The following is a 107,481-nucleotide window of genomic DNA, read 5'->3' as shown; positions in this document are numbered from 1 at the left end:
TAGGTCTTGTTCCCCATGCCCTCCTGGGCCCAGGCCACTGTCCTGGGCTGTTGGCCATGAAAGGGTTTCTCTGGGCTGGACTTTCAGCTGAAACTGGGACATCCTGGGCATACTGGGACAGTTGGTTACCATGCAAGGCTCATGGGGGCAGCCACCCCGGGGAAATAACTTTTCTGTGAATAGTGGAGGCCGAGGACAGCAGCTCTGCACGTTTCTCTTTGGAGGTGGGTGACGAGGCCCACCTGCTGCCGGCGGCTCTTGGCTACTCCCTAAATGGAAGAGTTAGTCCTTAGAGGATGTGTTTTACTGCTCACCTCTGGAATTTCTAATTGTTACTATCAATAGTTGTTTCAGTGTTTAGGAATTTAATTATACAGGAGTTTATTCATGTGGGAGAGGGGGAGGGGAGGAGGGACTGTCACAGCCTTCATGGTGACTCCTGGGCAGCGGGTACAGTGGCTCTGGAGTCAGCCGACATGGTGGGTGGTGGGAGTCCTGGCTCCGTTTTCTCCCGGCTTGGGGAGGTGGAAGCCATTCCTTTGAGCCTCACTTTCCTAACGGGGCAGCAGGGCGGGCGGCTCCTGCTGAGAGCCTGGTGGCCCGTGGTGTCCCATGAGGTCCAGCAGAACTGCCCTGGTTGCTGGGTGCGGCCAGGCCCAGGGGTTCCTCCCACCCAGGGCCCGCCTGCCTTCTCAGACTGTGCTTTGCGCCTTCACTTTTCCACTCTTAGTTGGATAGACATTATAAATTGGTATTGAGTAAAAATTGACTTTTTCCTGCATCTGTGGGGCTAGTCTTTCCCTCTCTGTTTAGTTTGTTACTATGGCAAATTCTAGCAATAATTTCCTGATATCACACCATCCTTGAATTCCTGGGACACACTTACTTGGTTAGAACATATTACTTCTGTTTACAACATACAGTTGAATTTTATTTGATTATACTTCATTTGTAATTGTTGCATTTATGTTCATAACTTTATTTCTTCTTGTATCCTTTTTGTCAGGTTCAGGTAACTGTTAAACTTACTTAACACAACTTATTGAGCTGCTTTTCTTCATTTTATAGTCTCTGAAATAGTTTGTATAAATATTTTGTATATTTACCTTAAAAGTATGGCTAAAACTATAAAGCCATCTCAGTCTGGCACCTGTTTGGGGGTAAATTTTCTTTCCCTGCAACTCAATTTCTTTGTTACTCATCAACCCAAGTATTTAATTTTTTTTAAGAAATTGTTAATTTTAACAATTTGGTTCTTGAAAAAAATTTCCTGTTTTGTCTGTTCTCAAATGTATTGGCAGAAAGCAGTTCATGGTGGTTTCCTTGTTTTAAAACCTCTATTTGTTGTGGAGTTTCTCAGCTTTTCCATAAATTGCTGTATTTTATTAGAATCTTCAAGGAATAAGATCTTTTGTTGTTGATTTGTTTTGACTTTATTATTTTCTTCTATTATCCTAATTTTTTTCTTCATACTTTCTTTGGATTTTACTTCTTTAGACGGCTGACGTTTCTGTCATCTAAAAAATGAACTCTCTGCTTTTACAGCTGAGGGCCAGCAGCAAGAGCCGCTGACATTTATTCAGACTCCATTGATACAGTGAAGAACTGTGATTGTAAAATTTCATTTACATCAGCAGGTGAAAAAAAAAAAAAGGAACAGTGACTGAAAACACGAGGTTTTAAAGTGCCTTTATGAGGAAGAGATCACAAAAATGGGGGTGAATCCAGGCTGAGACATCGGGAACGGTGTCTGAACCACCAATATATTAAGTTATGCGACACATCGTTTCTCAAATAACTTACACGTGGGAGGAAAGCTGCTGCGCGTGCTGGCTACTTACTGCGACTCAGAGAGGGCTGGCCCTGCACGCAGACGGGGCGGGGGCGGGGGCTGTAAAGTGACACATCGCCAGCAGCATGGAGGCTATAAATACCCCCCTTACAGCGGGGACATATGTACAGACTTCGAAGTATATACACACATATAAAACCCTGACCCCGCCAGCACAGAAAGAAGGGCCTCCAAAGAACAGAATTCGTTTCTGAAACACAAAAACAGTGACAGTTTCTTTCCAGTTTGCCTCGATTTGAATAAAATAAACTGCTCCTGTGCTGGGCGGTTCTCTACAGTACAGGAGGGCAGTTCTGAGACGCGGGGCGGCGGGGAGCCAGGGGAGCGGGGGCTCCGGAGCTCAGACGCTCCCTGGGCTGGGTGACACCTGCAAAAGCTGCATCTTTACATTTTCTTTAAAAACATTAAAAACAGCCTAATTCAGTGAAGTGCGTTAAAAAGTCGAGTCACCCATTTTTTTCTGTAGAAAAGGTGGTTAGTATTTTAAATTACAGTTTAAATTCTCTTTTGAGAGCGAATGGCAGGTGACGGTGAAGGAACCCCTGGTGTCTGCTTGTGTTTGCAGGACCGCTTCCTGATCCCGTGGAAGGAGGCCCTGCATCCACCTGTGACAGGGTGGGCCTCGCGGAGAGCCGCCAGTGTCCAAGAGTGCGCACGTCGCTCAGCGCAGTGTAAACCCCAGTAACAAAAAATAGTTTTGTATCAAATACAGTATCAAATTGTCACTTCATGTAAACACAGTGATTCTTGGTAAAGATTAGAGGCCAAAGTAAATTAATGGCCCTAGAATTAATCCCTGCTTAAAAAAACTTGAGAAAGACAAACTAGCCCCCGCCCCCAAGCTGTCGGGTCAGTGAGTCGGTCACTCCTTTTGGAAGCAGTTCCGCAGAACGCGCGTTCCTGCACACAGCACCAGACCAGAACGTCAGGGGCCCTAGCGGGGCGGCTGCCGCGTCCGCCGCCCGCTTCCGCCGGCTCCGGGCAAGCCCGGGGGCCGCGCGCTTCCTGCGCCCCGGGGAGGGGTCCTGCGCGGAGGCGGGAGGGCGCGCTCTTCCCGAACCCTCGGTCTGGGCGCCAGGGCGGCACGCCGGTTCCGGGGGCGGCTCTGGGCACCGTCCCTCACCAAACCACGCCCAAGCAAAGGGAAACTCAGAGGTCCGCGGGCTGCTGTGGCCGCGGGCGCTCCCCCTGCAGCTCCGCCAGGGGGGCCCCGCAGCTCTCGCTGCAGCTAGACGAGGCGCTCAGCAGGCCGGACCCCGCGCTGGACTCTGCGGAGAAGCAGGCGAGAGCGGCTGCGGCGCGGCGCGGCGCGGCGCGGCGGGGGCCCCGGGCCCCCGCCCCCGGCTCGGTCCAGGGCGCGCCGCCCTCCCTGTCGCCCCGCCCCGCGCGCGAAGCCCCTCCTTCCTCGCCCCGCCCCGCCCCGCCCCGCCGCACACCCGCTGGGGCCGAGCCGGCCGGGCGCCCGCCGCGGGGCTTACCTGGGCTGCTCAGGCTCGGGGCGGAGCCGGGCCGGTCGAGGAGCGAGGACAGGCCGCGGGCCGGCACCCAGCCCTCGGCGCCGGAGGTCAGGTTCCGCACATACCTGCAAGGGCGCAGGTCAGGCTGTGTCCACGAGCTGCGGGGCTGGGGGGCGGGGCCGCGCGCGTTGCGGGGTGGTCTTACCAAAGGCCCTCGTCGCCCTCCTGCACCAGCTCCACTTCGTCCCCGCTTCTCACGGCCAGCGCGTCGGGGCCCCCCTTCTCGTCCAGCTCCGTGACGGTGTACTTCCCGGGAACCTGGGGAGGGGACGGCACAGCGCCTGGCACACAGTCCCTGCCAGCCCGCCACCCAGCGTCCAGACAGACGGACGACGATGAGCACTCTGCCATTTGAGGGGCTTCGGTGCGACTATCACCTTACATTGGGAAGGTCTCCTAGTCCAGGAAGTGCCAGGTCTCACGTGGTGACCACACTAAGAACCTGACAAGCCTGCCTGTGTCCCCACAACATGCGGCTCCTGCACCCTAGAAGCTCCAAACAGCCCCAGGGCCTTTGCACACTCTTTCCTCTTCCTGGATCACTCCTCCCTCCTTGGCCTCTATCCTCACCCAGCATGTTCTGCCCTTTTCAAGTTTTTTGCCTTATGTGAGGGAAGAGTCTTGTTCACTTTGTCTTCTGTTCTGTCTTAAAAGCCAGTCAGTGCCTCACACAGCAGGTGCCCCACGTGTTGTGGATGGAGCTGGGGTGCAGTGTGGACACATGCCTGGGTGATCCTGGAGCCAGAGAGCCAGGCCAGCGTCCACTGGCCTCACAGAGTGGCCGCACCTTCTCTCGATGCCCTGCACTGGCCCCGAATGGCACCCGAACTACACCGAGAGCAGAACACAAACCCACCAGGGCCTGCCTGGCCTTCCTGCCCGCCAGCCTAGGTTTCCCCTGCTGAGTACCACCCCCCACCCCAGTGCCCTGGCCAGCTCTTCTCGCTGCCAGTCCTCCTCGGCAAAGGCCGCCATGGCCACCTGAGACTGTTGCTCCCCTTCCCTGTGTCTGCCCTTCCACCTCTGGGTGCTTTGTTTGCTGTGATAAACCAGGTGTGAACCAGGGCTGCACCCAGTGGGCAGCAAGTAACTGTTGGTACAGCCCTGACTCTGGTGACTTAACAGGTAAATAGCTTCTCTCTGCTGCTCGTGCTAAAATAGGACTTGGTTGAGAGTGCAAATCCACGCCTCAGACAGAGCAGTCCCCCTAAAAGTGAGATCAAGGTGCACACACGGCTTTAAGAAAGCTCATCTGAAGGGCCGATCAGAGGTGTGCTCTGCTCCTGCCGTGAGGTGGTCTGACGGTGCTAATGGGACAGCCACCAGGGCCCGGCACCTGAAGTCCCTCCCGGCAGCCCTGGGCGCCACGGCCCCATGGTGCAGCTCTGGACACCCCCACCCCCTGCCCTGGGCCCAGCAGTGCCGCTGACGGCCAGCAGGAGGCAAGGTTACCAGCTTCCGGAGGCCCACTCCGCCTTCTTCCTCTGCGTCCGAGGAGTTAATGGGCTCCTCCGCGCTGGACCAGCCGTCGTTGTCCTCAGGGGCCTCTGACGGGTGAGACGTTCTGCTCCAGCCTAGCGAGGAACAGGCTCCGTGAGGACCCCCTGAAGGTTGAGCCTCGAGGTCGAGGGTGGCATATGGAAGTCCCTGCCACCCACAACGTGCCGCCGGGGGAAGTGGCGTGGAGGGACTTGCAGGACACCTGCAGACTTCAGCTTCAGCCGTGCAAACTGCCTAGGGGCCAGGCCAGAGCACCTGCCTCCATCACCAGAGATGAAGCCCAGCCCTCTCTGGACGGTGCATGCGTGTCCTGTGGGCTCTGCTACTTGCTGGGGGAGAACTCCCACCAGGCCCCTGCCTGCTGGTCCCAGGGAGCCTGAGGGCCTCTGACACCCATCTGTGTTGGGCAAACCAAGAGAGCAAGGCGTTTTCAATCAACACCTGCAATGCTCAACAGCCACTGGCTGGGCAGGAGGACAGTTCCTCACATGACATGACACAGGACTTGCTGAGGGCTCCTGGCCGGCCCAATCCTGGCCCTCAACGGGCTAGGTAGGGGCAGCCCTGATGCCAGTCACACATCTGAGCTTCCTAGGGCCGCAGGGCGAGGCTGGGAGGCCAGCCCAGGGCGCCTGGCCCTGGAGGCAGCCTGCACACGTGCCAGCCACCTCTGCTGGGCCAGCGGACCAGGGAAGGGCTTCGTCTAGGCTTCAAGAGACACACGACATCCCTGCACTAGTGTGTCTACCGCCCTGGTTTCCAAGAGGCGGCTGCAGGCACACCATGGGGAGGTGGGAGACGGCGAGCGCCCAGTTCTGGGCGAACACAGCAGAGGCCAGTAAGGAAGTAAGAGGCCAGAGACACACGCCTGGGGTGCTGGGTCCCAGCCACCACTTGGGGTCAAGTGGCACTTCGACCAGAGGTGAGCGAGTAGACCCGGGAGTCGGCAGACTCTCACACCCAGTTCTGAGTGACACTTGGAGTGGCTGAGGCACGCTTTTCCCTGAGGGTGTGAGGGAACCACAGCAGACAAGCGCAGTTGGGGCGCAAAGGGGCAGATGTCCAGCAGGCCAGCTCCCGAGGCCGACCATTCTGAAAAGCCTGTGTGGGAGGGGCATCAGGAAGACGTCTCTGTCTTCACAGAAAAGGGAGCTGGGACCAGGTTCCCTCTAAGCCCACAGAGCCCTGAGCCCCTGTCCGCATCACCGCAGAGGCCGGCAGCCCCACAGGCTCCCCCCAAAGCCCCCACGAGCCCCTGCTCCAGGCCCAGCGCCCAGGGAGGGGTGGTGTCTGTGTAGGAAGCAGGGACCGCAGGCTTCCAGCCACAAACCACCCACCTCTCCTGCTTCGGGCGCATGGGCAGCGGCCAGCATGGGAAGTGCAGATGGACACTGGTGGGGGTCACCAGGGGTCCCGACGCTGGGCAGCTGGCCACACACGCCTGCCCCTCCAGCCCACACTGATGAATGGGGCTTCTGGCCACAAAGAACGTAGGGCTGAAGGAGGACAGTGAGGACAGAAAGGTGAAGGCCGTCCCCTGGGCAGAGAGGCAGAGCTGCGTGGTCGCTGTGTCTGTGAACCTGAACCCACGGACAGACAGCTCCACCCTCTGGCACCTACGGAGAACAGGCCTTCTAGCTGCACAGCAGCGTCTGGGCCTGCAGTCACGCCCGTCGGCCGGGGCTTCTGAATGAACCACCCGCGATGGACTGAGTATCCCTGCATCGGCAGAGCGACACCAGAGTAAAGGGAAACGCTGCGACCCATCGCCCGGGCACTGAGCATGGAACAAGAGAACGAGATGTTTGGAAGCACGACAAGCGCTCTGGATCATGCCGGGTGCGGGGGTGTTGCGAGAGGACGTGAGGCCAAGGTGACCCTGAATTTGGTCTGTTTCCTGTAAAGCAGTCATGAACATCAGTGCTGAAGAGGCTGTCCAGGAAGTAAGCACTTGGCATCGGCCAGGAAGGCCTGCAGCTCCCTGTCACCGCTGTGGCCAGGAGTGACGGAGCAGGAGGGGAGGCCTGGCACCGAGCCCGGGCTCAGGGCTGACACTGCTTCACTGCGAGGCCACCTCAGGTGAGGAGAGGAGCAGGCAGAGGTGACACCACTGGGCTCAAAGGCGTCAGAAGCGGTGTCTGAGCCGCATGGCCCTGGGCAGCTTCCTACACAAGGAGTCAGCAGAGCAGGTGCCCAGATGACGAAAGCCAGCCCCTCCCAGGAGATCACCAAGGGGCAGGGACCCTTCCCCGCAGCTTGGGGGCCTCCGCAGGGCGGAGGGCAGGGCTGGGGGAGGCGGTCGCAGCCCTGGCCTCTGAGCTCTCCCCACTGGGGTGGCGAGAGGGTGCAGCCTGGGTCCCTGGAGTACAGACTGAGGCCAGGGTGGCTGCGGTGACCTCTGGGTGGCCTCTGGGTGTGCGTGTGGGGATTTGGTTCAGCCTGTACCCCTTGGGAACCTTCATGTTGTTTGGGAAACTCAGGAAGGTTCAGAGTGAAATTCTCTCTGATTTTCAGACCCTCAGTCTGGGCCGGGGGTGGGGGGTCTTTGCTCTCAGAACATGAGTGGCAAGAGAGGTGAAGGCTTGAGGTCCAGCAGGAGAGCCTGACCCCATCTGCCTGTACCGCCGGGGTCTCCCAGGAAACGAGAGATGGGATGGGACCTGTCGGCTGCCGCATTCTGTGTTTCCACAGAAGCTTCGGGACAAACGGTGAAGCAGGATGGCCAGGGACGGGGAGCCCTGAAGCCTACGTGGCCAAACACCAGCCAGGTGTCAGAGCCTTGTTCTGCAGGCTCTGGGCAGAGCTGGTCAGAGGAGTGATGTCATCATGGCATCGGTCACCAGAGTGTCAGTGCAAGGAGCATTTGCCCCTGGCTCGGAGAGACCTACTTCGTTGTCTTAGATGACACGTGACAGCAAGACAGTGTCCCTAACCGGACGGGGAGGTGGACGTCGGGCTGGGCCACTCTACCTCGTAAACCAAAAGGCGTTGGGTCGCTCTTTACTTGGTGTCGCTTAGCTTTTTTGTCGGGACTGGTAGGAGAAGCTGCAGGAGGAGGCAGAGGCAGAAACAGAACAGGAGAGTGAGGAGCACGCAGACCACCCGCGAGGCGCGAAAACACCGAGTTCACGCTGGGATGGACACACGGTGAACAGGCTCATTGTCACTGATGCAAGAAGCAGCTTCTGGGGAGCAAACGAAGCCGCCAGGGGCCCAGGGGGAAAGGAGGGACTAGGAGAGCGTGAGGAGCTGCAGGGCTCACGCTGGCCGCGGGTGCGTCTTTCAGGTGTGCTTGCTGGGCTCTGCGTGGAGCACGCACGTGACTCTCCACACCTGGCCAGGGGCGTGGCACCTGCACTTCTCTTTTTTTTTTTTTTTTTTAGTTTGAGGCTAACTTAAAAGTATTTTATAAATTGGAAAAAAAAAAAAACTCCAATTTTTTGGACCAGCGAGAAGAACCCTAGGCGGGACGGGCATCTGGTACTCGCGGGAGCCCTCTCACGAGCCGCCTGGAACATCAGGTCTCGCCTCGTGCGCGGCCGCGCCGTGTCTCCCCTGCACATTCGCCGCCCAGGAGCACGGTGAGGCAGTCGGGCGGTGGGCCTGAAACGCCAGGGGCGGGGCTGGCACTTAGCGCTCTGGCAGGACGGTAACAGCCATGGGCTGGCAGGAAAAAGCCGGAGAGGGAGGGCGTGGGGAGGAGTTGGACTGAAAAAGCAAGTGACAACTCCAGTCTCCTCCAGTTTCTGGGCAGGCCTTCGGTGGAAGAGCTCGCCTCCACTTTGCCAAAGAAACAGCCCAGAAAAGAGAGCTCTGGCTGCACGTGTAACAGACACAGCGGCGAATGGAAAAGGGTGAGTCAATGGGAAATGCTTCCGTGGCGATGGCGGAGGCAGACAGCCCCGAGATGTCCACACGAACGACCGCGGCACGAATGGATGACAGACAGGCTGGGGCGGGGCAGGCGCAGCGCCGGCCCTGCCTTTACCTTTCTGCCCTTTCAGGGCAGCGAAGCCCTGCAGGGGGAAGCGCTTTCTCGCCAGCGCAGCGCTTTCTGACGCAGAGCTGGTGACCGCGCCGTCTAGAGGAAGAGAGGGACAGTGCGGGGCGGCTCTGCGGGCGGCTGGGACCTGCGCTCCGCCAGCCTCGCCGAGTGGCAGGAGGCCGCGCGTCCCGGCACGGGCGGCCCGGCCCCAACACCCACCTCTGCCCTTCTCCAGGGGCCTCGGCAACGACGTGGAGCTCACATATCCCTCCAGGCTGAGCGGGTCTGTTTTCCTTTCTTCCAACTTTTTGATGTTTCTTGTGTTCCCTTTCGAGGGGCTGAGGACATCGGACACATCAAGGAAGAAAGAGAACGTCGCCCAGTTAGTTGTCAAAGCTCCGAGGACGAGGGGTGGAGACCCCCGAGCTCCTCCCCAGGCCCGAGGGCCGCACGTCTCCCGCTGCACAGCCGCCACGGCCACGGCCACGGCCACGTGCGCCCAGATTGAGCCGCGGAGCCAAGTGAGAGCAAAACCCGCCTTCCGAGCTGCTATGTGGGAGGCGGCTTTGTGGGCCCCTCTCCTCCCTCCCTGTCCTTCTTCCTTTAAACCTGTTGCTCTGAGGTTTATTTATTCAGACCGTATCCTGTTCCATGAATGACTAGAGGCGGCACACGTGAGGAAAAGGTAAAAAGCAAGTGAATGAATGAAATAACAAAGGAAAAATAAGAGCAGGAAAGGCGCAACGATGCCGATGTGAGACGCGCCCCCGCGTCTGCGAGCTGGATGCCTTGGGAGCAGCTCTGGCTCCTTGCACCCCAGGGCCCCTGTCTGCTGGGGGCGTGACCAGCACTGAGATGCTGGCGCTCGACCGCTTTCGGGACAGCTGCACGCACACGCGGTCACAGCGGGAACTGCACCACAGACGGAAGCCACCAGAGATGTGGGGGCTGCTCTCCACCTGGGACAGGGACCAGGCACACAGGCCTTGAAGCTGACCTGCTGGGACTGGCCACCAGGATGTCGGTCCAGGGATGCACGCGGGGGCCTCTGGGCAAACTCAGAGTGATCCTGATGACCAGGGGACTCTGGTGACGGGGCCATGTGGACTCAGTGGCCCGAGCTAATTCCCACGGTGACCCCCCCCCCCCAGTGGTGGCCAGGTCCTCACCTGGTGCTGGCAGGTGCTGGCAGTGGCAGGCTATGGGACTGCTCCAGGGCTCTGTGCTGGCTGGCCTCTGCGGGGACAGAAGCCCAGCGCGGCTCAGGAACTCGAAGCAAATGGAGCTCCTTCCGCTCCAGTTGCTGCGGTGTCTCAGAGGGTAAGAATTTTGAGGCTGCTTTGAACGCATGGAAAGGGCCCCTAGGGCAACAGGACCGAAGGCACTGAGAGGAAACCGCACCTCGACACGCCTGCAGCTGGCTGGTCAGCACCTTGCGGATCTCGCTCACCCACGCGGCCTTGATTTCGGGAGTCGGTGCCTGTGCCCCAGAGGCAATGCCGGGAGGTGAGTGCTCCTGTCCCCCGAGAACACACTTAGCGGGCTCACCCTGGAGACGGCCCCACGCGCCGGGCCTACCTGTACGATGTAAACCTCCTCCCGGGCGTTGTACCAGATCTCAAACTTCCGCGCGTCCCCTTTCACATTCTCCGTGATGCCAACGGCCGTCATCTGGGAGGGCAGCGCGGGGGAGGGCGTGGGCGCGTGGCGAGGGCACTGCCCGCTCCAGAAGGCACCGTGCCGTGGCTTGGGGTGGGGGCTGAGGACGCCGGGGGTCCCGGGCCCCGCCCCCAAGGGTACGGCAGGGCGCCGGGCGGCGGCGCGGACTCACGTTCAGGGACTGCTTATAGCTGTAGGACGGGGCCTTCTCGTAGCCCTCCCCGTTCTCCTCCCGCCTCTTGCAGAACAGCACGGCTTTCTCGTGCAGGAACAGGTGGCGCTGCATGGGCTTGAACCTGGCCAGGTCCTTCACCTTGGCGTGGCCCTTCTTGTGGTCGGTCCAGACGCTGAAGGAGCCCTGCATTAGCAGCTTCCCCAGGTCGCTCAGGTTCCCCTGGTCGTGGCAAAGGAGGGCGTGAGCCCTCGTGCTGCCGCGCGGAGCCGTGTGGGAAGGCCACGACCCCACACGCGGGAGAAGGCCGACCTATGGCCCCAGGAGGTCGGGGGTCCTGGGGGCCCTGGGGGAGGAGCGGGGCCTTGGGTGTTCAGGGCAGTGAACGGCTGTGTCACTGCAGTGATGGACACGCCTCATCCGTCTGTCCAGGCCCACAGAACACACAACGCAGAGTGACCCTGCGTGCGCTGTGGACCCTTCGTGCCATGTTGTTGACGGTGACCGAGGCCCGGCTCGTGCGGGGCAGGGGGCTGTGGGGCCAGCTGTGCGTGTGGGAGCAGCGGTAAACGGGAAAGCCCTGTACTTTCGCCTCAATTCTGCTGTGAACCTGAAACGGCTCCAGAAACAAAGCCCACTAACAAAAACACCAAACAAACTGAGGACGCACGCTGGGTGGACTCAGAAAGGCCCTGTGCGTGCGCCCGACGTGGGCACGCAGAGGACGAGGGAGAAACCCGACTTCCACGCTCACAAGCGGCGCCAGAGAGAACGGATTCAGGGACAGGCCAGGAGTGAAGGGTCTTCAGGGCTGTCCGTGCAGGGACGCACCCACCGGGGGGGAAGCTTCCTGCAGCCAGCCCGGCAGTCAGAGTCAGGTGGCGGCGGGATTCCAGGTGGTGCGGGTGCACAGCCCGCACCGGTGATGGGGCGGCCTCCGCCTGCCCTGCTCAGACCCCGTGCCCAGGCTCATGGGCACCGCTGGCCCTCACCTCGTAGCCAGTGATGGCAATCAAGTGCATGGAGTCGTTCACGGCCTTGAGGATGCCCAGGATGGAGCTCAGCGCCTCCTGCAGGTCCTCGGCTCCCTCGCAGTTCTTGCTGTATTTCAGCATTTCCTGCGGGAGGTTCACAGCCCATCTGGACACTGAGCCCCACCGCTCCATGAGTGGACCGTGCTCTGTCTCACAAGTGCAGCCCTGAGTGGCCCCGAGCCCGGATCCTTGGGACACGTGTGTGGTTCCCTGCGCAGCTGTCACTGCCAGGGATGGGACCACACACATGCTCCCCACATGGGGGGCCTGCCTGGCCCACTGGCCTCGCCTTGGAGCAGCTCAGGAAGCCGCCCTCCCCATCCCTGCGGCCCCACACCCTTCCCAGCAGCCTGTGTAGAGGCTGCAAATCGCAGATGTCCCCTGAGCGGGTCACTGGCTGACCTCCACTGTCCCCTTGCAGCACCTGGTCTGGACGAGCACCCATCTCCTAGTTCTGATCCGTTACTCCTTCCCTCCAGACACGACACCCCAATGAATAAGCTTCTTCTCTCCATTCTCACTTGGGCCTTGGGGAGCTACCCATGCTGGGCCCCCAAGGCAGCGGGACGCAGGCGGCCCTGCATGTGCTCCTGGGGCAGGGCCGGCCTGCCTGTGTCCCGCTGTGTTCCTGGCCCCTAACGGCGACCCCCCACAAAGGCGCGTGAAGAGCCAGGGCCTCGCAGAGATCGCGGAGCTCAGGGTCTGGCTGGGGCAGCCGCCACTGGGTGGTGCTGGGCGGGCGGCCAGCTGGATGGGGGCTGCGGGGGGCCCCTGGCCAGGCTGGAGGGGGAGGGGCTCCGGGGGCTCCGGCGTCTCACCTTGAGCAGCAGCTGGTACTTGGTGATCCTCTGGACGGGCTTCAGCAGGTAGGAGTCCAGGCTTAGCTTATGGTCCAGCTTCCTCTGACATTCCTGCAACCACCAAACTCGGGTTTAGACAGTTCCCGCCGTTCCTTGTTAGGGAGTCAACCGGCAAAGGAAAGCCTGCGCTCAGGGGCAGGAAACACACCTGGAAGAACGGGCAGTCGGCGCACTGCCTCCACAGGCTCTCGGAGCGCGGCTTGTTCTGGCAGTACTTCTCGTAGACCTGGAACTCCTCCATCTGCACCGGGATGCGGGCTGCATCACGGGGCGCCCCCGTGTCTGTGCAGGTCTCCGCCCTTCCCAGTCAGCCCCTCCGATGCCCCCGCCCAGAGTCCCTGCCTCTGGGCCCAGCCTGGCCTCTCCCTGAGTCAGGGTCAGCCCCCATCCCAGACGCATCCCGCCCGGAAGTTCACATCTCAGGGCTGCCCTCGTCCTGGTCCCTCTTTCACAAAGACCAGCTCCACATGGCTGGGCTGTGCCTCAGGGATAAACGCGGGACCAACACTGACTTTGTAAAGAAAGACTCTCCCGGGCTCAGCTCACACTTCATGCATCATAATGCTGGTGGGCCTAACAACCCCCCCATAAACACTGGCCGCTGTCCACACCGGAGGCCCTGCTCAGCAGGTCCAGGCTGTGACCTGAAAACCTGCACCGCTCCCAGCCTCCCAGGAGGTGCTGATGCTGTGGGAACGGGCCACTTACAACCACTGAGCTACAGCGTGACGTCCCGGCAATTCTCAAACAGCATTAGGGCTTGGGGGGGGGGCGCGGGGGAGGGGGGGTCATTCCTGACGGCCAGTCTGAGCAGTGCCGGCTCACGGGGACACGGGACCGTGCCCACACCTACTACTTGAGAGCGCCAGTGGCTGTCCAGTGTCGGCCAGACACGGGCGGGACCAGCAGGAAGCCCACACCAGCCTGCAGGGAAGTCAGCTTCGCCTGACGCCTGCCGTCAGCACCTGGACGCTTTATAGTTCCGGCATCTCTCAAAGCTGCTATTTTATAGCTTTCCTCTTTTTTGAACCAGTGATTGGGTTTTTGATAAAACTGCTTTTCTGGCCCTCCCAAAAGCATCAGGTCACCTCAGCCAAACTGGAAACATCTGTACGCATAATTTCGGTGGGTTAGAGAACGACTGTGATAGAATTTAAAGTCATTATCGCTCTAAGTAGTAATTTTAAGCAGCAAGGCGCAGCCAAGCCTGCAGCTGAGAGGAACATACCCTTTCCAGAAAGCACCTCCCTACCAGCTCGGGGCAGTCTTTGTAGTTCTCCAGCTCCCTCAGGAATATTCTAGACAAAGAAAGCTTGCGTTAGGTCTTCTGCACAGCACCCAGAGTCAGGCGGCATCTGCAGCAAGTTATTAGGTGCTATTTTCCAGGCACGTGCCCTGACCCTGCACAGGCCAGGCCCCGTGTGGCTGCGCCACGTCTCTGGTGTTGGCGGTCACGCAGAAGCCATGGGAGGCCACAGCAGACAGCCGGAGGGTCTCGAGGCCCCGGGAGCCCAGCCCTCGCATCCCGTGTGCCCAGTGGGTTTTCTGCAGAGGTATCAGGGCCTTGGCTCTGCCCTCAGACCCTCCTCCACGCAGCGCTGCCCTGGGCCTGTGGACCGCATTTTCCTGCTTCTGACCTTCGTCTGTTGGGAGAGGAGCTCCCTGGGATCAGTTCATGACGTTAGCACTGCCCCCTATGGCTGTGCTGGGGCCCAGCACTGAGGACGGGCCGAGACTCCAGACCAGGGCCCAGGATGCTGGGCACCTGCCACCCGCCCATCCCAGTTCCTAGGGGTGGACTCCAGGCTGGGGTCCAGCTGCAGACCTGCCACCTCCTTTACAAGCAGGTGCGTGAGGGAGGCTGATGACCGGAAGCAAAAGCCTGCGGTTGGACAGACGCCCCAGAGCCTCCTGGAGTCCAGAGGAGGGCAGGCCGGGTCCCACAGCCACCGTGCCCCCTTGCCCCGTGGCGCTGGGAGGGGTCTGCCACCAGCTCCCCGGTCTGCTTATCCCCGAGAGGGAGGAGGGCCAGTCCCGACCCCACCCCCCTCCCGCAAAGTAGGGCCGACCCGTTTGTGCACCGGCTTCCTGCAGGCAGAGCCGCGGGTGACCAGAAGGAGGCCCCACCTGTTATGAAAGTGGTAAATTTCTTCCATGTTTCCAAAGAGAACGTCCTTCTTGTTATGAAGGCCGGTCGAGATGAGGTGCGTCATTAGAGGGTTCTCCATCTCGGCGGCGTAGCCCTGCGGGAGAGGACGCGGTCAGCGGGGATCCTGGGCCGCAGCTGACAGACCACCGGCTGTTGGACCACAGCCCCGGCAGCTGGCCTGGGAGTGTGGGTTCCACGTGGCCGCCGGGCGGGGCAGTGATGCTGCCTCCGGTTTTGGGAGGCTGATCCCCTCAAATTCATCCACTGATCATCTGAGGTGACTCTCCGGAGAAGTACCACAAAACACGAGTGAGCTACAAGCAGCACCGGTTTTACCTTGGGGGGGCTCCCTCACACTCCCCTCTGAACTTTTAATTCAGGCACAATTTCTACGAAGGGGACAAGCATTGGGTGCGCACCTTGATGGATTATTTCTGTCTGCATGCCTGCGTCCACCACCCGGGTCACCGGACAGAACATTCCAGCACCTGGAAGCCCCTCTGCCCCTCCCAGGTGACAGCCCCCTGCCCCAGGGCCAGCTCTGCTTGTCCAGGGCCCCCACCCAGGGAGCCGCATGCACTCCTGTCCGGCCCCCAGTCTGTATCTGCGCCCTGAGGGTCAGGCGTCGCTTTGTGTAGCTGCAAACACTGCACACACCGTCCCAGGGTGACGTGAGGCCACACAGAGTGGGCCGGGCCCCCAGCGCACTCACCTCCAGGACGCACAGCAGTTCCTCCACGTAGACCCGCTCCGTGTCCAGCAGCTCGTTCATCACATGCCTGTGGACAGGGCGCCCGCTTTCACAGCTGCAGGGGCAGCTTCCTGGCCTGCCGCCCACTCCCAGGAGCCCCGACTCCCAGGCCTCCCTGTGCCCCAGGCCCCGGCTCCGAGTCCCCCCACCCTCGTCCCAGCCCTCCTGCCTCCTCCCCCGAGAAGACCTGCCCGGGCACCCGGAGAGCCACCACGTGTGGCACCACCTCCTGCACGTGGTGGGTCTGCAGTGACAGCTCGGGGACTGCTCTGCTGTCACGTCTGGGCTCCCAGAGGGCACAGGTTTTACGGCTGAGGATCACCTTCCAACCTCCCCTGACCAAGCTTCCCGTTTTCACACACAGAAAACAGAGCCAAGGGTGTGCCTGTGCTGGGGTCTCAGACACCTGGGACAACGTCAGCAGTGCCCGTGCTCCACACAGGGCAGCGGGAGGCGGGGGCTCAGGAGAGTGGGAGGGAGCGTGGGCTCGGGGAGAGGTACCCGCGGAGGGCCGGGCACTGTGGGCTTTGGGTCCCCACAGAGGGCCAGGCAGTGTGGGGTGCTCCGAGTAGGATCCCCGTGGGCACAGGAGGGCATAGGGGACGCAGGCTGCCGTTGTGGCGCAGCGCACAGTCCAGGTCAGCTGGAAGGGAGTGACCCGGGAGTGACCGCTGGTCCTGGGAAGGACGTGGGGAGCGCCTTCCTGTCAGGTCCTGAGTTTACACCTCGCAGTTCTTCTATGCGGGGACAGACGCTCTCCCGGCATTTGCAGGGGTTAGGGAATGGGTGGGACGCCTGAGTGGGTGTGGAGCAGAGCCTCGGTGGGTGGGGCAGGGGAAGAGCCAGGGGGCCGGGATCAAGAGAGAGAGGTGACTTCTGGCAGGTGGAGCTGGGGGGGAAGGCCCACGGGCAGAGGGAGGGGCCCGCACCGAGGAGACAGGCTGGAGGGGGCGTGTCTGTGGCCAGGCCTGTGCTGTGGCCCGGGGGTGGTGGTGGGGAGCTGTCACCCCAGTCTCCCGCTGGACTTGGGGAGAGACAACAATCCCCCAGCGCCACCTGAAAGCCAGGGGCGAACGCAGCCTTTCAGAGGAAAACCTCTCTTGGGGTCGCGGGTGTGGACACGGCATTCCGCCGGCTCCGCTTCTGCTTCGCGGCCCTGGGGTGAGGCTGGCGGATTCCGCCTGCTTTGGCTCCCTGACTTTCAGACCCTTTCCAAAAGCTGAGGTCTGGTTGGGCCACACTGGTGTCCTGACCAGGCTGCCCAGAGGGGACGCTGCCCACCCACCTCCGCAGGATGGCCAGGCTCTCCTCCTCGTCTCCGGTGGAGCTGCCCCGGCCCGGCCGGCCCTCGCTCATCTCGCTCTGGGGAGACAAGAGCACGCAGCTTTCCAACAGCAGAAGGCACCTCCCAGCGCCCCCTCCCAGGGCCCCAAGCTCCTGTCCAGTCTGGGGCCGACCCGAGGCCCCGCAGGCAGGACGTGGAGGGAAGGGGCAGCTGGGGGGCGGTGGGGGACTGTGCGGTGGGGTCAGCGGCCCTCACCTTGGCCCTGCGGTAGGGCCCCCTCCGGGTCGCGCTGCCATCAGAGCTGTGGTTCTCAGAGCCTCTCCGGACGCCTGGTTTGGAGACAAGTGGAGGAGGGGGTGTGACTGCATCTTCCCGCTGGGAGGCGGGGTGCACCCTGGAGGATCAGCACATTTTTTAACTTTTGGGAGAAAAGCAGTGCGCAGCCAGCAGGATGACAAGAGAGGAAACTGGGGAGAGGGGGCCGGGGCCTCAGGAGGCGCCTGGGCCGGTGGGAGTCTGCTTCCCAGCAGGGCTGCAGCTCCTGGCCTGTGGGGGAGGCTCAGTGCCCAGACACCCCTAGATGGGCCTCAGAATAATGTCCCCTTGGGCCCCGCACGCTAGGCTCAAGGGCTCTCCCCAGCCCTGCCAACACTGGCCACAGCTGAAGAAAAGGGCAGGTGCTTCCTGGCCACTGGGCAGAGTGTGTCTGGGGACAGGAGGTGACAGGAAGGGCCTCTGGGAAAGGCTGTGGGTTCAGCTCGGCCTTCGAGGAGGGCTGTGCCTGGGGACCGACCGTGGGCCCGGAGGGTGGGGACCAGCCTAGGAGAGGCCCTCAACAGTGGTGGTGGTCCTGGCCCAGCCACTCTCTGCGGCACCAGCGAGGAGCAGCTTGGATCAGGGGAAATGAACAGGCAGGCCGGCTGCCGATAAAACTTTATCTCCAAAGTGGGCTGGACATAGGAGGGCGTTCCCTGGGGCTGAGGGGGTGACAGCAGGTACCTGGGGAGGGGCAGGGCGATTTCGTGAGCGCTTCGGGCCGCGGGGCCACCGGCTGCACGGGCCGTGTCTGCTTGGCCGCCAGCTTCTTCAGGCTCGCCTGTCTCCGGTGGAACATCTCCTCCATGCTCTCCTGCTTCTGGAAAACCTTCTGCACGTGCTCCTGGGGACAGTGTGACGGACTGGCTAGTGGGCGCGGCGTCCAAAAGAGGCCGTGCGCAGACTAGGCTGCAGCTGTGAATGCTGAGATGCGGGGCTGTGCCTCGCCCCTGCCCTGCCCTCTGTGGGTGGGGCCCCCTCCAGGCATGAGGGTCCCTGGGCTGAGCAGAGTCCACTGAGGGGCCGTGGGAGGGGCAGTGCACTGGGGGGCGGCCAGTGTCACCAAGCACAGGCCCTCGAGGGGGTGAACACTCGGAGGCCGGAGGGAGGGCGGGAGAATGCTGGGCCAGACGCCCTCCAAGCCACACCCCTCTCAAATGCCAGTGTCCCCTCGGAATAATTAACCCCACTCTGGGACACCATCGGAGAAACTCGTGGTCAGGCAGGTGAGCGCAGGCGACAGGTTGGGCTCCCCACCCTCAGCTCCGGGGTGAGGACGGGGTCCCTACCCTCAGCTCCGGGGTGAGGATGGGCTCGTAGTCCTGGTAGAGTCTACTGAGTTCCCGGATCTTGTTTTCTGCTCCAGTCTCCAGAAACTTCTCGATCTCCTGGAGAGCCGCCTCGGCGCCGTCCTGGGACTGGCACTTGTCTACCGGCTGCGAGGCCAGCAGGTAGATGCCCTCATCACACCACCTCATGGACTGGAGGGAAAGAAGGGCGCCTGAGGGCTGCCCTGGCGCCTCGGGCACAGCCCGCGGACGCTGCGTGTGACCCTCTGCACAGCCATGTGGCCAAAGTCCCGCCACTACGTCCCGAGGGCTCCCCTGGGGGACGCATGGCCCGAAACCAAGCAAACCGCCCAGGACTGGGCCCATCCACACTGCAGACAAAGAGCAGTAAACTGGCTGGACGGTCAGTCTCCGGGCCTTTTATAGACGCGGTCATCTGTGGCCGGTGAGTTTCAGAAATGACCACTCGTGTCACGACAGGACCATCTGGGCCTCAGGAAAGACACACAGGAGGCTGTGGGCCGTCTTCCAACCAGTGCCTGAGGTCCAGCCATGGCGGGAGGGGCCCAACGGGACCAGGGGTGTGGGGCGGGGCTGGGGGGGCCTACCGCCTCCAGGAGGCCGTGCAGCTCCAGCGACTGGCTGAGCAGCGCCCTCCTCCGCCCGACGTCTGCCGCAAACTGGTCGCACAGGTGCCTGAGCTCGTGGCACTTGGGGCGGATGGAGTCCACGGCGTAATGCTTGTGGCTGATGAGCTGCTCGCCCTCCAGGGACAGGGCACGGGCTCGCCCCACGGCCACCTGCGGCAGTGCCAGACACGCAGCTCACCTTGCGCTCACTGCTGCCTGCTGGGGGTGGGCGTGGTGGGGAGTGGGGGGGACGGGGGTCTGTGGGGGGGCCAGGCGGCTGTCCCTCCACCTGCCCATGTGGCTCAGGGCCCGGGGCTTCTGGAGACAGTGGGCGCAGTGCTGCCAGGCCGCCCGCCACGCTGGGCCCTTACGCTGGACTTCTCCTCGAAGCTGGCCAGGTCCTTCAGGAGGTGCTCCACGTGTGCCAGGCTGTTGCCCACGTCAGTGAAGGTGGCTATCTTCTGGGCCAATGCGTCCAAGGCGGCCTTGACCTGAGACAGCAGGGGCGAGAGACCAGAAGCTCAGAAGAGCCACAGCTGAAGGAGAGGAGGGAGACGCTGTGGACACGGGGTGCAGGGCGGAGGGGACCCGGACCTCCTCTCAGGAGGGCAACAGGAGGGAAACGTCCTCCTTTCAACAGAGCATCCACGAGAGCCTGCTGCCGACCTCACAGGTGTGGTGCTGCTGAGGGACGCCTCCCCAGTCTCACCACCGCATTCAAGTGGTGGAGGCGCTGTCCGGTGCAATACGCCAGGAAGATTAAAAACATAAACAAAAAGAAACACAGATTGAAAAGGAAGGAATCACGCCGTTCCTGTCTGTACATGGCCAGATCGTGTCCATGGAGAACCCCCCAAAGCTTTACAAAATGACTCCAAGACTGAGTGAGTTCAGCAAAGTTTCAGGAGACAAGGCGAGCGCACGAGCCTCGGTTGTACAGCAACAGACACGCGGACGCTGCAACTAAGGATTCGACACCACCCACAATTCTTTAAAAAATGAAACACACGTATAGAAATCAAACAAAACGTACTGAACTGGTGAGAACCACACACACTGGCAAAAGAAACCCTGAGACATGGGGAGCCGCGCGGCGCTCACGGCGCGGAGACACAGCACGGTCACGGCGCCGACTCTCTCCCGAGTGACACACCGGCTCCCCATGACCCCTGACAACACCCTGCAGGGTCTCCCGAAGGCGCAGACAAGATTATTTTAAATTTATATGGACAGACAAAGGAACCAGAATGGCTAAAACCACGGTGAAGAATGAATGGGAGGGAAGGGGAGGCAACACCTGCAGGAATGGAGACTGTGGGGCATAGACGGACAGGATTCCGACCCAGACCCAGACCCGGACCCGGACAGGGTGCCCAACTGATTTTCGACCAAAGGGGAAAGGAGCCCCAATGGAGGAAAGGCTGTCTTTCAACAAGTGATGCTGGAGGAACTCAACGCCTAGAAATTAAAACAAAATGGACCAAATTCTCATACTTCATACAAAAATTAACTTGAAATGGATCATGAGCATGAGTATAAGATTATACACGTCTAAGAAAAAAAAATCTTAGGGGAACATATTTGGGATCTGGAATTTAGGACTGACACCACGAGGATGATCCGAAAAGGAAAAACTGATCACTTGGACTTTATCAAAATTAAACACCCTGCTCTGTGAAAAACCCTGTGAGGAGGGTAAAGAAGGCGACAGACCAGAAGGAAACGTTCTCAAACCACAAATCTGACAAAGGACAGTATATAAAGCACAGGAAGAACTCTCAAAATGCCGAAACGAAACCAAAACCACCGGGTCAGAACCGGGGCAGGAACAGAGACGTTCTGGGAAAGGACGCGTGATGAGGACTAGGCCGCGGGGGCGTCAACACTGACACCGTCAGGAAGACGCAGGCTCGAACCACGGGGAGGCGGCGACACGCAGCCCTCGGAAACATGCGCACAGTGAGGGGTGGACCACACCAAGCGCCGGGAGGCCGCCGGGCGGCTGCATCACTGCGCTGGCGGGGATGTGGAGCGGTACAGCCAACTGGAAACAGCCTGCCGTCTCTTAAAGAGCTAAGCCCAGGAGTGGGGCTCCTGCCTGGGCACTGAGCTCAGAGAAAGGAGAACACTTTCACACAAAACCTGGAGACGCATGTTTACGACAGCTTCATCTGTAACAGCAAAAAGGTGGAAACAGCCCAGACGTCCTGCAGCAGGTGAGCGGGCAACCACAAGGTCGTTCTACGCCGTGGACCAGTAACTACCCAGCAATAACCAGAACAAACTACGGTCCACGTAACTACCCGGCTGCATCTCCTGGGAGGCCCGCCGAGCGACGAGCCATCCCACCAGGTTACGTGCTGTGTGATTCCATTGAGAGAACATTCTCGAAGCAACATTGTGGGAATGGAGAGCGGACTAGTGGTCGGCAGGGCTCAGGACGCGGACGGGGTCGGGGTCGGGGGAGGCGGGTGTCTATAAAGGGGACCAGGCGGGGACGGGGGTCCCGCGCTGGCTCTGTTGGTGTCAGTCCCGCACAGTGAGACTGAGCTAGTTTGGGAAGATGCTGCCATTGGGGGAACTGGGAGAAGGGACAGTGGTCTCTGGATCACTCCTCGTAACTGCACGTGAGCCTACGATTGTCTCTAAGTTAAGAGCCTGGCTGTCGGGAGCGCCTTCCTCGGTCCCACAGAAACGGAGACCAACGACCCTCCGTGGGTCCGCGGCGAGCTGCTCACATCGGCCGGGTTCCCGCTCTGCTCGGGGCCCGTGGGACTGGTCACCTTGTTGTCCCAGCTGGAGCACGTGCCCCGGCCTTTCGATCCTCAGGAAACGTTTTCCCAAAGAAGTCAGGCCTCTCCGCTGAGGACAGGCTGGAGGGTGGTCCCCCAGGGCTGCTCGCTGTCCCACCCACAGGGTGGCTCCGCGGCCTGGAGACTGTCGCCACTGGTGGGGGGGGGGGGTGGCGGGTGGAGGGGTGGGGGGTTCTCCGCTCCCGGGTGTTCCTGGCTCCCCTGTCTTGACCAGACGTTTCGGGAGGGGAAAGGTGCTGCGGTCCCTTGCACCAGGGCGCGACCACGGGGAGGTCTCAGCGCACGTCTTCGTGTGAACAAATGAGTGACCGGCCACAAACTGGCTGTTTAACGAGGTGTCTGCTCTGTCCTGTCGCGCTGCCCGCGAGGTGGGCGTACCTCTCACTGTCTATGCCCAGGCCCCGCGCCAGGCCCCCTTGTGGGAGAAGAAAACACGCAAACGACCACGGGAGCGGCACGGCGCCTCCTGACCAGTTCACAGACCAGGCCGGGGGCGCGCCCGACGACACGGGAACACAGCCTTCGTCTGTAGCGGGGCGCTCGCCAATCACACATTTCCACCCGCCCCGCGGCTCCGCAGGGCTCACTGAGCGCAGCCACCTGGGCACCCAGCCCCGAGGTCTTCCCGGGACCCCTCAGGGGCCCACCTGCAGGCTCCCCCAGCTCTGGGCCGCTCACCTCCCGGAAATCCTGCTCAAAATGCCGGAGTTGCAGACACTGCTCGAGTTTCTGCTGATGTTTCGCCCAAAACTCATCAAAGGCGGCCTCGGTTTCATTCAGCTGGGCCAGGAGCCTGCGAGAGAGGACAGGTGGCTGGGCCACGGGAGGGAGCGGCCGCGGGGGTCATGGAGAACCACCCCTGCCCGCACCCGCCGTGCACTCTGCACCGAGCCTTCCCTCCAGGTGGGAGGGGGTGTGTCCGAGGGCTGGAGTGATGGTGGTCTGTCCCCCCCGGGGCCCCTGCCCTCGCCACACAGGGGAACACTCAGTCTCTCAGAGCCGCCTGCTCAGCGAGTTTGTCAATACGTTAAAAGGCTGAGGTGGTAAGGATTTGAGCTCATTATCGACAACTTCAGTTCATGGGGGGACGGAAGCAGAGTGGCCCCTACTCATGCCGCGGACACAGCCCACGGTCACTCTGTCCACAGCGCCACACGCTCCCAGGCCCCAGGCACCCACCTCTGCACGGTGGTCTGACTGTCCAGCTGGTCCTGGTTCAGGCTCTGCTCCGGGCTCTTGGCCAGAGGCTCCCTGAGGCTCTCCAGGACGCTCTGCCCCTCGTCCAGTGCCAGCCTCATGTCCTCCTGCAGGAAGAGCACGGCACCTGGGACCCAGGCCCCGGGGCCCCAGGACTCTGTCCAGGTCAGAGACAGCGCAGGCTCTGCGGGGCACACCCCTTGAGGGCTGCGGTAAGTGGGCACACAACCGGCCTCAGCACATCTTCCCAGACGCTCTGCTGATGCTGCCTGAGCGCTGGGGAGGAGGCTGGCGTGGGGAGGTGCCCCTCCCGCTGCAGTGGGGCAGAGCTAGGGTTACTGGTCTCCCGGGCAGCAGGACAGGAGACAGTGACTGGAAACCAGACCTCCACGTGCCTGCTCCGGCGGCCTGTCCCGTTGCCAGGGTCAAAAGGGAGCTTGAAGCTCTCCTGGTGGGGCAGGGGCAGCCCCCAGGGTCGCAGCCTCCACAGACTCAAAGCCCAAAGCACGCAGGCCGGGCCAGACTCGGGAGCACACCCCAGGGACACGTTCATCGGGAAGGGAGATGTGGGCAGTGACGCTCAGCTGTCCCCGCCTACTGGTCCCCGGGGACACGGTGTGGGCTGGGCAGGGAGGGACATCCCGTCTCCTCTGCCCGGATCCGCAGCAGAAACACCGAGAGGAGGGCCCTGCAGCAGGAGAGCAGGGAGCGGGCTCATCTGGACGCACAGGACCCATGCGGGGAGGGCTGTGCTCACAGCGCCCGCTGCGCTGCTTTGAAGGCGGGTCAGCTCTCACTGCGGACGGCACCCAACTCGGGAGACCCAGAACTCACACTGGGAGCCCCTCAGCTCTGTGCCCCCCACCATCCCGTGCACGGGCGAGGACCTGGGGGCCATGCACACCTTCGCTCGGTCCCTCTTCTCCGTGTGAGCAAAGAGCACGGAGCTCGTGGACTGGACGTCGTTGGGCAGCTCCGTCTCAGCCAGCTCAGTCCCAAACACCTGCAGCGTCTGTGCCGTCTGCTTAACTGTGAGGGCGAAGCTCTCGATGGCCTCGGGGGGAGGAGGACACCGTCACAAAGCCGCGCGAGCATGGCGCCCTCCGCAGCCCCACCGCCCTCAGGAGCATGGGCCCAAGCGGCCGGTCCGCAGCAGCGGGCCCGGCCCCCGCGTCGCAGCCTCACGGCTCCTTCACAGACACAGGTTCCCACCGCGAGGGCTCTCTGGCCTCCTGAGAGGCGTGAGTGCCGTGAACCCTGCTGGGCTTCTCTTTTTGTCTGTCCCTGAGCCCAGAGAAAGCGACTCCCGACTCATGACTCATGTGATTCCTTCAGATGACTTAGGTCCACTGAGACCATCTGCTCGTTCTTGGGGAGAAAACACGGGCCCGTGGGAACAGGCAGCGTCCTAAGGCAAAAGCAACTGTCGGGTTGACCAGGGTTACTGAGAACCGGGGGACTCACTGTGCGGTGACACAGCCATCTGGAGTGGCAGTAATCCAGCGTCCCGCCCAAGTCCTCCGTCAGCTGGGATTTGTCGATGTAACCGTGTAATTCAGGTACTGAGCTCAGCATTATGACCTGGGGGAGAGCAAAGCCGCCCGTAAGCAGACTGCCGCACAGACGCGGACGAGGGGCAGACGGCGCTGCCCAGCTCCATAGTGTCAGACGGGTCAAGAGCCCCCGTGCCTTCCTGTCCGTGGACGGGCGTGGGAGGACTGGTCTCACCAGACGACAGCATCTGGGGCAAGCAAACCCTGGGCCGCCGACACCAAGCATCTGATGGGCCAGGGGCCCGCGGGCAGTGGACCGTGCAGACACCAAAGCCACCGGGCTGTCCGTGTTCCCGCTGACACCTGGGAGGCTGCTTGGAGGCGGAGGCAGTACAGGACCCACCGTGGCACAGCAGGCCTTGTGGAGAACAGGTGCCCAGGAACAAGGGTTGTTTCCTATCTTGCTCTTGCCCTGGTGAGGTCATTCTATCCACAAGCCTCGGATAAAGCACAGCCTTTGCTTTGCAAGCTGTCAGGCGCCGCCACGGAGGTCCTGGAGGCACAGCCCTGGGCTACTCGACACCACCTTGTGTTTTATTAAACACTGTGCTGGCTGGGGGCCCAGGGGACATCTGAGGGGAGTCAACCCTGACTGTCACCACGTGGGGGCGGCTGGAGGGGAGGTGGTGCTGCAAGGTCCCCCCAGCACAGGCCAGTCCCCCGCGGAGGACACCAGCCCAAGCCGTGCAGGGGCCCCTGCTGTGCGGCCGGCGCTGAGGCTGGATGCCAGTTCTCAGCAGAGACGGCCGTTCTCTCCGTGCCGTCCAGGGAGGTTGTTCACCCGGCTCGCCCTGCCCCATGGCCGGCAGGACCAGAGGCGGGCTGGTCCCCAACCCGGGGCTCTGGGGCGCTTCCTGCATGGGTCCCGCTGCTCCATGTCTCCCGAACCACGACAGAAAAGGCCCAGACCCGCCGTTTCTCCTGACATCTTCCACTCAGCACCGAGGTCGGCACACGGCGCCAGCCTCTCTGAGACGATGCCCTCTGTGACTCTGAGGGGTCATCTAGAACCGGCCAGTGCACCGAGGGGCCAGCGCTGAATTCTGTGCTGCTGTGTTTGAGGACTCGCCGCTTCGGCCCTGGTGCCGAGTGCAGGCTGACCGCACACTGAGGACAGAGACCCCAGCCCAGTTTTCTTGTTTCCTCTGACGAAGGTCCATTGGTTAGCCAGGGTCTCTTGCCAAATGTGGGCCAATGTCCCTATCTGACAGGGGCCCGGAAACAGTGCTGCCAGGAGGTGGCTCCACGCAGGGAGGGCGGGGGGAGGGCGTCCCACCAGGGAGCACAGACCCCCCACAGCGTCCGCGGTCTCAGGGTCGGACCACCAGCCTCCAGCCGGCGTCCTCCACCCCTAGGACATCACCCAGGAGAGGGACTGTCAGAAACCAAGGTTGTTCGATGCTACACAAACGGTAGGGGCACCCATCCCCCGCCAAACCCCGGAGCCCAAGGGTTAGGGCTGCTGAGCAGGGCCTGCACACCTGGCCCCCAGCCGGGCAGAGCGCCTCCATCTGGGCCCCAAGAACAAGGGACAACCTCGCGGATGGCGACCCACCCCCAGGATGCTCATATTCCCAGGAGGAGTCCGGTGGTCTTGCTGGAGAGGTTTCAAGGCGCTGGGTGTGGGCCCCTGTGTCCCTGTCCTCTGTTCAATGACCGCATTGCCAGGGAGCCCCCTCCTCACACTGCTGAGACCTGGCGTGATGCAGGTTGTCCTCCCCGGGACACAGGCTTCGTGGGGACACAGTTCTTAAGGGACTCTATGCAGGCTCTGCCTTTTACAGGAAGACTGGCAGATGCCGGGGTGCCCCGTGCTGGCTGGAGTAGGGAGGTGAGGCAGGGGCCCCTCTGCGGCCTGGGGGTCGCTCACGCCCACGTGCCTGGCGCCCCCATCCCCGGGGAAAGCCAGGCCACTCCTCACAAGAGGTGGGCAGAGGGCACTTACCGGTACCTTCATCTTAAAGTCATCTCTGTTGAACCTGAAGGCGAGGTCAGAGAGCGTCCTCTGGAAAAATCCCGTTGGGCGCAGGACAAGGACGAGCTGCAGGTTTGCCGGGAAGGATGCCTGCGGGAAAGCAGGGGCTGCGGCTCCGTCCATGGGCAGCGTGGCCGCGGGCCTGGGTCCCCACCCCCACAGCCGACCGCACGCCCCACGGGGAGCACTCAGCCCACTGGTCTGACGTTCCTACATGCCAACGTCACACTAAGGTCAAAGTGGAGAGAGACCCTGGACTCTGTCAGAGCATCGCCATGCCCTAAAGGGGAAAAGTCACACTCTGGTACAACTGTGTTACGCTGCTTTTCAACTTAAAAGTCAAAAGCTTGTTATGGTGGAATGGCGTCTCCCCAAATTCTTACGCTGAAGCAAACCCCAGGGCCTTGGAATGTCTTCAGGGTCTTCACAGGGGTGACCAAGCTAAGACGAGGTGACTGCATCCTTATGGATACAAGGGGATGTGTGGACACAGAAGCACAGGGGTGCCGTGTGAGGACGGAGGCCGACCCAGGTAACACCGCAGCACGCCAGGGGTCTCCAGGAGCCCCTGACGCTGGGACAGCACGAGACAGACCCTCCCTCACGACCTCGGAGCGCCCGCCTGCCGCACCTGGATCTCAGACTCTGACCCCGGCTGTGAGAGAGCAGCCTACTGGCCTTCGGTGTTTGCTAGGGCAGCCCAGGAAGCTAAGACACTCGTCAGATGGAAACAAGGCCACGTGTGCACACACGTGCTACCCCGAACACAGGGAACACAGCTCGCCCGCCCCGCAGCCCCAGAGATGCGGTTATGTGGGCGGATCTGCATGTTCACAGAGCTCTGCTACTGCAACCTGTGCCTGCCGCTCCCCCTGCGGCATCTCCCGCAACCAGGACCAGTGAAGCTCTGTGCTGCGGTCTCCCCGTCTGTAAACGGGAACAGAATACCTTTCTCACCACACATGCCTGAGGGCTCAGGAGCCAGCCAGGGAGAGGCTGTGACAGGTGCATGGCGACCCTGGGTCTGGGGCTGGACGTGGCCTCAGCTTGAGAGCAAGTCCCTCACGTGGGTGGAAACACAGAGACAGAGGCTGCAGGAGCTGGGCTGGGTCTGGACTCGGCCTGTCGGCCAGCACTGGCCGGCCCCCCGCGGGGCTGGGGGCACACACAGGAGCCCGCACCCAGGGCCTGGGCTCTCCCCTCCTGCCCGGCCGGCCCCGGGCCGGGTCTGCCCTCCCTCTGGAGTTCATCCAGAACCCCCTCCTCTCCCGCCGAGTCCGTTCTCCACGGAAGTGCCGGAACCCCCTGGGGACGTCAGCCGGGTTGTGGCAGCCTCTCGCTCGGAGCTCCCAGAGGCGCTGCAAGCACACCCGGAGTCCTGACCCAGCCGGTGGAGGCCCCTGACCCCAGCGCCACCCTGACGCGGCTCGCACACCTGGCCACCGGCCTGGCACGTCCATGGGTCAGGGAGGCCTTCCAAGTCTGGTCACGGCAGGTCCTCCTTCTGAGGACTCTCGCCTTCCACCCTGGAGCCAGGCATGGTGTGGCCACGGCCGCACAGCCCCGGGCCTCACCCTCCTACCGTCTCTGGGTGGCCGCTGTCTCCAAATGGGATGCGCGTCTTCAGGCTGGACCTCGTGGCCTGTTCCCACCACTCCCCCTGTGGCGTCTCCCTCCTGCCCTCCTGCTGGGGCCGCCCGTTCTGAGCTCGAGCCACTCTCACCAGGCCCTGCACGGGTCCTTGCCCCTACCCCGACCTCAGTCCCCTCTGTGGGGTCTTCATCCCACGAGTGAACCACGAGTGCTGTGGACAGAGAAGAGGAGGGGGAAGGCAGGTGCCCGAGAGGGTGGGCGCCAGGTCCCTGTGAGCAAGAAGGCCGTGCAGCCCACCACCACCAGGCGTGAGACTGGCCGCCGCTATTTCAGGAAAACCTCCTTCAGGGTGTCCTGCAGGCGACACTGAGCCGCACTTTCCTCTCAGTGCAGTGTTGTCGCCCTGATTCACACCTCACGGCGGTAAGGACTGGTCTGAACTGAGAAGGTGACACTTGTCCTCTCCGGCGACTTCACTGAGATCGACTCAAAGCAGGCGGCAGGAAAACCCGTGGTGGGGGGCTCGCCCACCCGATCCTGGGGGACCTCGCCCCGGAGATGCTCCCTCCCGCCCCCTCTGATTGGGTCTTTCTGTTACAGAGTAATTGTAAGATCCCAGCTGAGAGATGGCTTCCGTGACCCCCAGGACGCCGCAGGTCAAATTCGCTCCTGGCTGGAGCCAGCCATCAACACTAAAACCTGGGAGAAGCTCCAAAATAAAACTTGATTTTACAAACAGAGGTAGCTGGATGGAAGATGTGGGACGAAGGCTATACAACTTAATGATCAAGCAATCAGACGATGATTGTAACTGTTTTCTACGCAGCGTGAAAGCAACACTGCTTATTTTCTGGGCTGACCTTGGCTGGCTGAGGAACAGACGGTGATGACCACTGAAATGTAATCTGGAGACAGAAAAAGAGGCACAAGCTGGTTTCTGAATGAATATTCGAGACTTACAAAATGGAAAGACACCACACGCTTCTACAGAACAGCCAAGGGAGCGGGTGCTCTGGGGAACCCTGGTACTCTGGGGAACACAGTTTGAAAACCATCCCCAAGGGCACTAACTTTCTTAAGTTCTGCTCAAAGCCACCTTTAACCAGCCTGGCTATATGTTTTATTTCAAACGGAGCAGCCAAAGCCTGACCCACAGTGTTTGACAGTAACCGGAAAACAAACACAGGTTTGTGTAATGAATACAAAGTTGAAACCCCGTGTCTCAGTGCCGACAGATGACAACCCTGGAGTCTGAACCAGAGGGGTCTCCCACCTGGGGCCCCCGCACAGGTGTGGGTGGGTGCGCAGAGCAGGGGTGTCCGAGACCACCCTGGGCGAACAGGTGGAGACTTTCATAAACACCGTTGCAGAAAAGACACTGAAGGAACGCAGTAGCAAGGGCGTGCTCTCTGGCTGAAGGGCCATTAAACAGAGTGCTCTCCACGCTGGGAGGCCCGTGCCGCCTGCCCTCCTTCTGGGGCACCCCGTGTGGACCTGCACCACCCACCAGCCTGGAGACGGAGCCCCAGGCATCCACCCTGGTGTAGGCGGCCTCGACCCTTGAAGCCGGGTCTCCACCTGCAGCACAGGTAGGTGTATGCAAAGCCGCCGCGCTAACAGCCAGGCCGGGAGCTGCCCTAAACCTGGCCTCCCAGGGCGCTGAGGCTCAGCCCTCCCGCAGTGGGAGCTGGTCTCCAAGTAGCCAGGCTGTGCACTTCCCTCGGCAAGGGCGGTGCTCTGACCTGCCCCGCCTCGGGAGCCCGTGCTCCACGCCCTGCACCCCAGGCCCTCGGAGGAGCCATGCCCACTGGCCTCCCACCTCCCCCTGAACTTTCCCCTTGTGCACTGAGGGGCGGGTCAGCACCCCTCCTGCTGGACAGCTCCTTCATCCCCTCCGCCTCTGACTCATTGTGTGGCACCTTGCCGGGAAGCCTTCCTGGTGCTTGCACTGCGTCCATCTTCACTTCCCTGTGCTTAGACCTCCAGCGAGCAGCACGCAGTCAAACCAGCACTGCTCCGCCACAGAAGAACACTGTTCTGCCACATGTAGGGTATTTGCTAGATGACCTAAAATCCTGGGTGCCACAGATACTTCATTTTGCACCTTTTCTGCACACAGAGGGCTTTGGCTTTACAGGCAAACCCCATGGTCCTGCCCCACACAGCCGATGAATGGCTTTAACTGTGACCTCCTTCAGCAGCGTGCTCCAGGGGACAGATTCAGCTGAGCCAGGCTGGCTCCAAACACAGATGAGCACTCTGTTACAGTGTCCCCGAATGCACGCACACATGCGTGCATGCACATGTGTGGTTTACAAGAAGGAGGTTAAATTTTAAATGGAGTTCTGGAAGAGCACGCGCGGTATTTTACAAAAGACACATCCATCCAGGGACAGTCCAAACCCTGAACCAACCGTGGGACAAACAGCAAGGTCTGAACTCTAGCTTGGGTCCTGTCCGCTGGCCGTGGCCATGAACTGTGACAGGAAAGCACGCACTTCACCCTGACGCCCTGTCAGAGCTGACGCAGCCTCTGCCCGAGGGGGATGCAGCAAAGGCTGACTTCAGGGGCACTGCACGCAGTCCCTCCAATGTCTTAGTTTTCTGTTCCAAGCCGAGCTGAAGGCGTCCAAAAAAGAAAAAGGACACCCCGAAGTAAAGAAAGCTCAGCTCACGAGATGGCACACGTGGTGGCTTAAAATAGCCCTGAATTACAGCACAACGTGTAAGGGCCGAGGCTCACACAGGCGGCCAAACACACTGGATAAACTGAGCCTCTCGGCCACCGGCCTGCTTCTGTGGCACCTGCAGCCCTGGTGGAATCGTCCAGGCCAGAGGGCCAGCGTGCGCAGGTGTCCCCTCCAGAGCCCCGGCCCAGCTGGCACCACGCGGTCGTTTCCCCAGAGAGCCTTGGGGGGAAGCACAGGCCAGGTCTAGGCCCACAGCTCCTCTGCCCACGGACGAGGTGGCAGCTCTGTCCCCCAGCTCCCCTGCCCACGGATGAGGTGGCAGCTCTGTCCCCTCCACCGCAGAGCCGGGGTGGAGATCAGACCCCACATGCTGGCTCAGAGGGGCACACGCACACGCAGGAGGCAGCAGGGTCAGGCTCCCAGCATCCCCACCGCCCTGTCTCAGGCGCCCTTGAGAGTTCGTCCGGCATCTGGTCACACTCTCATCAAATGCCAGCCGTCTGCACCCCACTTGTCTTAGTAGCTCCTGCTTATCCCCTTGCACCCCCTCCAGTGCACACAGTAGGGCCTCAACAAACGTGCTGAATATGTGAGTAGAATTTCTGGCAGTAATATGATCAGTACATTCTTGTAACAAAAAGCCCTGGAGTTCAAGGAGAATTTTTGCCAATTCTGCCGGAAAATTGCTAACTGCTGGGATTTCCAAAGCAGTAGTGGGGAACCCTAAGACTTACAGAAAAAACGATAGGAAAAAAATCTGTATTTTTATTGTGTAAGAATCAGTGAAAAGTCTAACTTTTCAGTTATGATTTTCACAAAACAGAGTTTTAAAGATGAGCCAGCTCGCTTCAGAAATTCATCTGGCGATAAACCCGAAGAATAAAACCATGCTGACGCATTGCCACGGGCGGTCGCGGCCCGGCCCAGGTCTGCCCTGGGCCGCCCTGCCGTCCTGCAAGTGGCCTCGAGGACTACTCCGGTTTTAGGCAGTTTATCTGTTCCTTCAAAAGCACTCCTGCCTTCAGAGGCGGTCTTGTTACCTGACCAAGAATGACTGATTAGCTTGAGGGACACTGATGGTGCCCGTCTCACATGGGGCCTGGGCTGGGTGCCGGCCACGAGAAGACGGACAGGGCTGCCGCTGGCTGCAGGGGACCCCCGTGCACAAACAACGACGGGACACTTCCAGGAGGGGGGCTGAGCAGGGACTGGGGCGCAGCGCTGTGGGGCAGCGTGTGTGCGGACCAGCACAGAAGCACCTGCCGGTGAGGACGAGAGGCCTGGGCCCCACGAGGAACGTCTGCGACCGTCAGGGCAAAGGGGCTCTCACCCCCGTGCACACCGGGACATGCCTGAGTCGGTGACGGATAAACGGGAAAGAACTGGGCAGATCACTGGATTTGAAAAATGTGGTTATTTTAACAGTGTTACCTTTTAAAGCAACAACAGACTTGACTGGAAATTTTTCGGCATCCAGTCCAGGACTAACGTACTGATTCAAGAAATATTTGTTGTCAGTGCATCATGCAACTGACCCAGTGGTTCTTACAATGTAATTCTTAATTCAGCCTTTCATGGGACAACATGTGCAAATTTGTTTTAAAATTTAAAAAAAAAAGAAACACACTCGCTATTAACTGCTGATGGCATGTCAAAGCACTCTGTATGCTTCTAAGGATTTAAAAACAAAGAAACGCTGACAATGTAACACATATCCTCTATAATATACTTCTTTTGAAACATTCTGAAGTGTTTTGATTTGTCTCAGATTGACGGTGACGTAGGGAGTGTGTGCCCGGTGGGCACAGGGAACCGGAGCCGCCCCGGGCTGTGAGGGAGACGCTTCGCCAGAAGGACAAAGGTGGGGCCAGCAGCCCCCGGTGGGTTTGCACCTGTAAGATCGGAGCAGACACTGAGTTGTTAGATGGAATAATGAGGCCGCCAGGAGGGAGTCCGCTCACCCGCCCCACCTGCAGCCCTGGACAAGGGGCAGGAGCCTCTCGGAGCCCAGGGGGCAAGAACGAACAGAGGCTAGGGGAGTTCAGTCCATGGGGATGGGAGCGACGGAGTCACCAGCAAGGACCCTGGGCACTGTCGCCCGGACAGGTGGACTTTCTGGTCCTCTGGCTGTGAGGAGGCTGCGTGGGCGAAACGCAGGCTGGTGACGAGCGCTCCACGGGCAGCTTGGGAGCGGGGGGTGGACACTGCCGATGAAAATAAGCCCAGGGCTTTCTGCTGACGTCACCCCCGCTCAGTTATCACCGCTGGACACAGCCCCGCCCAGCCCTGGCCCGCAGCCTGCAAACCACCTCCACCATGCGAGGGTGGCTTCCGTGGTAACGAGGGCCACCGAGGAGGTGGCCAGAGAACCAAAGACTAAACAGCCCATCTGAGAAGAACGTCGCTTGGAAAACGTCAGTGTAATTCCAAACCTCTAGCCCGAAAAGTCCCTGTAATGCTCTCAAGGCCCCGCAGAGGAATGAGTGCCCGGTGAGTCCTGAGTGTCTCGTGACCTCCATGCCAGAAACACGGCAGCTGGTGAGACTGTCTTCAAATCATAACAGGGCCCCCGAGGGCTGCCCCGCGAGAGAACACACAGGCATGTGTGCACACACACGGACGTGCACGGACACACACACACACACACACACACACAGTGCACCCACCCACAGGGCACGCTGTATACACACACGTGCACATACCCACATGTGCACGTGTGTGCACACATACACACGTGCCCCAGCAACTCGAGGAGCTCAGGGAGGTGTGGGCTCCCAGGCACCCCCTGCTCCTGCACCGGGCTGGTGTCCCGAGCTGACCGCCCACCATGGCTCTGTGTCCCACCAGACAGCAGGGGCCAGAGCCCACAGTGCCACCAGGCAGATGGGTGTCTAGAAGGGAGAGGCTGTGCTACCCACCCAGGAGGAGAGAAGGTGGGGCGGTCGCAGGCCCGGGCTCCGACTCTTACCGCGATTCTCAGGACCGACGCCTTCACTGAGGTCCATTTGTCCTGCCTCCGGTCTATGACCAGGATGAACCCAATGCCGGCATCCTGCAGGCTGAAACGAGGGGGAGCTGCGGTTAGTGGGTGCAGCTGACAGACAGACTTTCCCGGCAACCTCAGAACAAACCGGCTCCTCCTGTCACCCTCCTGCCACTCCGCACTGCAAGGGAAGACACGTGCCGAGTGGGCATCTGAGCAGACCGCAGCCCTTCCAGGGCCCCACCAGGTACTTTCCAGAGCTCGCTCCGACCGAGACAGACAGATCCCATCTGTGTGTCCCCCAGCCTGACACCAGCCAGCTCACGCCGCAGAGAGCCGGGCAGGGCCCATCTTTCCGGAGCCCAGTTTGTCCCGGTCAGAGCAGGGTCATTTTCCTTTCCATGTGGGCCAGCGGGCTGACCCCTTCACAGTAAGTTCTATGACCCACACATCACGCTAGTCCCAGCATCTGAGGTCCCGAGTTCGTCCATGTTACAAATCGCTGCTGACGGCACTGCCACAACATGGGGAGAAAACCCTCGAGGTGCCCGGAGGTGCACAGGCAGCTGCTGGGGAGGAGAGATGAGATGTGGCTTCTGGCACAGCAGCATCTGAGCGCGGGGAGTGACAGCCTAACGCGGGCGCCTGAGTCACAGCGTGGAAACCAGGAGCCGCTTCCGCGGGGTGACGCCGCCTCCAGCCGACTGCGGGTGCCAGCGCGCGCCCGCCCATCCACGTGGACGTGAAGGGGGGCGCAGGCCTGGGGCGCTGACTTGAACTATTCCTTCCTACGCCTGGGAGCCACCTCGGGGTTTAAATAAGGACCAGAAATACCAGATCACGTACAAGTGATGACCCCGAGGACGTGCTCAGCCGGAGGTCAATGCTGCGTGACAAGGCCTGAGCCAGGATGTCCCAAATCCTGACTCTCCGAGAAATGACGGCGACACACCAAGTCGCCCCTGGGTGTGTGCTGAGCCCTTCTGCACATTGGGCAGTGCAGGACCCCCCCCCTGCTCAGAGTCACCTGGTCCGGGACCCCCGACTCTGTTGTCCCTGCTGCTCCACAGGAGGCCTCAGGATGGCACACCTGTTCTGACCCCAAAATAGTTTCCTCTGTTGCCCAAATGTACCCAGTTTTTGCCACGGAGCTGGGCAGCCCCTGCTGCCCTCAGCGCGTGTCCTGTGCGCAGAACTCGGGCACAAGCAGGGCTGGCAGCTGGGCCGCACACGGTGGGATGGCCCGGGGCCCCCAGCCCCGTCACCTGAGTCACCTCCATGGCCTCTGCCACCACCCTGCCCCCCGTAACTGGTGTCCTTGGGTCTTTGTCTCGCTCTGCACTTTTGAACACCATGCGGTAAAAGTTCCGAACACCAAAGGCTCGTGTTTCGACCACAGTGGGAGGACCAGCGCAAGCTCGTGAGGGGGCAAAGTCACCGACAGCAGAGTCTTTTACAATCAAAATCACGAGTGAAATATAAGGAATCCACTGGACCCGCAAAAACACGTCCCAGAAGGCAGGCTGCTCAGCGAGGATGGACGCCAGGGCAGGCAGCTCACGGGCCCATTATGGGAACACGCGGCCCAGCTCTGTGGTCGTGTTGCTGCCCGGCAGGTGCCCAGCACCCGCACAGCGCCAGGGAAGGCGGGCAGCCCAGCCCGGTCCCCTTCTCTCCTGCTGGGGGGGGTCCCACGGGCAGGCGTCACACTAAAGCTTGGGGCCAGTCTTCTTACAGCCTTTGCCACGACCCAAGAGGTAGGCACTGCTCTCTCATCAGCCCGGAGTGGAGGGGCTGGGGCACAGAGAGCTTAAGTCATTTGCCCAGAGTCACACAGCTGCTGAGCACTGACAAGTGAGCCCCATGGTCTGGCTCTGAGTCCAGACCCCCCAGGCCCACCCTGCAGGATAAAGTAGCCCCTCCCTCCCCCCGACCCCCGGGCTGCCTCCTGTGTCAGGCCAGGCAGGCCTTCCCTCTCAGGGGACCCGGCCCCAGGAACACACAGCAGAGGCCCACATGCCTGGACCCGGCTGGGGCCCTCTCATTCCCACCACACTCGGGGAACACTGACTCAGAGGCACAGAGACGTCACAGAACGCATCTTACGTGGGGATGTAGGGGCCCTTCATGCCCCCTGCGCCCAGAGCAAGGCCCCCAGGAGCCAGGGCCTTGCAGTCCCGGGGTCCGGCCACTCACCCTCCACCACGCCCGCCCCACATCTGTGACCTCACGTGCCCGGGGAGAGGGCGGGCAGCCCACACTCAGATGCACCAGAGGTTGGCCCCCAGGGCCCCTCAAGCGCCAGGCCTTGGGCCGATGGTGCTGACGGTGGTGGCCGCAGAGGAAGCTGGAGGTAGTGATCTGGAAGCCGCAGCCACACAGGGAGGTGCTCCCAGGACCCCCAGACACACGTGGCCCTGCGGACACAGATGCCGGCCTCCAGCCTCCTGGCAGCTGGCTCAGCAGGGCCGCCCTGGACAGCTGCCCAGCAGCTGGGAGGGTGATGAGCTCACTTTTGGCCCCAACTCACAAATGGCGTGGAGCTCGCACAACTTCCGGTTCTTGTGTCCTTGGGTCCGCCGTGCCCCTCTAACACCGGGGCCTGCGAACTTCTCCAGGGTGGCCCTCGGTGGCCTGGGGTCCGACCCCCACTATTCCCCGCCCCCCATCCAGGCAGAAGCAGTGTGAGGGGTCAGGAGACAAGGGCTGGGCGGTTCCGCGCTGCGAGGCCAGCCCTCCCGGGCGTCACACTGTCCAGCTCTTGGCCCAGATGCAACTGTTCTCAGACCGGACACAACTTGGAGCAGAGACGGGCGGAGACACAGAGATGCTGGGATGACAGAGGGGAGGGCGGTGGGAGAGCCAGAGTGGAGAGGGCGGTGGGGCCAACCCACCCGAGTGCGTACCCAACAGCGGCACACCCGGGACTCCCGAGGTTTGTTAAACGCAGACCCGGGCGCAGGGGGTGCATTTCCAGCGGCTCCCAGATCTAAGGCAGGTCCCACAGACAAGCCCTGGGGACTTTCCATGATCAGACCCCACGTCAGCACGTCCAAGCTTCTGCCCCAGAGGAAGATCCTGGAAGGAGGTCCGGACCCCTGGGGTAGATACTGGACCTCCGCCTGGGTGGGGTCAGGAGGGAAGTGGGGGCCAGAAGGAGGGGCAGTGGCGAGCCCCCCGTGGCGTGACCCTGTGGTTTCCGTCAGCCCAGGGAGCTCTGACGCCTCCTGCGGCCACGGCGGGGCGCTTCTCAGGAAGAGGGCACGGTGCGCCCCAGTTAGAGAGGAGCCCTGTGCTCCTCCCTGCCTTTGTTTAAAATGGGGAATCACGACCCCAGTGCCTGCAAGAGCTTAGAGCAGAGAGAGACCCCGCGAAAGGCCTGGCCTGGGGTCAGGGAAGCACCCAACCGCCGAGTGGCCCCTGCCCCGCCCGCCCGGGGAAGCCCTCGGTCACACCAGACCTGTTGGCCCCTGCTGGCCTGCTGCTGCCCAGAACCCCCGGGGGCCACCGTCCCGAGGTCCGTGGCCCACGGCCTGCGTCCCAGAAACCAGCCCGCTGGTTGAGCGCCCACCGGGCAGAAAGCTCAGCGGCTAGGAAAACATCCACCTTTGTTTGGGGGGGGGGTAATTCGGTTTATTTGTTTATCTGCTTTTTTAGAGGAGGGGCTGAAGCATGAACCCAGGGCCTTGCGTGTGCTGAGCACGCGCTCCACCGCTGAGCGGTCCCTCCCCCACCGTCCAACTCTTTTTACAAAACTCTTCCGCACGGGGCGACAGTACGTGTCTGTTCTCACGGCCCCGTCGGCCCCGTCAGGGTGGCGAGGGCCAGGCGCGCACGGAGGACCGCGGGCACCGGCCAGCGAGCCCCGGGGACACAGCGGGCCGCCGCTCCTTCCTCGCCGCCCGGGGGGCAGCCCACTTCCCACAGAAGCACAGCACTGTCTCCGGAGCCCGAGAACACGTGCTTCTCACTCTTCATGTTGCTGTTTCTTCCCGGGTCAGCGCCAACGTGGACATACCCAGGACTCGTCCGAGCGGACACAGGCCGGGTGGGAGGTCTGTCCGCAGACAGTGCCGAGGTCAACGTGCGGCCCACACCTGGGCCGCAGACACCCATGTGGCGGGAAGGAAAGTGCACCTGGTTTTCAAAGACTGATTTCCACCCAGCTCAGGAGCACAGCTTCCTCCAACAACATGACGGACGAACACAGCGTGGCCCACGCACGCGATGGAGTCTACCCCATGTCAACACGCTACTACACGGATGGACCTTGAGGACGTCACGCTCGAGGAACAAGCCAGACACGAAACGACGACTTCCGTGCGACCCCACTCGCGTGAGGTCCCGGAGTCGTCAGATTCAGAGACGGAAAGTAGGCGGTGGGCGCAGGGGCCGGACGGGGAGCAGGGAGGGAGTGTGTAACGCGGACAGTTTCAGCTCCACAAGATGACAGACTCTGGAGGTCTGCCGCACAGCAGCGTGCGCTCGGGCAACACCACTGAACTGCACACTTAGAAACGGTCAGGACGGCAGGTTGCTGCGTGTTACGTGTGTTTCTCCGCAACTAGAAAAATTACACTGAAAACCCCCACCGCCCACACGGCTCCCTCAAATGCACGCACAAAAAGACACACACACACACACACACACACACGTGCACACTGCTGGCCACTCCTCTGTAATCGCGGAGTGACCTGCCCCTCCCCAAGGGCACAGAGACACAGCACCACCCGGGGAGTGAGACGCACGCGGAGCACCTTCTGGAACCCTCGGCGTCTGCTGCCGATCCTCCCGTTCACGCGCAGCAGCGTTCTCTCTGTTTCGCCGCCGCCAGGTCCCAGGGGTGTCCAGACCCGGCCACGTCCCACCCGCCCCCGCACTCCCCTCCTGTCGCATGAGCTCTGCAGGGAGGCAGACTGGCCACAAGCCCCTGGGGTTGTCCCCACCGGCCTGCAGACGATCGTGACCCATCAGGGACTGCAAGAGCTGTGGGCACCCGAGCAGTGAACCCGGCCCCCCAGCCAAGACGGGCTCCGAGGCGCCCCCCCGCCCCGTGCGGCCACTGCGTGGGCGCTGCTGGCCGACACCCTGGCTGATGAACTGGTCCGTCCAGCTTCCCCCACGGGGCGTCTTCCAAAAGACCCATGACCACTTCACACTCACAACCGTCTGCTGCGTCAGGACGAGGCCTGCCCGTCAGCCGTCAGCCTGACGTTTCACGAGGGCCGGTGACCGTCATCCAGACGTAATGGCTTAACCCAGGGACCCCATCGTCCACACACAATGACTGAAGCAAAGCCAGGGGGTGTTTCTAAAGGACCAACGAGGCTTCGGCAGTGGCTGTAAGGTCAGTGTCCCGGAAGCGGCCTCCACGAGAGGTCCGTGCACTTAACTTGTGTCTCCGTTTAAAGCGCGTGTGGCCCTAGATCTCACCCTCCACTTCGAGGCTGTGCCGGCGCATTCGCCGTGCGGGGTGACCAGCTGGTGTGGGGAGCTCTCCCTTTTCGAGAAGCACCCGCCCACCTCCCCATCCTGCCATCGAGGACGAAGGCCGGAGGGGCCTGCGCTGCTGACCGCGTCCACCAGGTGGCAGCCCCTCCCTCCCGGATACAGCGAGCACAGGGCGCCCCAGGTTCCCGCAGGAGGGGGCCTGCCCCCCGCACATGGGAGCCCTCCGGGGGCGGCACCCAGGCCCCTGCTGTACCCACGACACCCATACCTTCTCATGTACCCTGAGTGGTCTGGAAATGACTGCGGGGTAAGCGGTGGGTGAGTGCACTTCTGTCTACTTAGGACCCCCCCCACATCTCCCCCCCCCCCGGAGGAACCAGCCCACAGCTGCTGACAGCCGCTGGGGGCCCAGGGCTCACAGTCCTCCAGGCACATCGGGCCAGCTGCCCCTCCCCTCGATGGTCCTCCTCGCAGCTCCTGCGAAGCACGGGGTTGGGCTCCCACGTGGGAGATTCACTCCGGATGAAAGGGCCCTGCCGCACCCTCCACCGGGAAGGAGACGCGCGAGCAGAGTCACACCGACCAGCGCAACACACACGGCGCCTGGAGACAGAGCCCGCGGGGCTGGGCTGCACGTGGTCAAACCGCCCCGAGGCCCCATCCACAGCACCACCGTCCCACCAAGCGTAAGTGAAGCACCGTCATTCCTCCGCTTCAAAGGGAAACGTGCTTCTTGCCCTTGGGGCTTGTGCATGGACCGTGCCTGCAACCTTGGACGCGAGGGTCCGGACAGGCCCCGACCTACTGAGGCAAGAACCCCTTAAAAACAAAAGAAGCAGAGGTGCTCGTCCTACCTGAAGGGCAGGTGAGCACGCTGGAGTGAGGGCGCAGAGGCAGCCCCGCCTGCCAGGCAGGTGGCGCCCTGGGCTTCCTCTGCTCTCTGCAGGGGAAGCCCACCTGCCAGCACATGTTCACGGAGGAGCCACGTGCTGCTCTCGGGGCCCCCGTGCAGGGGAGACAGAGACCGGCACCGGGCTGTCAGGTTACGGGTGACACTCCAGGTGAGCCTCGTGAAGCCGGCTTCTTTCCTAGGTGTGCAGGACAGAGGGCCTCCCAAAGGAGGTGGCCTGCAGCCTGGGAAGGAGCCGTCTCCAGTGCCCTGGGCGGAGGAAGCAAGTGCAAAGGCCCTGAGGCCAGGAGGCCTGAGGACCAGCAGGTGCAGCAAAGGTGGTGACCCAGGAGAGGGTAAGGTCTAAGATTGGCCTGTAGTGCCCGGGAGAAGGCCGGCCTCTGAGCTGGGTGTTGGCCCTGCTGGGTAGAAAATGACTCTTTGACCTTTCCAAAACCAAGAGTGACCTGAAACCCCGTGTTTCCATGCACAGGCAGGCAAGGGTTCACCGTGCTGAACTATTCCAGGTGGGCAGTGGGAGACCACTCACCACCCCCCGGCCACGGCTTGTTGTTTAGCTGACACCGAGTGGTCACCACAGCAAGGCCACCTTCTTTCTGGGCACTGAGTCCGGGCCGGCCAGCACCTCGGCCGGGGCTGGGGAACCACGACTCCAGCTACAGAGCTGGTTCGAGGTGAGTTTTAATCTGCAGGACTTTGGATCGTAGGGACAGAGAAAGGAGGTGGGCACTGAGGAGGCCACGGGACAGTCCAGACCTCTCTGCAAGCGCAGAGCCCTCTGGCCTGCACATTCTCTGCCTCCGAGTTCTCTGATTCTACCCACTTATGGGTCAGGAAAGAGGAGCAGGTGGTCGAGGGGCTCCACGCAGTGTCCTGCTGTGGGGATGGGCAGGGCCCGCCCCGCTCACAGCCCACAGGGGTAGGACCGAGACCACGGCCTCAGACCGTGGGCAGCGCCCACACAGGTCCTAGCTGGGAGCTCCTCTGCCCAGCTTGGGACAGGCCTGCGCCGGGGGGAAGTTGGGGGGCAGGACAGCCACGGTGGGAGGAGGGCTGCAGAGGGACGAGGGACACCCGGGAGACGTCACAGAGGGGAGCCTGGGGAGCTGGCCAGAGGCCCGCCCTGCAGAGGACCAGTGAGGCTGCCCAGGCACCCACAGTCAGCAGCCAACAGACACCCCATCTTCTTGTGAAATCACCAGACTCCCCAAACCAGTGCTGAGAGCAGCTCCTTCCTCTTGCTGGTCTGACCCAGGTGTCCCCACCCCAGGGGCCGCGTGGCTTTTCTGCGTCCCATTGCTGGGCTTGCCAAGAGCTGGACCCACCATCCCCACCCCAAGGACATCCGGTGGTGCCACTCCACGGGGGAGCCCCCTCTTCATGTCCCTCTCCAGACCCCTGATCCTACTTCAGCGATGTCCCCCGGGGCCTGGGGCTTCGTCCTTGACCAGCGGTGACACCTGCCTTCCTGGCTGTGGCTTCAAGGGCCAGGGAGAAAATAAACAGAGACGCTTTGCAGTACAACAGGGCCCCCATGAAGCCCCTCGAGGGGGCTGGGCCAGCCCAAGGGGCCCTGAAGGAAGGCCATGTGCCCCCAGAACACTGAGCACCCCTCTCACCTCAGCTCTGCCGCCCGGAGCCCGGCCCAGCGAGTCAGGTACCGAGACACACGGAGACGGAGGTGCACATCCTCCGCCCCCGGGCTGCACGTCCCCCAGCTTTCTCTGCCAGGTGACCTCTGCCCAAGTCTGTCCAGACGGCTCCCCTAGCTTAACCTCTTCACCCGCAGTTTTCTGTAAGAACCTATGCCCCCTGCAGGCCCCGGCCCTGACCAGCGGAGACCGACCGCTGCTGACCGGCAGTTCCCGTAGGACAGGCGTCGTCGGGTGGTCAGACCTGCCGTTAGGTCAGCCTCCCAGATTAGCCTAATTCACGGAGCTCTGTTACCAGCCCCTGAAGCCTGGAGGGAGGGAGCTGACGGCTCCTGGGCAGAGCCTCCCGCTGCGGCCGGTCCGTCCCCACGCCGGGCACCACGTGGCTGTCCGCGGCGCCCTAATGAGGCAGCTGCAGCCGCACCACTTCCGAGGGGGCGACCAGGGACGACACTGGGGCTGCCTGGTGCCCACCCCTCGCCCCCTGGCTCCAGGATGCCACGCTGCCCAGGGCGGCCAGTGGGCTCAGAGAAGCACTCCCCACCTTTCTGGAGGGCAGGGTCCGGTTCTGCTTGTGACAAAGCACGCACCTGGGGACGCTGGTAAGGTAGGTCATGACATTCTGGAACTCCTTGTCCGGGACCTCACCGAAGGCCGGGTAGTCGGGGAAGGTGATGACGGGGCTGCCGTCCTGCCCCCGCCCGCCTGGGGAGAGAGAAAGGCGCCACTGAGCTTGGCGGCCGGGAGGGGAAGCTCCCAGGTCTCAGCAGAACAGACAGTCACTTTCCAGGAGCACCAGGTAACTCCCTCTCCGTGCTGTTATTAGGGGAGAACTGTGTGCTGTTGAGGGTCGGACCTGGAAAGACGTGAGATGAGTGAAACAAACGCCTGTTGTTCTGCCACCGCAGGGCAGGGCAGCACGCTCCTCCCAGACCCTCTTCGTGCACTTCCCGTAGCGGAGACCGCGCTGCACAGAGAGCTGGCGCCCTGCGTCCTTCCTGCGGTTGTGGGCGTGGTCTCCGTGCCCCTCCACGACGCGCCCGGCACTTAGACATCGCACAAGACTCCAGCTGCCCCTGACCCTGAACCTCTGCCCCACGAGACCCTGGGTGGACAGCTTCCTCCTCACAGGAGCCGCCCCTTCGTTGCTGCTGGGAGGAGGTACAGGCAGGACGGGGGCACTTCCAAGGGAGGGTGCACCCAGCACACGTCACACACAAAACAGGCAGCGGCCTGGGGTCTGGGAAGGGAGAGCGGCCCCACCCGAGTGAGGCCGTCGTGGAGGGGTGAGCGCAGACCAGGGCTGCGAGCTTGGTCTGAACTGTCTCCCAACCTGGGGGAGCAGCACAGACGCCAGGCGGTGGGGCCAGGTGGGAGGTGCCCGCCAGATGGTGTCCTGGGTGGCTAGAGACGGCCACCATTCTCCTCTGGGGACAGGGTCCGTTTCTCGTCCCTCTGAACCCAGGTCTGAGCTGGTGGCCTGCTCCAGCCCACAGGAGGCGGCAGACGTGGTGCGCGCGGCTCCCGAGGCCGCAAGTCGCGCCAGCATCCACCCCGTCAGGGCTCTTGCTTGGGAAGCGGTTGTCACAGGAGCCACAGCCACACGGGGGAGCCGTCTGCCCCAGATCCGGGCCGAGGAGCCCTCCACCCCACCGTCCCACAGGGCCACCTGGCCTCGGTGACGGTCGTTTGGGCCTGGGAGGGCAGCGGGCCCTGTGAAAACTGGCCAGAGTGTCCTCATGCTGGGAGCGGACAGGCTGGAGAGCGATGTGGGCGCCACTCCCGCTGGGCTCTGCTGACGGGTGTCCGTGACACCCAGGACGGCCCAGCTTGTTGTGGACATTTAAGCTCAAGGTGCGTTGTCAGAGGCTCCCAAACTAGGCGACGTGAGCCAGCACCCCACGTCAGCTTGCGGTCTGGGGTCAGAAGGGGCGGCTGGCCCGGCGGTGCCCCGAAATCCGGCTCCCTGGGTGGTGGGACTGAGTTCGCTCTCGGCCCCCAGGGCGTCCACGTCCCTCCAGGCGGCCCCCATCCTCCAGCTGGTGGCAGGGAACCCCGGGCACGTCAAGACCCTCATCCTTGGAACCCTCGGTGCCTCCGAGGGCCCAGCGCTGCGTCAGGCCCCCGGCTCACAGCCGCTAGCTGGGGCCTCAGTTACTTGCGCAAGACCCCTCCCCGAGTGCCTGGGCGGCATCTGAACAACAGAGGAGGCGTGTCTGGGGCTCCTCCCACGTGGTGACACCACAAGTCACCACGGTAACACCAAGGGCAGGCGTGGCAACTTGGAGGAAGGTGGAGGTCACGACCCCGTCCCACTGGGAGACTCATTTCTCAGAAGGACACCCGCTCTGTCCTTCCTCCGTCAGGCCGGCACCCCTCGCGGCAGCCGCCCCACCCAAAGGGCCAGGATGCTGTCTCCACTTCCTGCTCCCAGTCTTCGGTCCTCGAGAGGCACTTCAATCCTAGAGCGACACCACGGGTCTGCTCCTGGGGGACAGCGGGGAGAGCCCCAGGGTGCAGGGGCGGCTCTTGGGGCTCAGGAGGGACCTTGACCTGCTGGCTAGGGACCTTTATCCTCCGGACCCCTAAGGGGCATGCAGGGAGCCCTGGCAGGCAGGCTCGCCCGATGGAGGAGCGACCACGCCAGGGCACTGCACTTGGGCAGCTGGCACTGTCCAGTGGCTGGGGTCGTGCACCTCGGCCGGCGAGACAGGACGGCAAGACCTGGACCCAAGGGGAGGGCAACAGGTGGATCATGGCCAGGACACGAAGTGACCCCAGCACAGGCTCCCGGGCAGTGCCAGCACCTCGCCCATGTCAGCCGCACCTGGGGGACAGAGGACGGAGCCACAGAAGCCAGACCCCAGGCCCCGGACACTGCACGGAGGCTGACTGTGTCGCAGCTGTGCCTACTCGCCTGCCCCAGGGAGCCCTGGCGTCCAGGAGGCCTCAGCAGCTCTAGGGCTGCATCCCCCTTGGGACCCAACTGACCTCTGGCCTGTGCCCGCCAGCCGCCCTGAGCTGCCCTCATCACAGGCGTCAGTCCAGAGGAGAGTGGGCTGCACCACAGATGGCCCCCAGTCCCCACCATGCAGCCAGGGGTGAGCCACCAGCCCGGCCGAGCAGACCCTCCTCCCCGCCACGCGGCCCGGGCTTTGCACTCACCAGACAGGTAAGCGAAGCACTTCTGCAGCTGGTCCTGGATGTCTGCAGCACAGAGCGGGCTGATGTCCTGGTGCATGATTTCATCTGTGGGGAGAGCAGAGCAGATGGATACACGCTGTCACTCAGGAAACCGCCTCACCTGCCACGAGTCTGGGCCAGCCCCCCGCGGCCGCGCACCGTAGCAGACACCTAAGGGGACCCGCAGTCACGTGTCAGGAAAAAGGAATGTCAGTTTCCAGCACGCAGAAACCTTTGTTTCTCAGGGAACAAAAAGCTGTGTCCTGAGCGACTCATCGACGTTTAAAACGTGTGTGTCGGGGGTCGGGGGGAGGGGCGGGGGAGGGCCAGGGAGGGGCAGCGGCGACGGGCAGCAGAGGGGAGGCGCCGGGAAGTGGGGCGGGGCTTGGGGCAGTGCCAGCACCTCGCCCAAGTCAGCCGCACTGGAGGGGTGACCCCTAACACAAGTGGTCAGAGAGCTGCACTGAGTGAGAACAGACCCCTTTGGTCTGCAAGTGTCCACCCATGTCCCAGAAGTGGGCGGGCCACCCTGGGGCCTTCCCCTGTTGTCTGGCAGTGGGCAACCTGGCCACTGCAGTGGGTCCAACACTCATGCCTCCCCACTGCCCGGCACTGACCCCGAGGAGGGCGCTGAGCCCAGTCCTGACGCAGCACTGACCAGGCGCAGGTTCTGGATCGGGGCCTGGCAGTGACCGGGCAGTACTTCCAGCCACAGCCTGGACGCGCTGACCAGAGCAGGAGGGCTCAGCGTGACTCCCAGGGGAACCTTGACGCCGAGGGGACGTGTGTCCCTGCCGAGCACGAGGTGCCAGGGCGCTGGCGGGTGGGCCACGGAGCTGGGCCTGCTCCACGTGCCGCAGGGACCCTGCGTCTCTAAGTGGATGCCCGGCTGGCCGCACGTGGTGTACGGCCCGGACCAGGGACGTTTGCAACCTTGAACATGAACACAGTTCCCTAAAGAGATTCGTGATGGTGGTGATGCCTTGCCAACAGCTGGAAAGTCAGCTCTCCTTCCCCACCCCTCTTCAGACCCTGGCCTCCAACAGCCGGGAGACAGAGGTCCCAGAGACCTCTGACCCTGGGGCTCGGTGGAGGCAGTTGGAAACCCGGCCCTCCTGGTCTTGCAGACAAGCAAAGAGGTGACACAGGGAACACACAGGCAGGCCCCCAGGCCCTGGTGGTCTTTTCTGGAACTGCTGACCACACGGCCGGCTGCCCTTGTACTCGCCTGGTGCTGAAAAGGAAGTGACTGGGTTGGTGCCCCCGGGCCTGCCGCCCAGACAGAGCGGCAGCGGGTGCTGGGTCCGGGACAACGGCAGCACATGCGCCTCCAACTCAGACGCCAGGACTCTGCCACCTCCTGGGCGCGGCAAATGTCTCAGCCATGCCTTTCTCCTTTTGGGGGTGAGAAAAACAGGGTTGGAAACAATCGCTCCAAGGGAACTTGAACTATTTCAAATTCCGGACGCGGTGGTTTTTGGTGTCCACGCTTCATTCGTGTGGATGTGTGTCGGGGCAGCGGACATGGCTGGTGCTTGGAGATTTGATGGCGCCTTTTCCTTTTCTCAGCACAGGGAATGACCACACTGTCGACCGTGGAACCTGGGCCCCCTCCTCAAATCTAGCCTCTGCCAGCCTGGGATGCATGTGTCCTGGATGTGGACCCCTGGGCAGCAGGGTTGCCCTCAAGTCTGGAGAGAAGACGCCCAGGGCAGTGGACAACGGCATGCACACTGTGGGCCGGCAAGCCCCTGACGAGTGTGGACCCAGCGTCAGTGACGAGCGTGGACGCAGGGCCTCCCGCCGTCCAGGCCCACCCGCTCGCGGGGAGAGGAGACCACGCGTCTCAGGGCCGCTGATGGCCATATCTGCAGAGATTCTCAGACCTGATTCTGGCGGCTCCGAGTGGCAGGGACTTCCAGTGGCTCGTCCTGGCACGAGCACAGTCCCACGTCCCCAGGCTCACCACGGACATCACAGCTGTCTGCTCTCCCGGATGGCAGACGGCTTTCCCACATCCTGGGGACAGAGCTGATACAGCTGACTGCCCCTGCGCTTTCTGTGACAGGGTGACAGTCTCACCAGCTGTGCCAACTGTCCATGGGATTTTGTTCCACAGAGGGACGTCCATGGAGTCTCCTTACCCACCCTCCTCTCGGGGCGGCAGCTGTCCTCACACTCTTCGAGCTCCCCAAAGGGCCGAGGCCCTGGCCACCTCGGGGTCTTTGCACAGGCTGACCCTCAGTGACGCTCTTCCCGTCTCAGTTTGCGGGTCTGCTCTCAATTCCCAGCTGAGATGCTGCATCCTCAGGGAGGCCCTCCTCCGCCTCCCAGCCTGGCAGGGGCCTCAGCGCATCCTGCATCCCCACGGGGCCCACGTCCCCCCACAGCCGTCCCAGCCCTGGGCAGGAGCTCAAACAACTCGTGTTCGATGAGTGATGCAAAGGGTGACCCTCGAGAGCATCCATTAGAATCCAGCAAACTTCGTCCTGATGTGCACACAGGCTGGTTTTGGAATCTCTGTGTCGCTGGTTCTGCGGGTACCGACTGCTGACCACGGCCGTGCATCCACCAGCAGCTGAGCCCTGGAACCCAACACCCGTGGGTTTTCTGGGGCAGAACCCAACTAATATTGTGCCTTAGATCAAATTTTAAAATAGGGCTGCTCTGCGCATGGAACGCATTCCTACAAGTGGACTGTCCAAAATTCATCACTTTTCCCACTGGCCGCCCCTCCCAGAGCTGAGAACAGTGAGGACAGCCCCTGAGCACCGCGAGTGCTGCTGTTTGTCATGCGGCCCCTGCGGGCGCAGCCGCTGCGTCAGACTTGTGGGCTTTGCTCCTGGTCCAGGGCAGGGCAGGTTTGCACTTTGTGCTGTGCTGTTTTCCAAGGTCCTCGTCCACTCCATTTAATCCTGCATTTGAGCCACTGGTGTCCGCTGGCTGAGGAGGAAGTGGGGGACCTGACCTGTACTGTGTGCGCGTCTGGCTGCTCCTCCGACAGGGGTCCGGACGGGAAGTGGGGTTGCCCCACCCGCCTGCTCGGCGTGAGGGTCAGGCAGGCCCGGCCCCTGCACAGAAGCGCTCTGTGTGAGCACAGTGCCCCGCGGACAACTGCCCGCTCCCAACATTCCTGCGGCCCAGACGTAAACGGAGACTCCGGGCAATTATCCTATTAGAGGGTCGCTGCGAGCTGGGGAGGTTAGGAAGGTCTCCGGTCGGAGGGGCGCAGGGGGAGAGGACAGCCCTTCCGTTCTGTGCCCTGCAGGGTCACAGGCTGACCTGCCCCCCTGGCGCCGGCGCTGGGAGCCCATCTGAAAGGCTGCTCTGTCTGGAGCACCGCAGGGACAGACCCTCGCTCTCCAGTGAGGTCAGTGGGATGACGTCTCAGCCGTTCTGGGACCCGGCTCGGTTCCACATGAGGACAAAAGGGAAGAAACCCTGAGTCCTGCCTTGTCTGGGCAGCAACCTGAGATCTGGGGGGGGGGGCGCCACTTTTAGCTTCACACCTCTTCATCCTCACACAGTCGGGCCTGGCGGCAAATCTCCTCTCGCAAACTGACTCGTGGGTGTGCTTTATTTGGGACGAGGATTTCGTAATGCAGGGCGGGCAGTGTCCGGCCCATCCTGCCCACGTGCAGGGCCTCTGAGCCTCAGCCTGGCCGGCCGGCACCGCCTCAGACAAAGAACACACGCAGAGAGCGCAGGACCCTGGAAATCCATGTACCGGTGGTAAAGGCCGGGCTCAGGGAGCCCCGAGCACTAGCAGGACCCTGGAATTCGGGTTCGGAGGCTGGTCCCTGCCTTGCTGGTGATCTTGGAGCTTGCCGGAGGGAGACAGGAGCCCGAGAAGGGTCCTACGAAGGGGGGCAGCTGGTGAGAGGCCTGGGCCCCAAAGCCCACCAGGTCCATCACGAGACGATTCCCTTCCTGTTTCCGTCTGGCTGGAAGTCCACACCCAGCACTTGGGTTTATTTTCACTCAATAAAAAACAGTGACGCCCTTTTGGACTCCAGGGTGGAGAGCCCATGGGGTACTTCACCAACTCACTTGGGTGGGATTCCTATTCCACCGGGGCCCCTCCCAGGAATCCCCAAGCCAGGGCAGAGCGTGTGAGGATGAACAGCCGCAAAAAGGTGACTCCAACCCAGGGCGGGGCGGAGGGGTCCAAACAGGCTCCGTTCTGAGCCTCGGTCAGCTGGGACGCGCAGCTCCCCGAGCGCCGGGCGGCGCAGGGGAGACGCCCCGGGGCTGTGCATGACCTGCGGGGGGCTCCGCGCACATCTGCACTGACTGGGGCTGGCTTCTCGCTCACAGCCCGTCCTAGGCGTTTTCAGTGAGTCTGGGCTCCGGGTTGAGCACAGACATTTCACGTCACATACGACGTGTCGCTCACGCAGTTCACTAATGTTCTCCCTGGTTTCCTAATTTCAGAAAGCAAATCCCCACAAATTTTAAAACGAAAGTCTTGGTATAAAAGACCCTCGACAGAACTCGTCCTTGGGGAAGCACCGGCAGCCTGAGCTCGGGGAGCCGGACGCCGGAGCTGAGCCATGGGAGCCTCCCGCGTGGGCACCGGGACAGAGCTGAGCAGAACTACAGGGAGCCCAGGGGCGGCAGCGGGCGCTCCCTGTGAAGACGAGGCCGGGAGCCCCCAGGCCTGCACCTCCCAGGCTGCAGCCCACCGCCTGTGTGTCTGCAGCTCAGGCTGCGGGGGGTCTCCCGATGCAGAACGGACACAGAACCCTCGCCTGGACACGCTGGGGTCTCCACCCCATCTGGCCCTGCCAGCCATGCCCCCTCAGGTAATCTCAGACGGGCGCAGAGCTCCCAGGGCCGCCTGCCTGGGGGACGCTGATGCGGATGAACCCTCCAGCGAGGCGGATGGCAGAGGACCAGGGCTCCCTCGGGGACACTAGGAGGACGGTTTCCATTGGCCCGTTCACCAACACCCATTTTACCGAGGTCAGAGGAGAGGTCAGCAGCCAGCCTTGGGGCCCCCCGTCCACACCCACACCAGGCTGGGCACCGCACGGGGCCCTGGACACGAAGCTTCTAGCACACTTCACTCCCCGGCTTGTACACATGCACATCGCACACCTGATGGTTTCTGAGCTGGAAACAACTTCTTAAAAACAGCTTTAGGAATCCTGTTAAGTGCATCCCTCTGCCAGGTCCAGGGTGAAGCAGGGCGCGGAGACACCTGCCTTAGAGGACACCTGCCTCGTTGCTGACGGCAGGAGCCCCAGTGAGCCTCAGAATCCTCCTTAGCACAGGCTCCAGGCAACTCGGCAAGCAGGCGGAGATGGCAGGCCGGCCTGGGTGGTGCACGTAGCAGTGGTCGCAGCCCACCGGGCCCACGCCAGCGGGGGCCCCCGCTCCCCCACGGGGCGCTCTGGGGTCTGACTCCAGAACCGCACTTCTCTGCACCTCTTGGCAGAGCCCCCTCCTTGGCCAAGGAGAAAAGGGCCCCACTGTCAGACAAACTCGGGAAGCACCACGGAAAACCTCGTCTTGGAGGCTCAGAGACCACCTCCCAGACACCACCGGTCACGGTGTGGGGCGGGGGAAGGGGGGGCACAGCATCTCCGGGCTCCGGCAGAAGCCACGCCGCAGGTGACGTACTTCCCCGAGCACAAGGCCACTCCGGCTGGTCCTCGTCAAAGCAAAGGAAGAGCCTTAAGCGAAATCCCAACACAAGTGCCCGCGGAGCCAACGGCACAGCAGCAAGCCCCCGAGGTCTCAGTCGAGGAAGCAAGTCCGTCCTGAGCGTCTCACCGCAACCCGCTAGCACAGCGGGCCGCGCAGGGAGGTGAAACACCGCCTCCAACCTGCAGGCTGTCTGGGCGACTGAGTCACTTTTCAACAGGTTCACACGGAAAATCTTCAACCCGTGGTAGAAACAGCAGTTGCAGCACGACTACTGCGAAGTACGCTTTACGTATTAGCGCGTTAAGTTGTCACAACAAGCCAAGAGGTGGGGACGCGATATTCCGTTCTCTGGAAGAGCGAACTACGGCACAGAGAGGCCAAGTAACCTGCCTGAGGCCACACAGCAGCAACAGGGTGACTGTAGGTCCAGCCGCACAAAGAAGGGAGGGGCAGGGCGTCACGAGCCCCACCCAGGTGGCTCTGCGAGACGCTGGGGTCATTCTAACTTGGGGGAGGCCTGGACTGTGGAGAAGAGCTCCGATCAACTGCAGAGCAGAAGCTGGGCCCCTCCTGACTCAGAGGGGCCGCCGCAAACCCAGGGCCCTCCTTGCATGCGGTCTGGGGAGTCCCCTACCTGTGTCCGCGATCTAGGGAGGGGCACTCGGCAACCCCCAGAGGCTGGGCACGCGGGAAACAGGGCTGGGAACCCTGCAGGAGCCGGAGCACGAACCCGCCTGGCGCCAGGCACCCACTGCTCCTCCCACGGGCCGAACGTCCACCGTCCACCGAGGGCCTGAGGCTTGGTCCTGGTCTCGGATGCTCTGCCTTTGTCCTGGGCGCCCGCCCTGTGTGTGAGGGGATCTGGCTGATGAGTGGATGGTGCCACTTAACACACGGCCACCAGCTTAAGTCCCCAGGAGAAAGCAGACCCCTGAGCAGGGCAGCAGCCCACAGCAGGCCTTCCAAGCTGGGCTGTTTTGCCCTCGCCCAGCACCCCGCCCTTGGGGCCCCTCCTCCTCTGAGACCAGCCCTGGTGCCCAATTAGGCAGGAGCTGTGATGCTGCAGTTTGTGTTTCCTGCAGGCCGGGCGGGGCTCCTCGCCGCCTCTCCTGCTGGAGACGCACCCCCACAGCGTCAGGACAGGGTCCGGGGAGGGCGCCACTGGGGATTCCGCCTCAGGGTGAAGGGGCGGCCTCCGCGGGAGGATGCGCTGAGTCGGAGGAGGACGGGTGGGCGGAGCAGGAAGAACTCCACGCCCTTCTGGGGTCCGACACACACCCTTCAAGGTACACCGTGTCCGCCCCACTCCAGACGTGCCCCCTTCGGGGCTTCAGGGGCGCCGGTGAGCCGGCCCCGGAGCAGTGTGTGCAGCAGCGCACCCCCTCGCCCGGCTGTGGCCGAGCCCCCAGCAGCACGTCTACGGCCACAGACCCCACGCCCGGCCCCCGCGTTCCGCGATGTCACCTTCCCAGATGTCAACATCTCCGCTGACGCAAGGAGCAGGTGTGGCTTCCACGTCTCACACACACCAACACGTACACACCACACACTGACGCCACACCCAGTGCGTGCGGACATGGCTCACTCACCAGACATACACACGCACAAACCTATGCTGTTTGGAAATGAAGGAGATCTTCGAGAGCTTTGTTCTAAAACCACCACTTGCCAACATTAAAAACAACAGAGATCCGGGACGTCTACCTCCCTCCTTCCCTCCTTGCTCCGAGGGCAGAGCCGGGAAGGGCGGTGCCCAAGTGAGGCTGCTGGACCTTCCCTCAGAAAGCAGTGCACAGGACGCGCCACGCGGAGAGGCCAGCGCGGCGCCAGCACACCCTGAGCTTCTCCGGAACCCCAGAAGCTCTCCAAACCCTCCCCTCGCCCGGGGACGTGCATGTCTAATTCCGTTTCCCAAGTACCAGGAACGCTGTAAATCTAAGACCCGACAAGTCGCTGCATCCACTTCCCCAGTCACACCCCAGCAAACAGAACGATGACGCTCAGGGCAGAGGAGGCCGGGGCACCAGGGCTCACCTCAGCCCGCGCCTTACCAGGTGGCCCAGCTGACGGGGTCGCTGCCCAGCAGACGGGAGGCACAGCGCAGAGCAGGGCTCAGGCCCTTCGCAGACGCTGTCCCCCGGAGCCTGACCACAGAGCCCCACCACGACCAGGCACACACGGGAGACGGGGCGGCGTGAAGCGAGACAGAGAAGGACACACAGAGACAGAGAGACAGACAGAGGAAAGGAGTGAGGGGCGACGGAGAGGGAGCTGGGGTCGGGGCTTGGCGGTGGCGGGGCCTGTACACCCGCTGACCTCGCTGACGTCCCCAGTGGCGGGACAGGAGACTCCGACCCGAGTCTGGGAGCGTGGCCCAGCCCTGCCGTCTCACCCAGCGGGCTCCGGCCGCCTCGGGCACAGTGATGGGGCCGGGGTCTCGCCACGTCACTCTCGCCCACTCGGTCTGCTCTGGGCCCAGCTCCGGGCGGGCCGGTGCCAACCTTCCCTCCCCGCCTCGTGCAGCCTGAGCAGATGTGAGGACGGAGGAGCACGACTCCCCTGTAAACAGCAGGTGCCACTGGGAGTCAGCACCCAGTCACACGGCCAGGTGAAGGGCCCAGCTCTGGAGGTGTCTGCTCCACAGAACCACTGAAGGAGAGGTTTCCATCAACGTACCAGCAGCTCCGGGAAATCGGACAAGCGCTGCTTCGGCGGGGAGACAGCAAACTGTCTGCAGAGAATGGGGGACGGCCTCCAGCCCTTAGTTACAACCACCCCCTGGACGTTTATTCAGGAGCCTCTTCATCTTAAAAAATAAAGCGCACGTTAGAAGAACACCCAGAATTTCTAAGGGCAAGTGCTAAGAACTAGTGCTAGCCTGTGGTTCAGAAACCACCGGAGTCTGAGGTGATGGCGAAGGGCCACCCGAGGGCCCCCACCATAAAGCCTCGCAGTCCCAGGAGGGAAGGGCGCCAGCAGACGTCCCAGGACGCGCTGCTCGGGTGAAACTTCTCAGGTTCCCAACTCTGGCTGAGTCCTGGGGGGCGGTCCTTCAGGGACCTTTCCAGCCCCGTGTCCGTGGGGCTGCCGGCCTCCCACCACGTCCAAGTGCTCGTCTTCTGGGTTTCAGAGTCCCCGGACCTCAGCAGGGAGACTCACCCACTCCGCCACCTCACACACCTGGTGTCTTTGTTCTAAATCTGAGACCTTCAGACGCCGACAGCCGAGGTGCGGCCCATTCACTGAAACGTGCAAAATACTTATTTAACAAATTACGCATCCAACTTCGGCAGAAGTATCCACTGGAAAATGCGCTCTCGACAAATCACTTCAAAACAAGCACCTTTCATCCTTAAAAACTCGACCAGGAAACCCAGGCCGCCCCCTCCTGGGCCCCCGGGTTCTTTGTCCTTGGTCGCCAGGGGCACGGCCACCCAGGTCGGCGCTCCCCGAGTTCAGGCTGGGTCCCACCCCGACAGAGCCCCTGCCGGGCTCAGGGCTCCCACCAAGGCACCCCAGGCCGTCTCCAGGAGCTGAAACAAAGGGCCTGGCCAAGCTTCACGCCTCCAGTGTGCACTGGCGACGATGCCCCTTTTGCTCCAGGCGGGGGCCGTGGGGATGAGGATGAGGACAAGGATGGGCCTGGCGGGGAGGGAGGGGCCGGCCCACCAGGATGCCCGGCACGCCCCCACCCCGGCAGCGGCCCCCTCCCACCACCCCAGCCACGCAGCCCACACTGGACCCCGGACAGTGCCGGGCCCCCGAGGGTCCCTGCCCCTTGCGCACCTGTGCAGGTCTTCAGGCGCAGCCACAGCCTGGAGAGGTCCCGCGACAGCAGGGACAGGAGGCTTAAGGTCATGCTGTCGCCCGCCGGCCGCGTCAGGGGGCGGCGACCTGCCTCCCGGAACGCCCGTGCTGGGCGCACAAAGGGAGGTCACTGGGCTCCAGGTTTGGGCCGCCCGCCTGGTGCATGCAGACCCGGGTTCCCTCCAGGGTCTCAGGTTTGCGGGCCCGGAGCCCGGAGTCTGCGGCTGGCTCGTCCGTTCCACCTGCGGCCGGTTAACAGTGGCGCCCAGCGGTGGCGGGGCTCCCGCGGCAGCCGCTCCCTCCCCGTCGCCCGTCCCGGCCCTCCCTGCAGGGGCCCCGTGCTTAGCGCCGGCTCCGCTAAGCCGGGCTGCGGGGGGCGAGGGAGCAGGCGCAGCCCCGGGGCACCGGACCCCGGGTCTGGACACCTCCGGTTGGCCGTGCTGGGAGCAGCCACTGGGCAGCTGTATAACGCGGCTGAAGACCCGCGTGCACAGCCTGAGCGTCGCTGACTGTGTGCGTGGGGGTCGTGTGTGCCCAGGTCCTCAGCAGCCAGACTTCAGGACGCCCCCACCCCACCGCCCGGGGTGGGGTTACTGAGAACAAGGACAATGTGATAAGGGGGCGCTGCCAGAGGCAGGGACCCCGGGGAGCTCATTAAAGCACAGGGTTAGCTCTGCAGGGGGGCGGTGCTCCCAGGGGACACCAGGCTCCCTCCCTCCAGCAGGAAGGACCAGAGGGGCTGAGGCGCCCCAGCTGGGAGTCCACCGACCTGGAGAGGACAGCTCTCGGGCTGGGCCAGGCCTGGTGTGGCTCTGGTGATCAGAGCAGACCCGGCACTGCAGGCCCTGGCTTCCCCATCACGGGATCATGAGGTCGCAGACGCGCTCCCCCGCCGCCCGGGCCAGCCACGAGCCCCAGTGGAGGCAGCAGCCCTGAGCGTGATCCTCAGGCTGTGCTCACAGGCCACGGACCTGCCCGTGGTGCGCGCTGTGGGGAGCTGCCCTTGGAGAAGCAGGCCCCTCGGCTGTGAGGGATTCCCCACCACGCCGGGCGCCTCCCCCGTGTGTCGGATGCCCCGCGGCACTCGGCCCCGGCCGGCCGGCCGACCTCTGGGCCCCGAGCTCTTCCGCAGGTCTCACACTCATCTCCTGCTGAGCCACGAGCTCTGGGCTCACGGGCCATGGGCGACCTTCTCTGGCCAACGTGAGCAAACGCAGCCATGGCCACAGCACCTCCACCCTCACTTTCCTCTCCAGGCTGCGCTGAGAACAGGGAGCTACCGTTTCCCACTAAAGACCCGTGATCCGTTCATCCAGGAAACACGCACCAGTGGCTGGCGAGGCACGAGGTCAAGCAGCGAGCGGTCAGGCCCGGGGCCCCAGCAGAGGCCCCCAGGACAGGGGCTACCTCCCCAGCACAGACCACGGTCAGGGGAGGGTCAGGGCAAATCCCACAGGATTAATGGGCTCCTGGTCTCTGCACCCCAAATACCCACAGAGCTGAGAGGCACCGACACCACCAGATCCGCACACAACTCCAGCCCCTTTCCTGGGCCCCGCCCCACATGGGCCCCGGGGTGGGGGTGACACGGCACACGAGGGGACCGTGGAGCTGAGCCCGGAGTCACGCCAGACCTACGGCTCTCGGGGCAGGCAGGCAGGCTTGTGCGAGGGACTTGTGGCCGTCAGCTCCAATCTGACGGTAAGCTGGTCGCTCGTCCCAGAGGGGGCGAGTCCAGCCTCTTCACGTTTGCCGTCTGACGGGCCGTGGAGGCCCCGCGGACCCCGAGCACGGAGGTGGCTGGTCAGGGTGTCAGCGTTCTCCAACATGTTGGGTCTGGTGACTCTGCGGACATTCAAACCCTTCTGACCCACAAAAGGGGCCATTTCACAGGTCTCCATCCCACAGCCAACAGGGAGGACGAACCCGCGGCAGGAACGACGGCGGAGAATCGGAGGAAGCCAGGCCTGACGTCGGACGAGGACCTGGAGGCTGCCGACACTGGTCCCGGGTCCCAGGTCCCCAGCGGACGCAGGCCTCGCGGGGTTGGCCACTGAGAGCGTAGACATGGTTTCTGGGCCCTGAAGGTCTGTTTGCCCTGATGTCCTCTCGGGACCCCACATGGCTTCCTCAGCTGGAAAAAAGTGCAGGCTCCCTGCTTCACTGGGAACAGGGCCTGTTTATTTACTGGGGGAAACGCAGCATTGTGAGTCAAAACCTGCAATGCTCAGCACACGGCGTCACGCCCTGAGCACACAGGGTGCAGGACTGCATTAAGCCGGCCCGGCTGCACCCGGCGTCCGGTCTCCCCGCCCAGCTGGTCCCGTGAACAGTCACAGGCTCTCGGCGTTAGTCCCCTCACAGAGAGCAACGGGAGCTACCACAGCGTCCAGCAGTCTCCTGTGGGCAAAACCGTGCCCCCGAGCCCTTGAGAAGCACACCTATAACTTTGCAACAGGCCCCACATGTGGACTGCGCACAGAGCAGCACCGGGCGCTACGCGCTCCGGCCACGATCCGCCGGGCCACACGGCGGGAGGGGCCATCCCTGACTCACAGGTGCGCCCTTGTTTGCAGAGGCCTCCCTCACCACCTGGCCCCGTTTCATCGTCATGGCAACCCGAGGCCACAGGTGTCCCTGCTCAGCAAAGCCTCGGGCAGCAGGGAAGCCGGACACGGCGGCTACTCAGTCCTCCCCTGTCCCCCTTCCGTGTCCCCTCCCTGCTCTCACTGTCCCGTCCTCACTGACCCCCTCCCCCCGTGTCCCCTTCTCGTGTCCTTACCGTCCTTCTGAGGCCCTGTGATCCTTACAGCCCTGGTCCCTCCCACCCTCGGCTGCCGCCCTCAGATGGAGGTGCTCCCCGGGCCCTGCCCTGTCTCGTGTGTCCTGTAGCCCCCCCGTCCACTCTGCTGCTAGGCTGAATGTGTCATCCCTGCCCCCAAGGTCACCGTGAGGTTGCAGGATAAGCAGCAGCCTTCTCAGGGGAGAAGCTGGCCCTGAGGACCTGACACCACGTGGCAGTCCTCCCAGCCAGCCTTCCCCTCCCTGGCTTCCATGCGAGGTCCAGCCACGGACGCAGCAGTGAGCTCCTAGGCCAGGTGGGATGGGGCCCCCATGCTCGGGCCTCCTGCCACCACGGTGCGGGGACCGAAGGGAGGCAGCACTGGGCAGAGGGCTGGTGGGCAGCTCGTCCCCAGGCGAGTCTGGGGTGCTCACACAAGCACCGTGTTCCATGCACCCAGTTAGCGGGTCTGCAGACGGGACCCTCCAGCCTTAAACCACTGCTCGCGGAAGACCCCGTGGCCCGGAAGAAGGCGCCACAGCCCCGGCGAGCGAACCAAAGACGCCACGGCCGACGGCTGGGACAGGAGCCCGCACGGCCGTCCCGCAGAGCCGGGGAGACGGTGTCCTGGACGTGAGCGCATCTGGCCGGCGCACCTGAGCGCCTCAGGACGGGTAGTTTCAGGCGTGCGGTGGGCGAGAGTCCTGTGCACGAGAGCAAGTTTCTTGGCAAAACAGCCAGCTGAGAGTTGCGGTGAGCTCTGAGCCCCCGGCGCGGACACTCAGCAGCCTCCGCTTAGGTCGTGAGCTCACAGCTTAGCCTGAAGAACGAGACTTCCTTGGCTCCGGGAGCGGGGACGTTTCCAGCAGGACTTCCACACCACGTGCAGGACCGCAGCGGGTCCCGCGGTGAACCCCTCAGGGCACAGCCTCCCACCTGAGCCGTGACGCTGCAGAACCCACGTCACTGAAGCAGGAGCGCTGAACACGGAGCCAGGCCTGATTCATGCGTCAGACTCGGGAAGACGGAGGCCTGCGGGACGGCAAGAGCCCCACCTGGACGCACTTTCGCCACGAGAGCAGAACCGCTGCTCACGCTGCTCGCACAGCTAGAGAGAAAGCGCCGATGCTCACGCTCCCGTCACTTCAGTGTCCGGATCTGTGCGCGCCTCCCGCCTGCAGGGCAGCCCCGGGGGTGCCTCACAAGGGGCAGGGGTGGGGTGCACCCAGGTGTGACCTCACAGAGAACCCTGGTGAGCAGGGGCCCGCCGCCCGGCCCCACGGCGGTCCTGACCTTCCCGAGGGGCCACCATGGAGGATTTGGGGACAGAAGCCACCACATCGCCGACAGTCTTTGTGGCTCTGAGTTCTGTCTCTGTAGACTCAGTCCTGGTCCCGCTGACCCGCACACCTCAGTTCCCACGTCCCGGCTCAGGGTCGGGGGGGGGGTCTGGCCCCAGGCCCAGGACCTCGTAGCCCCTTCCTCTAGGCTCCTTCACCTGCCCCCGAGGTTTTCCAACAGGTTCCCACCCCGTGCTGGTCCTCAGCACCGTCCGCACACTCTGGACCCTCGGAAGAGCTACCTCCTCCCCATCCCCAACCCAAGACGGCTTACACGCCTCCTGGCTCCCCGCGCTCCCAGTGAGCCTGAGCTGAAGGGGGTGTGGGCTCGTGGTCTTGTCGCAGACTCACGGAAGGCCGCTACAAGGCTATGCTCCAGGTCACGTGGCCACCCCCTTCTCCAGAATCTCCGCACCAAGGAAGCCTTGCTGGCCCGGAGCACAGGCACCTCGGACACATGCTTCCTGCGAATCGGCGATCACAAAGGCTGCCGGAACCGCGCAGGGGACTCGCAGCTCCGTCCAACCTCTGCCCGTGGGGGTCAAGTGCCCGGGCACCAGGAGGTCTGATTGCCTTCCGTGGGAAGGGCTCGCTTCTGCCTGGCTCACTTACAGTCCTGGGTAGCCCAAGACGAGGCCAGGTGTGACATCAGGGGCCCGACGTATCCCTGCAGCACCAGACACCATCCGCCCCCGCAGCACCAGCTGCAGCAGTGCCAGGAGCCCGGATCAGGGCGCCAGGCCCAGGGCGGCCCCGCTGGACCACGGCCCCCTCCCGAGGGCAGGCTGCGTCTCCCCGGTCTCTCTGGTGTCCCCTCTGTCTGACTTCACCCCAATTCTGGTGCCAGGCCTCCCTCCAGGAGGGCGCACACACATTTCCTCGTCCGGCCTCCCGATGTGCCCACCCCCCGCCCCCCGCCCGGCCTCCCCTCTGTGCCCAGCTCCAAGCTGCTCCTCCCTCTGAACACCGCTTGGCACTTTACTGCCTGGGTCCTGGCTTCCAGCCATTTTATGCACGTCCATCCTCCCAGTCACAGCAGGGACTAGCCCTGACGCCTCGGGGCCGCCTCCAGCGGGGTCGGAGGGCCCAGGGGAACCGCTCTCCGCCCATCTGTTCCCTGTGTAGCCCTCACTTGTATTTCTGCTGGTGTTCACCGCACGTGGCAAACGTGCATGGAAGTGACACCGGGGGTGCCCGGGCCGTCTTACGTGGTGGGAGCAGGACTGAGAGGCGGCCACAGCACCAAGATGAGGGCTCTGGAAGGCACGACCCCCGACCACTTGGAGGGAAGGCAGCAGAGCTGTGAGCAGGGCTGGGCGGCCCCACCCACCTCCGGGAGCTAAACAGGAAGGCTCTCCTCGCCTGATGGGGAAAACAGACACTCGAGCCCCAGATACCATCACTCGCCTTCCGGGCGGGACCCAGTGTTTATCAGCACCGACCGCCCCTCCGCCGCCACGGGCGGAGGGGGGGGAACAACGCGCCATTTGTTCTGCACAGACTGTGACCTGGACAGAAGTGACACCCCCTCCCCCCCTCCTTCTAGATCAACAACCTCCTGCCACAAACCTAATAAATCCGGGTGGCGTGAGGGGCAGACGAGCGGCAGAGAGCAAACACAGATGGGCTGTGGGCGAAACAGAACCCACGGTGGTGGAGAGCTGGCCGGCGGGTCCGGGATGCCCAGGAGCTCAGCCCGCACTGGCAGGTGTGAGAGGGCCGCCTGGCTTACCGGGCTCTTCCTGCCCCAGAGGAGAGGTGGCAGCAGCCCCCACCTCACCTGAGAGGCTCAAGGGGCTTTTATTGTGGGTTTAGGGAGGTGCAGAGGGGACACGGCTCTTCTGGGACGGGCCAGCATCAGGAGTCCTGGACTCAAAACCTGATCCCCGAGCTGGGTCTCAGTCTCCCTGAGGGAGAGGTGGGGACAAGCGACTTGCCCTCCAGGGCTCGCCACCCCCTCCATCCAGGCAGGACAGCAGCCACCCGGCGCGGACGAAGGTGGCCCCGCCTGAAGAGTGGGGTGGGGACCAGCCCGAGTCCTGAGCAGAGCCGGGTGTGTCTGAAGGGCTGATGAGTATCGAGGGGGTGGCAGGAGGGGAGGGGCGGCTGTTTCCAGGCAGGAGGCTCCCTGACATGAGCCAAGAGCTGGGAACATCCGCACACCTGCAGATGGGTGGGTGCTGCCTGCGGGGCCTGGGGGAACCAGGGGCAGGCGCCAGATCTGGGCGCTCGCGGGCCCATCTGACCGCATCCCAGAAGATGGTCCTGGGATCTGGGGCAATGGAGGAGACAGACGTGCTGACTAGGAGACCCCTGGGGACCTCGTGCACCCGATGCTGTTCCAGGCACGCTGTTTCCAAGACAAGTTTCCTCTGACGGGAGACCCGGGAAGTCCTAACAGATGCTGTCGGTAGGGGCGGGGCTCACAGCTCCACGGCCATGGCCAAGCGGTGGGGCGGGAGGGCCCCAGGGTTACCCACTGGCCGGGTACCAAGGCACTTCAAAAAGCTCTTTCTACTTTTAAAGCTCTCGGAAGCAAACGTGTTTTACTTTAAAACATCACTTAGGTTTGCGCTGCAGGACATAACTAAAGACACGTGGAGCGCCTGGCCAAGCTGGGGCTCAGAAGAGACACCTGCTTACTCTGGGGCAGGTGGAGGAGGGCGGGGCCCTGGGAGGACAGGCCGAGCCAGTGCGGTGACCGGAACCAGGGCGCCTCGGGGAACGGAGAGAGCATCCTGGCACTGCCCGGTGCCCGAGGAGGTGCCTGGATGGAGGGACTGTGGGCCATGACCACCTGCTGCCGCAAACCCACCAGCCCCACACGCCCCACACCAGCACACAGCGGGCTCTCTGCTCTGCCTGCCCGTCTCAGTGACCCAGGGCCAGGAGGGCAGAACAGAGGGGTCCCCGCCTGTGGGTGAACCAGGCAGGACCGAGCTGAGGCGCCTGTTGCTGGGCTGTGGGCTTGAAACCCACTTCCCCACCCCCAACAGCTGCCTCTCTCCTGGGGCCACAGGCAGAGGGACGGCCTGGACACAGTCCTGCCGTGACCGAGGGAACGAACCTCAGCCCAGAGTGTGATGCGGGCTCTGAACCACGGCCGGACGCTGGCGATTGCTGGGCCGCGGCCGCAGTGGCTCAGTCGCAGGCTTTCCTCAGGAGCCTCCTTCGTTCCAAGCCGGGAGCGGAGGGCCTGAGTGGACCTCAGCTCCTCAGGCCAGCCAGCGCCTCCACGAGCTCATCTGCAAAGTGGGGTGATAGGGGCCCCTCAGGTTGTTATGAGTATGACACGCCTGGGCTGGGGGCACAGGTGCCGACTGCCGGGGGCGGCAGGAGGTGGCGCGCAGATGGCGATGGTGGAGAGAAGGGGGGCCTAGGGTGAGGGGTGGGGGTGGGAGGTGGGGGTGGGAACATCCCTAGGAACCGGCCTGGGGCAGACACGGGTCCCAGCGGCCCCGTGGTGCTGGTACCAGCACCCCCACTTCATGGATGAGAAGACCGAGGCCCTTGGCTGCACTCACAGCCAGGAAGGGGCCACCCTGCACCTGACCCCGCTGGCTCAAGCCCACCTCTGCGGACACCTGGGCCCACGCAGCTGATCACGGTCCTCCTGGAGGTGCCTGAGGGCGAGGAGGCACCAGACCTTGAGCCCGGGCAGAGGCGTCCTCAAGGAGGGGCCCGCGCCCCAGAGGGGAAGATGCCTGGCTTCACGGTGTGACCTTTGGGGGTAAAGGGGGTGGGTCTCCCCGCAGGACGGGGCCACTGGCCCCCATCCCTCAGCAGCGGGACGTGAGCGGGCTCTCCAGAGTGACGGCAACATCATAAAATACTTGCCAATGTTTCCGCCCTCAGACGGTTCTGCCAGTGCAGCTTACAGACCCCGCGGGGAGCCCCGTGGGTCCCCGGGGCCAGAGCTGCCCGCCCCGCAGACCCTCCAGCTCAGGAAGTACACTTGGTTCCTCTCCCCTCTCAGGACATGGGGGCGCTCCTCAGCCCCAGGGCCCACCCGACGCTGGGCCTGGGGCTGCAGCCTCTCCCGCCAGGCTCCTGGGGTCGGGATTTCAAAGCACCGCCTCCAGACCCTCTGGAATCGGAGGTCTGTTCTGGGCAGGAGCCTGGTTCTGCCCTCAACCCCCCGTCCCAATTTATGCCTCCACTTTCTCTCTCTCGTGCGTGCACCCCTTTGGCCAAACACTAGCTCGTTTCCCTCAGACTTGACTGGACCCTTGAAAGACCATCCCCAGTCTGGACCCCAGGCTCCTCTGTCCTGCTGTTCCAGCCGCCGGCTCGTCCTTCTTGGGAAGCTCCCGTGCCCGCCAACCGCGTGGACTGCAGCGACACCATGGGCCCCTCCGGGACCTGCCGCCCACGGGCATCCCGCCCGCCTGGCCCCGGGAGGACCGCCCCAGCCCGGCTAGGAAGTGGGCACCTTCCAGGGCTGAGGGAATGCAAGGACCAGTCCCATCTGGAATACCCAGGGCGGCTTCTTCAAGTTGGTCAGCCGTCCCAGAAGGGGCCTGCTTCCCTTCCCGAAACTTTCCAAGGCTCAAGGCTCGCTTTCAGTTAAGTTTTGGGACAAAACTGCCAGAAATGCAGATGAAGACGCAGAAAGCATTTTCTCTTATCTTGCTCTGAGCTCAGTGTAGTTTAAAGTCACACGCAGGTGGACTCTCCAGCGTCTCAGACGCTTTGTTGACTCACCACAACCAGAGAATCCGATGCAGTAGCAACTGAAGAACTTAAGGAAAGGGGCAGAGTGCCACGTGCCCCGCTGCCCCCAAAGGACGCACCAGAACATTCTGTCTGTTCCACCGCGACACCGGCAACCACATCACAATTAGCTGGTGCAGCCGACCAGACCAACAGTCGCCTTCCCGGGGCTGTGCTGACCTCGAGTCCACGCTCAAAGAACAAAGACCCACAGAGGCCAAGACACAACAGCTGAGTGTGGCCGAGCCCGCAGCCACCCCATCGGGTGGGAGCTCTGTCCCTGAAGGCAGTGCTGCTGCCCGCGGGGCAGGTCAGCTGTGCCCACACGCGGCCTCAGAACCACATCGACCAGGGAGCGCCTGGGTTCTACTGACGGAAAGGTGACACTCTAGGTCGTGATCACAGTGACCCCTGAGTGCTCCCCACAGAGGACAGGACTCCCGCCAGAGCAGCAGCGTCCCTCACCGCCTCCCGGACAAGAGACTCGCCGGCAGTGTGATGCCCGGGTACTGCAACGGCCCAGGAGGACTCAGGGGGCTCCCTGGACAACGGACCAGGAAGCCGCTCTGCCCCTGAGCTGCGCTTAGACGTACGAGGCAGCCGATGTTCAAGTGCGTCACTGGCCCCTGTCGCTCTGTCCCGGATTGTCGGCACCACGCAGCTACCTGCTTGTTCTGTCCTGAGTCTCACTGGACCTCTGTCCACCAGGTGCCCTTGAAGGAGGTCCGCCTGCGGCTCTGGGGGCATGGTGCTGGCTGTGCAGCTCAGACCAGCAGAGCTGACACTTTCAGCCAAAGGGAGGTGACAGTCCCATCCCTGAGCCTTTCCAGATGCCAAGGGGATGCGGACTGCACACGACCCACGAGGACACCAGGAATCTGCCCATCTGTCTCCGCCTGCACAACCACTGGCTGCAGGGTGGGGTCCCGGCCCCATCCCAACACACCTGCTGGGAGCGACCCCAAGGGGCCGGAGGACTCACCCTCAGCAACAGACAACAGCCAGGAGCACCACTCGCAGTAGATGTAGTAGCTTTTCATCTCCGCCACGGAGATCCGGGCGGCCCCTCGGTCTCCCATGGCTTCGGGCACGTGCTCCGCCACGTCCGGCCACTGCCCTCCCCGGTCGCCCATCAGCCTCTTTTACTGGACTCTGCTCCCTAAAATCTGCCCGGTCCAGCTGGCTCCTCGCTTTCGCTTCCCCCGTGAACTGGGAGGAATCACTAAGAGGTGGTTCCTCTCCTCACCCCGCCCCGAGTGCATACACACGGGCTCGGCCGGCACAGCTCCCAGGCCGTGGGGGGAGCAAGGCCGCCCGGCCCGTCCTGGCCTCGGTCGAGGCACGAGGGACACTCTGCGGGCGAGGCTTCCCGTGCTTCCAAGCAGCCACGGGAGGCCAAACGCAGCTCGTGCTCCCCTCCACCCGGGGAGTCACGAGAAGGCTGACCTGACGGCAGTGCCACGTCTCTGTCCCGTCCCACCTGATAAAGCCTGCGGCTCCAGACACAAGTGACGGTTTGCAGGAACAAACAAGAGGTGGCGGCCGTGTTTGTTTAAAGGAAGGTGAGCGAGTGCGGACACTGGGACTGAATTCCAACGCCCCTGTCATCCCCTCCCAGACTTCCACTCCGGGTCTGTGTCTCTGACTGGGTCTGGGGTGTGAAGCCTCGCCCCCTGCCCCGGGAGACCCCCTTTCAGATCCCGGAGGACGCCTGCACCACCACACGCCGCACGCCACACGCCGCCGTCGCCAGGGCCCGGCCCGGCCCACCACAGGGACTGGGCTGCTCGGGGATGGGGGCCGTGCCCTTCCCCAATGCCCAGAGATCAGGCAGGGGCAGAGTCCGAACACCCCAACCAGCAGGTGCCCAGCAAGACGCCTTGTTCCCCACTGGAGTCCAAGCCGCTTCGAGCCTGGGGCCTGGGGGCGGGGAGATGAGGGGGGCGGGCAGCCCGGCGCGCCTCGGGGCTGAGACCCCACCGTGACCCGGATGCCTGAGCCCCAGGCTCGAAGCGGCTTGGGTCTGGGGAGATCAGGGATTTGGGGCAGGGAGCCAGAGCTGCCACCTCCACCAAGTTGCCCAACATTTAAAATAACACAAACACCAGCAAACACTAGTTTCCTCGGGCAGCCACGCCCCACCACGCCCCCGCAGGCCTGAGCAGGGCCCACAGCAGGCCCTTCAACACGAGTCTCCCCCGAAAAAGCACTTTAAATAAAACCGCACACACGCTCTGCCCTTGCAGCCCCCACCAGCTCTCCGCTGGGTGCTCCGAAAAGCCAAGCAGAACCACCCGGGGAGGGCAAGTGCTCCCTGCCGCTTCCTGGAACTCCTGAAACGGGGAGCACCAGGCTGGCGGGCGTGACGCCCACGGTGGGCGAGACCCACGGGGCCCCACGGCCGAGGGCCAACTGTATGTCCCAAGTGCTGGGCACACTTCCGGCTCCTTTGAGGAAACCCGAGGCCTCTCAGGCACCCTCGCCACCCGCTTCTGGCCTAGGCAGCCCCAGGCCTCTGCCTCCCAAGGCCACAGGAACGGCCGCCCTGTGCCCTGGTGGTCCAAGCAGGTAAGGACGGTCTAGCTCGGCCAGCACGGTGGCACAGCACTGGGACAGTCTGGGCCCGTCAGGTACCCGCTTCAGGCTGGGCTTGCCTGGCACAGGCGGTGTGGAAGCTCTGCCCGCTTTGAAAGGGCCTCCCTGAGGCTCAGCGCTGTGAGCTCAGTACTTCCAGGTGCTTCCATTTTCCAAACGAGAAAGCGTTTCAAAGATGTCATCACCCACTGAGAGCTCCAACGCTTCCAGCGCAGCTGAACGACTGCTCTCCTCCAGAATTCCTTCCAGAAGGACCTTTTTTCTGCGTGTGACCTTGTGTCCAAACATTTCCCCTTTTTGCATTAGCCGCCAGGATGCTCGCCTGCATGTGAGCACGCGTGCTTTTCTAAAAGTCAGTTCTGATTCTGTGTAAAACTACCCACAACAACCTGAATTATGTTCCTAAAGGGGACTTTCAATTCTGAGTGAAACAGCCCATTTCCTGGCTGGTGGAGACTCAGTCCTCAGTGCCCCAGAGCAGAGTGGACGCCCCTCCCCAAGCGCTCAGTGCAGGAGATGCTCTGTTTCTGAAAGTGCGGCAGCTCCTGGCAGGAGCAGAGCAGGGGTGACAACCTAGAGGCCGTCCCTGACTTTCTCTTAGTCAACTCACAACTCCACTTCTGGCTGTCGGAGGAAACCACAGCCTCGCTCGCGCTGGGGTCTGACCGCACCGTCCCCTCACGCTCACCCCCAGGGACACGGCCGTGGGGCACGGGGAGGTCTGTCCACGGGGATGCAGAGGCCAGCCTGACACAGACATGTGCACAGAAGGGTCCGTGAGGAGGGAATCAGGGCAAACTCACAGGCAGGAAGGAAAGTTGAGGCCAGACTGCTTCTCCAGGACCAGAACAAAGTGAAGTAGTGGGGACCTGAGAGCCTGATCACTGCTCCTGCAGGTCAAGGAAACTTATCCCGAAATGCAAGGCAGGACAGTTAGAGGGGAGATGGACAGTGCAGGGAAGGCGGTGGACAGTGCAGGGAGAGCGGTGGACGGTGCAGGGAGGGGGTGGACAGTGCAGGGAGGGGATGGACGGTGCAGGGAGGGGGTGGACGGTGCAGGGAGGGGGTGGACGGTGCAGGGAGGGGATGGACGGTGCAGGGAGGGGGTGTGGACAGTTAGAGAGGGGAGGGACAGTGCAGGGGGCTACACGGAACCACATGATCCAGGGCCACCTGTGTCACAAAGCACTTAACTGCCCACGTGGGATCCTGAACCAACGGGCAGAGCACAGGACAAGGCGTCTAATGTGCTAACAAGGGAACAAGAAGCTGCTCAGGTCACACGCTGCCCCCCCATCTCTGCAGGTCACAGTGGCTCCCACTGCACAGGGAGAGGACCCTTGGGTCCCCACTTCAGCGAGGGGACCCCCCTGGAGCCCTAGATCTGCCCGCCCGGCCGTGGGGCTGGGGAGTGGGGGCAGGCTTGGGCCCCACCCTCGCCCCCCCACCCCACGAAGCCTCTGGGAGTCAGGACAGTCGAGTCCTTCCAGGGTCGGGGGTCCTGACAGCCACCTTGACAGAGCCAGAGTGCAGATCCGCAAGGCCAGGGAGGGTCGGTCGGACAACTCGGCGCCCCCGCCGTATGGAGTGCCTGGCGGCTGGGGAGAGGCACAAGTCAAGTGGTCACACCCTGGCGTGCGCCGGGCGGGGCAGGGGGCACACGGCCCCTTGAGACCACCCCCTCACTGAGTTAGGACAGAAGTCAGCGGACAGACGGAGAAGACCCCCTGAGTCCGGAGGCAGAGGTGGTGGGCCCAGAGCCACAGCGCCGGGGCTGGCGGTGCGGGCTGAGTCTCCCCCGGGGCCGGCCCTGCCCGGGCGCCGAGGCTGCTGGAGGTTTCCCGGGCCCACACGGGGCTTCCCGCAGCCCCACCCGGGTGTAACCGCCAGCACCAGGCGGTGCTCAGCGCTCCCCGAAAGGGAGAGGACCGTGGGGCCCGGACCACGGAGAGGGTGGGCTGGCTCCGACCTGCCGTTCTGGTGTCCTGCGCGCCGCAGACACACGGGCGTCTGTCCAGGGAACAGACTCCACCTGACACCCTAGTCACACCCCCCCAGCGGCCCCACAGTCAGCAGTGACCCCCCCTCCTGTTTCCAGGCCCTGAGGGAGGGAGGGGCTCCTGCGATGAAGGAGAAGGAGTGATGGGGCCCTCCCCTCTAGCTGGGAAGTGGATCTGTAAAAACATTCTCGGGGACCTGGGAGAATTTCTACTGTGCCGCTTGGCTGAGCCAATGCTTAGAGCCCAGTAAAATGGTCCCTTCCAGTAAAAACGGCGCCATCCAGAGAGAAACGTGTCAGGGTGGTCTGCTCCTTGGCAGGTGACTGCCCGCCGCGTCTGCCTGGCTGACACCCCCAATGCAGCGGGGGACAGACGCTGGGACGTTGGGGCACTGAGGAAGGATGCGGACAGCTCAGCTCCATCCCAGAGGGCACCCTTAGAGGCAGAAAGGGCTCCGCACAGGAGTGTGGTCCCCCAGAAACCTGCGGGGACGGCCACCTGCACTGTGTCTGCCCTACAGCCATCCCTGCCGGAGTCCAAGGCCTCAGAACCAGAGGCCAAGAAAACCGAACCAGACTGGACCACCCAGCACCTCATTTCTAACCTTTCGCAAAAGCCAGGTGAATGGCACACATTTTTGGTGAAAGAAATATACACAGACACCCGGCACCTGTCCCCATGCCCCACGGACAGCCCACCCGTCCCGCCTCACCAGACTGTGAGCAACTCGAAGCCCGGCGCCTCCACCACCGCAGCTGGGGCCACAGGCAGGACCAAGACCGGCGGGCCCCCCGGGCTCCACGTGACGCTGCCCGCTCGGCCATCGCGGGGTCTTCCCACCAAGGACACGGCGCAGAGGCTCCGGGTCTTCAGGACAGGCTCACACGAGAGCTGAATGCGACCCGAGGGCAGGAGGACGTGGTCTCCGGCGCCCGGCAGGGCTCCGCGGGGACAGCTGGAAGCCAGGCAGACTCCAGAGACGTGCGGCAAGGCACCGGGTGCTGGCAGCACACGACCTCTGGTGACCTTGGGTTTACCGCGTCCCAGGAAAGACCGCAGAGCCTCCCTGTGACGCCCGCGGGCACCGAGGGTGCACTGGGCAGCTGCGGACGGGGCCCCCGCCACCTGCACACGGGCCCTCGCCTGCCCGCAGCCTCGCAGGACGCAGGAGAAAGCCCTGTGGTGTCAGGGGGGCCCCCGCCGAGCGGGCGAGGCTCCGGCACCACGACCTGTCCTGGGCGCTTCCTTCCTTAGAAAGGGGCTTCCGTGAGGGGCTCCCAGCGGCGGCCAGAAACACCTTGGGGCTCAGGAAGCCTCCAGTCCAAACAAACACCCACGAGGCCGGCGGGAGGAAGCGGCCCCAGGCGTTCCTGAAATAAACTGGCAAGTTCCTGCTGCCCGGCGTCCAGCTCGGGGGAGAGGAGGCGTCACAGGCTGCGCGCGGCGGGCGGCACCGTCCCCCGGGAGCCGCTCAGCCTGCAGCCCGGTGCCCCCCGCCTCCCAGCAGGGGGGTGTCCAGGACCCCGGGGCCACCCCCGCCCAGGGCTGCGCCTGCTGCAGGCCGGCCGGCCGGGCACCCTCGGCGCGTCGGAGCCTCGCACGCCGCGGGCCGGGCAGGTCAGCTCCGTGCTGTTTACACTGTGTGGCTTGGAGGCTCCTGGGCCTCTGGGAGCTGACTAAGTGCTGCCAGTCGGTGGCAGGATGAGAGCAGCAGGGGCCGCACTTGGGCTGAGCCAGCACCTCCATCCCCCTGCCCGAAGCCAGTGTGGTGGGGCCTCTGCTTAAGTTCCCTGGCTCAGTGCCCCTCCTCCCACGAGTGCTCACAGAGCGCGGAGCGCTAGACGGCATGTCCTCCCTGCTGGGGACCACAGGTCAGGGGACAGCCTGGGTCCCAGAAGGGGCGGCGCCCTGCTGCCTGTTCCCATCTTTCTGAGACACGGCAGTGACTGAAGATGTGCACCTGCGAGACTCGGGCCAGGTCCCCAGCACCTGGCGGTGACCTGGCAGGTCCTGAGAGCGAGGACGCAGGAGGGAGGCGGGCTCCCTGGACTGCATCCCGGAGGCACAGCCGTGGGGAGCCCAGGGGGCTGCACCAGCCCTGCCCCCACAGGCACAGGGAAACGGAGACAAAGGGAGACAGGGCCACGCCCAAGCCGAAGGGCGTCCGTGCTCACAGTTTTCTGTCCCTTCACCCCTGCTTCCAGGAGAGGCTGGCCCAGCTCACAATCTGAGGAAACAGATGGCGCCTTTGATGTGGTGTCCAGGACACAGGCCCCTTCCCGCGACCGGGGCACGCCACTCGGAGACGTGATCACTGCGAGTCCACAGAAGCAGCGCCGCTGGGGGACTGGAAGCCGCAGCGGCCGTCCCTGGGCTGCTGCACCCCAGGTCTCCCCCGCCCCGTCCCGGGGCCGGGAGCACGGCGCTGGGCAGCAGGCCTCGCACGCCTGCCGACGGCTTACGACGCGGTGTACTCTCCCCACCAAGTGGCGGGGTCAACCCGATTTCGCCTAAATACCTAAGTGCGTTTTTTAAATGTTACTAATTGAAACCTTTTCCGGAGAGGAGGGTGTAGCCCAGTGGGAGGGAGTGTGCTCAGCATGCATGAGGTCCTGGGTTCAATCCCCAGCACCTCCAGTAAGTAAATAAAGTTTAAAAATAAAGTAAAACCTTTTCCAAAAGTCACTGCTGTGCCAGGAGCCTCATTCACCACCTGGTAGTTTCTTCCTCTTGCACAACCACAGCCGCGGTTCCGAGCACCCCGGGACTCTGTGGGGTCTTCCCAGCCCCCGGTGGGCACTTCCTCCCCGTGAACAGCCCCCGTGAAAACACAGACACCCGCGGTCCAAGGGCTTCCTCACAGGACGCTGGCCGCCCTCCGCGTGTGAGCGTGGCCGGGAGGTGAAGGAGCCACAGGCCTCACGGGAACTGGACTAACCCTTCTGTCCAGGGGTGAGTTTGAGACAATGCGGCCTCAAGTTACGAAGCAATTCCTGCCAATAAGCATTACGGTTTGGGGCAGTAAAGGCTCTAAGACTAATCATGCCGGGGGGGCAGGGAGCCACTCAGGGAAGGTCTGAAGCCAAGGGAGACGCTGGGCGGCTGAAACTGGTCCTTCCAGGGCCGACGCGGGCGGGAGCAGCGGCCGCAGCACCGAAGATGCAGACCATGCTCGGAACCCAGTGCGAAAAGGGTCCCTCTCCCTTCTCACGTGGCTCTCACGCCTGATGGGTGGATTCGCACGAGGCTGGCGCACGCAGCTGAGCAACCTGCCCGAGGGGCCCCCGCCACCCCGGCCCCGCGGAGCACGCCTCCTCCCCACAGACAGGCACTGCCCGACTTCATCCTTCCCTGGGTTCTTCCCCGACCCGGTGCCCCTGTGTCGTGTGATTCATTCTCCTGCTGCGTGGTCTCCGGGTCTGGTCAGCACTGAGGTCCACACAGCTGACCAGCCCTCCTCCCTCCCCGAGCTCAGCGCCGGGTCCCAGCCCCGTCACCTGGCACTGCTCTTGGCCACAACCTCGCGGTCCTACTTGGTGACGGGTCCTGGGGCAGCCACACAGCCAGGCCCCCCAGATTGTTCCACGTTTATTAGTAGGGGCATTGAGTAGCAACGTCGTTTTCAGTAACATGTCTTCCCTACAACTAAGAAAGTTCTGGGAGCCGGGCCATCGAGATAGCTGTAAGGCACGCTCTGGTTCTAAAGCCCCGAGGCTTCTGTAATCCAGGAAGAGAGCCGTCCGTGGAGAAACAGGCCTTCAGAGAGTCTAGAACTGGCCACTCTTAGAAACGAGCTTTTAAATGACACACTTGACTCCCTTCAATCAAGGACACATCACACCTGCGTGACCAACCACGACGACGGCTGGAGTTACGCCCGAGTCAGATGGCTAGAAAGCTGCCATAGCACACGACGGACGACAAGGTGACTGAGGTCCCTCCTGCCCTGTCTGCGTTAACTTCTCAGAGACACAGGTTGGAACGTGGCTGGACCAACTCTACGTAAAGGATTTCCCTGAGCTGGGCCAGCACGCAGCAGCGACACGCTCCGGTTCTGACACCGATCACGTGACACGATGGTGGTGTCGGAGACTGCTCCCAGGACGCCTCCAGTCCAGGCGGAACCTCGCCGTCACACGCCGCCACGGTGGACATGCTGATCTGGCTGCCCAGCCCTGGTTCTGCCCTCTAAGCACCCGGGGAGTGAACTGAAGAGCCCGTGGGAACGAAATGCGCGGCCCTGCCAAAACCAAGGGTGGGTTTCGGAAGGAAAGCAGTGGAAACTTCCGTCCCGTCAGAACCGGCGGGGGCACAGAAACGGATGGGTCACGGAAACCTGCCATCTTTGTGCCGTTTAAACATCAAATGACGTGACCCCCTTCTTAAGGATTCAGAAACCAAAGCCCTAAAGAGTTCTGTCTGTAAAGACAGAGCACCCGTCCAAACGTGAAGGCGTCCTGGGCATCAGTGCACCGGCTCTAAAATCTTGCCCGAAGTGTCATCAGTGAAACTTAATCCTCGTTCCGTCCTTCGGTGAATTAAGTACCACAGCCACGTGCTGTGGAGGTGAGACTGGTCGTGCTTCGGGGACTGGACGCAATTCTTTCACGCAGTTACTAGTGGAATCGAGCAAAAGCCACGAACGTTTGCTGAAACCCCGACCTAGACACGCCAAGGGCACCTAATCTCCCCAACACTGAGGAAGAACCATCAGCCCTTTTGTATTTCCCACTCTAAGTTTTCTTGAACGTCTCCTCCCAAAAGTCCGATATCCTCTCAGTGTTTGACTCTTTGGGATTCGAGCTGGGGAAGGCTCCCTCACGGGCTCTGAGGCCTAGGCGCACGGGTGTCTGTTCTCTGCACACCTGCGTCGCCTCAGAGAATCCTGTCTGGGTGACTGGCCCCTGGTCCCTTCCTCTTGGACCCCGCCCACTCCCCCACCCCCCGGAGGCTTCCTTTTCTTTCTCACTCGCCTGGAGAATCCCCAGACTTCACCATCCAGACATCAGTCGAATGACACGCTGGTAACATACAACAGAGGCAGAGATGTGCTGAGCTGTGAGCACGTGCGTGTGTGACAGGTGAGGACAGCACTGCTCGCGTCAGCCCCTCTCCTGGCCCATTTTACAGATGGGGAGACCAAGGCAGCACTTGCTGACGGACCGTGGTGCCGGGCTTGGACCCAGGGTCACCTCTCCCATCACCGATTCCAACCCGCACACCGGCTCTTCAAGCGGCATTGTTACCACCCCCAAGGCGGGAAGCCTCATGCTACACTTCATCCAAATAGCACCCTGAGGACGTTGCTACATTTTAACTTAAAGGCTTAACTCTAACATAGGCAACTCGATTTTTATGTGCATCGGACAACTACAGTTAGCTTGCAAACATATTGCAAAATGTAACAAATATTTCTTTCTCCTAAGTCAGAGGTATACAGTGAATGTGAGCAGATAAATCCTTAACTGATCAGAAATGCAGAAGTGTGAAAACACTGCTCATGACGGCACCAACCCAACATCCATGATTAACAGAGTGTGCGTCACAGAGATGGTGATGCTAGGGAAGCAGTGGGCTTAGACAGATGCAGAGCGCCCCCTGGATGGGGAGTAACTGGCGGAGATGAGCAGATACGGGAGAGGCAGCCTCGCCTGCTAGAATTGAGCTGCAGAAACTCCATTTGGTTAAACTGAGGATCAACGGACCCCAAGGGACTTTAAAATTATTTTCCCGTAGTGACGATGGTTACAGCTCCCACCCGACGGGGAGCGGAGGCTTGGGAAATGTTTGGTGGCCATGTTTCTCAACTGTTACTAGTTACAGCGCAGCAAGGGGGCCCCGGGCCATTTCCTCTCCTACTTCCTGGTCCCTGACAGCCTGCTTCCGGGGGGGCTCTGCTACGACCCTGGTGCACAAGGCACACGGCAAGGTTCTCACGCCGGCAGCGTCTGCTAAGATCGCGAGCCCCCGCACGACCACTCCAGAGACGGGAGTTCTCCTCGGTGATGGTGGCAGCGGCGGCTCCGCGGCCTGCGCAAGCACACGGCCTCCCGAGCGGTGTGAAAGGTGAGAAGGTGGGATAGAACGGGCAGGAGGCACGGCGTCCGCACTAGCGAGCACGCGGCCCGCGGCTGAACTCCGACTGGAGGAGTGAGGCGGGCCGCACTTGGCGTCTGATGTAAAGCAATGGTCTGCTCTGCTCCCCCAGCAGGCGGAGAGCTGAAACTTGTCAGCTAGCCCCCTCGGGAGGCTTGAAAACCCCAAAGTACAACACAGCTCACATTTCTACTGTCTCGTATGTGACCCACGCGCCCCGCGCGCTCGTCCAGCCGTCCAGCCATCCACGATGGGAGCTGGTATTTTGCTCAAGGCTGGTTAGCAGAGAAGGTGGCGCTAGATGTAAAGACCCTTCCTCTAACCTGCTACTAGTGGGTCTCCAGGTTTGCGTCCAAGCATCACCTGTGAACTTACAAGTGCAAATTCTCAGGCCCTGCCCCCGGCTTCCTGACTCAGGAGCTGCGCGGGGGAGGGGGTACCTGCGATGGCTCCCTGCGGGTGACCTAGGGGCTCAGTGGGGCCATTTCCTCCTGTTGGGCAAATGCTCACATCAACTAATGAGACCAGAGAGCATTTCTCCCAGGCGTTTCACACTTGTTCACCACCTCCTGCACATCTAGAGAGGGAACCGAAGTCATGAAAATGCTGGAAAAGGAGCCCTTCCTCGTGGAAGGAGAGCTCTGGCCACTGGAAAGGGCTCCTGGCCTTGCGATTAAAGATTCAGTTCAAGAGTACAGAGGAGGTAAATTCTCAAGGCCAACAGATGTGGACCCACAGGCCACACGGGCAGCGGGGCAGCGAGCCGCAGCCTCCCTCACAGCAGGACTAATCCAGATAACGAACGTCCTGGAGCCGTCAGAGCAACTGCAAACCTGAAGTTAAAACAAGGCAGCCGTGGGTCTGGACGGATAAAATCGACCTGTTCAAGGTGGATCCACCAAGGGTGCCGGTCTGTGAGAGGTCAGGGAGTCCAAGCGCTCAGCTTGGACCCCCCTGCCCTGAATCACAGCGGCAGCACATGCAGACTGACGTCCGATCGCCTCTGGAGGCCAGACGAGCCCAGGTGACTCCAGGACCTCCAGGCAGAAGCCGTTGTGCTGCAGGTGGGGCTTCCTCCCAGGAGAAAGAAGTCGACTCGCGTGGGTGAGTACGTTTACAGCGTCCCCGTCCCCAACAGAGCCCGCGTGACCTGCCCACGCTGGGTGGTGGCACTGTCTACACCGCATGACGCCCAGCCTGGCTCCACACCTCACAGCCTCCATCTGGTGGTGCCACCCACGTTGTGTGTGAAAGCCAGGGCAAGGAGGTGCTCACAGGAGGAACCTGGGGTCCTCTCCCCTAACTAAGCCAGACCGGACGCTCATCAGACCAGGGCTGTGTTGCCCTGGATTGTAGAGTCCTGATGAAATCTGAGACCGCTGGCGGCACAGGCGTGTAAAGGACACATACGTGGGGGTCGCTGCTCAGGGGGCGGCGGTCCCCGCGGGGCCTGGCTTCAGTGGGTGGTGAGCAGCCTCCTGCCCTCGGGAGACAGCCTTTGTACAATTCAAAGTGCACACGCGTCTCTCCAGCTCACGAAGAAGCCTCCATCCCTGAAGCGCAGGGAATGACATCACTCTTTGGCACAGTTCCCGCTGGCTCTGCAGTCCTGACTCCAGCCCAGTGCAGAGGGCGTGGAGGGCGGCCCTCCCCTCCCCTCCCCTCCCCTCCCCGCTGGGAACCTGCGGGCCCTGTCCTTCACCTCAGCCCCAAGCCAAATCCTGCACCAAACAGAACGCGACTTGCGTTTCAGAGAAAAGGGAGCCAGCTAAGAACAGGGGACCAGATGGCATAAGACGACTTTATTTGCTCCCGACCCACATACAACAAATCCAGTCGCGTTCATCACAGAAATCGCCGGTAAAACCTGAACGTCTCCCAAAGCCTCGGTTCGATCATCACACACAGCGTGTTCACATGGAGTCCCCGCTTTGCTCTGCAGGTCTGCTGGGGTCCCCGCTTGTGAAGGGGGGGGAACCGAACCTAAACGAAGCAACTGGCAAAACCAGTCTCTCAGGAAAGTAATATTTAGATGACGAGGCAACAGTCTGAACGTAACACGTGGCAACACCGGGCAAAAACCGGGCAGCTCACTTCCAGTGACTGACGATTATTTCCTCTCCATCTCGAGGAGAAACAGCGCAGGCCGGGGCGGCCCTGCACACGCAGCCTGAAGCTCAGAAGCGGACGACACGGCCACGCAGGGCTCTCCTAAATCCAAGCGAGCCCGCGGGAACCGCTCCTCAAAGCTTACTGCAAGTCACCGTGTCATCAGCGCAGACCAGGAACGCCCAGTCATGCCCCCCGCAGCTCCTCAGCCGTGCCACTTCCAAACATGTCTCAGGGGCAGATTATAGTCGGCGGAGGAAAGAACTACCTGATTAATCCGATTCCCCTCCTCGAAAGGAACTTCCGATGGGTCCCGCACCCCCCACCCCGCCCGCTCTAGAAGCCCGAGCTCAGATGACTTCCCGGCCACAAACACGCAGCACACGCAGCCCAAACGCAGGCTGAACGGGCAGGAGTCAGGCAACGGCTCGGCCCCGCCGACGAGCCTGGGGGCTCCCAGAAAGCCCGACACCCATCTGATGGCGCTCCCCACCCCAGGCGGGCGAAAGCGCGCGGACGGCCGCGGGGCCTGTCAGCGCCGGACAGGTGCCGTCATTGCGTCCTCCCGCTGCCCTCGCTAGGGGAGAGAAATGAAGGCTGTTACACAGAACGAGGCGCGCTTCCCCAGACTCGGCGCACGATGTCAAGCCCAAGAACGCAGGCCCGGGGGCCAGCAGCTCCTCCTACCAGTGCGCTTGGAAACCGCGTGTAATCGCTGCACCATTTCCTCCAGGGCCATCTCTTCATTTCTCAGCCAGAACCTCATCCTCCGCCAGCGCAGGACCGCCCTGCAGCCCGCTCGCCGCTGCACCAGAGGTGCCTTGCGGGTGGGGTAGCGGCGGGGAGGGGGCTGGCGGCGCTGCCTTCCCGGGATTGGTCCCCGAGCCCCGCCGAGGGGGCGCGCCCTGCGCGTGGGGGTGGGGGTGGGCTGCTCAGCGGAAGCGGAAGCGGCGCGCCCCGCGTGTCCCCGCGGCCACCTGGGAGCCCCGCGAGTGCACCTACTGAGGTCACCTGGGAGCCCCGCGTGCGCACCCAGCGGTGACCAGGGCGCTCGGTCACGGCGCCCCCGGGACCACCTGGGAGCCCGCCGTGCGCACCCCACCGGCCCTCGGCCCTCAGCGCTCCCGCGGGCGCAGCCCAGCCCACCCCTCCAGCCCCGGGTCCCCGACCCCTCCCCGGACTGGAGGGAGGAGCTCGGGGCCCAGCGCCGTCTGCAGCCCGCCGGCCTTACCTCCGGTCGCCTCCGGGCAGGTGCAGAGGCCGCAGCAGCCGAGCGCGCCCTCCCCCCGCCGCCGCATACCGCCCGGGTCGCTCCAGGTGAGCGGGTCGGCGGGTGGGAGGGTCCGGGAGTCCGCAGGTGGCCAGGGGACGGGCCGCTCCCGCAGGAGCGCCGCCTGCCCGAGGACGCAAGGCGCAGTGAGGAAAGCGCGCACCGCAGGCCGGGGCCCGGCGACCTCGCCATGGTTGGCACGAAGCCACTCAGTGCATTCTACACCTCAGTGCCCTGCGGATGCCAGTCATGCGTGTGCGCGGCCACCGCGCCGCGTCCCGGGGAGGCGGGGGAACACCGTGCTCCCTGGGTCCTGACGGCCTCTCCTTACTCAGGAGCTGGCCACCCTTCCGTGGTTGGCATTACAGGAGTGTTCCTGGAGGAAGTGCCTGCTTCCACAGTGGTTTGGGAAATTCCAGCAGGCAGCGCATGTCAGCATAGTCTGTGTGATCACATCCCTCAGGGCTGCCTGCAGGCCCGGGGCGGGAGGTGGGGGTGGGGGATGAAGGCGGCACAGCATTTGTCCTCTAAGCTCAAAGGTCTGGCAAGAAAGATCTGGAAACAAATCATTGCAGCATGAAATAAAGGTGTAATACTCACGCAGGGGAAGTGTAGGGTAAATCTAAGAAATGCTGGCTTTTTTTTTTTTTACATCAAAACTCACTGAATATCAGCAGTTTTGTGTGGTTCAAAGTAGCGCCCAATGAAGGGGGCGTCCGGAAAGGTGTGACTGCAGGGCTGAGGTTGAGCCTTTCCTGTGGACACGCCCCGGGCTGCTCCAGCCCAAGCAAACCCAGCTGCGTCTACAGCCAGGTAAGCCCAGGGCTGGCCCCCATCATCACAGCCTCCCACCTCCAATGTCGGAAGGCCAGTCACCTGGCAGGGCGTCCAAAGGTGCCCGGCCTGCCCTCCCCACAGTGCAGGAGGTGCGTCCACCTTCCCGCTGGTCCCAGGGCAACAGCAGCCACACCTATCCTTGGCCAAAACTGGCCCCAGGCCACATTCCCTCTAGACTCCACAGACACACCTGGGCGGGCATCCTCTCCTCCAGGCATGGCCACCTCTCCCTTCGCCTGGCCCTCTGCTCTTCAGGCTCAGAAGTATCCCCGAGCAGTGCCAAACCTGAGGGGCACTGCACCCCCCGAGGGCTCGTTAACCCCAGACGGCCAACACACCCCCACCGGAGTTCCCATCCAGTAAGTCAGGCGGCCGAGGAACGCACATTTCTGACAGGATCCCAGGTGCTGCTGGTCCACACTTGGAGCTCCGCCACCAGAGTCTATCCCGTCTTTAAATCAGAAGCAAACCCAGGGGAAGGCGGGCCTTCCGGCCATGCTGCTCTTACTGAGCCCGTTGCCTTCGTCAGTCAGACGTTCTTTCCTCAGCCCCATGCCTGCCGCTCCGCCCAGTCTGCTGGTGCGTCTCTGGGACCGAGCCGCTAACTCCTGCGCTGGGTTGGGTCTGCTGGCCTCGGTGCCCAGGTCTCTGCTCACACTGCCAGCGGGTCATTTTGAGGGTGTTTGGGTGACCCTCCCGGGTGTGGGTGGGCCTCCCCCCTTCTAAGAGAAAAAGACTGAAATCGCCCTGGGGAGACAGAATTCTGCCAGCCGGACCAGACCCAGGTGCAGCCCCAGCTCCCGGGGCCCAGCCTGCAGCCCGCAGCCCCACACCCACGTGAGCCAGTCCCGACCTCCCTCCTGCTCTCTTGCAATCTGTATGGAACCTTTACTCTTTCCTTACATCACAGCACGTGGTGCTATCTTGCTATAAAAGTCATTTAATATTTGCTTAAGTTATAAAAATCCTACCAACCACCCAACGCTATCGCACTTACTGTGTCCCAGGGACCCTCCTAAGCGGGTTACAGTGTGAACTTACTTAATCTTCACAGGGATCTGGGAGGCCGGCACTATTTCTACCCTGTACTACAGAATAAGGCACAGAGAGGTTCAGCAACTCGCCCAAGGTCACACAGCTGGTAAAGTGGTAGAGGCCGGGTTCAAACTCAGACGCGTGTTAACACAGACCTAAAAACAAGTGTTTGCTTCAGGGAAACGTCGTCATGTGTCAACTGGAATGTCATCCCCAAAGTCCCTCACAGCTAACTAAGGGCCAGCTGGGTAGGGTGCCAGACCCCACACTGCACAGAGGATCTGAGCCCCGGAGCCCCGAGGGCTCAGGCCTGGCCTGTCCCAGGAAGTCGAGAGGCAGCAGGGAGCCCAGGTGGGAAGGCAGAAGGTAACGTGATCCCTGGATACCAAACCCATCCTCAGCAACCGTTCTGGAAAGTTAGCCACGAAAGGAGGTGTGAAACAGGAGCGCTGGAGATGGGTGCAGCTCGGGTTCTGAGAATCCAGGTGCCCTGGGACCCTGCCCTCTAGAGACAGGTGGGTGGCTCTGGGGAGGCGGAGACGTGCCTCCTGGGAGGTAACAGGAGCTGCCCCGCCAGGCCTGGGTGCCCGCTTCCTGTGACATCTTATCCCGCGTCGGAGGTGGGGAGCAAGGAGGCGGGGGAGGCTCAGAAAGGACGCTCTGAAGACACCCACAGCCTTGGACAGGCAGCGTCACCCGCGAGTGGGGTGCAGAGCCGGCGTTCATCTGATGAGGGGATCCAGGCCTGTCCCCTCTCCTGGGCACTGGCTCCAGGTGAGCGCTGAGCAGGGGGACTCCTGCCCTCCCCGGGCTCCACTCCACCTGGGCCAACAGCCAACAAGTATGCACCACTGTGTACAGATGGGGCACGAGGCTCGGTGGTGGTGCGTCCCTCGGGAACTGAAGTGAAGCTGGTGGCAACGTCCAGCAGTCAGCTCTGCACTGCCTGGCACAGTCCACCCACCAATGTGTGCATGGCCCAGAGGCAGCGCACGGATGAGCCTCTGAGTCATGGCCACGCGGAGGACCACGTGGCAGTGGGCACGGGCCACGGGGTGAGTTGCAGAGCACACGTGAACTGCGACCCCGTCTACACTAGATCCAGAAACAGGCTGAATTAAGCCTGGGGTGTAAGTGCCACAGCGCAGCCCCCAAGCCCCACCCGAGCGAGGGCGCCCCCCCCCCCCCCGCTGGAGCGCAGGGAGGGGATACTCGGCCTGGGTGCAGCTCCCAGGTTCCCGCTGGGAGGCCGTGGGCAAAAGGCCAGGAAACAGGGATCCTGGCGGCCCCTGGGGCTGGGGCTCAGGGGCCAAACCAGGGCTGCACAGCCTCCCCCGGGGACGGCAGCCGGTGGCACCCACAGGGCTCCTGCCCATCCCGTTTCTGCTTCTGAACTCCTTTTATGCCCTGCAGAGTGAACCCTGTGAAACAGAGACCACGGCCCTATCCCAGGCTCCCACATCCCCCAGGCAGTCAGCTGGTGTCCACCTTCGTCTGATGGAACCCGGAGCAGACGGACACCAGTGGCTAAAGCCCCACAGACGTGTCAGATGGCCAGTCCCCCACCACATCCTGCAGCAAGCACAGCAGGGGCGTTCCTTCCAGGCCATGAAAAACGCAGAGTAAGTCCTGATGCAAAACAGCGCCCCCCGCCGCACCCAGCAACGTGGGGTGTCCTGTCCCCCTGCAGGGAGCAAAGCCGACTCAGCCGCGGAGGGGCACCCCAGGCACCTGCCCACGGGACACCCAAGGGCCCTTGGACATTCTGGGCATCAACCATTTGTCATAAAGACAGAATCTGCCTCCGAAATGGGCCTGTAACTGTCGCTGCCCGGGTAACTGCACCGGGCCCACGCCGGCGGTGGGTTTGGCGTCTGCGTGGGAAGGAAACGGCTAACCATAGGGGTGACTGATGGGGCGGATAAAGCGGTGTCTCGGGAGCCCAGCTGAGCTGCGTGCACTCCCGCCCCGCCGGCCGCTGCGCGGGCTGATGCCTCCGCCTCCTTCCCCTGTGCTGAGTATTTAAACACACCAGATTTCACTTCAGAAATGTCATTCACTGAAGCCTGAACTTAGAGGCAGTACTTCCCAATGCCCAACACCACGGTCACTGAGCTGGAGCTAGCCGCCCCCGACACCTAGTTAAACATGGAGACCTGGACACAGAGCTCTGCAGCAGGCACTCATCTTAAGTCCGTGAAGGTCGCAGCTGCCTAAAGGAAGCCTTCTCCCTCTCCTTCCCACTTCAAGTAAGAGTCTACATCTTGGCAGAACCGCCCAGTGCAGCACGTATGTGTGGACTTGGCAATGAGTGACATTTTTTAGACAACTGTAAATTCACATGCTGTTATTTTATTTTTTTTAGAGATTCTGGGGGGGGTGGGTAATTAGGTCTATTCACATATTTACCGACAGAGGAGGTACTGGGGTTAAACCCCGTACCCAAGCACGCACTCTACCTGAGCTGCGCCCTCCCCCCAGGTCCACGTGCAGTTACAAGGAGCAATCCAGAGAGATCCTTCCCCCCAAATAGTCACAGTGTGCGAAGCTACAGCGTGATGTCACAGCTCGGAGACTGACACCAGCACGGCCAGCACACCTGGGCCCTGGATGACAGCCGCCGCCGCCCACCCCGCCCCATCCTGAGCCCTGCTGACCACTCGTCTGCTCTCCATTCCCACAGTCTTGCTGTTTCAGGAATGTCCTCTCAGTGGAACCACACAACAGACAACTTGTGGGACCGGCTCTTTTCACTCCGGGAGACGCACCCAGGTGGTTCTGTGGACCTGCAGTTCCTTCTGGTTCTTGCTGTGTGGCCCGTGTTCCACAGTGTAGACAGACCACTTTCTTCTAACCATTCACTCGCTGAAGGACATTAGGGTTCCTTCCAGGTTTGGCTGCTCTGAGTGAAACCAGCGGACACTCGTGTACGTGAGTCTGAGTGAATGCTCTCCTTTCCTGGGGATGGTGCCCAGCAGTGCCATTCCTGGGTCGATGACAGCTGCCCGTTTGGTTTGAAGAGAAACTGGCACAGTTTCCAGATGGCTGGGCCATTTTACACCCTCACCAGCAACGTGGGCACCAGCTTCCCAGGGGCCTCGCGGGCACTGGGCGCTGTCGTGGCAACGCAGCTTCGCCCTCCTGGCAGGTGTGCGCGGCGCCCGGCGGAGGGTCTGCTCTGCGTCTCCCCAGGGACCGCGGGTGCGGCTCGCCTTCAGGTGCCTATTTGCCGTCTGTGCGTCCTCTTCCCCCGTTGCCCACCTTCTGGCTGGCTGTTGTTTTATGCCGGCGCGCTCCGGGACGCAGGAAGTCCTTTACCTGAGGTCTGCAGGTGCTTCCTCCTCGCCCTGCGGCTTGTCCTCGCCCTCTCGGCAGGTCCTCTGGCGAGCAGAGCATACAGCTTTCATTCTGACAGAGCCTCATCTACCCCTTTTCCTTCTGTGGGTCATGTTTTTGGCATCAAGTCTAAAATGCTTTGTCTGTCTGTAGGTCCTGAATACTGTCTACTGTGTTTTTTCTGAAGTTTTGTAGTTTTACACTTTACGTTTAAATCTGTGATCCACTTTGGGTTAGTTTTTGTCTGAGATGTGACACTTAGGTCATGGGTTGCTTCTTGGTTGTCGTTTTGTCTCCGATGTCCCACTGCCCCAGCGTCATTTGCTGAAAGGCTGTCTTTCCTCCACCGAACTGACCTGCCAGCTTCGTCAGACTTCAGTGGGCACGTTGGGTGGGGCCGCCGCGTCCGAGTTCTCTGCTCTGCTCCGGCGTCTGCCCCTCTGCCAGCACCGCACCGTCCTCATCAGAGTGCAGAAACGTGCCCTGGTATCACTTAGACTAGCCCTCCTGCTCCATCCTGCTTTTCTGAGATGTTTTAAGCACTCTGGCTCTTTTGAGTTCATACATATTTACGATAATCTTGTCTGTGCCTTGGGATTTTGACAGGAATCCTGTTAATCAGCTTGGGAACGCTGACATCTTTACTATATTGAGATGTTTGCTCCGCAAACACAGTAGGTCTCGCCGACCATTTACGTCTTCTCTGAGTTCCCTCGTCAGCGTTTTCTGGTTTTCCAGCCCTGTGCCTGTCTTGTTAGAGTTGCACCTAAGTATTTACTTTTTTATGAGTAATCGTAATGGGTATCATTTTTAATTTTGGTGCCCACGTGTTCATTGCTGTAGAGAGAAATACAATCGATCTTCCAGTGTGTCTCACGTATCCTGTGGCCGTGCTAAACTCACTTACCAGGTCTAGCAGTGGTCCTGTGGGGACCCCGTTCCTGTGGGGTCCCTGGGGTTTCACAGTTAAGATGCTCATGTCGTCTGTCAACAGACTGCTTAATTCTTCTGCCAGTCTCCACGCCTTCTATTTCCTTTTCCTGACTCACTGCGCTGGCTGGGACGTCCAGCAACGCCGAGCAAGGGCAGCGAGAACACGGCTCCCAACTGCACGGGGAAGCGTGGTGTTGGCTGTGGGAGTTTGTGGCAAACACTCATGGACAACTTAAGGACTTGCTTCTGCATTGATTGAAAGGATTGTGTGATTTTTCTTTAGTCCGTTAACATGGTGCATCACATCAATTTTCAAGTATTAAACCAGCCTTGTATTCCTGGATGAGCCCTGATGTGGCCACAGTGGACAGTTCTTTTTATATATTGCCTCATGCTGTTGGCTGATATTTTGTTGTGGATTCTTGTGTGTTGTGTCTGTGTTCACGGGAGATGCTGGCCCACAGCTTTCTTCCTTCTGTCTGGTTTTGGCATCACCGTGCAAGCAGCCCCCAGAGACGAAGCGATGGTGTTGCCTGGAGAGAACGTAGAGCTGGTGTTCAAGTGCTTTTGGTAGAATTCTTGAGCGAAACCATCTTGATCTGAGGATTTCTTTTTCTGAGAATTTTAAAATTATCAATTCAGAGTCCTTAACAGCTTCAGACTATTCCCACGATCTGTTTTCTGGTGAGTGAGTTGTGGTGGTCTGTGCTTTTCAAGCAATGCTTCTTTGCCTTCAGTTTTCAGAAATCTGACTGTGTACCTTGAGTGGTTTGAGGGGGGTTTATTCCGACTGGAGTTCTGTTAACTTCTTAACTATCTGGGTGTGCCTGTCGGGCAGCGCGGGGCAGTTCTCAGCCTTTACTTGAGTGCGTTTCTTCCGCCTCTGTCTTCTCACCTTCTGTGACTCCAGTGGCCAGAAGTTCTGGTTCTTGATATGACAACTAGTTTTGATGCAAACGTGGGCGGTTTTGTATTATAAGACCCTGGATTTTTTTTTTAATCGGCTGCTTTGGCTGACTTCCTCTGGGCGTTCCAGTAGGGTGGGGACCGTTCCTTCACTGCCGGGGGTCGGGGGTGCAGGAGAGTCCAGGCTCCTCAGCAGTAGCACCGGGGACCCTGTCGACATCTGGGGCAGAAGGTCCTTGTCGCTGCTGAGGGGCCAGGGTCCTGGCTCCCCACGAGGCCGCCACTGACGCCTCCTGCTGGGAGGCTTTGGGGCTCCTTGCTCTGCTCCCCGAGGGTCTGCGCTGTCACTGTGGTGGGGGTGGCGGAAGTCCGGTGGGCCTCCTTGGAGTCTCGGGAAGGGTGTGGAAGTCTGGGCTCCCCACGGGGTCCCGCCGACCTCAGAGTGTCAGCGCCAGGGACGGACTCACCACCACCCAGGGGGGTGAAAGTCGGCTCCGCAGCGCCTCGCGGGGCACGGGGGAGCCTCTGCGGCTTCCCGAGGGTGGACGTCTAGGCTCCGTCGTCTCCAGGGCCTGGAGGTGGGTGGGCCAGTGCTTCCCTGTGGAGTCTGTCTGGGACGGAGCAGGTACTGTCCAGAAGTTTCTGTCCTTCCTTTCCTGGTCCTTTGGCGGAGAGAGCAGGCTTTGGTTGGGGATTTTTGGAGTTTATGCTCATTGGGGCTTCCAGTAGCTGATTTTCCAGCTCCCGAGTGGGGGACAGGAGGCAAAAGGAAACCCAGGGGACCGCCTTCCTGGGCCCGGAGGCCCCTGGCTGGCCTCGCTCCTCAGACATAAAGTCCGGGGCTCTGTGCTTCACTGAGGGGGGCTGTCGGGGAAAGTGCGTCCGCTCCGTCTCCCCAGGAGCGGTCTTTGCAAGTTAATTTTTAAAGTTACATCAGAGCACAAACATCTGCTCAGAGCTCTTCCAGAACCAGTTCCAAACACACACCTCACTCTGTCTCTGGGTGAATTCATTCAAAAAAATTCCTAAGACAACAAAGGGGGCTACCTCTCGGGTTCCCACATAAAAAGGGGCCCTAACTTCGTGGAGTGGGGGGTGGGAGGCGCCCACCTGAGGGGAGCTCTGACTTGGGGGTTGCTGACTTTGGGGGTCTCCAGCCCACGCCCCAGCAAAATCCCAGGAGGTTGGGCAGACGTGAGCTCTTGTCCTCGAGCGGCGGGAGTAAACCTGTGACCTGCCATCTGTGCCAGTTTCCGCCTGTTTTTACAACCATTAATTTAGTAGAACACGTGCATCCACGTAGGTTTAAAGTCAAGCGGTTTGCTGGCTCACAAGGCACCTAGCTAGCAGTTACGCTTCTGTGGGTCACAGCTACTTCTGTGTTCCTTATTTTGAGGTGAAAGTTACTGTAGTCTTTATCTGCGGGGCAGAGCTCCCCCGTCCCTGCTTCTCCTACGAGCACCTCCCGTGCTGGTGTGGTACAGGCGATGTGACTGAGGATCAAATGCTGCTGTGTTATTAGTAACTAAACCTGCAGTTCACATCAGAGATCACTGTGTGTTGGGCAGTTTCTGAGCTCTGACGAGTGCACAGTGTCACGTGGCCACCATTACAGCGACACGCAGGGCAGTTCAACTGCCCTGAAAGCCCCCTACTGAAAAGCACTTTTTAAAAATGGTTTTTATTTTTTAAATTTTTTTGAGGGGGAGATAATTACGTTTACTTATTTTCCGAGGAGGTAGTGGGGATTGAACCCAGTTCACGGCTTGGCTGCCTGAGAGGTTCGCAGCCCTGAGCAGGTGTCTGAAGTGCCAACCGGCTGTCCAGCCCTGGTGCAGCAGAGGCTGGGGTGTGGACGGGACCGGCGGACTCAGGCGTCCAAAGACAGCGAGCCCTCTGATCTTGGTTGCGACCTTCCTGGGCGGGAGCCGCAGGAGAAACTAAAACATCGTCTCCCAGGCGAGTTCGGCCCAATACGATCACCTCACTGGTGCTTCTCAGGAACCGTGTTTCTGAATAAATCCTTATCTTAAGATTTTCTCCCTACTCCCCTCTTCCCTCCAAGATGGTGGCCGGGGTTGGGGGGAGAAGGGGGCCCCTGTGTGCTGCCTTGCGGCTCCTGAGGGGAGACCCGGGGGCCTCCACGGCCCCGCCCCCAGGCCCTGGTCTGGACGGCTGGCTCCACTCAGGGCGGGTGACCACTAACCCCTCACCCCCACGGCATCCCCCCAACCACAATGGAAACGACCGACAAGGGCCCGGCTGCGGAGGGCGGGGAGAGGCGGGCCTGGTACCCGGCTGGTAGGGACGGGAGGCGCGAGTCCGGGCTCCCCAGACAGTTACATGTGACCAGCAGCTCCACGCCCAGGTCCGCGCCCAAGAGGGAGGAAAGCATGGCCACAAAGACACCTGGACGTCAGTGTTCACAGCAGCCAAGACGCAGAGAGGCCCCGCACGTCCATCTGCTGTGGAGGAGGGAACGAGGTCCATCCACACGGGGACACAAGCCAGCGTGGAGCGGAAGGAAGCACGGACATGCTGCCACCCGGACGCGCCCTGAAAACACGCTGGGGAAAGCGGCTGGACACGAGAGGCCGAGTGGTGCAGGATCCGTGCACACGACACGCCCAGGACAGGCCACGCCGCGGGGGCCGAGGGCGGGGGAGGGGCAGGGCGTGTGCCCCTGCGTCGGGGTCTCTCTGGTGGGATGGGAATGGTCTAGCGTTAGGTGGCGGTGAGGCCTGCCCCACACTAAAACCACTGAGCTGTGCGTCTTAAAGGGGTGACGCTGAACGGCAAGGCCGGCCTTGCTTACTGTCCTTCCCAGATTCTGCGTTTCTACAAACTGAAGGCTCGTGCCAACTCTGGATTGTCACAGGATGGCTGGCATTTTTTAACAATGAAGTATTTTTAACGTACGTCTTTTTATAAAAGACATAATGCTACTGCACACTTAACGGAGTGGTGCGAACGTAACTGCTGAATGCACTGGGAAACCAACAGCTTCGTGTGCCTCGCTTCACTGAGATCCCTGCCCGACTGCTGTTGGTCTGGAACCAAACCCACAGCATCTCCGAGGTCTGCACGTACGAGGCAGGCATGAATTATGCCTAATAAAGCTGCTGTGAAGAATAAAGTGAGCGGCGAACCAGAGAGCCTGCACTCCAACGCCAGCCCCCCCGGGACGGCAAGCTCGTCACAAGCCACTCTCGCCCATTTCCCCTCAACCATCCAGCAGCCGGTGGAGAAACCCGGCTGGGCTCCCACCTGGCGGGAAGGGCGGCCTGCGTGCAACCCACCCGTGTGGGTCCAGGCCGCACACAAGCCTGTGCCCCAGGGCCCCGGGGCCTCTCGGCCTCCACGGGGACCGCTGGACCTCCCGGCTCATCCAAACTGCCCGTCCACGGGGAGGGAGTAACTCAGGCGTTAGGGTGCATGCTTAGCATGCACGAGGTGCCGGGTCAATCCCCAGAGCCCTCCCCGAAATAAACCCAGTTACCTCTCCCCAGTCAAGCAACACAATAACGAACTGTCCGCCGGAAGCGCCCCCATCCCTCTGGGGAGGGCACGCTTGAGCCCCGAGTCGGAAAGGAGAAAGCCGCCCAGCCTCGGTGGTTCAGCAGCACCACCTGCTGGCCTGAGGGGGTCGAGCGGGCAGAGGGGGCCCAGCCGGCGGGGAGGACCTGGAGTTCCAGGTCGTCCCCGCGGGGGATGCGCTGCGTCAGGAGCCGTCCTTGCCCTGCACCCTCCAGGCATTCTTGCTGGTGTAAATCGGGTTTCAAATCAAAACAAAGCCGGCTGTTTAACGTAACCTGGAACCCTCTGAGAGCTGACCAACGAGGTTCCCCACACGCAGGTGACCACGGGCAACGCCTGCCCAGCAGACACCCCTCGCCCGGTGCCAGCGAGACGCTGCATCCGTTGTGCCCAGATGTTGGCACTTCCCACCTGCCAGGCGCCGGGGAGGCCGCGCCGCGAAGGACACCCCCGACCCCAGACACACAGGGAAATGAGCCACGACCGCGTCTGCAGTGGTGGCAAAATTAACCAATTACAAGTCGCTTATGGTGAAAAAAAAAAAAAAAAAGAGTAGCTTCAAGGTCTGCGTGAAAAGGGGTTAAGATGATTTTAAAGACTTAAAATACTTATTGTGAAAAAAATGAGAAGTGAAATCTTTGCTGAAGGGAGCGGAGGGACCTCAGAGTTACCCGCAGGCCGACCTGCAAGGAAGCGGGGTGCTCTGGCCCCGTGGTCCCAGCCCTGCTCGCAGCTCGTCCAGGCAGCCCAGGGCGGGCTCAGGGCCGGGTCTCTGGCTGCAGACGTGGGCCCCGACCCAGCTTGCCGCCGGCCCTGCAGACCAGCTGCGCTGGAGTTTCACCTCCCATCTGAGCCCGGGGTAGCGGGCAGCGTCAGGAGGCAGCCTGGCTGTCACGACTGGGGCTGCTGGTGTAGAGCGGGCAGAGACAGCCGTGCTGCCCACACCCTACAAGGCACAGGACGGCCCAAGACAGGGCACGGCCCGGCCCCAGATCTCCAGGCTGCCGCGGCTGCGACCCCGGGCCGCTGTCTCTTCCTGCTCCTCCCACCGGCCCCCAGGTGCAGGCCCTCAGATGACAAGGATGTGACTTGGCCTTACTCTCCTCAGAGTGTAAAACAGGTTCCTCACCTGTCGATCACAGGTGCACCTGGAAACTGAAACTCAAAGGTGACATTTTTCTTTCTTCCACGTGTGGACTTTTTCTTCTGTAAAAGCTGTGTTGTTTCCGGGTTCCTCAGTCCTCCTGTCCTCGGTGCACCAGGGGCCTGGGGTGGCCTCCCTGACCCCCGTCGGGGCTCCCACCTTTGGCTCCCACGGAGACTGCATGTCATTAGGTAAGACGAGGTCTTCCTGGAGCGAGGTGTCCACTATGACTGGTGTCCTTATAGAAGTGGGGAATTCAGACACGGAAGCACAGGGAGACGCCACGACCGTGGAGAGCCAGGTGATGCTTCTGCAAGTCACAGTCTCCAGGAACAGCAGACGCCGGGGGAGCCTGGGACACACCCTCCCGCACGGCCTGGGAGGGACCGGCCTGCCGGCGCCCTGCCCCCCGACGTGAGAGAGTGGGGTCCTGTTGCTGAAGCCGCTCAGTCGTGGGACTTCGCCCCGTGGCCCCAGGACGCTAACAGGTTTCCCACTGGGCACCTGCCCTTTAACGCCGTTGGTGAGCTTTTGGTGGAAGCCTGTGATTGACGCGGTTCTTGGGAAGAAGATGTTTCGGGGAGAAGAGAAGGACTCGACAAGAAGGTGTGTGATGTGCTCACTGGGGGCGCGGTGCGTCTGTGTCTTGTCATTTACCTCAGACCAAGAGAAGATTTTCCCTGGTCTGAAAACGATCAAATATTTTGCTCGAAAACATCTGTGAATCAGCTACTGCGGAAGCGCGTTTCTCAGGCGTCTTTTTGGAAATCACGGACTGTAAACACTTACCCTTGTGCAGCACACTTGTCACGCGTGGCCGTTACTGCTTCTCTGAAGTTAATTCTTTAGAAATCCAGTTTAAAAATCATCTAAAAGGGTCAAATAAAGAAAAACAGAAGGGGCGGGAGGAGAAGGAGGACCTGTGTGTTCTTATTGACCGCGGGGCCACAAGGACAGGCCCAGGTGGGCGCAGAAGCCGACGGGCTCCGGCCATCCCGGGCGGGTGGCGAGGGGAGGATAAACTCCGGCTGCCGCAGGTTCCTCGGGGTTGGAGGAGTGAGTGGGGAACGAGCTTCAGAGCAACCCCGCTGTTTTCTGCAGTGACTTTGCTAAAGACCTAAGAGGAGGGGGCACAGCGGGCTCCACTCACAGCGCCAGGAGAAGTGGCGAAGCTTACGACAGCGACTTCAGACAGTGGGAGACGTGGGGTTCCATGAAGAGGCATAAAAGTACGTGGTGGGTCTGCTTAGTTACGAGGAGGAGGAAAGAAAGTTGTTACAGATGCATAGTTCAGCCAAGCCCTGATATTTGGGGGGGGGGGTTATACAGAGAAATCTCACCGGCTGTCGGGTCCATCAAGGCATGGAGAAACGCAGCATTGTGTCTCAAACCCATTTCATGGTCTACTTAATTTAATAAATACAGACTGCATTCCAAAGTCACAGATGGTGCCAATAAAATGACTGGACGCTGCTTCCAAGAGCGAGAGTGGCCAAGTCGCCTGGCTACATGTTGACATCAGATTGCACAGCAGCTAAAACGAGACCAGAGACACCGACCACGCGGGGACCAGAGATACAACAGCAGTTCCCATCAAAACCCGCCGCTGTGTCTACTTTCCAAAGCGAAACCGCGGCTCCCGTCCGCGGTGTGAAGATGGCACTTTAAGACAGCGACAGCAAGCTCTGACCCAGCGGCCGTCTCTCAGAACACATGACTGGGGAAGTGCCTCAGCACGGAAAGCCCTCTCACAGGACTTCACACCTTCAGGTGAATCTGAATCAACCAACCAGTCTCCGCGCACGCTGAGCGAGAAAGAGCAGAAGCACAGAGACACTGAGCCCGCAGCGGCCAGCGTCGGCACAGGCCCCGGGGCCCTTCAGGTGCGCTGGCCCAAGGGTGGGGGTGCCCGGGGGAGGGGTGCACCTGAGGCGGGGTCCAAGGGTGGGGTGCGGGGCGGAGCAGGAAGGGTGCAGAGTTTCCTGGGAGAGCGTGAGGGGACAGGTGGCAGCCCCTCCACAGTACAGATGGAGAGGGCCTGCCCCAGAGGGAGCTCCCCGCAGGCTGGGGTGTGGGGCCAGGAAAAAAGGCACAGGGGGCCCGTGGGAACAGGTGGAGCTCGGGGGGGGGTCAGGTGGGGCACAGGTAAGGTCAGGTGGGGTCAGGTGGGGTCAGGTCAGGCACAGGCAGAGGCACTGAGTGGGGAAAGGTCCGGGCAGGGACAGGCAGGAAGGCAGGTGCGGGTAGGACTGGCAGGAGGCGCTCCAGCAACCAATTCAATTCTCTCTGTGGGGTGGGGTCAGGTCCCCCACAGGAGAGAGTGAGGATGGGACAGGCCTTGGGCAGGGAGAGAGCAGGCCCCGCACAGTTTCAACACAGACAGAGACTGCCCGGGGGCTGGGGGCTCACTGAAGCTCACGGCCACGGAATTAAAACCCATCCGCCTGGCGGCAGACTTCGTACACGACAGCTTTGTTGAGATCTAGTTGACACACATGTCCATCCTCGTGTACCCAGGTGCGAGCCTGGGCTAGGCGCCCAGAAGGAAACACTAGGGTTCGGGTTCTGCCCCGCTGGTGCCATGAACCAAGAGGTGTTGAGACTGAGGGGTGCGCAGCAGCGTGATGCCGGGATGGGGGAGGGCATCATGGGGGTGGGGGGCATGGAAGCGTGAGCAGGTTCATTCCATTAACGCCTTGGAAGAACAAATGAATCGAGCAGGAGCTCGAAAGATTTTTAAAGGAGAAATAAAGCACAAGAAATAGAGGCAGAAGCAGAAACAAATGAAGTAGAAGTTGGAAAACCAGCAGAATGAAAGTTAAGAACTGGTTTCTGGAAGTAAAAACCACAAAACAGACCCACCAGCTAACCTAACGAAGACAAGAGAAAGTAAAAATGCTCAGAATGAGAAATGAGAGGGGCACCAGGCTTGGAAATAAGACCAGTTCAGAATCCTCAGCAACTGCTTTGTGCGGCTACGCAGCGAGGTCTGAAAGCCTGGGTGAAACGGGTGATTTTCAGGGGACACCTAACTCATCAAACAGACCGATCTGCACAGAAGAAAGAGAAGAAGCGGCCAGGGCGACTCCTCCGACAGCGTCAGACCCAGACGGTCTCACAGGGGCCCTGCCGACCTTCACAGACGGGGGTTCCACACTCAAGGTCCAGGGAGAGGACGAATCCGAGCGCTTTTTATGAAGAGAACAAAGCACTGATTCCAGAATCTGACCGAGACAGAACAGAAGCCACAGGTCAACCTGCATTTCAAGCACCAATGCAGACACCCTTAAGTAAAATGGTGTCACGTGTCCATACTCCTCTGGTGTGGGCTGCACAAGCAAGCTGGTTCCAGAGGCACAAACCGGAAACGGTGGGGGGGCCTGACGGTCACCCCTCTGCCGGGGGGCCAGAGCCAGCACCGGCAGTGACAAGTCCTGGTGACGGCAGGCACCCCGATAGGACGAGGTGGCTGGCTTGAGCCTCCGGGGTCTTCCTCCCAAAACCCACACCCCAGTCTAACCAGGAGAAGGCCACAGACAAACCCACCGAGGAGCATCCGACAGAACCCCTGCCCGTACGCACCCTCCCCGCCGTCCAGTCACCAAGACAAGGCGGGTCTGAGGGGCTGTCAGCGCCACGAGGGCCCCAGGGAAGTGTGACGACTGAACGTCATGCCGTGTCGGATGGGGCCCTCTCACAGAATGAGGACATCTGAGTAAAGTCAGGGCTTGACTAAATAGCAACGTATCAACATTGGGTCCTTAACTGTAACAAGTGCATCACAAACACGTACGATGTTAATGACGGGAAACTGGGCGTGGGGAACGTGGGACTCTGCACGGCTCCCAAGTATCTCGGTCAACCTGAAACCGTTCTAAGAAATAAAAGCTGTTTTAAAAAAGAGGACTGTCAAATAGTTACTCAAAGTGCATTGTATCTGAAACACAAAATGAGGCCAATCTGAACGAGTCGACCCAGAAAGACTCCAGGACATTCTGTGTACAAATATCAATCTGTAAAGAAAGAAGGAAACAGTACGAAACAGAACCCGGCACCAAACTGAAGGGGCACTGTCGGGACCGGCTGGGGTTCACGCCGGCAGCGCAGAGGGAAAACGGTGCAGCTTACACCTGCTGCCTCCTAACGTCACATCTAAGCACCAGGGTTAGGACCACCCCCCCCACACACGAAGACACACTTGAGACACTCATGCTACCGGTTCTTGGTTTATTTATTCTGGACCGTCTGGCCCTGGCCCAGGGTGGGGGACGCCGAAGAGCCCAGCCCCTCCTGCAGGCCCGGCCGTGGGGCGGCCCGATGGGGGTGGGAGCGTCGGGGCCGCTGGCCCCCTCTCCACAGTTTCACTCACACCCAGCAAAGGCCCAGGAATATTCTTCCCCTGAAGCTGCTCCGTGACCTCCCGCCCTCGGGACAAGCTTGGGCACCGTCCCAGAGACCATGAGGTGGGGACAGTTCCTGCGGAAACAGCGCCTGAGTGGGGACCTCAGGGGACGGGCTCCCCGGGAGCTGGGTCAGCACGGATGGGAGGCGGGTCCCGGTGCCAGCGGGGCCCGAGGTCACATCCAGCTTCAGGAAACACCTATCCTCACAGAGACTGTAGAGCTTCCTGGTGCAGAAAGGGAGAGGAGAGCAAACCGCAAATCCGTGATGAAAAACTCACAGCGAGAAGCCCGTCTTCGGCCTTCTATCAAAGCTGTGCACACTCGCATTGACAAAACTGCTGTCACAGTCGTCGTCTTATAATTGGCTGTTTCCCTTCTTCCAGCGCAAGACCTGGGGGGGGGTGACCCCTAACAGCTGAGTAACATCGCCGCCCCTCCTGTGACTTCGCTTTTCCCCAAACATCCATCATCGTAAGTAATGACTGTGATGAACACATTCGCTTGTGAATCTTCATGACACATTTTTAACATTAATTTTAGTTGAAATTCGTAGAAGAGATTTCTGATTAAAAACAAAATTCTTGAAGATTTTTATCCACACCGTCAACTTGGTTCCAGCATAGCTATAAAGACTGGCGTCCTCCCCAGCAGTGGGTTTAAAACCTCCGTCCATAAAAGTGGAGGCAAAGGAGATGCTCATATGAAGCTGACCTTCCTTATTTCCACTTTCTCACAGGAGAGCACCCCTCGGCCTCGGGCGGCCGCCTCACCTCCGCTGCGCAGGGGAACCACGTAGAGAGAGGCTGCATCTCCAGCAATTCATTCTTTCCAAGCTCTTTGCAGTTGGTCTTCGTGGTGATTTCTGACGCAGATTTAATGTTCAGGTTCAAGACCTCTTCCCTTTGTCCACACCCCTTGGATCCGTCGGCAGAATCGGCCTCTGCGAACAGGATCACGTCCACTGAGCACCACTTGCCTGTTCAGTTTGGCAGGTCTGCCCGCCGCCTGCCCCACTTCGTGGGCCACACGTGTTCCAGACGTGCACTCAGGTGATGAAAACATGTGCACGGGACACTGGTGAGGGTGGGGCTGCCCCAGACGCCTGCAGAAGGCCCAGCCGGACGCGTGCTGCCCACGGTGGCCAAGAACCTGCTGCCGCAGACACAGCAGGAGGGGACAGCCCTGTCCTCACGCTGCTGGGCATCTGAGATGCAGGAACCCCGAGACGGAAGCCACCCTCTCCCTTGGGGTCGCAGGTACATCCCCACGGGGAGACAGCGCCGGGACCACGGGAGCCCCGCCTCTCAGAACAGCCACTGCCACCCTGGGGAGGTGGGCAGGGTTAACCCCAGCAGCAGGAAGGCAAGCAGGAGGGAGCATTTGCTGCAGTGGGACTCGTTCCAGGAAAGTAAAGGCCGCGCCCCCGGACACCCGGCCCAGCGCGGCGGGGGGAGGCCGGGCATGTCTCCACGGGCACACACAGATAAACACACTTCCATCACCTTAATCCTACAGCACGCATTAGAGCACGTAGTTAAATAGAAAACCCACTAACTTTCTGATGAAACCCTAACAAACTCACTGCTGCTCCTGGGCGTGCCGTGGAGGCGGGGCCGGCTGCCGGTGCTGAGAGCATCGGGCTCAGGGAGATGAGGGCTCTCCAGGCATCCTCGGCTGGGAGCGACCTTCTCCAGCAGCTCAGCTTCTACGGGACGCGTCCAATCCATTTTAAGTAACGATGAAATACCCCAAGTCAGTTCCCCTGAGACAGGCGTCCGGGAGGTGCTGGGGGACATGGGACTCCCCTGGGACCCCCAAAGCTCGCAAGGCAGCTGGGGGTCGTTCCACTCCGAGCCCTTCACACCCGCGCCCTGGCAAGTCGGGCACCTGCCCCCGCCCCCACCGCCCCACCGGCGCCGCGGGAAGACGTGCAGTCTGCTCCCAGCACCACCCAGCGACCCACCAGCTAGTGCCACCCGCCTGTGAAGTCGTGCACAGTGAATGTGTCTTCTTAAAAAATGAACATGAAGTCCTGCTAGTTTCGCAAGTGATATAAAAAGTCCAAGTGAGCAAGACCGAGGGCTCAGGAAAGGGTAAAAACGAGAGCTAATCCCTTAGGGCGACACCAGGAGCTCCGTTTCCACAAACAGCCTGTCTGTCTTTTGCGAACCCCCCCTTCGGGATGGGCCCACAAAACCACAAAGAGGAGACTGACCAGCGCGGCTCCCGGGGACGCCCTGGCCGTCCCGGCGCCGTCAGGAGGGCCCGCAACACCGGACGGCGCGCAGGTAAGTAACAACGGTCCTGGGAAAGAGACTGCGCTTCGGAAGCCAAGGAGCAGGGAACCCGGAAGTGCGCCGCCCGCGAGCTCTGCGCAGCTCGGACCCCTGCCCCCACCGCCCCCGCCCCCACAGCCCGCGATCCCAGGGTCACTCATTCTCCTCGAACTGTGACCACGATCCAGGCCGGAAACACTGGGGATCTGCAAAAAGCCAATGTCCCTCCAAGCATCGGTTTCCTGTGGTCGCTCTCACCTTTTCCAAAACGCGTTTTCAGCCCACGCGTATTATTTCCCCACACCCCCTCCAGAAACATGAACGGCCCCTCCCTGCGGCTCCTCAGACCCTCCTCCTCCCGGGGGGCCTCTCCCAGAACCCTGAAGGATCTCACGGTGTAAGTGCCTTCAGGTACGGTGCTCAGCGACATGGCGCTGCCGACGTTCTAAGCTTTGTGACCCAAACAATGCAGCTTCACAATTCGACTCGCACTGCAGGTGGTGTTTACTTTGTGCCCAAGTCAAGCATTCTTTGCATTTTTGTCTTCTATCCACAAAGCCTTGCCCAGTACCTGTTCAAGTGACCAGAAACCCCACTTCTGGGGATTGACCCCAAAGAAGAGGAAGCAGGGACATGCGCACCCCTTGTCCATGCGCAGTCACGACGGCCACTGGTGGCAGCAACCCGCACCCACCAACGGGCGGGGGCTGGACACAGGGCGGGCCAGCCCCACAAGGGGCAGACTCGGCTTTAAGCAGGGCTGAAGCTCCGACCTGACACGGTGCAGAAGGCGAGGACAGCGCGCGGGGTGGGCTAAGACGGCCCCCCAAAACAGAGACCGCGCAGTGTCCCCCCAACACCCACGGGGCCGGGCCAGGGCAGCGTGTGGGTGGGGAGTGTTTAATGGGGACGGAGCTTCAGCTCAGGAAGAAGGAAGAGTGCCAGAGGGACGTGTAAAGGCTGCACACAGAGTGAACGCGCCTAACAGCCCGCAGCACACACTTCAGGGCAGCCGACGTGGTCAAGTTTACATTACGGCCCTCTCACCTCAATAAAAAACTAACTTACTGATTTCAAAACCTGAAGTTCTGACATTAGCATGTTTCATACCCCAAAGGGTATCTGAAGCAGCGGCACTGGGAGGCCCACGGTGACAGTGACGGTGGCGGGAGGGAGGGCAGTGGGGTGGGGACGTGGAGGCTCCTGGGGGGGAAGGTGATGGCCGGCTATTCTGACCGCACCTTCTCCTCCCCAGAAACAAGGAACAAGGCTCGGAATGTTGGTGCGATTACCTTCCACCTACTGGAGACCGAGGTCGGAGGCGGCCTGAGGGCTGCAGGCACTACACCACCCGCATGTCCAGGACTCGCGGGGTTGGTTCTGCAGGTCCAGGGAGGAAGGACTCCAGTGGACGCTTACTGGGCTGTGTCCTGAGTGCCCCACACCCGTGCGACCCTCGCAGCCCCGCTCTGCCCTGGGCTCTCCCAGGAACTGCCTGCCTCCCTCCCTAGTGAATGGGGTAAAAGACAAGGCCTGGTCCTGGGAGGGTCGGGTCCCCTGACGAGGAGACTAACTTGCAGGCTTGCGCTCTCGCTGGCCAGCACTCACCACCAGGGAGCTGCAAAAATCAACTTTGTAAACCTATAAAACCAAACACAGGTGCTGGGGGCAGGTGGGGGTCGGGGGTCGGCCACTCTGAATGCACCAACCCCCCACCCACAAGCCAGTCAAACAGCCAAGCTTCTTCACAAGCACAAGCGACTTGTGGCTCAGAACCTCGGAGACCAGACACCCCCAGTTGGCAGGTCGGGTACCACCTGCGAAAACAGACGTGTGCGAGTCAGGTCCTGAAGGTGGTGCGGAGACCATGCCCACCAACAGGTGCACACGGCCTGACCAGGGACTCAGAACAGGCCCTCTCAGGGCAACGCCGCAGCCTCGAGCCCCACGTCCAACCCAACTGCGGGAGCACCAGCTTCGGGCTGAGAAAGCTCGGGAGGTAGAGGGTGAAGGGCTGTCACCCAAGTTCCCAGATGAGTTCTGGCTTCTGCTCTGGGAGCCGCCAGTTCTGGCCCAGCCCCAGGCGGACCCCGTGGTACCAGCCCACTCACCAGCGGATTCACGCCTGCCCTCGGGTGCCAGCAACTTGCCTCGTCCAGGGAAAACTAGTTTCAGAGTCAGTTTGGGAAGGAACGGCAAAGAATAATTAAACACAAGCAAAACTAGGAGCAGGGAGCCAGCCGCCTCCTTCCTGAAGAGGGGCACTGACAGTGCTCGGACGGCCAGGAACAGAGGAAGCGCATCCTTGGGCCTGGATGCCCGGGTCAGGCTCAGCCCTGGGGCGGGGGGGGGGGGGCGGGGAACCCTCACCACCGTGTGCGCTGCCCAGTGCATCCTGGGGGCACAGCCATTGCCCTGGTGACCATTCCAATCTGACAAGGCACCAAATTCAAACGATGGCTCGTGTGGGTCTGAAACCGAAGCAAAGGCTGGGAGCAGGGCCGCTTGCTGCACTGTGCGCCACTGGAAACCCAAGCAGACATTTCTCGTGGTCTCTCGCCAGAACCAACTCATCTGACTCACCACCCAGCTCTCAGCCCGAGAGCGACCGCCCCTCCTGCCCGGGGAGTGGGCTCTCCCCGGAACCAGCCTGCCCCCCGCGGGCGCCCGGGCGGTCGGAGGGAAGCTGTTCCCGCAGGTCTGAAACACACTGGTCTCCCAGAGGACCAGAGGGACTGAGAGCTCGACTTATGAGTCCGCAGTCAGTCAGAGGCTGGGCTCCCTGAGACGTGAGCCGGCCCTACCTGCGGGCGCAGGCGTTCCCGCCGGCTCATCCCGAACAAGCCTGATGACATCAGACACGTCAACCTGGTGGTCACCTTCCTCCTCTCTGGCCGCGCTGGACCCTCGTATGGAAGAACAGTCATCGCCTCCGGGTTTCTGGCACAGGATGAATCTCCAACAGTCAAACATGAGTCTGCAGAGCGAAAAACAGATTTCAGCTGGAAGACGAGGTCACGCCGCCAGAACACATCAGCAGTGCTTCACTGAACAGAGCCCAGGCCACCGGGCACAGCCTGCAGCGGCGCTCACTCTGACCTGGACGCGGTGTGCTCCAAACTCACACCAGCCTTCTCCAACGAATTCCGTCCGCGTCAACGTTCAGTTAAACGAGCAACTTCCTTTTGTAATATTAAGATGGATAAAGCGTTGCATGAGCAAAAATACCATTTGCTTCTGCTGAAAAACAAAAACCTAGATTTTTTTCCCCTTGACATTTACGCTCTTGTTTCAAGGATAAAAAGCCCCTGGGTCTCCTCGTTTCAATGTCATCGTCTAGTTCACTGAACTGGCAAACTTCCAGAGCCACTGCCGCCTGCTTATTCAGGTTTCTAAAAAACATTTCCAATCCTCTAGGTGAAGAATGCCATCCCAATTCCGGAACGAACATTAGAGTCTTATCCCCTGGTGGAAATTGGGCAAAGAATCTTGAATCAAGTTTTTTAGAAGCAGTCTTGGATTTAAGGAGGCAACTAGTGACTGTATTTTAAACTGAAGCACGTGAAATCATTTGCCGGGCAAACGCTCACCTTCGCTAGGTAATTAATTACTAACTACTCCTTTTTGCACTGAGTTTTTCCGTCTGTTTATGGCTCATTGTTGGCTTAATACCTGGCTGGGCCCCTTCCTTAAGAGTGAAGGTGCACATAACCCCACATGGATAAATTCGCCTGTGTCCCCACGGTGATCGTTCAGCCTGTCTTACCCACTCAGCACTGCGTGTCCTGCCTCCAGGCACACCCGTGGGCAGACCTTCTCTGGCCCAGGGAGGAGGCCACCTGGAGACTGGAAAGGCTGCCCAGCTGCTCAGGGGACCCTCCTGCTCCCACATCTCCCCATCCATGCCCTTCACTGCAGCCCCTTGCTGTCTGGTCAGCCCTGGCCCTCCTCCCGCTAGGTCCTCCCTGACCACCTGATCACCATTTGCACAGACACCCAGGCAGCCTCGAAACCCTGCCACCGCCCGTGGCCCCAGGGAGGGGTTCCAATGTGCCGCCCACGTGAGAACCACGCTCAGAACCGTGCCGACCACTCCAGGCAGGAAGCTCAGGGCCCAAACCCTCTGGGGCGCCACCAGCGCCACGCTCGGCCCTGATGAGAAGAGACAGCGCCCTCCCCCACCCCCTCCTCTTCCCACCGGACCCCCCCCCACCGAGGCACGCCCCTTTGTTTTTATCCACAAGGCTGTGGGTCAGTAGCTTGCCTGCCACCCACATGAATCTTTGCGACACCTCCCCAGGCGTGTCTTCAGATCCCTGTAACGTTTTATTAAACTCGCTCACGTAACAGTGTGAGGAGGGCCCTTCCTAGCGACGAGAGGTGACCTACACCCCACCCTTCCCGGGCAGGACCTCAGCCCTCAACCCTCTTCCGTGGGTCCTGCTCATCTTCCCAAGAAACCCAGGCTGGGCCGGCGGAGGCAGGGCCGGATGGACGGACGCAGGCGGCGAGGACGCCAAGCACCCTGAGCACAGTCAGACCCGGGGCCACAGGCTTCTGGTGGCTTCAGTAAAGTTTTCACACTTAAAAGGAGGAAGAAAAGTTTTCACTGGTTAAAAACAAAACAGAACCAAAAGCCCAGTTTTGTCTACTTTTCTTCCAAATTCTACTCGGAGAATGTCCAACACGAACAGGCCGACCGTAATCTCAAACCTCCAGAAAGAAGAGAAAAGGCCCGGCGTGGCTGCCTTCACCTTTGTCCCCAGTGGCCCTGAAGTCCCCGGCTCCAGGAGAGGCCTCCTGCCAACCTGAGAAGAAGTCCTGCAAGGATCAGCACCGGGCTGCTCCGCACTCATCTCCGTGGAGCTGGGTAGAGACTGGTCTTTTGGGCTCCAGAGAGATGCTAGGAGGGTCTGGGGAGGGGGCTGGGTTTCCTGGGGCTTCTGGAGCTGACCAGGGCTGTCGTGATTCTGGATGAAGTCTTCGGGAGGGGCCCTGACCACAAAATCAAGACGCCAAGCTCCAGATGTCCCAGAGTTTCTCAGTAGCCCCCACGGAGTGTCCAGTGTCTTACTGTGGGCTGGAAGTCCCAAAAGTTTTACTTGGGGAAGCCCAGAGGAAACGTGGTGACGCACTGGTCCCCCAGGTAGATGTGCTACAGACTAGCTAGGCCAGCACGAGGACTCCACACGCGGGTGGTGGGTCCAGACCGCCTCCCCATGCCAGCACACAGACAGCTCTGCCATGGCCTTCTCTGTAGGGCTGGGCTCAGCCTGCAGTGGTTCTCTTTGGTGAGGACCCCCTCCCTCCAAACGCCCTCCCCAAGGGAGAAGAGGACCGAGCACCGTGAGGCAAGGAACATTTCATCTGCACACCCTTCCTGGACACGGGATGTACAGTTCCAGTTTTTTTATCAGTAACTGCTAGAGAAACGATTTAGGCGTTTTGGGCGAACTGATCATAAGAAAAATTCCATAATGGACTGTTTAGCAAGAAGAAGGAAAGATTTAGCTGGGGATTATGACATAAACCACGAGCTTAATTTTTTGTTTAAACTGCCCAGGAGCTGATTAAAGAATCGGACCTTCGTTTTATATGATTAAACAGTTTGTTTTTACAGAGGGGGAAAAAGGGGCTGCGGGCCCTTAGCCCGGAGCCTCTCACCTGTCGTCAGACGAGAGCTTCCTCCAGGCTCTGTGAGCTCAGAGGAGGGCGGGGTGAGTGAGCTTAGCAACTAGGGCTGCACTTTGCAGGCCGGTTGGTTCCATTCCTGTCACCGCTGCTGCTACACTTGCGACTTCTGCTCTTGGAGCCTCGTACCGCCAAACCAGCTGAACTGGCGGCCGGCTGCTGTGAGCTAACAACATTCTAGGGCAGTTTATTCCGCCATGAGGACACCCCAGTGTCCTCACTCCGACTTCAGGTTTCCCCCATTTTACAAAAGCACTTAATATCAGTCAGCAGAAAGCTCCTCTTCTGAAGTGAATGTAATTTCACTCCCTCACCAAGATGCTGCCTTCCCAGACAAGACACCCAGTGAAAGTCTTTTCAGCAAAAGTCTTCATGTCCTCAGAAAGGGGGCTTCTCAGAAGGCTGATCTTGGACCACTGGTTATGAATGAGTCCAACAAGAGCTCGGCAGTGAGGGGGGAGGGGAGGGGCAGGGAGGAGGGAGGGGGAGGGGAGGGGAGGGGAGGGGCCTGAAGAGCCTCAGCTTCAAGAGAAAGACAGGGTTCCAGGCTGCATTTCAAGCACTTCAAACACAGATGTTCACGCGCTGAGCCCCGCCAATCCCACCCTCTTTACAAGCTAGGCTGCAGGCCCCTCCTGGTCTGCTGGGCTCTGGGAAGGAAATCTCGCCCCCGACCCTGGGGGAACAGTACGCCGGAGGGTTGTAGCGAGGCTTCGGCTGCGAGGCCCTCTGCACCTGCCACAGCCTTGCACAGGAATCACTTGTTTTCACTACAGTGCTGTGTGGCTGCCGGGACGGTGTCCCCCTGCACAGGACGCAGAGCGGAGGTGCACAGAGGTGCGGCTCCTCTCAGCACAGTGTCCCCAGGCCCCTGCCCAGATGGTCAGGCCAGGTCCCGGGAGGGTGCCCCCCTTCCCAGGGGAGAGGGTCCCAGAATCGAGTGGAGAACTCTCCCTTCCTACCCCTCCCGGTTTGTGGCTCGCCCCAGAGGGCACCTCCTCGCCACCCACCCAGGCCTGCGGGCAGGCCTGGCTCCCGTCCCCCAAAGGAGTGAGGAGAGGCGGTGGGCCCCTGCTGCCGCTGACTCAGCCAGCGTGGAACCCAGAACTCAGGAAAACCCTGTCTGTTAGCCCAGGTCCCCACAGCAGCTCCGGGCCAGCCATTCCATCCAATTTGCATACTAGAATACCTCCCAGTGGGAGGGCCCCTTCTCCAGGGCCCACACCCCTTCACCTACCTGCCAAGCAGGGTCCCCGGCAGCCCGGAGGGACGGAGGACGCTACACCACCAGCAGCCCCTGGGGACAGGCTTCTATTTTTGTGGCTCAGCCCTGCCCCTCCCTGTGGTCACATATCCTGGGGCCTCCCACGGCCATTCCTACACATCCTGCCTGTGCCTCAGGGTCACCTTAACCCCTTCCCCGGCCGTTAGGGGCACGGTGGGCCACGTGGCCCTGGGTGGGAAGTTTCCTGTAAAGTTAAGAGGCTGCACTTGCTCCAGAAAAAAGCCTCGTGGGGGCCCCTCCCCCGCCAGGCTCCTTTGGAACTGCCTGGCGCTGCAGGGGAGCAAGGAAAGCTTTTCAAAACCGGCAGGAATAGCCTTTGCAATGGAGAGAGAGAAGGACGTTATTTTTAAACTGCAGAGTCTACTTTTCCGCTTGGAAAACAAAACAGCCTGCGGGCACGCCTCTCCCGCTGCCGACCCGGGAAGGAAGAGTCAGGTGGGGACCCACCTCCTGCGCCCCCTTCACACCTGTTCCCACGCCTGTCCCAGCAGCTACGGAGGGTCGGGAGAGCTTGGGGAGTGGCTCTGGGAGGGGCAGAGGAGACCCTGGAGGAGGCGGCAGCGAGGGGGTTACACCTATGGGGTGTGAGGGGCCCCAGCCGGCGACAATGGGGAGGGGCGTTTGTGCACGCGGAGCCCGCGCTCCGAGTCGGTGTCTCCCGGACACCCCTTCCCGGGCCGGGGTCCCCCGGGCTCTCGGGGGTCTCAGGCGGGGCCGGGGCGGGAGGCGACTGGAACCGCCCAGACCGCGATCGGCCCGCCTCCCGGACGCAGCGTCCGCGCCCCCCATCCCCTCCGTCGTCCGCCTCCTCCTCCCGTCCCCCCTCCTCCCTCTTCGCCTGCTCCCACCCGCCCCATCCACCCTTCCCGCCCCCGCACACCTGCCAGGCCGCGGGACCGTCCTCCCCACGTCCTCGTCCTCCGCCCGCAGGTGCCCGCGCTGACGCCGCTCCTCCTCCGCCTCCGGGGAGGGGGAGGGGAGGAGACGGGTGGGGAGGCGCGGGAGGGAGGGAGGGGGAGGGAAAGGGGAGGTGGGGGAGGGTTAGTAGGGCAGAGGCGGGAGAATGGTGGGGGAGGGGCAGCGCAGAGGGAGCGGAGCGGAGGGCTGGGGCCGGAGGTGGGAGGAGGAGGCGGAGGGGAGGAAGGGGTAAAGGTCTGAGCAGGGGCGAGAGGGGGAGGAGCTGCCCGAGCCCCGCCCTTCCCTCCCCTCCCCTCCTCCTCCCCCTCCCCAGCGTCTCCGCAGCCCCCCTTGTCAGCCGAGTGCAGCAGGGCGGCGGGGGTCGTGGCAAGGGACCAGTCGCCTGTCCCTGGGGTCGCTTGGGCTGACCTGTGAAACTGGGGGTCCCACCTGCATCCTCTCTGGAGCCCCTGGACTCCACTGGGGTCCGCAGCGGCCCAAGACCCGCCCGCAGGACCGCCCAGGAGAAGCTGTGGCAGCGGGGAAGTGTCCCTAGTGGCCGGCGATGGTCCTTAATGAGACCTGGCCACGCACCACTGCCCCCACGTGCGGCGGCCGCACACCCGCGGGCAGTCCTGGGTGGAGGACGGTGACGCGCGGAGCTGGTGCCGCTGCACGTGGGTCCAGACTGGAACTGACCCCGCGGTCCCGATGCCTGTCCCAGGGCAGGACGGGGCTGGAGCCGTGCGCCCCTTTGTGCAGGTGAGGCGGCTCGGCAGGGAGGTGACCCCCGCTTTTGCAGGAAAAGGGAGAAGACCCGCCTTTTCATTCTTGCGCCTTCCAAGGTTCAGGGGAAACGCAAGTTCCTGAGCAGAACTCAGAAACCTCAAGTGGCTTAGGCCTGAAACATCCCGAATGCCCAACTAGGTGTAAACTTTATTTTAGTTGGGGCTTTGAAACGTCTGGATTACAGTGGCAAGACTGAGTAAAACCAAAAAAAATGAGTTCTGCCAGGAGGGTAATAAACATAAAGCCCGCAGCCAGCTCTGGGGGAGGTCACAGCCCTCACCAGGCTCCCTCCGACCCCCACTCCCTCCGGCCCAGGGATGCCAGACACTGGCCGGGAGGGGAGGACGGCACTGACCTCTGTGGGACATTCCTCCAAGTGTGCCCCAGCAGCTGCGCGGCCTTGCCTGGGGGCTTGTTGTAAATCAGAGAGCACTGAACTGGTGCCCTGGAGCCCAGGCAGACGCCAGGCGGCTGGCGGGGCGGCCAGGCTTTCCCTCCAGGACTCTGTGCCTCCTGGACCCCAGGCTGTCCTGCGGCAGGTGGGGGGTGCGGCATGAGGGCGGGGCCCCGAGTGGACTCCTTGGAGAATAGCAGGTTCACTGAGCAAGGGTGGCTGGCTCGGGAAGGAGGAGGGGTGCTTGAGGGGACAGGAAGGGGACTCCCTCAGCCAGACAGTGTCCTTCGCAGGCTGAGCCCGGGGAGGGGGAGTGGGGCTTCCCTGGAAGTGCCCCGACAACCTGCCAGGGTTGGAGGCAAGCGCCCCTTCTCAAACGGCCGGCAGCATTGAGACTCCTCAGAGGCACCACTGTGGTGCCATCGTGGGGTCCTGACCGAGCATCAGAGGCCCTCGCTCACACGATTCCTCCGAGAGGCCACATTAAATATCCCCTGAGCAGTCCAAGTCCCCAGGGAGGCAGCCAGGGCCCGTCCGGGGGGAGTTCCCTGCAGGATGTACAAACTGACCGTACCGCTGGTGCAGAACTGGGGGTAGTGGTCGGTGACCCGCGAGACCCCACCAGCCGATCTGCCTCAGGTCCCGTGCCCAGTGTGGCACGGGCTCCAAACTGCAGTGCACCTGCCCCAGCTAGGCTTCTGAAGTCCCTTCTCCGTCATTCACACCAGTGCTGGGGGCTGCTCCCAGGACAAACTAACAACCTCGGAACAAAGCTCCTTCCCCACGAGAGCTTCTTCCTTGGGACACAGGGTCACAGGCACCATGACACGCGGAGGACGGAGCCCCTCGGTGCCGGTGCTGCTCAGAGGTGTCAGGGCTCGTCTCCAGTCGAGGTCGTTCAGGGGGAAACGAACCCGCAGCACAAAAGCCCGGCTCTGCTCTCGGCAGTGCTGCGGGCGCCCTGCTGGCGCCGGCCTGTTAGGGCCTGATGAGTCCTTTGTGCTGGATCTCTGCAGCTTTCCCAGCCCCCAAGGCCCTGGGAGGCTCACGGAAATTACCATCAAAACGGGGTTCTAAAAGTAAAAAACAAACTATAGTTACTAGGGGAGAGGGGGCGGGAAGGGATAAGTGGGGAATTCAAGGTTTGCAGGTACACACTATTGTACATAAAACAGATAAACAACAAGGTCCTGCTGTACAGCACGGGGAACTATATTCATCACCTTGTAGAAGCCTGTAATGAGAAAGAACATGAGAAGGAACACATGAATGTACAGGTATGACAAGCATTGTGCTGGATGCCAGAAGTTGACACGATGTTGTAAGCTGACTTGACTTCAATAAAAAAATGAAGAAAAGAAAAAAACCAAGGTTCTAGAAAGTGCCTTGAGAAGCAGAGTTATAAAGGACAGTTCGCCCCGCGGGAGGCTCTGCTCGCTGCAGAGGGTCAGCCCCAGGGGTAGGCTGCCTCGGGCAGGCCAGGGCTTCCCTGTGCCCAGATGTTCTCCGGGTCCCAGCACGCCGTGTTCAGTGGGCCTGGAGGTGGGTGTGGCAGTGGGGAGACTGAGGGGCACGGGCTTGGGGGCCCCACCCACCACCAAAGGCGTGGGGAGGGTCCCTGCTGGGTCACTGTGCAGATGGCTGCTCAGGGAGTTGGGAACTTTGCCTTTTGAGATGTAATCCTTTGCAGAAAGTGGTGCTCTCACACGAAAGTCTGTATTAAAAGAAGCCATGACTCCTGAGATGGAGGGTGTGCCCTGCACTCCTAGGAGGTAAGGCAGGGGGAAGAGGAGATGGAACCCGCTTCCACCCCCTTAACCTGGGCCCCCTTGGTGCTTGAGAATCTTCCATGCCCTGCTGGGTCCAGGGTAGGGAACTGGAACATGTTAGAGGCCAGGTAGCTGGCCTGGGGACCCATCCCTTGGGGGGACTGCCTACCCCATCCCTAGTATCTCAGAGAACTAACCTGTCGGGGAACTAACCTCTTGTCTAGCCCCAAATCAGTGGTAACCTTGCCCCGACCCTGCCAGTCTCTTACCTGCTCTCGTGATCTAAGCATCTCAGGTTTAATTGCTTCACTGCTGGCTGCCCAGGCCAGGGGATCCTCCCGCTGCTGTCTTGGAAGCACTGGCCCAGGCTGCCTGGCTGACCACCCGGTGCCCCCAGAAAGCTGCTGGGCTCGGCAGAAGCAGGCAGGTCCCTGAGGCTTCCAGGTGTGGGGGAAGTTCAGGCGGCAACATGGCCCCAGGCCCCGGGCTGGACACTGGGTGGCTGACCAGGGACAAGCTTACTTTCTAGTACCAAGTCCGGCTGTAAGCACAGATGAGGCCTGGGGAAAAGACGGCTCAGCGCCTGGCCCGCTGTGGGCAGGGCTCCCCGGGCCTGCTGGGCCCATGGCGGTCACAGGCTTGCTCCCCAAGGTGGACCACGTGGAGGTCCCTGGAGCTCCCGGGGGGCGACGTGAGCAAGGGCAGCTGAGCTCTGCCCTCAAGAACCCTCCCAGCCTCTGCTGCTCCCTCCTGCACCTGCCCGAGGGCACGGCCTCTGCTCACCTGCCTGCCCTGCAGCTGGGCTAAACGCCGCAGGGGACGCCCCCGTGCACACTGCCATGGGTTGAACTGTGATCCGTCCAAAAAGACGTTGAGATCCTAACCTCC

The 107,481-nt window shown here is 61.6% G+C and overlaps 1 protein-coding gene and 1 long non-coding RNA gene across 23 annotated transcripts; one reads left to right on the top strand and one right to left on the bottom strand.

Moving 5' to 3' along the window:
* Positions 1-1,673: 1,673 nt before the first annotated feature.
* MCF2L (MCF.2 cell line derived transforming sequence like) lies at positions 1,674-103,753 on the bottom strand. 22 transcript variants are annotated; one of them, XM_074378564.1, is made up of 33 exons: positions 103,625-103,753; positions 98,573-98,745; positions 44,980-45,063; positions 42,405-42,519; positions 33,787-33,877; positions 26,506-26,625; positions 24,472-24,588; positions 23,912-24,061; positions 22,990-23,114; positions 22,489-22,603; positions 19,369-19,488; positions 18,977-19,168; positions 18,369-18,560; positions 17,764-17,923; positions 17,020-17,093; positions 16,765-16,841; positions 15,441-15,507; positions 14,707-14,822; positions 13,808-13,877; positions 12,728-12,820; positions 12,538-12,630; positions 11,678-11,803; positions 10,686-10,907; positions 10,433-10,525; positions 10,256-10,334; positions 10,024-10,090; positions 9,074-9,192; positions 8,858-8,950; positions 7,840-7,914; positions 4,822-4,943; positions 3,515-3,627; positions 3,331-3,434; positions 1,674-3,120 (listed from the first exon to the last, which is right to left on the bottom strand). In XM_074378564.1, the coding sequence occupies exons 2-33, from the start codon at positions 98,739-98,741 to the stop codon at positions 3,002-3,004; spliced, it is 3,672 nt and encodes a 1,223-aa protein (XP_074234665.1). In that variant the 5' UTR covers positions 98,742-98,745; positions 103,625-103,753; the 3' UTR covers positions 1,674-3,001. The 22 variants fall into 22 exon arrangements, with proteins under 22 accessions (XP_074234665.1, XP_074234666.1, XP_074234680.1 ...); XM_074378565.1 differs by lacking the exon at positions 103,625-103,753 and adding an exon at positions 102,697-102,807; XM_074378579.1 differs by lacking the exons at positions 98,573-98,745; positions 103,625-103,753 and adding exons at positions 67,399-67,484; positions 68,599-69,070.
* Positions 77,440-91,030, top strand: LOC141579793 (uncharacterized). The gene is made up of 3 exons (XR_012511792.1): positions 77,440-80,007; positions 80,095-80,288; positions 80,647-91,030. It is a non-coding gene; the product is annotated as an uncharacterized LOC141579793 (long non-coding RNA).
* Positions 103,754-107,481: the final 3,728 nt, after the last annotated feature.

Source organism: Camelus bactrianus, chromosome 14 (assembly GCF_048773025.1).
Source record: "Camelus bactrianus isolate YW-2024 breed Bactrian camel chromosome 14, ASM4877302v1, whole genome shotgun sequence".
Taxonomy (NCBI): Eukaryota; Metazoa; Chordata; class Mammalia; order Artiodactyla; family Camelidae; genus Camelus; species Camelus bactrianus.
This window is presented reverse-complemented; position numbering and strand designations above follow the sequence as displayed.

Bases quoted from the DNA above. Each gene is read 5' to 3' on its own strand.
- MCF2L (XM_074378564.1), bottom strand. From the start codon at position 98,741: ATGTTTGACTGTTGGAGATTCATCCTGTGCCAGAAACCCGGAGGCGAT. The intron at 14,823-15,440 runs GTGAGTGCGCTG...CCTCTCCCGCAG, and splicing joins AACTGCTGTGCGTCCTGGAG to GGCTACGCCGCCGAGATGGA. The intron at 3,121-3,330 runs GTAAGCCCCGCG...GCTTCTCCGCAG, and splicing joins CCCGAGCCTGAGCAGCCCAG to AGTCCAGCGCGGGGTCCGGC.